A 123,255-nucleotide genomic window follows, 5' to 3' on the forward strand; every position below is an offset into this window, starting at 1 on the left:
ATTCCACCGCGAAACCATCCAGAAGAAAGACCAGACAAACCATATTGCAACCACCATCAGATAAGGAACCATGAAACAAACGAGTGTTATGCATTGCGATGGTTGGTCCAAAAAATGATAGATGAGGGGAACTTAAGAGAGTTTATTGTGGGCAATAGAGAAAAGGAAAGAATACCAGAGGAACGCCGGATTCTGGGAACCATAAATGTCATATTCAGTGGTGAAATTCCAACACGGAATGGACAGAGAGATAAGATGAGGAGGACTATGCAGATGCAACAAATGTGCGAAGTAAGCCTTCTACCCAGGGCAATTCCACAAAGTGTCACGAGGTTCAATGATATCGCTTTCACAGAGGACAAAGAAAGGGTAAGTCTTCCGCATGACGACGTACTAGTGGTAACGCTACTAGTAGGTAACCATCTCATCAAAAAAAAAATTAAATTGATTGTGGTAGTTCTATTGATTTATTATTTCGCACCGCTTTAGAAGAAATGCATATAGACTCCATGGTACTGAGATTAGCCAAAAATAATTTATATGGCTTCAATGGAAGCATGACTAAACCAATGGGGGAAATAGATTTGTCAGTATCTGCAGGGCCGGTCACCGCCATGACTATATTCGTAGTGGTAGATACCGCGTCGCAATACAATATGATTTTGGGACGCAAATGGATACATGCAAAGAAGGCTGTCCCATCTACCTATTACCAAGTGGTTAGATTTCCTATTACAACATGGACTTATGAGATCAAAGGAGACTAATCCGCAGCGCAAAACAAGTTATTTCTCTATGGTGAAAGACATGATGAAGAGCAAGGGAGGAGCAACAAGTTCTAAGCCCCAAGAGAAAGCATAGTAATTACAGATATGACTGTCCGCAGATACAGCACAACTGCAGAGCAAGTCTAAAACGGTGGAGGAGGTAAAAATGATCAATTTGAGTGATGGTGATGAAGTGAATCTTACTAATGTGGGGACTTTATTGACAGAATCATGGAAAAGGGCACTGGTTGAATTCTTGTGCAGAAACAGAGATGTTTTTACGTGGACAATAGAGGACATACAAGGTATAGATCCAAAGTACGCCTGTCATCGACTGAATATGAATAAAGACGCGAGGCCGGTAAAGCAGAAGCAAATGAGTGTATGTCCGCAATATGTAGATGGTATCAAAGAAGAGATAGAAAAGTTGCTTAGAGCTGGAATCATAAAAACAATCATGTTCCCACTTGGTTATCTAACATTGTGGTAGTACCAAAGAAAAATGGGAAGATACGCATGTGTATGGATTTCACCGATGTTAATAGAGAGTGTCCTAAAGACAGTTACCAAATGCCTAAAGTGAACGAGTTGGTAGACATAACCGCCTAAAGAAAAGGGGGCAAATATTAGTTGTCCACGGGAAAGGCATGATACGATGATCCAAATCAAAGTTGGGAGCATATATTAGTTCCCCGGACTAGGCATGGTATGCCGGTCCTAATCAAATAATGCAATTGATATAGTGTCTTGCAAATGCTATGTAATGAAAATGATATTTTCTTTTCCATAACATAGATCTTTTTACTTGTTCTCTAAAAGAAAAGAGGGCAAATATTAGTTGTCTCTGGGCTAGGCATGATATGCTAGTCCGAATCAAAGTTGGGGGGAAATATTAGTTGTCCCTAGACTTGGCATGATGCACCAGTCTGAATCAAAGATATCGGGGCGGAGGTCCCTCGACGCGGTATGGTACACCAACCTGAATCAAAGACTCAGGGGCATATAATATTTGTCCCTAGACGTGGCATGATACGTCAGTCCGAATCAAATATATAAGGGCGGAGGTCCCTAGACGCGGTATGGTACGCCAGTCCGAATCAAAGACTCAGGGGCAAATAATAGTTGTCCCTAGACGTGGCATGGTGTGCCAATCCAAATGAAATATATAGGGGCGGAGGTCCCTAGACGCGGCATGGTACGGTAGTCCGAATCAAAGACTTGGGGGCGGAGGTCCCTAGACGCGGCATGGTACGCCAGTTCTAATCAAATACTCGAGGGCAGATAATAGTTGTCATTGGACTTGGCATGGTACGCCAGTCCTAATCAAATTCATAAAGGTGAAAGGTCTCTAGACTTGGCATAGTACGCCGGTCCGAATCAAAGACTCAAGGGCAGATATTAGTTGTCCTTCGACTAGGTAGGAATATTCCAAATTATGGAGGTCCCCAAACTTGGCATGGTATGTTGGTCCGAATCAAAGACTTGGGAGCGAAGTTCCCTGGACTTGACATGGTACGCCGGTCTGAATCAAATACTCATGGGCAAATATTAGTTATCATTGGATGAGGTATGGATATTCCAAATTAAAATTTGTGACAAATATTGTTGGTCTGTGAACTTAGTTCGGCAAGCTAATCCAAGACTATTAAAGTATCCAAGCAAAGGATCAAATTGTGCAATCACATTGCACGCGACGCATTTGTAAACGAAAATAAAATAAAATACGTATGTAAATGATAGGAAAATTGTAAGATGTAACATTGAAATTTGGGATTGGCAAGACAAACTTTTGAGTACATGCTGCAAGTTTACAAAGGAGTATTAATTCCTTGAAGTACTTCCACTGTGATATCAATTCGCATTATGCTCAACCTTGGATCCAATTGTTCTAACTGATAGTTATCTCCTATACAAGTCATTGCAATGAGAATGAGTGAATGAAAATCAGTACAATAGTATTTATATTGTTTTCAATACAAACATTAAAGTTTGGGCAATTGCTTACGCGTATGCGAACAATAGATTTTCTTGGGTCATTACATTAATTTGTTAGAACATTTATGGCTTTTCAGCAGCAAGAGTAATATATTGGATAATAGTAGAAGTTTCTGAGAAAAGATGAGAGATTGGTAATGGCACACGGACTAAAGGGAATGAGTGGGTCCGCGGTATACCTTCTCTAGGCTTCAATTGTTACATGAACCTTCTCACTTCAGTTTTAGTTATAAATTCTACCAATGGACTAAAGAGATGTAAGAAAACAAATAGTAGTGTAATCTACAAGGCAATACCGGACCCAGATGAAATATTTCATTAACTAGGGAATATATTAGATACTCCCAGACTAGGCATGGTATGTGTAAGATCAGATTTTACAACCACTGAAATCACAGACTCTCTCTCTTACTTTCTCTCTCTCTGTCTCTCTTTCTCACCCCCTTTTTCCCTTTTTTCTCATCTCTTTCTTCTCTTTATATCCCATAACCGCTCTCTTTCTCCAACCGCTCCATCTTCTCTAACCGCTCTCCATGATCTTTTTCGTGTCCCACGTCTGCCCCTTGTCCAACCGTCTCCCTAGGCATCGTGTTCTGGCTACTGTGCTCCTCCTGCCTCTTTCCTTAATCCACCTTCATTTAGGACCCCGACACTTCGCGGAATCCTATGCCTTACTAGGTTCCGCGATGTATCTCTATTCCGCGAGCTTGATTCGTCGCTCCCACTCCTTCTCTGGCCGTCATAGGGCAGCTCTCGGCAGTTGTATTACCGCGGACACGATCCGTTATACTAGGTCTCTTCTTTGCTACCCGGCATACGACCCACTTGCCACCTATAACTCCACGTGTCATGAATACGTCCTATACAGATGCCCCTCTCGGTCCCGTTTGATATTCCGCGATATCGTTTTAAGTCCGCGGATAAACTACGAGACCGAGAAAAGTCTCCCCCTTTCCTTTACATCTGTGGCACGTGCACCCATGGCACGCGGCGCTTATCATTACCTCTCGATGTTACGATCCGCCGCGTGCGCATCGAGCCTGTCATTCGGCGCCGCGCCGCGATCGAGCCCGCTTTTCCACTTTTCAAGGCCCCACGTCCCTTTTGTTTCTTGGTTCTTTCCCGAATGAAATAACCTTTTGCCCTTGTCGATTAGTATCCCGCCTCCTCTCTTCTTTTAAAACCTTAAACTCGCGTCTAAACCCTTTCATTTTCTTCTTCTTCCAGTTTCTTCCCCATTTCTTCCCGTTCTCATCTTCAGTGGGTCTTCGATTTTCTACAAGATTCGAACTTCTCTTTCGTTGCTATTTGACGCTTTGCTCCTCAGGTTTGTCTTCCTCCACTTAGTTCTTGTCATTGTTCCGATTACTCTCCATCGTTTTAATGTTCCCATTTCTCTTCCTCCATAGCCTGTTTTTTCACTATTGTTCTTCAGTTTAGGGCGTCTCCGTCGTTTAATTTTGTCATGTCTGAGTCCGAATCGGCGAATTCCTCAACCACCCGACCTGACGGGATCGGAGTCCTCCGCTCCCGATCTAGCGGTCACACCGTGGACATATCGACTCCGGCGGCCGGCTCTGCTTAGCCCCGCCGCGGAACCTTCCACCTCAGGAAGGAAAACCACTCTGCCTCCCCCTCCTACCGCTGTAGGCCCAACTTAGATGCAGTTAAAGCTGCTTATCGCATCCCCGCCCACGTGATCCTTGAGCACGTGCCTGGCGTCTCCCATTTCCCGTATCTAGTCCCACCGCGGTCTGGTTGTCTCATTGCAATTGTTGGTCAGATAGCGGTCGGCTTGCGATTTCCATTAACTCTCCTTGATGTCGAAGTATGTAACCACTTCAACATCCCCCCCTGCCAAGGCATTGGTAATTTTTGGCGTATCTTATATGCCGCAGATCATTACAACAAAACCAATTCTCCCAAAATCCAACTCTGCGATATGATAGCTCACTACTATATAAAAAAGAGTACCAAATTTGGTAGTGTAGGATATCAGTCTTTCTGTACCCGTCCGCAGGAGAAGTCCTTTATCCTCCACCTTACTACCTCTGATAAAGTGTGGCATCATTATTCGTTATATGTGTCTGGTAGTTTTCTGTCCGAATCTGCCCTCTGACGTTTCTCTAAGACATCTCAGTTTCCTTTCTAGTGGTACGTCAAACTTTTTATTCGTCGTGCTCGTTCCTAACTTTACTTTTAACTTGTCTCTCTTTTATACCACAGGTTGGCGCCCAGATTCGCGATCCAAACTTTACAACGGTGTCTACTCAGCTATTTTTCAAAAACTCCGCGACTTGGGAAGTGGACAGAGTGTAGTCCTCGGCATAGATCCAGAAAAGGGCCATCCTCTTCTCCTTGATCCTTCGTTGAAAAATATTGGTCCGTATCAAGGTCCACTTTATCGCCCAGCCCCTCCCAAAGAGAGACTCCCCAAATCCTCTCCTCCCCCAAAGAGAAAGCCCTACAAATCTTTTAAGTATACTAACAAGATATCGCACTCCAGAGCCGTAACCAACGCGTTTTGCGGCTGGCCCAAGGCCCATCCCCCTGCTCCCTATACCGCCCCCTCTTCCTACTCTGCTGTAGCGGATTGGGAAGACGACTTAGATCAACCTTCCTCCTCAGTTCAAGAAGCTTCCATGGCCTCTTCTAAACTCAAATTGTGGGATAGTGACTCTGAAGGGGGATGAACCCGCTGAAGTCACTACTAAGAGCCCTCCCCGCTAAAAGGCTAGGATGCAGCCGCCCAACCCCACCGGAGCCGCTGGCTGTATTGCCGCTGCCCTCGCTTTTCGCTCACCGTCCTTCTCCAAATTCCCAGCCATCCGGGTCGCACCACCGGCGTGCACCTGAAATATGGCGACCTCAATTCAGGGCTAGAGATCGCTGGCAGTAACTATACGACTTCGCCCCGACAATCCCTCTCATTTCGTCTCTTTTCTTCAGTTCTCACCGCCCAAAGATCAAAGCGTGATGGTGATTCCGCAGACTTTGCATCTCATAGAACCTCCATATACCACAGTTGGGAAAAGGTATTATTCTTTTTTTTTTTTTTTTCATCTTCTTAGTCGTTTCAACTCTTTGATAACCCGTGACCTTTTTCAGCTGAGTTTGGATATTGGGTATATGATCCGCTGTCTCACCAACACGCTGGACTCAGTGGAGACCATGAAGCAGGAGATTGATGGACCTGACGGCTGGAAGGCCAAATATGCTGCGTTAGAAAAAGATCGCGATGCTCTTCGAATTGTGGTCGTGAAGGCCCAAAAGGCGCTTCGGGTGGCCGAAGAGCAGCACCGTGATTATGTTTCAGGTGTTTCATCAAAACTGGAGAGCCAACAAGAGGCAGCTAAGGTCGCCACTCAGGTCGCCGTTGATAAAGCTGTTCAAGATGCCGCCGACCATTTTCGTAGCCTTGCGGAGAAGAAGATTAGCCGCGAACTTAAACAACAGCTCGTAGAACTCTCTGCGGTCGGTCGCCTCCTTCCTGTTCAGAGTGCAGATCAAATAGCGCGCCCTCCCACCTTTACATCGACTTCAACTCCTGTCTCGTCCCCCCCCCCAACCGGTTGCATTTGGAGCCCGCGACCCATCATAGTGGATATTCCCCCTCCTTCTGCCGGTGAGGTGGAATCATTGCCTGCTCACCAGAATGTTGGCGAAGGGCCTCAGTAAATTCTAGGAATTCCTATTGATGTTTTGTACTTAAAATGTTCCCCTTTGTACTTTTTACATTTTGTGATTCCCACTTTGACAGTGCTTGATTGTAATATCTATTTCACCTGATTCCTCGGAATGGCCAGCAGGTCTTTAATGTAATCACTCTGCAGTCTAGAGTTCCTCTCTTTATCATTGTATATATCTCTGTTAATTTTATTCTCAGCTGAGTTGTACTCAAAATTCGCAGTAGGTGCATCGATATGAGCGCTGTATTAAACTGTGACGCCTAATTGGACACTTATTCGTACCATCTTGTTGATTTGGACATTTATTGCGCTAAGGGTTTCTTCCCCCTTGTTTTTCTGGTGGCTGTGAAGCCTGGAGGGGCAACTCAGCGTGCCCCCAAGTCGATTTGGACGTATAGTCCGCGAAGGTATCCTTCCCCGCTTTCTCGGGACGGCTATGAGCCCGGAGGGGCAACTTCGGCTTGCCCCAAAGTTGATTCGACACGTAGTCCACGAAGGGCTCCCCGCTTTCTCGGATGGTCGTGAGCCCGGAGGGGCAACTTCGGCTTGCCCCCAAGTTGATTCGGACATGTAGTCAGCGAAGGGCTCCTCCCCCCGCTTTCTCGGACGACCGGTGGAGCTGGAGGGGCAACTTCGCCTTGCCCCAAGTTGATTCGGACACGTCCGTCATGAAGGGCTCCTCCCCCCTTTCTCAGGCGGCTATGAAGCCCGGGCGGCAACTCAACTTGCCCCCAAGTTGATTCGGACATGTAGTCCGCGAAGGGCTCCTCCCGCTTTCTCAGACGGCTGTGAAGCTGGAGGGGCAACTCAGCTTGCCCCCAAGTTGATTCGGACACGTAGTCCGCGGGCGGGCTCCTCCCCCGCTTTCCCGGGCGGCCGCGGAAGCCCGGAGGGGTAACTTCGGCTTGCCCCAAGTTGATTTGGACACGTAGTCCGCGAAGGGCTCCTCCCCCGCTTTCCCGCACGGCCGCCAGGAGCCCGGAGGGGCAACTTCGGCTTGCCCCCATGTTGATTCGGACACGTAGTCCGCGGGCGGCTCCTCCCCCGCTTTCTCGACGGGTTGTGAAGCCTGGAGGGGCAACTCAGCTTGCCCCCCAGCTGATTCGGACTTGTAGTCCGCGAAGGGCTCTTCCCCCCCGCTTCTCAGACGGCTGTGAAGCCTGGAGGGGCAACTCAGCTTGTCCCCAACTTGGTTTGGAGTTCGTTCGTCAAACTTTCTTCTGCTTTCCATACCAACTATAAAGTGGAAGGACTTGTTTTATTCATGGAGAAACATATATTGTACCAGCTATTACACTCCCTCATTTCTCACTTGAAAACTAAACAAGGCTTTCACTATGGTAAATTTTCAACATTCTTACATTCCACGGTTTGTCAATCATTTTCCCTTCTGAAGTCCGTAACTTATACGTTCCAGAAGTTCCCTTTTCCGTCACGACATATGGTCCCTCCCAATTAGGCCCCAGTTTGCCGTTGTTCTCTTCCCGGTGGCCGGTGGTCTAACCGTCGCAAAGACTGATCCCCACATTGAAAGTTCAAGGGCTTCATCTTTTTATCGTCTGTCTTTGTAGCTTCCCGATGATATTCTTTCCGCATCGAATCGCGCCAATTCTTTTTTCTCTATGAGGTTCAACTCCGTGGTTAGAATCCCCTCAAATTTGCCTGACTCCACTGCGCTGGTTCTTGTTGATTTCTCTATCATTTCCACCGGAATCACAGCTTCTACCCCATACGCCATTGAGAATGGTGATTCATTTGTTGATGTTCGCGGTGTTGTGCGGTAAGCCCATAGCACATGATGCAACTGGTCAGCCCATGCTCCCTTCTGCTCCTCCAGCTTCTTCTTAAGATTATCCATTATAATTTTGTTCGACGCCTCTGCCTGTCCATTCCCCTCCGGATTGTATGGGGTTGAGAACCCCTGCTTCACCTTAAACGCCCGAAGGAACTTTCATACCTTTCCCCCAGTAAATTGTGTTCCATTATCCGCGATGACTGTATGTGGCAATCCAAACCTACAAATTATATTTTCCCACAGAAACTTGTTCACATTTTCTTCCTTGACTTGTTGCAGTGCCACTCCTTCCACCCACTTTGTAAAATAATTGGTTGCTGCCAACATAAATCTCCTCTTGCCGCTTGCCGTTGGCAGGGGCCCCACTATATCCATCGCCCACATGGCGAATGGCCACGGACTAAACACACTGTGCAGTGGCTCCGCCGGAGCATGTATCAGCGGTGCAAATCTCTGACATTTTTCACACCCTTTTGCATATCCTACTGCATCCCTTTTCATATGCGGCCAAAAATACCCCTGTGAGATCAATCGGTGTGTGGTCGTGCGCCCTGCAGAATGACTTCCACAGTCGCCTTCATGTACCTCAGCCAGAACTTCTTTAATCTGCGGCGGCCCTATGCATTTTAACATTGGTCCGCCAAAACTTCTCCTATACAGATCCCCATCGAGTAAAGTGTATCTTTGGCTCACCTATTCCATTATGCGTCTTTCCTATTTGTTTTCTATCTCTATCCCCATCAAGAAAGCTTTGATGGGTGTTATCCAACTGGGCTCCATATCAGCGACAAGGCAGACATCTCCCTCTTCCGTGGTACTAGGCTTGCTCAACACCCTTACTTCAATCGATCTTCCCTCTGTCCCTGGTAGTACTGCGGCGACATATGCCAATGCATCGGCATGTCTATTTTCACCGCGGTTCAAATGTGCGAACTTAATATTCTTGAACTTACGTGCCTTTCTCTGCAACACTTCCAAGTATCTCGCCATTCTTGGGCAGCGAGCCATGAATCCTCCATTCACTTGACACACTACTAGGTTAGAATCCGAGTAAACGGACAGTTCGCTCACTCCTAAATCTTGGGCCATACCTAAACCTGCTATCACTGCTTCGTACTCAGACTCATTGTTGGAAGCCGCAAATCCCAGTTTCATCGATAATTCCAACCTATTGTTCTCAGGAGTCACCAAGACGACGCCTATTCCATTCCCTGTATCTGTAGCCGACCCATCCGCGAAAACTCTCCAACCGTTTCGCGCATCCCATGGATCCAATGGGTCGTGGTTAAGCTCCCCTTCGCGATCCATGACCATTTCTTCTCCCCATGTTGGGTCCTCCGCTGGGAATTCTGCTAACACCTCCGCCATCGCTTGTGCCTTTTCTGCGGTTCTGATCTGGTACTGGATTTCGTAGCAACTGAGTATTACTGCCAACTTCAGCATTCTTCCTGACTTCTCCACCCTCAACGCCTGCTTGAGAGGCAGGTTTGTTATCACCACCATGGAATGAGCTTCGAAATAAGGTTTCAATTTTAGTCTTTGCCGAGAATACCCGATTAAAGCGTATTTCTCAATCTGGCAGATCGGGTTTCCGCGTCCAGCATGGTCTTACTCTGAAAGTAAACGGGTTTCTCTATCTTTTCAACGATTCGCACCAATACGAAGCTCACCGCGTACTCTGAAACCCCCAGATACAAATACAGTTTTTCCCCTTGTTCCGACCGCGACAAAAGTGGTGCTTTACCTAAATAACTCTTCAACTCCTGGAAGGCTCCCTCATATTCCACGGTCCATTAGAAGTCTTGTGTTTTCCTCAAAAATCGATACAGCGGTCGACATTTGTCCGATGATTTAGAAATAAATCGATTCAATGCCGCGACTCTTCCCGCTAAACTTTGTACCTCCTTCACATTTTGCGGGGACGGCATTTCTATCAGTGATCTAATTTGTTCTGGATTTGCTTCTATACCGCGGTGTGTTACTATATAACCCAAGAACTTCCCAGACGCTACACCAAAGGTACATTTCGGGGTTAAGCTTCACCGGTGCCTTCATAGTATGTGAAAAGTTTCACGAAGACCTTCCAAGTGTTCGCCTTCCGACATGCTCTTTTCCACCATATCATCAATATTTATCTCCATCCCTTTCGAATTTTCCCTTGGAACATTTTTTTTCTCCTACTCGTTGAAATGTTGCCCCAAAGATTTTTAATCCAAAGGGCATCCCGTATAGCGATAAGTGCCCCCCCTCTACCCGAACGCGTGGTCTTTTCTGATCCGGGCCGTACATGGCGATCGATTGTATCCCATGGAGGCGTCCATGAAAGAGAACACCTTTGAATCCGGCCGTTCGATCCACAAGTTCATCCACCAGCGGCATAGGGTAACAATCTTTTCGACACTCCTTGTTCACGCCCCGTAAAGTCCACGCACATTCTGACTTTGCCATTCTTTTTTGTAACCGCGACCACCACGTTGGACAACCATTCCGTGTATTCTACCTCCCTTATTATCCCCGCCCTTTCGATTCGAATAACCTCCTCACGAATCGCTTCCGGCGTTTTGGGCGTATGCTTCTCATCCTTTGACGAACCGGCTTAGCACCCTCATTCATGTGCGATGATGACATGCAAACTCGGATCCAAACCCGCGATATCCTCTATCCCCACGCAAACATCGCCTGAATTTTCAGTTAAGAACGCGACGAAGTTTATTTTTCCATTCTCCTTGCAAGTCGGTTCCTACGGATGTAAACTTCTCATCGTCTCCTACCCCGGTTAACTAACTACTTCAACCGCATCCGCCGTTTTGACCCAATGGCGGCTCGGATCTGATTGTCTCGCCGCTTCACGTAATTGCTACGCCACTCTTTGTTCACGGGCGACCCCTCTCCCGGGTTCCGTGAACCAAACTCTTCGCAGTTACCTGCTGTATACTCTGCGTGGCCACTTGATCCCCCTTGATTTCATACGTTCCCCCTTTCGTGGGAAAGTGGATCACCTGGTAATATGTTGATGGAATGGCCTTCATTTCATGAATCCATTTTCTCCCTAAAATCGCATTATATTGCGAACCAGTGTCCACCACCATGAACCTAGTGAATACAGTCGCTGGTCCTGCTATCACAGGGAGCGTTAACTCCCCAACGGGCTCAGTCATACTACCGTTGAACCCATACAGATTGGTTTGCGGAGCCTTCAACTGGTTTCTGTCGATGTTCATCTCCTCCATGGCCCCTTTGAACAACAAATCCACTGAACTACCGCAGTCTATCAACACCCTTCGAACCAGGTAATTTCCCATTGCTATGGTAATTACCAAGGCGTCCTCATGCGGCGAACTTACCGACTCTAAATCCTTCGGGGTGAACATTATACTCCCGTCTGTTATCGCGGCCCTACTAACTAACCGCGGTATACTCACCACCTCACACACCTGTCGTAGACTTGCTGCCCTTCTCATCTTATCCTTGTGTGTATTCCTACCTAGCGTCTCTCCACTGAAAATGACATTGATGGTACCCAAGATTCTAGCCGGGGTCGGCACTCTCTCAGCTTGGTGAACTTCTGCAACAAACTCTCTGAGCATTCCCTTTTCTATCATCCTTTCTACTAGCCATTTCAAGGCGTAACACTCATTTGTAGCATGGTTTCTGACTTGATGATACTAGTAGAATGGTTTCCCTTCTATCTCCCTTGGTGTACTTCGCGGCCCCTCATAATATTGGTTCCCCTTGATTAGAGGCAAGATTTCCTCTAAAGGTCTGCTAAAACGTGTCTGTTCTAACTCACGGTACGGCTTCCTTTCTCGTACGTCCCTTCTACCCCGGTCTCCTGTCCTCTCCGGACCTCGGCTCTCCCCTTTATAAGATCCCCCCTCCTTGTCCTCTATCTTTCTTTTACCCTTTCGCTCTTCTCTCTCAACCTCTTGCACTGCCTTTCCCGATTTCTTCTGTTCCTTTGCAGTTCTCTGCATTATATCCTCATATCGTATGTATTTTTCTACTTTCGGGTATAGTGCGTGCAAAGTAGTAATTTCGATTTTAGAAACCGACTCATGGACCCTCGTTCCTGATCTCAATCCGTGCTGGAAAGCTATGACCGCCGTATGCTCCTCCAAATTTTCCACTCTTAGCGTCTCTTCCTTGAACCTACATAAGAACTCCATCAATGACTCTGCGGACCTTTGCTTAATATTGAATAAAGCCGCGATATCGACCACCCTTCTCTTCTGGTGAATGAAGTGGTCGATAAATGCGCGCTCCAATTCTTCAAACACTTTGATGCTCCGCGAAGCCAACCTATAATACGGTCCGAGGCCTCCCCTTAAAAGCTGGCGGGAACATCATCTGGCCGGAGCCCATCATACTTACTCTCCCGCCATAACGGCATTTCTTTGTCGAAAATGGTACAAATGATCCGGTTGGGTCTCCTTTCCCATCGTCTCGCTTCAAATCTGGCCGGAGAACCTCTTAGGCACTTCGAATTCCATATTGAATCGCCAATTGGATTTTACCGAGACTTCGCTACCTCTTTCGAGCCGCGACTCGATTCACTTTTTCGCCCACACGGTTCACTTCCCTATCTTTCTCGATCATGGCCTGAACTACCTCCAAAGTGATACCCGCCGTTGGTTCGACGTCCGGTGGCGGGTACTCCACATTCTCCCCTCGCTTCACTTTGCCCTAGGATCCCCAACTCTGTTTCCCCCGGGTAGTCTCCCCGTCCTTCCTCAACTCGTCATTTTCATTTCTCAAATTTAACTACCTCTTCTGCTCGTCCGTGGCGTCGACCACCACATCTGATAATTCTTCCACTCCTACCCCTTCCAACCCAGCGCTCTCAACTTCCTCAACATCTTCTCTGACTGCTCCTTTCTTAGGTCTTCCTACACCTCTCTTTGCTATAGTGGCCATTTTCTACTACAAGGTCCCCGGCAGCGGCGCCAAAATGTAAGATCAGATTTTACAACCACTGAAATCACAGACTCTCTCTCTTACTTTCTCTCTCTCTGTCTCTCTTTCTCACCCCCTTTTTCCCTTTTTTCTCATCTCTTTCTTCTCTTTATATCTCATAACCGCTCTCTTTCTCCAACCGCTCCATCTTCTCTAACCGCTCTCCATGATCTTTTTTTTTTGTCCCACGCCCGCCTTTGTCCAACCGTCTCCCTAAGCATCGTGTTCTGGCTACTGTGCTCCTCCTGCCTCTTTCCTTAATCCACCTTCATTTAGGACCCCGACACTTCGCGGAATCCTATGCCTTACTAGGTTCCGCGATGTATCTCTCGTTCAGCGAGCTTGATTCGCCGCTCCCCACTCCTTCTCTGGCCGTCATAGGGCGCAGCTCGGCAATTGTATTATTACGATTAACGATCCGTTACACTAGGTCTCTTCTTTGCTACCCGGCATACGACCCACTTGCCACCTATAACTCCACGTGTTATGAATACGTCCTATACAGTATGCCAGATCAAATCAAAACTTTGCAAAATTGGGTCAACACGCGACGCTCATCAATGTATTGTTCCAGCATTGCTAGCTGATCAGGAGAACGATATGGAGTTTTAGATACTAATATCCGGAACACAGCATCGCCAACAACACTCTGAAGCAAAAACTTTGTTAAAATTGGGTTATTCACTAGCAGAAAACCCACCCCACATCCAGCCGCGGAAATGATAGTTTCATTACTAGTCTTCTCAGATGCAACAGTGACATCCGCGGCAAGGTTATCTTGGGCATCCGCGACGAGAGAAATCAGCACAGGCAGGGGAAGAAATGATTGGGTCTCTGGTTCAATAGTAGGCTATATCACAGGTAGAGTTTCCTCTGGAACAGGTTCATAAGTGGCTAATTACTTTTTCGGGTGGGCCAACTCCTTGCAGATTTTCCTTTCCGCATACACGGTGACTTCAAGTTGGTACTTTGTTTGAAGTTTATCAATCTCAACCAGAAATCGATCATGGAGTTCATGCTCTTTCTCGGTCATCCATTTTTTCAACTGCGGACTAGGACTTCTCGAGGGCATCAAGCCTAGACTTCAAAGTCTTAACTTCAGTTCGAGCATTTTCCAGCTGATCCAAAACTATTTCATATTTAGAGCGGAGACCCGGTTTGTTTTCAGTCCCATAGAGTTTAGTCTTTAGTTTTGAAGTTTCGCTAAGAGAGGAGTTGATATCCCAGATAATTAGGTGATCGAACAACATCCTAAGTCACATCTGAAAGGGAAATTGTGATAAACTAGCAATACATGGAAAGGAAGCGATTCAAACGAATGTGTGGTGATTAGAGTAGAAAGATACCTTTTCCAAACTCTGAACGAAAGAAGCACGATGTGCGGGCAAAGAACCCTTCACGGGCATGAGCAAGATCTAGCGGGAGATGGGCACCTTGAAACATTGCTGAGGCAACAACATGAAGCAAAAACACACAAGCGAATAAAAAAGTGCAAGATATATATCCCTTCATTAGATAACTAGAGTTTCTAGAAACAATACTTATTTGTTCATATTGTACTGAAGAAGTGATGAGTACAGGACATATAGGCCAGTGTGCATTAAAAAGGCACACAGAAACTTCTTGGGAGCAATAAGTAAACTAATTAGCTAGTTCAGCAGGAGATAATTGCATTCACTTCGATGAAGGTACCTTTTGTCACTACTCATCAAGCCATTTGCCCTCCTCCATACCATGTTAAGAGTAGCATTCATCAGCCTTCCAATATATTGAATAGAAAAGCCTCTTCAGCATCAATTGTTACATTATACATTAAATAAATTAAATATCTATTGCTGGTTGTACGTTCCAGCCCTTCAAGTGCACGACTTTGCATCGATGTCCTTTGCTGACAACAAATCCATGATAAGACGCTGTATCCTTTCTGCACCAGGCCCAGGCTTAAGCTCAGTTAAGTTTGGGGAACTCATCTTTGTATCTCCATTAGTAAACCATCTATCCACCAGGTACAAAGCCATTAGGAGCACGATCCAAAAGCTCTGAGTCGATCTTGTCAAGTACGATTTCATTACATCCAAATTTCCTTGCAAAAGGCGCATTGCTCTCAATCATCCTTTGGTAGTCATTGACAGTAAGGAAGCGGGGATCGATGCTGCTTGGGAGGGTTGTCCCAAGATATGTAGTGGAAGTCATGGCTTACAGTTGTGTTGCAAAATTCATTAGCATTGCAAATGACAGTATGGAAGTACCCCTCAGGTGAGGATAGGAAGTTGGCGTAGTACATCAGTACTATCCTTGGAAGGTTGTCCCAGCCCCATATACAAAACTCTACAAAGGGACCATAAAGCATCATCTAAGCTGAACCTGATCCAACATTTTCAACCCATTAGACAATTTATGATGGGCCAGATAACTGATCAGTACTTTCTAGTTTCTACAGAGATGATGATGAGAAGAACTTTTGGTTGGTTCTGTTATGTACAAACTAAAAATGAGAAGAATTGTTTATGAGTTCAGTTCACTTCGATAACAAAAGAATTGTCCAGAGCGGAGTCCACAAAAGTCAGTGGGCGGCCACTGAATGAGACAAAGAAGGGAAATTGAGTGTTTTCTGTGGCCACTACTTTTGATTTTCCAAGCTACTCCGCGGACTGCTTGGTTACACCCTTTTCAGTCGCAGGAACATGAGAGGCTTCAGTCTCTTGCACACCATCATTAGAGGAGTCAGAGCTGAAAGGAACTTCATTATGAGATCAAGAACTTATTCCCGATCTCAGACTATAGGAAGGTCGCAAACTACATGCACAACAGGATGTGACTGATCTAATGCTTCACAGAAATGTTGTATAGTAGCAACTAGCAAGGTATGTGGGCATGTAGTGACCATGTTTATAACTATGGAGTGCCTACGTAGATAGGACTCGCAAAATTTCAATTTGGGTATGACTCATAACGCGGATCTGTCCTTGGATAGTAGACTAATTGACCGAGCAAGTTGGGTGTTTAGGAAACTTATTCCAAAAATATACTTATTGTCAAGTAAACAAGAAATCAAATTGATATAACAAATATATCATGAACAAACTTTTAATTCAACAAACAAACAAACATTTTAGTTCAATGAATGAACTTATGATGATCACTATGTCCTTAAGACAAATTTTCCCTCTCACGGTACTTGAAGGTTGATGGGAAATTGTCTCCCAAGATAGAACGGATTTCCTTTTATAGAAAGTTAGCACTTCAATTCTACAGAATCAGCAAACACAACATAGTATTTGACTAAGAACAGGGAGAAAAGAGAAAGATTAGAACTCTGTGTGATATAGTGTCTTTCTCTCCAAATCCATCCACTATTTATAGGTAAGTAGTGCCTCTTCGAAACAACACAGTGACTTTTAGGAAAAAGTAAGCAACTCTTTGAAAAGTCACATGTTTCGAAAGGACATATCATTTCAACATAAAGCACTGTTTCGAACCAGTGTCTATTTCGAAAGGTCACACCGTTTCAACATAATGCACTGTTTCGAACCAGTGCACATTTCGAAAGGTCGCACATTTTCAATATAATGCACTGTTTCGAACCAGTGCACCCTTTCGAAAAGGTTTTTCTCACTTTACGTACTGTTTCAAGATAAATCTATTTCATTTCAAGTGGGATAACTTGGGAGACAAATTACTCATTCATATCTCAATAGATTTGTGCAAATTCATTTTTCTAACAGGGTGTTATTGATATTGCATATCTATATCAATTAGTTGGATGCCAAAATAAACTTGGTAAACTTAGCAGAATGAGTTAAATGATATTTGGTGAGTTTTGATATATTGAAGTTTCCAAATATAAAAGGAAAATAGGTGAGCTTCTTGGCACCACGGACTAACTTAAGTCTATGATATCAAGAGGGAGCAACTGTTACGGCCCAGTTTGAGTCTAATGGGTTTTATAGGTCCGGATAAATAAATGGGTTGTTAGGACGGTCTAGTTTGAGCATAATAGGCTTCATATAGGTTCGGAGGAATGAATGGGCTGTTAGGACGAAGTCCACAGAGGAGGAGTATCCAGAAACCATAGAGCAGAAGATATCGAATAATTGGCTAGGCGGTGGACAGATATGCCACATATTAGAGGACACATAGGAGAACAAAAGTAGATAGAAGAAAGTAAGATCAAGGGTTAGGCATAGAGAGCAGAAGAGTAAGTATAAAATAGAAGAAAAAACCTAATAGAAAGGAGAGTGAAAAAGTAGAGAGGAACTCATAACAGAGAGGAGAAAAAATTAGGTCATAACAGTCTTGAGTCTCCAACTCGAAAATGTCCCGTTCCAATGAGTCTTTCCGTTTACCAAAATTGTTTTCAATGCTTCATGAATCATTCACGTCAAATTTTGTTTACCAGTAAATGTTTATGAATTATGCTGATCATCATATCACATTTCACATGCTGCTCTCCCTATTTCACCTTCTCGCACTGTATCACGTATGACACATGCAAAAAAGAACCTAAAAATGGCAGATGTTCAAAAGGAACCAAAAGAAAGGGTACAATTCCCGATATTGACTTTTTTTCTCATTGGAAACATGACATCAGAACTCTGCGGGCACTTCCGTTTTATTTGCTTTCGATCGAGTCCTAGCATCCCAAAGTTTTGAGCGTGAGACAAGGCATTTCACCATTGATCAAATCCTCGAAATTGGGAAACGGGGCAAGATCCAGAGGTCAGGGACCTTGAAACATTACAAGCCTTTTGTTTACTCAAAAATCAAGAATGATTCCATTTGATGGTCGCACGTGCAGATCCTCTACTCCCGGGATTACTTATAACTAAAACACTTGGCTCCGTGCTTCCGTTCCTCAAGGTTACCTGTAAATGTACATGCAAAAATACAACCGAATCTAGACTTCCAACTACGGTATAATGAAGAAGCCCGTATAACCACGAACTTCACAAAAGTTAAAAATTTCAAGATTTACCAAACACCAATGTCAAACTCGCAGACTCGTATTAGAGTTCTAAAATATTCAAAACATTTTTGAACATTTTGTGAAACTATACAAATTTTTTTTCTAAAGTAATTGATTCCATTGCAACAATTACAAAATTTTAATTTTTCAAACAATTCTTTATTTTCTAATGTTAATGAATCGCATGGAGAGATGGAGACAGGTTCAGGAATCTGTTTTCCTGTTATCAATTTTAAAAATAAATAATACTGTACATGTGGATTTCTAGTTTTATTTTTGCAAAATGCATAACAAAATTGCTTAAAATATGAAAACATAATGTTAGCACTTACCAATAAAGCTGTGTGCTTGATCAGAAAAACCATTCAAGCAGAGTGGGAAATTGAAATTTGGTAACTAGTCAAATGGTCAAAAGTCGAAACACCAATTGTAAGAAATTGAAAACGATTATGGTTGACCATCCGTTTTGGAAAGGGAAAAAGAAAGTGTGAAACTCAAGATGCCCAAGCTGTTTGACTAAAAAAATCAGTGAGCTCAATAGTAGAAAACAGGTCATGTGCAACGATTGTTACATACTAATTTATAACTAAAACAAACGGGAGTACAGGATATGCAGTCTTTAGTTTAATAATAACTTAATCATGGAACTTATATAATACTAGGGTATGCCCGTGCCGTACGGCACTGATAGAGTCGCCTGCGACGCTAACTCTGTAGAAGCAGCCTGAACTTGAACACACCCCCCTCCCCCGTTTGATTCTATTATACTGGCTATTGTTCTATTTATGGTCAAGAATGATTATTAGGCTGAGAAACTCGACATCACACTAACTTGAACCACCTGAGGGGTGATTTGGATAGAACCTCCCCATTATTTGATGACTTTCCAATGTTTTGGATCATGTTAAAAGGCTGCAAAGACAATTCTCATTCAATAAATCGGGTAGTGATTTGCACATATGTTCTAGACTCATTCATCTAAATGGACTTAAACATAGAAGAACATCAATTAAGCCAAATGAAATAAGAACAATATGAGAAACAGATACATAATCAGACTCCCACAAGTGGTTTGAATGAGGACATCAAAACAGTACCAAAAAGAGCACCCACAAAAGTACGCCAAGTACAAAAAAAAGTAGCAAAAGTACAGATAACATTGTTGACAATCATAACTCTTCCAGAAACCCCGACCTCGTTCGCCAATGTCAAGGTCATTATCATAAATCCCAAGCCCTGAGGAAACTTCATCGAAGAAGTATGTAATTATCTGTTTTAAATTCGTTAAATAGAGTGAGTAGGAAATACTATATATACTGAAGAGAAGAAGAAATTGACAATTTAGAAGTGAAACAATGAACGATTGTATTCACCTCTAGACTCTTTTCTAGTTTTGGAACAAGCAAATATGGAACGCCCCAAAACTCAAACAATTACAAACCTATGACACGTGGTTTTTATAGTAAAATTTCGGCAGCATCTCCTTTGTATTTTTGACATTTCATAAATATAAACCTGTCATAACCTGAAAATCACAATCATATATTTCTCATTGGTTAATCCAGTTACTTAACCGTCTCGATAGATGCCAGAGCTGTCAAATAACTAGCTTACAAAAATGAGACCACTTCAACATTATGACTTAGTACGCCAAAGTATTTGAATGTCTCGACTAATGCCAGATCATCAAAACACCTCATACAAAGTCATTACCGAAAACACAAGTAAAATACATACATCAGAGTCCCATAACTATCAAAAGGTCTACACCCATAACAAATGATATTTACAATGTATACATATACCATATTTCCTAAAATTTTCATTGGGGTAGTTCCATAAACGCGACTTTCTGTAACACTAATAAATCAAAGAACAAACAATAGCCACCGAAATGCTACCTACACTAAAATACCTATAAAAGCAGTAGAACCAAATCAAAGCTCAAATCAATCAAAATTAATACTTTTTGACAAACCCAAAACCAAAAAATAGAACCCTTAATAAATAAGCAAATAAATACCTATAACAACACCAGAAGAAGCTCAGACTAAACCTTTACATAGAAGAAAACAAATAATTCATCTCTGGCTAAACGATTTTAAAATGAACTGAATATTTACATGGAAAATCAAAGAGATTGAGTTATAATAGAAGAGATGTTACCTGTTTCACTTGATCTGAGAATCAGCAGAGATCACTAAGTTATAGTGATTGGCCAAGGTCCCATAGTGATTGGCCAAGGTCCCATCGTCACGTTCATGGATGAAAAAAATTAAACAACACAATAAGTAGAGAGACCAGGGAAGGAAAAATGAAAAAATGAAAAGGAACATACCTAAGAATCAGCAGAGATCACTAAGTTTGAAGATATGAGAATTGAAATTTCTTCATTCAGCTAAATACCATATAAACAGACGTCACCATTTAGTAGGAATTGAAATAGATTTGTATAGAACTATAAATTCAGGTGTTGTAAGATCAAAAAGAAGAAATTAGGGGGGAAAAAAACTAACCAAGGTTCGCAAAAAGTTCTTTAACGCAATACTGACAAAATGTAATTACACACCAACTCGCAAAACCTACATAATTTGAACGAAGCAAATTAACCAAGTAAGAGCAAATACAAATGTATCAATTTGATGACTATAACTTCAATGAGAAACTACTCAACACGTGACTATAAATGAAAAGAACTTACGGATTATAGTAAGACTTCTGGGTAAACAAAGTTTGGGGTGTGACTTTCTGAATTTGGAGGGAGGAGAATACTGATTCTGTCTGAAGAAGTGCACCTTGATAGTGCGACATATAATTGACCGTGGCTGAAAACTTTAGTGCGAAGGTCAATCCCCACATACTTCACCGATTGTCCTTGTGACTTATTTATAGTCATTGCATAAGCAACACGCACAGGAAACTGTCTTCTTGTCATATGAAAAGGAAAATCAAAAGACGACGGTGACAAAGATATTCTTGGAATAAATGCATGATTACCCGCTTTTTCACCAGTCAAAATTCTTGTGAAAAGAACGTGAGGTCGACAGTGGACCACCTTCAATCGGGTTCCATTGCATAATCCAACTTTGGGAGCAATATTTTGCAACAACATTATAGGACAACCGACTTTTAGGTTGAGATGAAACGGTGGTAGACCAGCTGGATCAAGTGAGTTTAGGTACTCATTTGGGTATTGATTAATATTGGTTGGATTCGTTGCATCCTCGTCTGCCATCTTGTCTGCAGCTAGAAAGAGAGTACTTTCCCCTGGGAACATATTTAAAGTTGCTGCATTAATATCATTGACATCATCATTGCGTGCAGATAGAATTGTGCGCTCAGTTAAATATTCTGGTGTAACTGTGGTAGGTTGATTTAGCTGAGGATATGTAGTAGAAATGAGATCCTGAAGATTTGCACACCGATGAATTGTTGATGGTAGTTCAACTGTCTCGTTTGGGTCACTTCCTATCTAATTAACCAGAAAATAGTAATGAATATTAGTACGAATAAAAATTGTACAAAGAATGATGCAAATGAATATCAATATTAAGCAAAATAGTACAAAGAAAAATACACAGTTTGGTACCTCCATTAAGAAATTTGCGAACGCAATATTTGCAAAGTTTCCATTTTCCAATCGCATATTTTGGGCAAGAGTTAGAACATGAATGTGACTCCAGAGGAAGGAAGATCGCAAGGAAGCACGCACAATCTGTTCTCGAACCCCTTTGGGTATAACTGGAAGGCATTGACAGAAGTCACCACCAAGTACAACTGTTATTCCACCAAAAGGTTTATTATTGTCGCGAGTATCCCGGCGTGCGATCAATCGCCTCCACGCAAAACTTATTTTGCATTGGGACTTCATCCCAAATAATAAGTTTAGCTTCCCTAAATAATTCGGCATGCATTGAATTCTTACTAAACCCACAAACAGAGGTATCAAGAATATCTAGTGGGATGTGAAAAGTCGAGTGAGCAGTACGACCACCAGCCAATAGTAATGAAGCTATTCCAGATGAAGTGACCATAATAACAATATGCCCCTCAAAGACGACCGCGTATGAAGGCGATTGTGTTGTAAACAAAAGTTTTGCCTGTTCCTGCTGCTCCATTTAAAAAGAAGAGTTTCCCTAAATTTTGGGAAACGAAATCTATCACTGTTTGATATGAAAAGCGTTGCTCTGCATTTAGGAGAACCCTGTTGCCATGTGCTTTTGCATTTTGAGGATCAAACCGAAATTGTTGCTTGGTCCCATATGAGTCGGTTTGCAACAACTAAGTTCCATCTTGTAGTTAACAAAGGCAGCTGGCATTAGAGGGAAATTAGCCGATGATATACCCGACTCTATCAAAATCTCATTTAAGAGAAATAAACCATAATCTTGCACTTCAAGGGGGGTAGGTTCGGAATGTTGAACATTGTCGCGAAGCTTATGTGGAAGGTCATCACATATATTTTCCCAAAAATCATTCCACAATGTTTGGGGTTGCAAAGGATTGCACTCTGCGAGAATAACGCAAAAATAGTTGGCGAAGATGATATCCAACAGATGATGACCGCTTCATGTAGACATTGCACCTATTCGGCCGCCATCTTCCGTAAGTCCACGTGCAACACATGCATCTTTAAAAGTTGGAAGTGGAGGACCATTATCAATCCTTTTCAGATCATCAAATGATTGAGGTCCTTTTACAACGGTTAGAAGTAAGCGCAGATAAAATCGCTCACCGAAATTAGGACTGGCGAAATACATTCTACCAATAGCAAATTTTCCCTCTCGTATCCTTCTTGTCCAAGTCTGAGATTGTTTGTTCCAGACATAGTATTCGGGGAACTCTTGATAAGTGAGGCTTCTTGCTCTTAAATCTGATGCACAACAATCAAAGAAGGCAGTTGATATATGCTTGGAGAACACTACTTAGAGTTTGAACTCTCTAAATTAATGTAAAAGCAATCAAGATTCCTTACTCACGATCTTCGTTTCGTAGAGTTTGAATAAGGATTCGAACTAACCTAAAGCTTAGAACAACTAAAAATTAGATGTTACAATAAAGGGAAATTAAGGAGTAAGGATATAATATAAATGTTAGATTTTTCCTTCCTACACAAACATTAATAAAAACATTAACAATGAAAACATGCTCTTAATACCGAAATAGAAATTTGAAAGAGAAGTTGGAGAGTTAATCATTCTCATGTGAAACTATCATTAGTGTTGATTTGAAAAAGGTTTAGATTCTTCCTAGACTCATAGACAAGTCCCTAACGGAAAAATAGATTTGATCCCTAGCATGCATGGCTCACTAAAGAGCTCATACATGCTAGCAAGTGAAACCAAACAATGACTTATCTCTAAGCTCATTGCTTGATTCCTAACTAAACTCTACACCAACTACCATTTTGGGGTAGGATGTAGAGTTAGTTGTTCTTCCTAAACCTACCAAACCAACAACAATTGGTTTACCCTCACATGAGTTAGATTAACTCCCCAAAAGGGAAGTTAGCTCATGATCCTTAGGACAATGATTTATGAACTAAGAAAAACACAAAAGAGAAAGAGAGAGAGAGAGAGAGAGAAGAAATATCAACAACCAAACTCACTTCTATTATTTTCTAGAAGAACAAGTGTTCCTCCATTAAAACTATTACAAGCTTTTCTTCATAAAAACTAAAACTCCTTCTCATTTTCACTAAGGAACTAAAATAATGTCATGTGAGGAAAATAAGTCAAGGGAGTAAATGGAGTGTCCCCCACCCTTGTCTAATTTCTTCTCCATTTGAGAGAAATCTCATTTCCTCCCACGTGAAATATCAAACCACATTGATTCATTTTTATCTACCACATTAAAACAAAGTGACACCTTGCCTTTTTTCACTATTAACACCTAATCTAATTTATTACATGCAAGGTGTCAACTTTGCACCAATAATTTGTTATCTTTGTCTTGACATGCTCCATGATTGATGACTCATCCAATCTTGTAGCCCCGTATAGTGGGTCCATGTGCACTCCAGTGGCGGTCCGGTATTTTGGGCAATGTTACAATTTCCCGCCTATGCGTAGAGTTCATCGCCCTGATTGTCTGAGCATCTCTCGTGTCGCATTCGGAGTCCTGGTTCGAGAGGTAGGAGCTTTGGAAGTTTGATGCTTCTGTGTGGATTTGGGAGAATTCAGATATATCGCCTTCCTCGTGCTTTATTTCAGGTTTAACCAATATTTCCATGTTTACTGCAAATACCTGCAAAAGTATGAAAACATATTTATTTCATAATTATTACACACATAATTAACCAAATTTATATGTCTCAATGGGGTTTCATAATACACTTTTGGGTGCTTATCACATTACCCCAAACAAACTTTGCTTGTCCTCAAGCAAAGAAGAGACACTAAAATAGATAAGTGGCCAAAATATGTGTAGTCCTAAACTAATTCTCGTTTACAGAGAGCGGTTGCATTGACCATATGCAACAAGGCCTTAAACCACTAGGAATTCCCTAGTGGACGAAGTTATAGCCTCATGAGAGTTTTCCAAAAAGATACTCACAAACTTCATTTATACTACAACGACTCAAAGGACGTAAACTTCGTTTCTAAATTAATCTCAGATATCCATACATCTCCTTAGCAGGGAATGAGGATTTATTTCTTTGAAACTCAAGTTAATATGTATTCATCTACATATGATTATTCATGCAGTGAACTTTTCATTGAAATATACTAGCAGAGTTTTTTCTGGATCCCTTGGAGAGCGTACCTAAATGGGTTCTCACAGGTATGTGTCGAAACACAAATTCACTCAAAAAATTTCCACTCAGGTTTTGTTAGCTCTAGTGTGCAGTGGGCACACGTTTCCTTACATCTCAATGACAGTCAGAGGAGCCGATGTCGATCAATCACGTCTACTACTTATTATCACACCACCCTACTCCTAATTGAGCTAGAGGTCTTTATTAGGTATTGTGGGGCTTAGGTGATAGTGTACAAGAAAATGGAAATGAATAATCAAAATTTACGAGTATGAGAGAATAGGGTCTTCATATATTTACACTAGAGAAATCCTTGTTTCCTTTCCTTCTTCTAGCTGAGTTTTTCCAACCTTGTTCTTAAGCCTCTGGATACTGATGTTTTATATATATATATATATATATATATATATATATATGGGCTTAAGAACATGATTCTATTTTTCTTTCCTGAAGCAAGTAACTGAGTTATATTTAGGACAAGTCTTTCTCTTTATTCTTTCCACATTTCATCATATTTCTCATACTCATCACTTAGGTAGGTTCTTTCATTTGGTTTAATAAATGGGTAAGGAATTTTTGGTGAAAGTAAAAGGTTTGATGAACGGTTCAGTGGAGTGACTAGCGGTAATATTTGTAACAGGTATGAATTTTTAGCTATGTAGATCCAAAGAAGGCCTAAATTCTCGCCTAGGGTTCGGGTGGTGATCAAGTAAGTAGATCGTAATTTCCTCTAATCGAAAAACTACTCCTCCGTGTCATCACACACAAATCACTCATATCAAGGCTTTTGGTTAGATTCTCACAGATTTATAGTTTAAGTAACTAACCGTTGGTTCCGTAAACTTACCGCTATGTACCATTAATGATACTCGCGATACATGAATATTCATGAAAAGATGTATAAACTATTGCATATGTATTACCTAAAGTTTCTTAAAACAAATCCTAATTCGGATACTAATGTGAGATTTCTAGACAATTTTCATCATTGAAAAGGAAACAAGACTTTGTCACTAAGTACAATTATTAATATGAAAATAAAAACTATATATAGGCTACAAGATGCCTAATTTTGGCTCTGAGGTTTAAAGCACCCCAAACGTAATGATGCTTAGTCCTCGAAGGATCAATAATTAAAGAGAGAAAGTACCGAGAACCGTGAGCAAAATTAGGGCTAGATTGCTGGAACAGAGAGGTTGGAGATCATAATATATTATTCAGAAAGAACAAGAAAATGTTCAATAGCACACTAAACATAGCACATGAAATAATGAACCATAGCATATGAAACATGAAAAACCATAGCACACCAACAGAAGGTTTAGCTAGATATATGTACAATGGCAAACTCAAGTTTACCATCCAGCAGGACGTGAAGGTCTGGCATCCTCTTTAAGGAAATGCATTTCCTTAGCATCTCCCCAATAGATAATAGTCTGCCAAATTTCTGCCCATTCTTTGTCTCCGGATTCCCTCAAATTGGTCTTCATCTTTTCGTCCTTTGGGTAACATTGAACATGCTTCAGGTATCGAGCGGGACGCTTCCATTGACGAAACCTCAATGAGCGAATGATTCTGTTTGCTGGGCACATGGAATCTACCTTGACCCAGTCATGAAAAGTGGCTGCAAACTGTGGGAAATGTGTCTTCTTGATCCGCAAGCGGATGGTTGTAAAAGTATATCTGATCCCGAAAAGTCTGCGAGCTCGTTTCAGCCGAGATAACACAACCTAAAATGTTAAATAATGCATGACCCCGAAGCTAGTGCAATCAATACAACAACGCAAGCGGCCTCATTGGCGAGAAAAAATGCCAATCTCCCATAATGTTTAGGAGTACAAATAACATGGCAAATTCCCATGTTCATGGTCATGCTTGCTAATGGAATGGTGATGTTACGCCATGGCACATGGCCATCTCCTTCTCGTTTGATCTCAAGACCATCACCATAAGAGTCGCGAAACGCTTGCCACTGAAAGGAACGGTAAGAATTATGATAGATGTACTGCCAAGATGCAGCGGGTTCGTGGTATGGAAGGTCCAAAGATAGAGCAAGTTGTTGTTCAGAAAAGATATGAGGTGTGTCACCAACTCGGATTGTGAACCCGTCTAAGTAAAAACCATGCGCATGGTTGAATGCTTGTGTGTCATCCATATTAGCATAAAAGTATGCAGCCAAACTTGGAGAATAAGTTTGGTCAGGTTGAAGAATTAGGGAAGACCACCCAATGTTTGTGATGTAATCATGGAAGAGATGGCCATAGGCATTGGAATCCATCATAGACTGAAAGGATTGCTCAGGAATGAGTTTGGGAGGTACCATGGATGATGAAGATGCAATGTTTGATGAAGATGCCATGGTGGATGAAGTAAAGAAATGGGTAACGATACAGGCAAACTGGATGGAAAAATGAGTATGTAAGAAAATAGACCCTCCTGTAGCACATGTTAAAATTATATTAGTCACAATGGAAATGATGACAATCCTATTAAGCATTGCATACAAAAGAAGACAAAAAGATAAGACAAAATACATAGTAAGACGGAAAAACGTAATAACATAGATGATTATATACTTATTGACTTAGTAATATCATGGATTCTTATATTGCTCTTGGAGATGCATATTTTGCACCAAACTGTTTAGGTCTTCTATTTGTTGGCGGAAATTATCCTCGATGTCCCCTTGGTCGGCAGAGAGAGTTTGATTTTCCATTAGGAGAGCATGATTTTGCAAGAATTGAGAATGATTTTCCAAGATCTACTCCCTTGACATCAACATCATCGTTGCTTGACGATCTTGGAAATCTCAAGAGTTGTGATGATGATATTCGACGAGTGTGTAGTTCCCTCAAACCCTCGATGAAGAAGTTTAATGCCTTCCATGGGATTAATAATATTCAAAGATGGCATTTTCATCAAATAAATGGTCAATTTGAGCTTGGGGTGTTATGCTCATCTATCGAGTATCGGGGTCCAAAACCAACGGAGTAGTCTGTTTGAAGTACCTTTATATATGCTCTTTGAAGGGGTGTCTCTGGAGAAATTATTGGATAACCCCAACGCATCATAATCTGCGTAACCAAAGTGGGTAGAGCTGATGAACTTCTTGTTTTCTTGGTGATTACGTTCCAGAGGTGTTGGATCAGACAAAAGTCATCTCTTTGAGTTTGCAAAATCCAAAGTATATGAAGTTGAGGCTTTGTGACTTCAGTTTGGTGTGATGTACCTACCACATTATGTCCCAACCAGTGGAGCACAACACGTTGATTCTGTTTCAAAGAGCGTTGAAGAACCATGTGATGTGTATTTTTTCGGCGCCGCCATGAGATACTGTAGCTTGATAAAGTTTTTTGGAATCGAATGATGACTCTTGAACAAGGGACTCCCCGGTTTTATTGGGATTTGAAGTATGTCGGAGATCATTTCCTTATTCAATTCCAATCGTTGTCCATAGGCATTGAAGTAGAATTTTCCATCTTCATATCCGCTAAATTGGTAGAACATCAAAACCAATTCGGAATAACTAGCTGCTGAATGATATAGAAGAGTCCATCCATCCGCGACGATGATTTCGGTGTCAAAATAAGGAGAAAACCGCCCTTCTTTCGAAAGTTTTAGGTAGTCTTTCTCTGCCGTTATTTTTCTTGGTTGAGTCATTCTTGAAAAGAAGGATAGTGAAAATTGTATGAATAAGAATGGCTTAAAAAGAAGAGATTTATAGGCAATCTATGAGGCTATACCAATCTGGAGTCCAAGTGTATTTAATGACCCATGTGATTATGTATGACATCATAGGGGATCCACAAAGAAGTCTTTGTCATGTCGGATATCCAAATACAATTAATGAGATGGTTTAATGTTTAGAAAATCCGGAGGAAAGTTTCACAGGGTAGTTAAACTTACATAATTTCAGAAATAATGATCATAACTCGATAATAGAATATGGATAGAATAATCGATATGTGTACCTTGTAGCGTCTTGTGATTTTCTCTCAACACTATGTGTATCCATTAATTATTTTGGTGAGTTTTGGATGGCCTTTCTTTGTTATGGTTTGTTTATTTATTTATTATTATTATTATTATTATTATTTTTTATTATTTTTTTTATTTTTTTATTATATATATATATATATATATATATATATATATATATATATATATATATATTTTTTTTTTTTTTTTTTTTTTTGTTTTTTTTTATTATTTTTTTTATAGAGGAAAAGACAACTAATATACACAAATATTTAATACGGAACTTCTCCAATTAATACGTAACCCGTACAAATGTGGGAGAATTATTTAACACACCATACTAATATACAAAATGAAAATCAGAAAAAAGAAAACGGTTACATAGATCTAGATGTTCTGGATCATGTTGTGCATGAGTGACAAGAGAATAATGATAAACACTGTTATCACGATTAATGTGATAGCCCATTCGCGTTGCTCCTTTTCCCATCGCTCTAGTTTATTCATTATGTTCAAGAAATTGAAAATTTGTGAAAAAGAATGTGTGAAGAGTGAGAGAAGGGAATGAGTGAAAGTGGAAAGAAGAGTTGTATTTATAACTTGATTTCTGACCGTTGGGCTTTGAGAGTAGGCCCAATGAATCAATGAGCAAACTCATATTTTTGAAGTACTATATTCGCATAAATAATTTCTCATTCAAACCGTCTGGAGATACAAAATTATGAGAAATCAACCGATATATAATAATTTAGCGCTAAAAAATAAAAATGCAATGCATAAGGGAAATAAATGACATAGTCATTTCTAAACCAAAGGAAATAAACAGCTACTTTGAATCCTCCGGGTTAGCAGAAGATGAACCCGGGTTTCTACGTCTTCGGCCACGACGAACTTCAGGCTGAGCTGACTGGTCTAGAATGTAGCCTATAGATCAGAAAGTAACCGATCTTGAATTGCTGCTGATTTGCCATCATCATTCTCTGGAATTGGCCTTGGCGATTTCTCATTTCTTCTTTGGAATTCATTCGAAGTAATCATCTCTTCTGGCGAAGAAACATCCCACGATACTAGAATTCATGTTCCTCAAGGCATCCATAGGAGTATTGATTCGGGCGCATGGTATATTCATTAAAACAGTCTGGTGGTGAAGGAGGAGGAGGAGGTACGTTATCATGCTCAATGTCATCTCTAGCTACCGGGTCCCAATGGTCTAAAACACAAGTCTCAAAAATTCCAAAATTCTCGAAAAACCTTGTTTCAATGAAAGGAGTAGCGATTTGGAACCCTAAGTTAAGCATAAGCCGAGTAACAAGTACAAACAAGAGGAGTGACCTATTTGACGCGGTCGTAAGAATATGGCCCGTGAAATGGACCATACAGAAAGTGTGCTTCCTCTCCGTAGGATCCATAGCAGGTGCAAGAAAGTCTTGTTCACGTCGACGCGTCTTTGAAGTTCCAATGGCGTTGTCGCCCCGACCCATTAGTGGCGGCTAATTGGTTACGTCGGCGAATCTTTGGTACACGCATTCGAGCGATGTTGTACTCCCCTCGAGAAGCGTGTCAAACATCAAATCCCTCGTGGTTGGATACTCGACAATAACGAGGGTCGGGCTATCGAGTTAATCGGAATCTGGCGGTATTCAAATCAACTCCGGCGTGAGTTCACGTTCCATCCCATCCGCCCGTAATCCAAAATTAAATCACCCGAAACCTCCATTGTTATAAAATTTCAACACCAATTCTTCGAATATTGAGCTGGGATTCGATGCAATAGATATTCCCACTCTCTACTAGCAATTTCCTCATCGAAAAATGGGTGAAACATCCCGGAATTATAGAGATTTGTGAAATTTCTCTCAACTGTAATTCTTCTTCGTGCTGCCATAGCGCGGTGTAAATTAAGTTTTGATGGTGCAAATAGCAAGAGGAGGTGGAGGAGGTGGTGCTGGAGGAAGGGGGTTGAGTTTGGTGGAGTTTGGCCCGTGTGCGCGGGTCGAATTCACTGCTGGTATGCCGCGCGCGCGAGTGGATTGTGGGGGGACCAAGATCCGATTTTTGTGGAAGAAGAAGTGAGGGGGGTGGTCGCGTGGGCTTTGTACCCGGATCTTTGGTTTTAGGTCGGGTCAAAATTTTGGCCCAAGTACAAATGAATTACAGAAATTCCTCTTATGTCCTGAAATGTTCCGAAATTTCAAACGTGGAAATTCGATTCGTTTCAACTCCAAATTGAACGGATGAGATATCGAAACGATCAGTATTAAAAATGCCATCCACTAGAATATGAAAAATCACATTCAAACATCATTTTTTTTTTTTTTGGTTTTTATTTATTTATACTTTTATATACGAATGTACAAGTCGAGAAGAACGTGTCAACAACACCAGAAATCCAAATAAAACAACACATCACAACAGCTTAACTCAGGCAACTTTCATGTCGGCTCTGGGCAAACCCAATCCAGCCAGACTGTGGCTTATCCTTTATGTTTTGGGGGCCTAGGGTTTAGGACGGTACCATCCTTGACCAATGTGCAATGGTCTAATAATAATATTACCCTTAGTACATATGGTATAGCCTCAAACCGCCCCAAAATAGTCACATAGAAAACTGATCGGGGTTGGCCTGGTGGAATCCATTGCCCGTACGAACTAGGAAATTCCGATGGTGCATATCACGACTCTCTTTGGGCACCATTCTGGGTGCTAATAAAACAAAACGAGTATATACATGTTGAGTCTTTTTACGTCAGATCCTCAAGACGAATGTGAGTCTTTTAACGTCAGATCCTCAAGACGAATCCCAACCTGTGCGAGCAACGGGACGATGACGAAGTTTATCCTGTTGAGCTGGTGTCAGACAATAATATACCTTATACCGGCTCATCTCGGATAAAAGATCAAGACACAGACGAGAAAAGGAGTTTGGCGAGTTCATACACCACCCCATCCTTTTTAAACAAATTAAACTTCGAAGCAAAAGTACTACGACCATTACCAATTCGAGATGGGTGAGATTTGGACCAAATGATGAGTTGGAGTTCGCGAGGAAGAGAATAGAAAAGGGAGGAGAAAGAAGGAGTTGAAATTTTTGGTACCCATTGTTTTCCTGGAGGCACATTTGCTCGATTATCAGAAGACATTTATACTCAGTTCTGAAGTAGAGTTTTTGTGGACTAAGGTTCCAGCGCTTACAACCACACACTCTAGGGATTGTTAGAAAAGAAAATAGAAGAGGGCCCGGCTACCCTAATGGCATATTTTTCCTGTTTAAATACATGGAAAGAAGTACACCAAATCTATTAGTCCATTAGACCGGATCATCATTGAGAAGAGTCTCTTTGACATCCGGAGAGCGCAACTCATGATAATGTTTAAAGCAATCGCCATTTACTTGAAATTAAGCTACCATCATTTACGTTTTTCACAGAGATAGCCCCATAAGGAGTGACAGCAGAGACAGTGAAAGGACCAGACCATCGAGTTTTTAATTTTCCTGGAAATATGTGTAATCTTGAGTTGTACATCAAAACTTTTTGACCGACTTTGAACTCTTTTCGCAATATGTGCTTGTCATGCACTCTTTTCATGTTGGCTTTATAGGATTTCGAGAGATCATAGGCATCACTCCGAATTTCCTCAAGCTCATTTAACTACAATTTTCTCTTTTCGCCTGCCACGTTAGTGTTATAATTGAGGCTTTTGATGGCCCATAGAGCACGGTGCTCAAGTTCAACCGGCAGATGATAGGGTTTTTCAAAAACGAGGCGATACGGAGACATCCCTATAGGTGTCTTAAAAGCTGTTCTGTATGCCCACAAGGCATCAGATAATCGTAGAGACCAGTCTTTCCTAGATGGATTGACAGTTTTTTCCAAAATGGATTTTATTTCTCGATTAGAGACTTCTACTTGACCATTTGTTTTGAGGATGATACGGAGTTGCCACTTTGTCGCGTGACTCCATATTTCTTTACTAATGATTCAAAATTTTTATTGCGAAATGTTTTCCCCGTCACTAATTATAGCTTTTGGAACACCAAATCGAGAGAAAATATTTTCTTTTACAAACAAAACGACCGTTTATGATCGTTAACCGCGACATGCCAATGCCTCAATCCATTTTGACACATAGTCAACTGCTACAAGTATGTATAGGAAGCCATGAGAATTTGGAAATGGACCCATGAAGTCGATGCCCCATACATCAAAGATTTCCACAATTAGAATGGGATTTAAGGGCATCATATTGCGTTGAGTAATGCGACCTAACTGGCAGCAGTGATTGCATGCTTTGCAATGCTCATGTGCATCTCTAAACAGTGTTGGCCAATAAAAACCACATTGTAGAACCTTGGCCGCAGTTTTCTTACCACTAAAATGACCACCACAAGATTGTTCATGGCAGAAGGATAACACATCGTTGTGTTCCCAGTCGGGAATGCAACGGCGGATTAGTTGGTCTGAACAATACTTGAAAAGGTAGGGATCATCCCAGAAATAGAATTTCACAGTGGATAAAAACTTTTTCCGGTCATTACAAGACCAAGATAAAGGAACTTCCTCGGTAACTAAGTAATTTACTATGTCTGCGTACCAAGGGGACGAAAAAATAGAGTACAAGTGTTCATCTGGAAAGGAATCACAGATAGGTTCGGTATCAGTATCAACATCACTGACAAGTCTTGATAAATGGTTTACAACCACATTTTTGCTACCTTTTTTATCTCTAATTTCGAGAGTAAACTCTTGCAAAAGGAGAATCCATCGGATCAACCTTTGTTTTGCATCTTTTTTCGCTAACGAGATAGCGAAGTGCCGCGATGGTCGATGTAGACAATAGTTGGAGAACCCACTAGGTAAGGACGAAACTTATCTAACGCGTACAACGGCGAAAACTCTTTCTCGGTGGTGGTATAGTTATGTTGAGCTTCATTAAAGGTTTTACTCGCGATAGTAAATGACAACCGGCTTATCTTCTCGGCGTTGCCCTAGTACAACTCCAATAGCATAGTCGCTCGCGTCACACATTAATTCAAAAGGTTTAGACCAATCGGTGGTTGAATTATGGGAGGCGGTAGTTAAAGCGGTTTTAATACCTCAAAGGCTTGTTTGCGGTGAACTGAAATCAAAAGCGGCATCTTTAAGCGAGGAGATTGGTTAAAGGTCTAGCAACCTTTGAGAAATCTTGAATAAATCTCCTATAGAAACCACCGTGTCCCTAAGAATGTGCGAATGTCTCGAACTTGTTTTGGTATAGGAAGTGAAGCAATTTTTTCTATCTTAGCTTTGTGTCGACTTCGATTCCGTCCTTTGAAACGATATGTCCTAAAACTATTCCTTTAGTAACCATGAAATGGCATTTTTCCCAATTAAGAACAAGGTTTTTCTCTTCACAACGTGTAAAGACTTTTTCAAGATTTGATAGACAGCTATCGAAAGAATCTCCATAAATTGAGAAGTCGTCCATGAATACCTCCATAAACCGTTCAACCATATTACTAAAAATATGAAGCATGCAGCGTTGGAAAGTACCAGGTGCATTGCAAAGGCCAAAAGGCATTCGTCTATATGCAAATGTACCAAATGGACAGGTGAACGTTGTCTTTTCTTGATCAGCAGGTCGATGACTATCTCCGAATAACCTGAATAACCATCAAGAAAGCGATAATAGGCATGACCGGCTAAGCGTTCGACATCGATCGATGAATGGAAGTGGAAAGTGATCCTTACGAGTGGCGGCATTAAGTTTGCGATAGTCAATGCATATTAAGCCATTTTATTGGGATCTGGAAATGCATTCATCTTCATCATTTCGCACAACCGTAATGCCGATTTCTTTGGAACCACGTGTACGAGTCACCCAAACACTATCAGAGATAGGGTAAATAATACCCGCATCTAGTAATTTTAACACTTCCTCTCGGACCACGCCTTTCATGGTAGGGTTTAAGCGACGCCGTAGTTCACGCGACGTCTTAGCATTTTCTTCCAGGTGTATGCGATGGGTGCACACATTAGGTTCAATGCCTTTAATGTCATCGAGGGACCATCCAATAGTAGAACGATGTTGTTGAATGACATTAATTAAACGAGCTTCCTGGTCGTCAGTTAATTGTGAAGAAATAATAACTGGGTGACGACCATCGACATCAAGTCATGCGTATTTTAATTCCGAAGGAAGTGGTTTTAATTCAGGGGTGGGCGGAGTGGGTATTAAAGATTCTTGAGGAAGGTCATCATCCATGTAGTAAACAGATTAATGATCATCCAAGTTACTTGACATCACTGTTGTAGGGTCAAATAATGGTACTGACTCTAATAACTCATTTACTTCTTGTGTGTAATCATCGTCCTCAAACTCAGATTAGCTAAAGGAAAGAAATTGGTACACTTCATCTTCAGGAAAAGAGTTTGTGAAATACTCTTGTGGAATGCTGTCAACCCTGTTGACCTCACCATCAATGTCAGGCTCTGGAAGTTGTTTCATCAACTTGAACACATTCACCTCGACCGAAAGATTTCCGAAGGATGATAAGAGCCCAAAACTGTAGTTTTAACCCCTTAATAATCATACTGTTAGACCAATTATGTGAATAATAAGTAAGAGTTAATACTGATTACGTGTTTTATGCATTTCGGGCTTCAAAGTCCATTATGTGCGAAATGTGCCACTTTAGCGAGATAAAGGAGCAAAAGTCGCAGAACTTCCTAATGCCATATCTTTGGACTCGGACCTCGGAATGAGGCCTACCTTATGTCAAAACGACCGGCTCGGAAAGAGCTTTGCAATGGTCTAAGCCTTGACCTAATCAGAGGAGCAGAAGTGGACAAAAGTCTGTGGAAGCCAACTGCAGCTGAAGAGGCCTTTTGGATTTGAAAGATTGGGTTTTGGGCCCGATTCTCGCCCAAAAACATGGCTCCAAGCCCATGCACGATTTTTGGATCTGAATGTATAAGAACAAAAGCTTAACTCAGTGTTAATGGCAGTTAGGTTAGGTAGATAGCTTAGAATAGAAAGTAGCCATTAGAATAGCTTCTAGATCTAGATTTAATTGTTTTAGTTAATTAGTTTCAAATCCTTTATTAGATTAAACCTTTGGATCTTGTTCTTCATTTGATTAGATCAATAAAGTAGTATTTTTTTATCAATTTCGATTTTGTCATTTCCATTTCTAGATCTAATTTCAATTCTTGTTATCATTCAATTCTTAGTTATTAATTAGATTCCATTATTGTTTCATTAAGTAAATTTCAATGTTTTATATTATGTTTAGTTTAAATTTAAATGGAAATGATTATGAATGATTCAAGGCTAAACCTCCATTAGAGGGGGTTGAGAAACCTTGATGAAAGCTTGATTCCAATTATCGGAGATTGTCGTAGTTTCCTTTCCACTCTAGAAACGTTTAGTTCACCATGAGAATGGGTTTAATCGTTCACATGCTAATTATTAATTGGTAGAAATGCCATGTGTAGTTAGGGATTAGGAAGAACCGATTGTTACGCTTAGCAGTTCAATTCGGATTCTGACGACGACTTCGTCGCTAGTGGATTAAGTTGAGTTAAGGTGAAATCAATCCCCCTCTAACTCCTTAACATCGAATCAACGTAGCATTCCCTTAGTATTCTGATAACCGACTAGTGCATTTCGTGGGTAGTTGCATCGTAGTCTAGTCCCCTTTTCGTAAAGCTCTCATTGACTTTAAGTAGAGTATTGAGACTAGAAAACAAGCATACGGAAGGACTAAGAGTGGAACGAATCACTCTACTCCACTATATCTCATAGGATTGAGAGTAGAAAATATCTTTGATAAATAAGGAACAAAAGATAGTTGTTAGTTTACTTACGTTGTGAATTCATCACTCATTTCGTAGGTAGACTAATCATTTTTACATTATCAAATAGCGCCGCTGCCATCTTAGTTTCACTTTTGTATTGTTTTCGTAGTGTTAGTACTGTTTTTAAAGTCCCATTTCACCCACCCACCCTTGTTGAATCATACTGTGGTTGTCCATTTTATAGTTGAAAAATTCCGGGCAAAATTTACCTTGGCCTTTCTTCTCCTTGGCCGACCACCCTATGTTCTTGGACACAATCGACCCCGACCATACCTAAAAAACACTGTAATTTGAAAATTACTCGAGCACGAAGGCTATCTATCTGGCCTTGGCCATCATTGTTAAATTTTTCGGATTTCGGCTTTGATTCGAACTTTGCTCTTTCATATTTTTCAGTGTTCTAAACTGCTATATACACCTGAACAAAGCGTAAAACAAGACGCTATTCATAAAAGCGAAGCAAGGACGCCTTGTCAGGTATTCCTTTCTTCCACACCTCGCATCTCCTCGTAGAGTTTTATACTAGTATATCATAATTGTTTGGAGTGTTGCATGTTTAGTTAAGCTCGACTTAGTCTTGCATGAGATTAAGGTCCGGTAGAACAAAACACCTAACGTAAATACACAACAACAACAGCAACAAACAAGTCTATCTAGTATACCACACACTACACCTCTAGCTACTATTTCACACACACCACACCGATATAATGGGGAAGAAAGAGAGACTCCTCTCTCGGACTTCTACAAAGCCTTGGCGATAGCCCCAAATCTTGCATCGTTCTAGCAGACCCAAATGGGATTTGAAATCCCTCCAAATATTTTAATTTGTTACCCGTTTTTCATGGTTTAGACCATGAAAAACCTTATCGGCTACATCGCGTAGGATTGAACAAGTCTTAATAACATTCCACCATCCTACGGTTGGTGCGGAACAAATTAAATTAAGGGTATTCCCTTTCACCTTAGCCCGATAAAGGGCGTCTTGGTTAACCGCCCAAGCCCTAATTACGTGGACTCGTGGGCTAAACTTGTTCACCGCTGTTTATGGAACATTTTTACCCACCCCTAAAGACGGATGAGATGCTTTCCAAAATTCATTTCTTTCGACAAAATCCTCATGAATCATTTTTGAGGCTTTGGAATCGTTTCACCGATCTGCTTATAGAGTGTCCACACCATAACCTAGCAAAAGACACGTTAGTTCGTGCCTTTTTCAAAGGACTTCAACATCACCATAAAGAAGTCCTTGACATAATGAATGGGGGTAGTTTCTTAAGTAAAGGAGCCTCGGAGGCTTATAAATTTTTAGAAGACCAAACTAAGCGAAATAATAATTGGGGGGGTAGTGATGATATCCCCCGCTCAGCTAGTTCTTCTTCAACAGTTAAGGCCGCCGGTATGTTTGAAATTAAACACGATTCCGAGCTTAAAACTCTAATCGAATCACTCACTAAAAAGGTAGAGGCCATTTCTGTACAACAAAAGCATATCCCGTCATGAATGTAAATTCAAACCCATATAGTTTCGTTGGAGTCCCGAGCATCCCGACTCCCATCGTCCTATAGCCTATGAACAGGCTTCTTCCATTAATAGTGAACCTAACGCTAACTTGGAGACAAAATCCCAACTTCGGTTGGAGAAATAACCAACAAGTCACACCTCGCGGTACAATAATCAATATGTTAGGCCAACGCACGGCTTTAACCAAGCTCCACTACGACAAGGACAGGGTCAGGGTAATTTTAATAATTATAACAACCAAGTGCAACCTCGACAAGGTCAAGCACAAGGTCAAGGTAATTATAATAATTATAATGCTAATAGAGGTATCGTTCTGGTCAATAATAATTATCAGAATCCACCTATAAATAATTCACGTGAAATAGTTCCAGCCACACCACCCGTGACTACTACACCCACACAACCGGATCGCCTCGACACCTTCATACAAGTGAGCCAAAAACTTTTCCAAACCATGGCTCAATCTAACCAACAGCTTCTACAATCCGTTAATAATTTAACCCAACAGTTGGCTCAAGATAAAGCCCAAACCAAAGGTGTGTTGCCAAGTCACGCAATACATAATCCTAAAACAACAAACACAGCCTTTGAGGTAACGGATAATACTAGTAATGAATTTGAAAATGTAGGTGAGATAAATGCCATCACCACTCTCCGTTCTGGCAGAGTGGTTGATAACAAGGTAACTATGCCTATAGTTACCCCACCAGTAGCCCCTACACCTACTATTTTACTAGATACCGACATAGAAACTGAAGAGCCTACCACTGTAGAGGTACCGGTTACAACAACACACCTAAGAAACAAAGCCATGTTTAAACATCCGGGATGATACCATTGCTAAATATAGACGAAACCACCGTTTCCACAAAAATTAGCCATGTTAACTAGGGATACAAATTACGAGGAGATTAGGGACGTTTTCAAGAATCTAACTATAAACCTTCCCTTCCTCGAAGCTATTAAAAAGCTACCACATCATGCTAAGTTTCTTAAGGAATTGTGTACTACTAGGCGTAAGACAAATATACCAAAAGGCGCCTTTTTACGTAACAATTCCCAACCTTATCCTGAACATAATGGAGTTGTTAAGTACAAGGACCCCGGTCGCCCTCTATCGTATAATGCACCTTAGGAGATTCCTATCTGACGACGCGTTATTAGACACGGGGGCTAATGTTAACTTACTCCCATTTTATTTGTATAGACAAATAGGTCTAGACAAGATGCAACCCACTAAAATGACGTTGCAATTAGCTGATCGGTCTATTAAGTATCCTAAGGGTGTAGTCGAAAATGTGTTGGTAAAAGTTCAAGATTTCTACTATCCGGCCTGATTTTGTAGTCCTCGATACGAAGTCGCTAACGACTCTGTCCCGATCATTCTAGGGCGTCCTTTCTTGGCAACTGCCAATGCGCTCATTAATTGCCGTGATGGTTCAATGTCCATGTCTTTTGGCCATCTTGTTTGTTGAAGTCAATGTTTTAAAACAAGGACCGCGATTACCCGATTAGATACATGGATGGAGAGGTTAGCATGATCGAGAGCTTTGCTCGAGATTATTTCAACAACACGTTCCACGATAGTCATATGCCCAAAATTCTTTCCTTTGGAAAGTCGGACTCCAACATTTTCATCCCTACACTAGTCGATACCGTTATTATTGATGAGGAAGGGATAGAGGATTTTCTCAAAGATGTAAAGGACTACCATAGTAATGTGGATATGACCAATCTAGATGAGGAATTTGATGAGTTTCTTCGAGTAGGTGACAATTCACCCTATCAAGAACTAACTTGCACAACATCCACCTCGACTCCCTCCTTCCACCCTTTCAAAGGAATCTCGAGTTTGCACTCGATCCTTTTGTTTCTCCCCATTGCTTCATAATTTTTTTTTTTTTTTAAATCCTCCTAGCAAACGGATACTTGGAAGGACAAACTATTTGACACCTTCATTTTCAGAATTGAGACAGTCCCTACACACACAATGAATGAGTTCGTTGCTAAAACCACATCCTCATTGTGTACAAGCTGTCTTTCTACAACTTATCCATATCCACCATATTCTCCACACCCATTCACTTTTCCACACTTATTTACTAGAACACCCACTCATTCAAAAAATTAAAAGAAGGTGCATGATAGGTTACACAATAGGGTAATCCGACTTCCCTTTCATATCACTAGGTTGAGTCATAGGGAAAATTGGTGTTTGATTGTGTTTGGATATGTTTTCTGTGATATTTATTTATGGAATGATCCACAACTATTTCGGTTGTTGATATATGATCAATTGCATGTTCATACATATGTTTTAGATAAAGTCTCGAGTATCTGACTATAAACGACTCAATTTCTGTGTTTGGTGCACTTTCTTACACTTTAATATATTGGCGAGTGCACCATTAAGGTAACCGGGCCCTCCCTATGGAGTGTGTGGCTGTAAGTACCGGATCCTAAGTCCACGGTTCACATAGTTCACGTTTTCCACTCTTGCATGTTTTTCTCGGATTTTTGAGTCATGTTTCTCTATGGTGTGAATTATGTCTTTATTGCTTATTGTTTTCTTTCTAAAAAATAAATAAAAAATAAAAAATAAAAATAAACATAGTAATCTAGGAAGTCTCGAATCGACTCTAAAAGACCATCGCTAAAACAAATTTTCTAAGCCGTTGTAAAAAATTTGTTTGGGGGGGGGTTAAATGTTCCGTACTAAAATGTTTATATCCCATTAGAGTTGCTTAGGCGTTTTATTGTATTACGATTTGGATTGACATAATCTATTAATTTAGAGTTCATTCGTTCGCATAGCTTACGTCATGCACGCACTTCGAGGCGTTTTCCACTATCTCGTATGTCATCTGAAGTCGGAATAGAGTGTTTTATGGATCATTGGATAGGAAATTCTCTCCTGATCATTTCCATATCTCATTCGCATAAATCGGACCGGTAACGAAGCGGGAATTTTGATTTGAAATTCGCAAAAAATCGAAAAAATCAAAAATTTCGATTTTGGGCTTGGGCCCAACCCAGCCACGACCGGACCGTGCCAGCCATACTTTACATTCTCAGCAACAGTTCATCGTTTTTTCCACTCCATTCCGCCATTAACAAAGCTCAAAACCCTAACAAAAATAAAAATTAAAAAGAAATACCATAAACTCACGCCAACCATCAAATTTCCAAGCCAAATCTCTTCTAAAACTAAAACCAAACCACCTCCACCAATTTAACCCAACAAAAACCACCAAAAATTCAAAATTTGGTGTCATAGCTACCACCACCACACCCACCACCACCACTGTTCTTTCAGTCGGTCAAGTTAAACCACCACTACCACACCCTCTACAAACCCCAAACCGTATTCAAACTTCAAATGGCTCAACAACGCCGAATCATACCGGAGCAAGTTTTCACTGCCGACCATTTCGCTCCGTTTTACGGTGACGAAATGGCTAGTAGAGATGGAATAGTCTCGGTATTACGACCGAAGCCTTCTACTATGAAGACTTGGTCCGACGGTTCTACAACACCGGGGAGTTGGAGGGGAGTAGGATTTTGTGATGGTAAGGAAGAAGAGAAGGGAGTCTTTCATCGGTTGTTGGTTGAGATTCTAGGCATTCGCCTAGAATCCATCTGAGGCCACCTTCTACAGAGCCCCGGTTTGTGACGGGTAGAGCCTCGATGGGCGTGGATCGCCATCAATGGGAGCTACAATACAAACTCCCATTGTGCGCCAGGGCATCCCTCGGGACCAACCAGTGGCTTCTGACCCTGTGGATTGGTCGGAATGTCCTAGGGAAGGACAAGGTCGGCGACATCGGTCCGACCTGCCTCCATCGCCTATGGATACTCCAGAGCGGCACGATTTACGTATCCCGGAGTTTTTGCTTGAAAGCATGATTAGGGGGTCGGAAGGTCTTTGGCACCTCTTCTTGTGTTAATCACCAAGATCATGCCAAGATGAAAGCGACTCCGGTGCGAGAGGATTTACATTACCCCGCACCGAACACGCGTATCTATAGGGGAGTGTGTCCAACAAGTTTGGAGGAGGGCGGAGGATAGAGAGAAAGAAGAAGAGGATGGTGGGGCTGGGAATGAAGAGGAGGAGGATGAGGATGCCTCCGGGATGAGGAGGGCGTGACCTGCTTTGATCGCAGATGCCTTCCGAGGTGTTGGTCGATCACGAGCGCGCATGGCTATGCTTCATAGGGGCATGTGTTCACTAAACACTATCTGCCTGAGACCTCGGACTCGACAGGCGACTATTCATCACAACTTCGAGATCCGCACCCGAGAGAGGATGAGAGAGATGGGGGCTTGGCGCGGGGGTGAGATGGAAGCCAGCCGGTTTAGAGTGGATATGCTTGCACGCTTCCCACCTCATACTGACTCTGCTTCCGAGGACACAAATACGAGGCATGGCGCCGGTCGTCGGCGAAGGGCGATCTCTTTGGACCTTCGGGAGCCCGGGAGCCACCACTAGAGAGTGTGCCCTCCGCCACCGCGCTGCGAGCTGTTTAGAGAGTCCGAGGATTGATAGTGGTTGTTGTTTTTTTATTTACTTTTGTTGTGTTATTTACTTTTGTTGTTTTATTTACTTTTGTTGTTTTATTGTAATGTAATTTTTATTTCCGTAATTTGAATATTGTAGTGGTACTCCAAATGAAATTTTAATATAAGGGCTTATTTTCATTATGCATGGTTGTTTCATATTGACCCCACCTTCCCAACTTGTTTGGGGGTGGTTTTATCAATTCAAGCATTATTTTTGTATAACCCTCGTATTAGAATTAATTCGCGAGTCAAGGTGAAAATATGGTTGTTTAGGCGAAAATATGATTAAGTATCATTGTAGGATGAAATCTAGATTAAATAGGTACATTCTATCATAAAATCAACCTAAAAGATCTTGGGTTTGAATTAGAATCCGGGATATGAGTTGTTTCGCTTTTCGAGTTTGGAAATTTTAGGATTTCCGGAAACTGCCGTAATTAGTTTTGGCAACTTTCCGATCCTTTTTAGCAACTTTAAACCTATATAAACTTGATACAAACTATCCTCACAACTCACACTACACCTAAACTCCATCACTCACCTTTCACACCCGCGATTCCCACGTTTCGACTTCATTTTCGCAAAATCAACTTCGGGCGCCAGCTTAAGCGAAATAGCGCTTTCACACTTCCGAAAATTTTTGTCGAGCCAGCGCGCCAAGTCAAAGCAAGCGACTTCGCTAAAACACTGGAATTCCAAAATACTAATAGCGCGCCCGCGCCCTCCTTGAGCGCGACTCGCGCCCTAGTTACTGGAATTCCAAAACACAAAGAGCGCGACTCGCGCCCTGGTTGAGCGCGCTCGCGCCCTGACTTGCGTGGACCAGAAATTTTCCAGTTTTTCGCGCGTAGTATCCGGATCATTCGCAGCTATCCCAAAGCGTAATTTTGAGATGACATCTCCAACATTGATACCGAACGATCTTTTTCGAAGATTTGTTCCAAAGCACTACTTACGGTGCTTGGTTTCGCGAGGTGATCACATATGTTGGCTGGGAACCTCTTATGGTAAGACCGGCTGAACTTTATTCTCCAGCACTTGCATCTTATTTTTATAATAACTGCATTTTCTTTGAGAGACCGGATGGAGAACAAGTGTTCTCCATCAACATTGACGATGAACCAATGGAAATTACCAGGTTCTTGCTAGCATTTGTTCTTGGACTTGCTATGCCCGCTGAGATACAAGACCCATGGTGCTATTGGGTCGATAATATGCATGTCTACACTTATGAGTCTTTGCACGAGGCTTATGGGGCAGGCATTTTCCGTATTGAGGACCAAGGGGACTATAACGTTGCCCTTGGTAGCCTGTCCATGAACATAGGAACTGTTATGTTTTGGATTATGCTAAACATTTTAGGGGAATGGCGTTTTTCTTCAGTGAATGACGCCACTTGCAGCGTTTTCCTTGCTTTAGCCAATGGACGCCGGTTCTATGATCTTCCCAGAACTTTGATGTCCAGTTTAGCACGAGCCCATACGATGAGGCATAAGTACCTTCTTATGCCTGTTCTAATTTCACGTATTATGCTATGTTTCTTTCCTGTTTTTTGTACACGTTTCACGGATTGGATTACGGTAGACACGGTGCGACCCACCAATAGTATTATTCGATCTTTCCGTGTAATGACTTGGCAAGGGTGGCGGATACAACCTCACCAGGTTGCACCCTACACCCCATCAGACCAAGTGGCACTTAATAGGTTAGCAACCATAGATGATAAATGGCGTGAAGCCTGGCAAATTATCATAGCATGGCAGGACGCGAAGGAGCCTCACTTCTTTATAGAATTAGAGGATGACGAAGATGACGAATAACAGCGGGAGTGGAGGTAAGTTTTATTTCCTGTTAGTGTCCGCTATGTCCCAAGCAATTTAATTACGTTAACCCCATAATGGGTAGAACTTCATTATAGAGTTGTGTCGGTTTTATTTCCTATATTAGTATGCGTTCTAACCTTGTTTTACGATGTTCCCGAATTTTCACGCTTCAATGGTGGTATTTTCCTACCCTCTTTATTTAAATGCTTTGAGGACAAAGCATGCTTCTTGTTTGGGGGGCATAGAAACTTCGTGTAATTAAGACATCCTGTTAGGATATAGATAGACATAATATGCATTGTTTTCTAGTTAAAATTTCAAAAATTTAAAAATATAAATAAATAAGTCATGATATACACTTAGGAATATTATTATTGTTTCTTTTCCATGCTCTTAACAATCTAGAAGTCTCACATAGCTTTTGCATCGAATAATTGTTAGGAACTTAGGTTAATATGTAGGTAATAATCTTTGCATCTATCTATAAATATATTACATGAGTATCTATGATTGTTTGGCAAGAAGTTTAAAATCTAGGCTAGAGTACTTATTCTACAAATCCTGTGAGAATATAGCCTAAAAAAGCCTTATATGAGCCGAAACATTTGAGAAATGACACAAAGGGAGAAGTAAAATCCGGATAGAGAAATCACACGCCCACTTGCTTGATCACTAAACCATATCCTAAGCGAGAATTTAGGCCCTTTTGGATCGATATAGCCGAAATTCAAACCTATGAATTATTTTCCCGCTAGTAAGCCCCTCGAGCCTTTCATTAGCCCTTCCATAAACCACAATTCCTTTACCCTGTTACAAAAAAAAAAAAAAAAAAATAAAAAAAAAAAAAAAATAAATATATATATATATATATATATATATATATATATATAATAAAAATCAACCTACCCAATGAAGATAAGTCCGAGAATAGAATGAAGAAGAAAGAAGAAGAAAAAAACCTGTGTAAACAAAAATTAGTTAGTTGCTTCAAAAGAAAAGAAGTTTCCATCCAAGGAAAAGAAAAAAAAAAATAGAAATAAATAAAAACTCCAAAAATAGAATAAAAGGGAGTCAAAAGCCAAAAAGAAAAAAAAAAAATATGGCTAAGGATGGAAACAAAGTGTAGAAGCAAAAGTAAATAACAAGGTTTTCTCTAGTTACATAATATGAAGACTCTATTATCTCGGACTTGTCCTTTAGAATATCCGTTCCTTCCTTCTTAAACCATCTCCTAATCCCCTAAACACCTAATAAAGACCTCTAGCTCAATTAGGAATAGGTTAGTGTGATAGTAAGTGGCGATGTGTTTGATCGACTCCGGCTTCCCCGTGTATCATTGAGATTGTAAGGTAAAGTGTGCCCACCGTGTAATCGGAGTAGCTAAACTTGAGTGGAAAAAATCAGTGTTGTTTCTTGACTATTATTGTGAGAACCTACTTAAGGACGCTTATTCCGCGTTCTCCGAAACAAACCTCGCTAAACATTTTATAGTACTACTCATGGTGTATATGTTTATTGTAGATGATAGATTATTATGCATATATTAACTTAGGTTTTTGACTTGGTTATTCTTGTTCATAGCTAGTGAGATGTATAGATAATTTGGAGCATGAATAAGGAACAATAGTTTTATTTTCTTAGTCGTTTGTAGTATAGATGAAGTTTGTGAGTACCTTCACTGGAAAACTCTCACGAGGCTATAACTTCGTCCACTAGGGAATTCCTAGTGGTTTAAGGCCTTGTTGCATATGGTCAATGCAATCGCACTCAAATAAAACGAGAGTAGTTAGAACTCCATTTTGGTCACTTATTCTAATTTCTCATCTTTGCTTGAGGACAAGCAAAATGTCTTTGTTTGGGGTGGTTTGATAAGAGCCCAAAACTGTAGTTTTAACCCCTTAATAATCATACTGTTAGACCAATTATGTGAATAATAAGTAAGAGTTAATACTGATTACGTGTTTTTATGCATTTCAGGGCTTCAAAGTCCATTATGTGCGCGAAATGTGCCACTTTAGCGAGATAAAGGAGCAAAAGTCGTGAGAACTTCCGAATGCCATATCTTTGGACTCAGACCTCGGAATGAGGCCTACCTTATGTCAAAACGACCGGCTCGGAAAGAGCTTTGCAATGGTCTAAGTTTTGACCCAATCAGAGGAGATGAAGTGGACGAAAAGTCTATGGAAGCCAACTGCAGCTGAAGAGGCCTTTTTGGACTGAAAGAATTGGGTTTTGGGCCTGATTCTCTGGCCCAAAACATGGCTCCAAGCCCATGCACGATTTTTGGATCTGAATGTATAAAAACAAAAGCTTAACTCAGTGTTAATGGCAGTTAGGTTAGGTAGATAGCTTAGAATAGAAAGTAGCCATTAGAATAGCTTCTAGATCTAGATTTAATTGTTTTAGTTAATTAGTTTCAAATCCTTTATTAGATTAAACCTTTGGATCTTGTTCTTCATTTGATTAGATCAATAAAGTAGTATTTTTTATCAATTTCGATTTTGTCATTTCCATTTCTAGATCTAATTTCAATTCTTGTTATCATTCAATTCTTAGTTATTAATTAGATTCCATTATTGTTTCATTAAGTAAATTTCAATGTTTTATATTATGTTTAGTTTAAATTTAAATGGAAATGATTGCGGAATGATTCAAGGCTAAACCTCCATTAGAGGGGGTTGAGAAACCTTGATGAAAGCTTGATTCCAATTATCGGAGATTGTCGTAGTTTCCTTTCCACTCTAGAAACGTTTAGTTCACCATGAGAATGGGTTTAATCGTTCACATGCTAATTATTAATTGGTAGAAATGCCATGTGTAGTTAGGGATTAGGAAGAACCGATTGTTCTGCTTAGCGGTTCAATTCGATTACTTACGACTTCGTCGCTAGTGGATTAAGTTGAGTTAAGGTGGAATCAATCCCCCTCTAACTCCTTAACATCGAATCAACGTAGCATTCCCTTAGTATTCTGATAACCGACTAGTGCATTTCGTGGGTAGTTGCATCGTAGTCTAGTCCCCTTTTCGTAAAGCTCTCATTGACTTTAAGTAGAGTATTGAGACTAGAAAACAAGCATACGGAAGGACTAAGAGTGGAACGAATCACTCTACTCCACTATATCTCATAGGATTGAGAGTAGAAAATATCTTTGATAAATAAGGAACAAAAGATAGTTGTTAATTTACTTACGTTGTGAATTCATCACTCATTTCGTAGGTAGACTAATCATATTAATCATTTTTACATTATCAAAGGACATGGTCATGGAACCATCTCGACAGTTAATAAGAGCATTAGCAGTGGCGAGGAACGGACGTCCTAAGATGATCGGAATGGAATCACATGCAACTTCTGTATCCAAAATAACAAAGTCTACAGGATAGAAGAAATCTTGGACTTTTACAAGGACGTTTTCCACAATTCCTTTTGGATACTTTCTGGAACGATCAGCTAACTGTAGAGTCATGGTGGTAGGTTTGAGCTCATGAAGACCTAGTTGTTTAAATAAATAATATGGAAGTAAGTTCACATTAGCTCCTAGGTCTAGTAGTGCGATGGCCGTGTATTTGTCACCTAAGGTGCATGGAACCGCTGGTCTACCGGGTCCTTGTATTTTACTATACCATTGTGTTCGGTGATGGAGGGAAACCGCTCAAATGAGGAACGCTTGTTGAGGAACATTAGTTCTCCTTTTTGTGGTGCACATATCTTTCAGAAATTTTGCATGTTTTGGTAATAATTTTAAGGCATCGAGAAAAGGTAAGTTGATTGTTAAATTTTGAAAAGTCTCTCGAATTTTAGCAAAATTCTCATCAGGTTTATTCTTTGCCAAGCGTGCAGGAAACGGTGCCTTAGGGCGGAATTTGGCAAAGGGGTCTACTTGCTTGTTTCCTACATTCGGAGGTGTTGACTTTGTTGTATCAGGGGAATCTTCTGTAGGTTTATTATTATAACTAGATTCCTTGGAACCCTTTTTTTTCCTTTGGTTGATCATCCGCATAATGATCGATTGTCGGCCAGTTTTTCCGTGATCGTAGAGTAGTGATTGCATGCACCTCACCTTGGTTGGGGGTGCTTGTACCGAGGGCATTGGGTTCAAAGGTCGTGTTTGCTGGTTTAGGGTTTGGAACCGCGCTTGTGCAGAAACACGCCTTTCGGACTCTTTTCTTCGCCATTGCTGAAGTGATTGTTGGATAGACGCGTTAAAATTTGAGACTGCTTCATGTAAGCCAAGAAAGTCTCATTTGTCCTATCCGTAATGGTTGGCGCAGTCAGGCAAATGCGTAGTAGTAGTTCTCGATTATTGCTTAGAAGTTGTTGATTATAGTTGGGGATTTGGATTAGAACAAGGCTGCGGTTGGTCCGATAATTAGCATTAGAATTATTTTGAAATTGACCTTGTTGGTATTGTTGATTATTTCCTTGGCGGTATGGAAAAAATTATTGGTAGGTCGAACAGGTTGATTAAGCTTAAACCAGAGGAGCCCCATTTGTTGGTTATTTTGACGCCTTAAGCGAAATTCGGATGTTGTCTCCACGGTGTATTGGAAATGTTGAATGCACATGCCTCCTCCGCTTGTTGAGTAGGGGAAGCATATAACAAGGGACAATATGCATCAGGATGATCAGGACTAAGACAAAGACACAAGGAGTGGTGTCAACGTTCATGACTGGTTTTGGTAGTTGATCGTTTACTTGAACTGCAAGGGCATCTACTTTTTTAGTTAGGGATTCTATCAAATTTTTTATTTCAGGATCGGGTTTTATCTCAAAAATAGATGTGGCTTTTGTAATAGTATCCTTTGATGATCTAGACGACTCGGTGTTACCCGAAATTATGTACCTTTTTTTTCGCTTGTTTTCAAAAAAGTATAAGCTTCCAAGAGCTCCTTTGTCCATGAAGCAACCTCCGCTCATTATATCAAGAGTTTCTTTTTGATGATCGAATGGCACCATTAAAGAATGAACGAACAAGGACAGCTTTTTCTAGTTGGTGGTGAGGACATTCTAACGTAAGATCGATAAAAGCGACTCCATGCTTCCGTAAAAGGATTCATGAGGATTTTGACTAAGAATTGAATTTTCTAAAGCATTTCAGTTGTTTTCTTACGAGTGTAAAACCTGAAGCATAAAAGCTTGAACTAGTTTATTCCATGTGTCTATAGATTGTGATTGTTGTCCCGCTAGCCGATTGACGCTTTTTCCGCTAAAGTGAATGGAAACAAATTCGAAGCAAGAGTTGTTCCTTAGAGATCGTTGGATGATGAAATGTTGTTGCCACTTGTTGAAGTCTCCACGAAGATGATTATGCGGTTTTTCGTGCTCCAAACCATGATATATTGGTAACAAACTGAAAACGCGTTTGGTGGGATAATGAAAAAATCACCGACAATGTCCTCAAGTTTGATGCGGGGAAGAAGGTCCTTCCCCGTAATGCAATATAGAAGTCCGAGAGGGCTTCTCTGGCGGTGTAGGATAGGATCGTCGGCCATAATGACAGAAGTTGATGGCGACGAAGGATTGTGATGAAGGTAATTAGCAGAAGAAGAACAATTTTTATGTGAGAACTTACGCAATTGCTTATCGTATTTTTTTCGACGATAGGTATGTTCAATTTCTTTAGTGGAACCAGACCTTAATCTCATGCAAGCATAAAATTAGATCTTACTTACAGAAGGAATTATGAGGACTCCAATTTTATTATTATCTTAAGCATTAGGGTTGAACAACATATGCCTAAGCTACTGCTAACGTAGCAGGGAAGTTAGGAATACGTGTGCATAAACCAACGGCCAGGTCACAAGAGAGATATGAGGGAGGCTTTCCGTGCAAGCACGGTTCTAATTAAGTAACCTCAATCTTTCAAGTTTCCTAGACACTATTGGAATATGATTTAAGATTTATGGATTATGCAAAGGTGGTATTAATTTTAATTTAATTTAATTTAATTTAATTTAATTTAATTTTTTTATTTTTATTTTTATTTTTATTTTTTTTAAGGCCCAAAAACAGGCCCATAACCACAAAATGGTTGATTTTGTGGTTTTTTTTTTTTAAGTCTGGAAAATAAAAAAAATATGGAGAGGAAGAAGAAATGAATTTGATTGATGTATATGATCAAATTAATTATTTTGCTAATTTTATTGAAAATGCAGCGGCGCCATTGATCTGACTGTAAGATCATATACATCCTTCTCTTTCAAAGTTGACTTTTGGCGCTCCGCCCTTGATAGTATATCATGTATTGGTTCATCAGCTTTATAAACTATGCGGTGCATTCCAGGGAGATGAAGTGCCAAGCGCACAACTGTGGGAACCTCCTCATGTAGATGAAAACTTAATAATCTCCAAACTGCTTCCGGTGGGCCAATGTATCTCGCATCCAAGTATTATTGGATCTCATCCAACTCATTAAACACTATTGTTGTCATGTCATGCCCTTTAAATATATACTTGTGAATGTATTTAACACAATGGATCCCAGCACAAACTTCGACATTAATATGGCAGTTGAACATCTTAGAAAGATAAGGATTATAAGGAACAACATCCCCTGTTATCAACCAGATGCCCCCTCATTAATATATGATCTACCATTGTCACGACGACGGTAGATAGAATATCCATCTTTATCCATGGTGGTAGCATCTGCAAAAGTCCGGGGATAGTGATGCTTGCATCTACCATTTACCATGCACGGAGAGTTAGGATTATTTAGTCCACATGGACCATGAACCATACATGTGAGGACAGTCCGAAATAACTCAGGTTCGGTTTCTGGATCAGGAAACTCTACACATACAATGCGATCAACTTGAGCAGATATACGGATCTTGTCGGAATGTCGGAGATATATAAGTGCATGCATATGGGGCAACCCGCATTTCTGGAACTCAATGTTGTAGACATGTGCAACGTCAGTACCAAGCACACCTTTCTTTTTAATTTCATTCATCAAGGCCCTTCGCTTTAGTTCAAAGACACGGGCCACGACCTCTGGTCGATGAGTTGCAGTTTGGTGCTCAGACAATGCCTCAACAACTTCGTCCCAGTGCGGATTTGCAGTCATTGTGAGAAATATATCAGGATGCTTATTGTAACGTGTGATGACCATTAAATCTTGAAAATTTTCGAACATGTGCCTAGGGCTGCCGACACAAGATGCTGGTAAGACCACTCGTCTTCCAATCTAGTTTGGGTCGAAAGCTTCAAATCACCGCAACATCGCTGATACCTTGATAAAGTTCAGCCCGGCTTGTCTTGTCAGTAGCCTATAATATCTCATTTTGTTCGTCGTTCGCCCATCCATCCATCCACCGAAACTCTTGAAACAGTTTGTGCCCAGCGTAAGATTGCAGAATATTCTCCAAGGCGTTCAAATATCCGATAAGAGTAGAAATCCATCTGTGTCAATCGGTCATTAGTATTTGAACGCCTCATATCAGGTGACCACCCAAGCTCTCCATAAGGAAACATTAGCACATAATGCAAAGGCAAGTAAGCTGGATGACATTCACTAATCTGCATGAATTCTTGCCCTCCTTTAAGATATATCACAATATCCCTCATATTATCCCGCCACGCTGCCATCCCTGTAAAATGACAAAGAATCTCATCTCAAGGTTGGCAAGTTGTAACGACGTCTATCTCTAGTAGCACTCAGAATGCAAATAAGCAGGTACATTGAAGTTCTCACCATGTTGAAGAGAGGCAGATCTAAGAACATCATATCGTGGCGAAAAGTAGCGTGAGAAACAATTATCTTGGGAGCATAGTTGCATGAATTATCTTGAACATCCGTGTTCAAACGGGGATTACAAAGTTGGCGATATCCAATGCAAAGACTGGGATCATATATGTAAAGCTTGAGAGTAAGTTGGCTGCCACTGATTCGAATTAGAGATCCAGTTCTATGACGTAATTGACCATATATAGTAAAAGGCCTTGGACCTCGTCCAGTAAAGACACGCTCATTTCCTCCAAGGCTCGTAAATGCAAAAGCTTGGTTGTATTGTCTCATGTACTTCCGAAATGACTTTGACTTGCGATCATTTCCATCATATAAAGCTTTAAGGGCTGGAGGTAATGGCCGTAGTGGAGGCAATTTGACTTTCCCTTGCAAACAACAAGTCCCGAATCGAGGACGTGATAATGATGAATCTTTTAGTCGTTCATCCATCCAATGGAGTGCATTACAAAATGGACACTGAACATCCATTCTCCCCAATGAGTGTCTTCCTTGTTCAATCAGACGGTTAGAAACAATATTGTCAACTTCGCCTTCATCATCACTTATGTCAGCATTATTAGCAGAAATTGGACGGTCAAAATCATTATGGTGAAACTCCTCACAATATTGTGCAGGATCCCCAAATGGTTGTTGTCTGCAAGATAAATAATTGTATATATTTAGACAAAGGTGCTATTTTTTTGGTATTCCAATTTCAATAAGTGTGAAGAAGTATACCGCAAATTTCGGTTAGTTGATGATGATGTAGAAGCTGCATTTGTCGAATGTGATGTTGGATGGACAAAGGATGAGGTAGAAGACCTACGATTCGCAGCGTCTTCGCTAAGAAACTTGTGATGTTAGGTCGGATCTTATGGTTTTCTTTGAAACTATAAACCAAACCACAAAGAACCAAGAGAAAGATGTAATAAACCACGTACTAACCTTGCATTTTGGTGAGATGGTGTTGGTACAAAGTTCTCATTGGTTGAATGTGGAATTGCATGAGGTAAGGATACGGAAGCAGAAGAGATACATGTACTACAATGAAACTTGCACAGGTGAGTTATATATAGATTTTGATTAAGGAAAATCGCTAAGTGAAGTACTCACGTGTTGTTTTGATCCGATGAATCAGCATGGGCACTTGATGTGACACGTTCTTTGAGGAGCGTAAATAGCCTTACAGGATTAAGGAATGATAGAGATTTCCGAAGAGACTCTGAAAAAGAAAGACGTCGGTATGGTGTTGCATGAGGTGTAACTGGACTATTATGTGTTTGATGCTTATCAGCTTGAAGTGGAGTTTGTGGAAGTGAATGAGAGCCATTCAATGTTGAACTCATCAGTTGGTGGTCAATGACATGACGTGTGACTACTTGTGCCCCTTGGATGGTGAAGTTTGTGCTGCCAATTAGGTTAGTGCTCCTTTCTCTTTCCCTTCGAGTACGTTGTCCTAGTATTCTATTTGTTATCTGCACCTAATTATAAGTATAATCAACCGAATAGATTGGGAGAAAGAGGAATGCATGGATGATAGCAAAGATGGTAGTTAGTATTAAAATTAGAAAACGTGAAATGTAAAGATGGATGACCACATGCAACACAGTTGGTGGGTAAATATTATACATATAAGCAGGCATTAAATGGAAGTTATTAAATGGCGATGAATTTACTACAATTATAGTGTACAAAAACACCTTTTTGACAATGCATGAGCAATTATAGTATTATTTTAATTAAAGCTTTTCTTACATGAGAACCGGATGGCGGGAGAAGTGCTTGATGCTTGTCAGCTTGAAGTGGAGTTTGTGGAAGTGAAGGAGAGCCATTCAATGTTGAACCCATCAGTTGGTGGTCAATGACATGATAGTTGCCAACTAGTTTAGTGCTCCTTTCTCTTTCCCTTCGAGCACACTGTCCTAGCATTCTATTTGTTATCTACACCTAATTATAAGTATAATCAACCGAATAGTAAAGATATGAATGCATGGATAATAGCAAATATGGTAGTTAGTATTAAAATTAGAAAACGTGGAATGTAAAGATATGAATAAAGTAGTCAAGGATAATAAGTGATCGAAGACCCAAAAATAAAAGCAAATTGTAAATGAATAGATGGATGACCACATGCAACACAGTTAGTGGGTAAATATTATACATTTATACATATAAGCTAGCATTAAATGGCAGTGAATTTACTACGATTATAGCGTACAAAAACACCTTTTGGATAATGCATGAGCAATTATAGTATTACATTTTAGTTAAAGCTCATCTTACATGAGAACCGGATGGCGGGAGATGAGATAGAGGAACACTATCTGATGGGCGCTGCACATTTATAAAGCAAAAGAAGAAATAAGACAATGCAATATACATAAGCAACAGTGTAGAAAAATAATTAATAAGTAGGAAATGAGATTCATAAAGTCGGTATATTAAATGGCAAAGGTGAAACACCTTATGGACACGATACATCAGGCCATTACATTTTTTTTTAACCGGATGGCGGGAGATTAGATAGAGGACATTTATAAAACAAAAGAATAAATAAGGCAATGCAAGCGAGAAATACCTGGAAGCCAAGAGGCGGTTGAAGATTGAGCCTATCTTGGGGGGCAACAAAGACATGTTTGTTTTGGTTTGAAGGTTCCTTAAAGGAGTCCATAGGGCGTTTTCCTTTGTCAAGAATTGGTCGCGTAGGAAGCTATAAATATTTGAAAGAGAGTTCAAAAATGTGATGTGAAACCAATAAGAGTGTTAGGACAATTTGGGTAACTCAAAGTATGTTAATAGAAGTTATCAATACCTGGGGGCGAGCAGGTCGTTGAGGAGTAGGTGGCTGAAGGTAGAGTCCATCTTGAACTGGAACATAAATATTGTTTTTCTTGTTCAAGGATCCTTATAAGGGTCCATTGGACGTTTGCCCCTTATCTATGGGATCCTCAGTAGAAACAAATAGAAATAGATACCTGAATAAAACCTACAAAACAAACATAAAAAGATAGGTGGGGATAACATACCATTGAAAGTCGAATCTGCAATGAAAAAAGGGTGCCTAAAAAAAAAAAGACAAAGCAAAGAGTGATTATTTAAGCATGTAAAGGTAGTAGTACTTAGGCGTAAAACACGAGATAAAAATTAGGTGGCAATAAATAAAACAAAAGGGATTTAAAAAATTAGAGGGTAGCTGATGGTAGTAAACCACGAGCAGTGATTATTTCGCATGTAAAGGTAGTAGTAGGGTTTCGCATGTAAACACAGATAAAAATTAGGTGGCAGTAAATAAACAAAAGGGATTAAAAAAATTAGACGGTAGTAAACCACGCCGAAATTTTAAAAAAAACAAAAAACAAATGAGAAATAAAAATAAGACGATAGCAAGCGGAAGTAAATTAGACCACATATATAAAAGTACCACATATATGTTAATGCCAACCATTGGCTCAATAACCTCCCACTAACTTCCATGAACAAACTTTTAGCTTATTCACACTCCTAAAGCCCAAAGATGGGCAATCGCTAAAAATTTTGAAGAGGCTTTTACATAAACTTGAGACTTACAACCCCTCTGAAGCGCATTAACTTAAATGCATTCAAAACATGATTCTAAACTGGAAGAAGTAGTCTATTCAATGCTTCTAAAAAAACTTCAGATTTGAATTCTGAGGAATGAATAAAGATAATAACATCTGTATGATTAATCTATTGCTAATAAGCTTTTAATATCAATAAAACAGATGTGTCCATTGTACTTGGAAATTTGAAATGTGGAGATATGATCGTCTGATTAGATGGCATCAGCTTAATCAAGACCTAAAGGCAACTTAAAAACACACTAAATCAGTAAATTGATTAGCGAAAAGATGCGAAATAGATGCCTACATCTCACTAAGGATTGCAAAGGATAATGACCACACAGAGCCTAAAAGCGGAAAGGACCACATATATAAAAGTAGTGGGGTAGTGGAGGGTGGAGCACATATATAAAAGTAAAAGAAAGGAAAAAAAAAACATTTTATTTTTTTGGAGTTTGGTAGACATTGACTTCGAATACCAACGAAAAAACATTGATAAAGTCTGGAAGTTTGGTTCCTGTTGTATATATTAAAGGTATTCTTTGCTTATAGGTGTCCCATTGTTCTACACCTTGAGTTCCAATGACCATATAAGAAGACCCATGTTCCCAAATGAAGACTTTAAAACAAAAGTAATTAAGGAGAAGGAACTTCACCTTCTGAAAGGAACTGGTATGGCAACGAAGCCTTGATGGCAAATGTCAGTTGTAAATTATATATGGTTTTGCCCGAGTAAAACGACTATTTTCAGTTGGGTCACACAGTTTGTAAGTTGTAAATTACATGGTGATGTTCTCTGGTAACAACTGTTTTCAGTTGGGTCTGTTATGTTTGATATGGTTTACAAAAGAGAGCACAAAGGACCAAGAAGCCATAACTGAGAATAGTTTCCTCAACATTATAAAGTGGATGTGCCTGTGAATATACTACTCAAACAGAGTGTAATATGTACGTCCAAAAGCAACAGAAGCTATATCTAATGTCTGAACAGATAACAGAAGCATCATAATGTCTGAACATTATGATGTGGTCTCTGAAATATCTAATAAAAAGCAAATATCTATCTAATGGATTCAACACACTTCAACATTGCTTTTGAACTAATGTGTCTGAACATTGTTTTATCAAGTCCCTTCCAAAAACAGTTTGAACGTACAGTTTGAACTAATGTGTCTGAACATTGTTTTATCAAGTCCCTTCCAAATATCTATCTAATGGCTTCAACACACTTCAACACACTGCTCTCGAGTCTCAAACTGTCAGGGCCTTTTTATCCTTCTTTCTACTGTCTCTCGAGTCTCAAACTGTCCTTCTGGGTTGGAGTGAGAGCTGCAACTTTGGATTGATCAGCAGGCTTAACATCCCTAAATTATGATCTAAATTATCTAATAAAAAGCAAATATCTATCTAATGGCTTCAACACACTTCAACATTGCTTTTGAACTAATGTGTCTGAACATTGTTTTATCAAGTCCCTTCCAAAAACAGTTTGAACTAATGTGTCTGAACATTGTTTTATCAAGTCCCTTCCAAATATCTATCTAATGGCTTCAACACACTTCAACACACTGCTCTCGAGTCTCAAACTGTCAGGGCCTTTTTATCCTTTTTTCTACTGTCTCTCGAGTCTCAAACTGTCCTTCTGGGTTGGAGTGAGAGCTGCAACTTTGGATTGATCAGCAGGCTTAACATCCCTAAATTATGATCTAAATTTGCTCCACTCACCAATCTCAGTTAGCGTCTGTGTGCCGAACGATCGTTGATCTAAATCTTTTCCACTCAACAATCTCGGATAGCTGCTGGGTGCCAAACGACACATTTATACCATTGATCCACATATTTTCCACTAAACCTTGGATATCGAGGTTAAATTAACCATTCATCCTTGTAACCCGCTTACAATAAATCTAAGTGGACTACTTAGAACAACAAGATATAGGATATGAAACTCAATTTTAATATTCAGAAAGATCCAAACCAGAAAAATCAAATTGCAGAGTAAAATTCAGGAAGATAAAGACTTTTATTGAACAATTGCTGTTATATATACCGTCAAAATACTACACCTACACTACAAGAAAAATGACTTTTGGCCACAGGTACAGATGAGTGTTAGCCACGGTCATAGGCTGTTGCATAATGCCCACGGGCTTTAGCTGTGGCTAAAACTTTGACAGGTGTGGCCAAAATTCTGTGTGGTTTAAGTTTAATTGGGTTTTTGGCCATGGTCATGTTTCTATCTCTATTAACCGTTGATGTAGACCTGTGTTTTTCTTATCCGTTGATCTAATGCAAAATTAGATGGGGCGCGAAATGAACCGGCCCAAAAATTCTCCCAAATGTAAACCGCTACAAATACTCTCTATCTCCGTTTTCTTCCGCTTTCCTCTCTCACGGCAGTGACGCAAACACGCCACTCCCCTCTCTCTCAGGTAACCCTTTCTCTATTTTTTTTTTCTTCTTCTACTAATCTCACTTCGAACATCCCTAAATCATTATCTTTTCGAGAAAAACTTCATCTTTAATCACTAGGTAATTGTTCTTCGTTTTTCCCCTCAGAGCATATTGTTAATGCCATCTATATATCCGGATATATAGATGGCATTAACAATATGCTTTAAAACTTGAGAGTCAACCAACAGGGTACTAGTTTCTCACATTTTTCAATCTAGGAGAGACCTTAGTTCAAACATTCTTTTGTACAAAGCTTCATTTTTAATCAGTAAATGCATGGATCTACTAATGTATATTTGAAGATTTGCTCATTAATGCTGTAGTTGTGATTGGTATATAAATTGCTGAATGGTGAATTCGAAAGGACCATCATGTGTAAAGGTGTCCGTTTATAGTATTTTAGATTTATATCCAATTACCCAATGACTGAATTATTTTAAACACCCTTTATTATCGGACCTTTATAAGAACTTCGCATAGGCTTTGAAAATTTTGACAACGGCTAATTCAGATATGCTTCAATACACCACGAGTGGTCCGTATTGGTGTTGATATACGGACCAGTTATGCTTTGCAAGAATCATGGTTATATCTGTGATTCCATTTATTATCGTTCAGTTACCACAAATTCTTCATACCTCCTTTGGAAGACGCTTAGCAATCTTGATTGCGCTCATTGTTTTTGTTGCTTTACTTGTCTCTTACTGTCTTTATCAAGTACAGATTTCATTAGATATTATTCAAACTGTATGTGTTGTTCTTCCTTTATTCTAGATTGTGATATTATAAAATTGTAGCTATCTTAGAAAAGAAAAGAAAAATGTTCATTGACAAATTGTATGGGCTAGCTTTTTGGGGAATTGTAGTCAGCTAATGATAATTTAACTACAGAGAAGATGAGACAGTGTTTGTCGATCTTAGTTACGCAATTTTTTTTTTCTGTTCTTTCTTTAATTAAATTAGAGTTACAATACATTCTTTTTTGCATTTAGATTGTAGAGCTAGAATACCTCATTCGAATTTTTGCGGTTTAGTCATATTTCTTAAAGCATTTCCCCCAAATTACTATTTGGGACAGTACATTTCCTTCGCATTCTTTTAGTACTCTGGCATCTTTGCCAAGGAGCATAACCTCAGAGCCCATTTGCCATGTAGTTTGGTTAGAAGTTACAATACCGGTTTGGGTGGACTCGTTGTTCTAGTGCCCTTCGACCCTGCTCCCCTTTTATTGGTGTTCTTTTTCCTAAGCGCCGCAACCTCCACTTCCGATCTTTTTTACCTAACAAGAGAGCATGTCAATCCTTGATCCGCTACTTTCGGTGTTGTGAATCTCGTGTCCTGCCTTTCAACTAAGATTTAGTTCCGATTGGGCTTCGTTGTTATTCCAGACTGGAAATGCGTGTTCGGCTAACCTTCCCCTGGGGCCTCCTCTCTGGCGAGTATTCCCGAGTGGTCGGGCACCTAGCTCCCCCCTCCGCCGGTGTGGATCAAGACCACATATCGACCGGTTCGTGCAGGAATGAACAAAACCCTTTTCTTTGCGAAAGTGAAAATCGTTGCTCGGTTTTCTTTGAATCCCGAGGAGGGGATTGTTTCTAAGTCGATGATGACGAATGGAAGGGAAGGCTAAGGTTCACCAAAGTCGTTTTAGCACTATGTGGCCCCGATCATTGAGTTAACAACGACATATGGTTGAACTATGCAATCGACTACCTATCGCCTAACTAAGTGAAATCCCGAATCCTCATCTAAAATATAAAAATAAAATGGAAATAAATACCTCTCCTACGGAGGCGTTCGGAGCATGGAATGTTGGAAACTTTGAAACTTCTAACCCATAGGAGCTTGAGGAGAATTACTACATCAGCCCGTTCGTCTCCATTCGAAGAAAAGTAAAACCTAGCGTCTCCATTCAAAGGGAAATCCCCACATTGAGTTGGGGGTAATAAAAGACCCTAAGGAAGAAAGAACAACAGCCAAGGTTGGCGGGTAAAGCTAAGAGTGGATGGTGGGGCGGTGCGGGATAACGGAGCATCATCGGTCGATTCCTTCTAATCGGGTGGCTTTCATAAGGGCCACTCGCTAAACTTTTTAAGAAGGACTGGCGGGCATGGCATTGGCGGACAAGTGCCAAGCTTTGATGACCTTAAGCGGTGGTAAGACAATAGAGGAGGCGGTCTTTGCGGCTTCTAGTTATACCAAGCCTTTTGAGGTGCACACTAACCGACGCGCGTCCGACTTTGCTTGGGGTGCTCATGTAGGAAGAACATCCCATAGCCCACACAAGAGAGCCAGAAGCTCAGCGGAATGACGGCGAGATCGCAGCGATATAATAATGCTATAAAGAAAGCTACCGGTCACGGCTATAGAAAGACCCAGCGTCCCCATTGTTTTTACTAAAGATAAAGAGGTGCCCGGTGCAACAAACCGAGATCTTCTAAAAAGCTGCTTCTTACTTACTCGGTTATACATTTCGTTGCCTCTCGGTGCTCAAGCTCGGTCGTTTTGACACGGCATATATCTACCAACAGCCAGTATCTTCATTACTTTTGCTTTCTTTATATATGTAGATGGATCACCCTCTCCCCCGAGTTGGAGCGTTTTCTTGGACTTAGCTACTTTCGATTGCATCGATTCTTGTCTTTCTAGGAGCATTTGATCCACCTTCCTATTGTAAAAAGCATAGGTTCCACCAAATATAATCGACGAGGTAAGCTCCTACTCCCTTAGCTTTCGAGAGCGTTTTCAAGCATTTTCACATTCGGACGAAACCACCGAAAGCGAAGACTTGCCAAAAGAAAAGGAGGAGGTTTATTGCCATAAGCCGCTTGAACGAAACCGAAAAGGAAACTTTTTTTTTTACCCGAGTGCTCTGCCGGCACCTTCGGTGATCTAACAACGGCCTTTCACCGCTAATACAAAAAGAGTCAAGGTCAAAGCCATGAACAATGAAAGAGCGAGTGGAATTTTACCAAAGCCGCTCTAAGCTTGAAACGCGTCGCTCTGTCTTCTCTGGGTTCCTTTCCATGAACTTACAGGTGGACCGCCCAAGAACTAGAAACGAACCCCGAACTAGAAGTCAAAGTGCCATCGATCAGAATCGGACAGATTTTCTTTTAGCCGCCTATTCGAAAGGACGAACGGAAAGAGGTTCTCCCTAAACCGCTTAACTAAACCTTAAGCCTAGCTTACCGTAACGGAACTAACTAACGAAGTGGTCTGTCTCGATTCACGTAGGCACTGCGAAGCTAAGACACAAGACCACGGCACTGTTGCTAGAAGTCAATCAAGCCTTAACCGCTAACCAAAACAGGAATTGATCTCCGCTTCTCAGTAATGGAAAGTGGATGTCTAACTTAAAGCAACTTCGCCCGAAAGAGAAGAAGAAAACCGGAAAGATTTCATTGAACCTAGCTGAAAAGAACCTACTCTCTTATCGGTTGTGCACTAAGATGCTCCTACTTATATATTGAGTGACCCCGAGAGAGACCACTTCACTATCGATTCGGGGATACCACAACACACTTGTTACCTCTTATTGATGGAACAAACTCACTCCCGTGTTCCCTACCTTCACTCACTCTTTGTAAGACAGAGAAAGAAAGTGGGATCATCTCTCACCGAAATCTTTTATTCCAAATTTTGGAGAGATGGAGCTCTAGAAGTTCCAAACGGTATTGGTTTTCGCCATCGAGAGGCCGAACATCTACCCGTCTTTGGTGATCGTACCTCGAAACAGACCTTAGACAAGCAAATTGGATTCAAATATGAATCTGAATAAGAGTATGATACTAGACAACTAGAGAAGAGAGAGGTCCCCTTTGGCGAAGTTCCGAATCTCACCGCTTACTGAGCCCATTTTTTCAAGAACTTTTATTTTTAACAGCTATACTTATTTTACTCCCCCCTCCAATCTACTTGTTCTATCCGGGCATTATCTGTTGGACCTAATGAGGGCAACTCCACATGATGCCAACTATCTTTGGACCACGATCTCGGTTTTGTGTTTTAAGACTGAACTTGTTAAAGCCTTTTGTGAGGTAGGTCTCATGTTTTGTTCTGAAATTAAGTAATGTTCTACTAGTGAATATTTTATTCTTGCATTTACTAATTTTAGCGTGCTTTGATGTGCACAAGGCTGAAGCAATAGAGAGGTCAAATGGTAAATCTAAAATCCGGGTGTATCACCTCCAACCACCGACTCTTCCAAAGAATGTTGATCTGAGAAGTGAGTCTTTGAGGAGGCAACCGGGTGTAGCTTTGAATTACGAGGTAAAGGGAAGATGATATCTTTCACTTTCACATTGAATTGTTTAGATGGTGGCGATAGTGCGTTATGTCGAAGATATCTATGGTGTACATCCGGTGTTTAACATCATAGCTTGGAATAGAGCAATCCTTGTTGACTATAAGTTGCAAATAGTTTTTTCACATATGCTTATCATTTACTGTTTTGTGGGCTATAGTCTCTACAACTTTTACGGTGGTATGTTCTCTGAGAATATTCTAAATTCACCAAGGGTAACATAAAATATGTAGGATAGGAAGACCTTAATTTTCCATAAACCGGAGGAAGGGGTTGTTCTTATTAGCTTTTTTCATTAATTTCTGTGTGAGGAGACAAAGACTTAAATGTATTTCAAGTGCAAGTTTCTAGGTTCTTGTATTTTAGCATAAAATTTTGTTCTATTTCAATATTTAGTCAAGCTATGAACAAATAGATTTAGACTTGGAAGGTGGAGTCGTTCTAGTCAATTCTTGCACCCTCTGTGACATGCATGCATATTTCATCTATTTATTTTCCTACCCTTTGCATGCTTTGTGTTTCGTGGAGTATTACGTGAGTGGAGTGCATTTCAGCTGCAAATCAGTTGGTAACATAGAATTTCAAGAATTTTGATTCCAAATTGGAGATCCAAAACTAGATCCCATCCATATTTCCCTTGCGTTTTATCTTTCAACTAAAGCTATTATGGGTACTTGATGCAGATGGCCTGCTAGACTGGATGTAACAAAGCACTCAGATTTTCAGCATGTGAAGTCAACATTTACAAACACTCCGCCACATAAAGTGAGTTACTACTAAAGTACAGTATAGTCCACTGTGCTTATCCTTTGAAAGGGATGAACTATATTTGATTTTTTTATTTTGATTTTTGACTTTTTTGAATGGCTCCCATTATCTGTTTTGCCCTAATTTTTCAACGTGGAATGTAGAGAGGTCTGGTCCTGGCTGCTCCCTTCTACCCTAGGGGATCTTAAAGGGGTAAGTTTTCATTTTCTCAGGTTGAAATTTAACTTTGTTGGGTCCAACTTATTGAGATTTATAGCTGCTGATATTGGCGACTATTGTCGTTTAGGGGACCCTTCACTGGTTTTCACTTAGGTGTCTGCTCAGCACAGATATGTTTGACCTCAAGTTCATCCAATATAAGCACTTGATGCTCTTTTACCATTTTTTGTCCAATGCACTTGGAATTACATAAGTTAGTTTCGCGTCGGGGACTTCACTCTTAATTCACGTGACATCCTAATATTTATGTTATGGCATGAAGCTGCCTTAGTACACTAATGAGATATGCATCGTCAGGATTCTCTTTTGATCTCATTATTATTTTGTTTGCCTCTCTTACCAGGTTCTTGCTGGTAGCTACTTCTCGGTGGCTGTGGGTCTATTGAAACTTGGTACGATGAGCATGTTTGGGACACTTCTTGTCATATGGGGCCTTGTCAAGGAAGGGCTTCTTGGGAAACCTGTGAATACAGATCCTGCAAAAGCGTGTTGATTGCGCTAGTATGTGCTTTCACTTGTATAAAGTATGATGTCAATAAAATTGTTAAAAGTAGTCCGGCTCGACTCTTGGCGAAACCCCTGCAAAGATTCTTGTGGGTTTGATTGAAATGATAGAATTTTGTATGACCTGCAGGTGTTATGCAAATTGCATGAATTTAGTATGGCATCAGAATCAATTTTTTTTATCCAATTCAATACATTTGCCACGGCCATAAACCGTGGCTAACCATTAGATACAGTCCAATAAAAGACATTTGCCACGGCCTAGACCTGTGGCCAAATTATAGATCCATTCCACAAAAGGCAGGGGCACGGGGTCGTGTGAGCATTAGCCACGGTTTAATGCTGTGGCAAAAGGGAAAATTCACCACGGCCCATGTAACGGGTTATAACCGTGGCATAAAATGAAGCTTTACCCACGGTCTTTAGCCGTGGCAAAAGATTAGCCACAGGCGCATTGGCAACGGTCGTGCAACGGCTTATAACCGTGGCAAAAGGTCTTTAGCCACGGTCTAAGACCGTGGCAAATGCTCAGTATTCTTGTAGTGCTATTAGTGTTCTAGAAAACGGCCTATTAGTGTTATGTATATGCTCTGATTAAGTTTTTTAATTACATTCTTGGATTGCTGTTATATATACCGCCAAAATACTACACCTATTATTAATGTGTCTTATTATTAATGTGTCTGAACATTAAAACGGCCTATTAATGTGTCTGAACATACGTTGATATCTAATGTGTCTGAACATTGCTTTTGAACTTCAACACACTTGATAACAGAAGCAGCAGATGACCACCACTTAAGCAAATAAAATGTTAGAATCATCGAAAAGCAACAAAAATTTTAGCTGTTTGGCTCCAAAAAGGCCACTTACAGCTTTTTAAATCACCTTCAACAAGAACCAACCAACTTGAACAATTCATAATACAACCAAACTCCTATCTTTTCCTGAAACACTTACCAAAACTTCAAAAATCATTGAATGGGTATGAATATGACAAACCTTTAGATTCGCTTAAACAGGTAGTGTCATTACTCCAAGGCCACTTACTCTCGACTCTTGCTGGACACGTAGACCGCAAAGACGCAGACTCTCCCTTCTCGCAAAAGTTTTGTTGAAGCAGAGAGAAGAGTGAAAGTGTTGAACAGTGGCCAGCTCGGGAAACCTGGTGCTTTGAAATGCTATTGGTGGTTGGTTCTCCCGACCGCAGTTGGCGCATCAATAAATCTAACCGGAAAATAACTTATAAACAGCAACTCTTGACGGCGGCAGGAAGAATAGGGTATTGATGTTTTGTTTGAAGATGAGGAAATAAGATCTAGTAGATCCGAGTGTTAGGGCGTAAGGAAGCATACTCTTTGGGATTGGCTTATTTTGCCATGTCACAACTTAGAAAAGACAATGGTAACCACTGGATGGAGGCACTGCAGGCCCCACACCATTGTGTTTTATTAGATAGATAAATGTATATCACCTGCACAGCTAACTCACTCATCACTCATCACTCTAAGAATGAGATTGTTATAAACCCAAAATACAGTACAAAATTAAAATAGGGTGAACTAGTATTATCCCCCACTAGATGAGCCAATTAGGATTTTCCCCCCACTAGATGGGAAATTAGGGTCTCCCCTCTAAATACACACAAAAAAAATTTGGTCAACCCACTTTGACTTTTTTTTTGTGTGTATTTAGGGGGGAGACCCTAATTTCCCATCTAGTGGGGGGGTAATACTAGTTAACCCATTAAAATATCCAAAGAAAGAAATCGAGAGATCGTGGAAAGATAGAGAATTCTTTGTTCTTGGAAATATGAAGCAAGAGCTCATTAATGGAACCATCACCTATATTTCAGATCGCATCCAATGCTAGCACTGTTTCTTCTAAAGTAGAACTCTCTCAGCATCAAAGTTGTCCATGAAGTTCTCTTTCATTTTAGTACCGTGTTTCAGATCAAAGGCTTAACGTGAATCTTGAAGCAATCTTACACGAATTGTCCATATTAATCTCATTTCCAGGTACGTTGACATATTATATTGATGCTTGAAATTCTTAATCTGAAATGAATCTAAACTTGGGTTGTACATTGTAGCATCGTTGTGTTTTCCATGGAAACTTAAACTCCAAGTGATGGTATTAGGGTCTTAAATCCTGATCAAGGGTTTTCGTGGTGCATGACTTCCCATATCATGATTTTTTTATTTTATTTTTCGATAAACTTCCCATATCATGATAATGCTACAATATTCCCTTTTCTTTTACATTTTTTTTGTCTTTTGCATAATAGGCAGACATGTCATATGTTATTGTTAAATGAATCGGCACAATTACATGAACGAACTGATTTCAGCGTTCTGAATCTGAAATCTGCAAGGACTGAAAAAAAACTATTTTTGATAATCATCATCAGATATATATTAAGAAGGAATATTTACAGAGAATGTAATTACATAAACTCGATCCTCTCGCAGAATGTCCCTAAGCCATACAGAGAGGTTTAGTATCCATTCTGCAGAGTTGGAGTGGAGTTTTCCAAAAGCAGCTATGGTGTGAGCAGTTTTATTACATGTCCTGCTGACCAAAAAAACTTACATTGTATATTTGTATGTTTTGGCAAAATTGTGTCTGCTTTTGTTTTTGCTCTGGGCTTTATTTGTCAAAGAAATGAAGATTGTATTTGGGCTTAGATTTTGTGGGCCTCGGCCTAACTAGAACTAAAGTAAGCTTCAGCTATATCCTCAAACCCGGTTAAAGAGATTAAAAGATTTTTTTTTTTTTTAGTAACTAAAGAGATTAAAAGATTTGAATTAATATTGGGGACTAGGGGAGCATATTCGGGTTGTTTGAACTTTTAGTGTAGAGCTGAGGAATTCTGTACGTTATCTAGCTTCAGTGTTAATTTATCCAAAAATTAGAACCCAAGACCATATCGTCCTTTTTTTCTTTTTTTTCCCGCTAATCACCCTTTCTATTACTTAAACTCGCTTCAAATCACAATTGAGTTTAACAATACAATTTGGAAGAGGTCCCAAGGTCTAGACTTTTAACTGTCGACCTTGCCAGTTCATGGGCCTCCCCATTTAAACTCCTACTTAACCAAAGAAAATAAGCTTAACTCCTTACTCTTGTCTTACTAATCATAGACTTAATAGACCTAATAAAAGGCTCCTTCTGCCAAGCCATACTAGAAGGATCAGTGTCACTTGAAATATCAACCAGGGCTTGAATCACTGCCTAAATATCCCCTTCTATAATGAAAGAAGAAGCTTGAAACGTTAATGCTAGATGAATTGCAGTTTTTGTAGCAATGAGTTCTGCTGCCTCTGCATCTCTCGCCTTGTAGGTTATGAACATTGCTCCTAGTCCTTTACCTTCCATGTCCCAAGCTATAGCACCTGCTGCTCCTGCTCCTCTTCCCCCTTCCCTATCATATGCAGCATCAAACCTAATGTTAATACAATCCACATTAATCTTAGGCATTACAGATATCATATTCACAGTACAAGATAAAGGTTTAGGGAAAGGAGGGGGGTCATCTTGTTATTTATCTGTTTTATAAGCTTCAATACTCTTATGCAAGATAGCCACTGATCCTCTGATTATGCTATCCCTGTTGAACTTCTTGAGTTCAAAGATATACTTGTTTCTTGCCTCCCAAATGCTGCACAACACAATACAACCCAACAAGCCTTTCTCTGCAACTCCCTCCTCTTTGTGAAAACACCAATTTATCACCTCATCAAGCCACTCTCTAATGCTCCAGGTGGCATAGGCTTCAGTTCTAAGATTCATAGGATGTGCATACCATAGCCTTTTAGTCCATTCACACTTTAGAAACATATGCACAGGGGTTTCAATGCACTTTTCACAAAAAGGGCAACTCATATCACCCTGCAAGCCCTCAAAATCTAAAACATCTCCAGTGGGCAAAGCTTGCATGTAAAGCTTCCACATTTAAAATGTTGCCATTTCCCTGAAAGTTTCAACTGCCAAATTCTACTTACAGTTTTTTTTTAAAGGAGAATGTATTAATATCCTAATTCCTTTCAAAAAAATACTTATAAGCTGACTTAACACTTGTTAACAGTGAACCCTCCACTTTTCAAATGATGTCATAACAACTTATCTTCCTGCATATCATGCCTGATTGCCATAGTCTTAATGAAAGTAGTAATATTTTGTGGAAAGAGGTCTAGCATTTTTGGAAGGTCCCAAGAAAGCTCATTTTCAAGAATCAGATCAGCAACCTTCAGATTTTCCATGCCAGTTGGAACTGTCATGGCTTCCCCTAAGATGATCTCATTCCCATTTATAAGCAACCAAGGGTGTTTAAAAACCATGACCTCTTTGCCATGCCCAATGCTCCATAAGAGCCCACCTTTAAACACCTCGTACATTCTATGAATCCCTTTCCATAAAAAGAAAGCATTTAACACCGGCTTAGGATGTTTTCCCAGCCACTTATAACCATAAATAGCATTGAAAGTTCTAGACCAAAGTGAATTTTTATCATGAATCACTCTCCAGCAGTGCTTAGCAAGCAAAGCTTTGTTAATGTCCTTGGCTTTTCCAAAGCCAAGGCTACCCCAAACCTTGGGTTTGTAGATATTTTCCCACCCTATGGTGTGGATCCCATTTACTTCATTCGTACCATGCCAATAAAAATCTCTACATGCTTTGTCTAACTTACACATATATTCACAGGCAGTGAGTAAGTAGACATAGCATATACAGATGTAGCTTGTGCCACTGATTGAACTAACACCGCTCTATCTGCTTGAGCAAGAATCTTAGGTCTCCATCCTCTAATTTTATTATGGACCTTATCCACCAAGTAATCAAAATCCTTATTTTTATTTTTTGAGATCACAATAGGGACTCCCAAGTACTTGTCCCTTTTGTGAAAAATTCTCATTTTTCAAAACTTTCTAAGGATCTTTTGGTGTTTAGGATGCACATTCTTACTAAAGTAGATACTAGATTTCTCAAAATTGATATTTTGCCCTGAACTATCACAATAGTTATTCAAGATCTTCTTAAGATTGCCAGCTTCCTCAAGAGAAGCCTTGGAGAAAATAATAAGATCATCGGCATAGAGGAGATGAGTGATAGCAGGTGCATTGTTCCCGACCTTTATACTACTAATTGTTGGGTTTATACCAATACCAATCGATTCTCCCACTACACAGATAACTTGTATTTAAACACAATTCAACTCCAGACAAATTCTAAATATCAACTACAACCTATACTAACATTCCCAACTCGCTAAGCAACTATTAACAACAGATAATAATGTAAAGCAGGATTAAACGCATACCACAACACAAAGATATACCGTGGTTCAGCCAATGGTGCCTACTTCCACAAGAGCTCGTATTTATATAAAGTGGGAAGAAAGATTATAATCTCTCCTTTCAGTTTCTCACCTTACTAGAACACTCTTATCTCTTTACAGGATTATATCTCTGTAAAGATTATCTCTCAATCTTGATAGCTTTCAAGATTGGGTTTTCTCTGACTTTTGTGCTGCCTCTTTTGTGTTTTTTGGGTGTTAGGTTTTGCCAAAAACTCTAACTCTTATTGGAAACTCGCGGTCCCAATTTCTTCTGAAAATAGACTTGGGCGCGGGTCGTGTCTCGGGCAAGCACAAGTCGAGCGCGGGTCACGCTGAAAGTACTGGAAGTCTTCTACGGCATGGGCGCGGGTCGTGCCTTGGTCAAGGCCAATCTGGGCGTGGGTCGCACTCTGACATTTCCACGCATAATGAAATCCTTTCCTCCTCATGTGAGGGATAAAGCCAACAATCTCCTCCTCCCGAACAGTGAGGGGGGCTTCCTCCATGTAATTTCCAAATCAACAGGAGGAGTGTGCTGCCATTTTGACAATAGCACAACAAACATCAAACTTACCTTTCGGTAAAATTTTGGTCATCATATCCGACCCGTTCTTGTCAGTATGGATCTTCTCGATACACAAATGCTTGTCTTCGAGTACTTCTCTAATCTAATGATAACGCACGTGTATGTGCTTGGATCTAGAATGGAAACTCGGATTCTTGCTCAAATGGATGGCGCTCTGACTGTCACATAGAACTACAAACTGTTTCTGTTTTAGCCTTAGTTCGTCGAAGAACTTCTTCATCCATAGCAACTCTTTACAACACTCAATGGATGCAATATACTTGGCTTCTGTAGTGAATAGGGTAACACACTTTTGCAACTTTGATTGCCAAGAAACTGCTCCCCCTGCAAAAGTAACCAGATAACCGAAGGTGGACTTTATCTAGTCAACATCACCTGCCATGTATGTATCAGTGTAGCCTTCAAGTAAGGGTTTACTTCCACCAAAGCACAAACATGATTTGGAAGTGCCTTTGAGATATCTCAATATCCACTTAACACCTTCCCAATGCTCTTTCCCCGGATTTGACAGAAATCGGCTTACAACGCCCACGACGAAAGCTATATCCTGTCTTGTACACACCATTGCGTACATTAAGTTGCCCACTGCAGATGCATAAGGAATTTTTTCCATTTGACTGCTCATGCTCACTCTTTGGACACATCTCTTTGGTCATGCAGAACTGGCCACCAAGCGGACAACTGACTGGCTTTGCTTTATCCATGTTAAATCTCTTCAACACCTTCTCAATGTAGCTTTCTTGAGAAAGCCACAACTTCCCACTCTTTTTGTCACGAGTGATCCGCATCTCAAGTATCTGCTTTGCTTGACCCAAATCCTTTAGCTCAAAGGACTTACTCAAGTCTTTCTTCAGCTTAGATAACTTGTTGATGTTTGGGCCAACTATCAACATATCATCCACATACAGCAATAGCACTATGAAATCCCCATCTGGAAATCTCTGAACAAACACACAATGATCGGAAGCAGACTTCTTGTATCCTTGCTTCGCCATAAAAGAATCAAACTTTATGTACCACTGTCTCGGTGCTTGCTTCAACCCATACAAGCTCTTTATCAGCTTGCATACTATGTGCTCTTTGCCTTTGACCTCAAACCCCTCTGGCTGGTCCATGTAGACATCTTTTTCAAGGTCTCCATGAAGAAAAGTTGTCTTAACATATAGCTGCTCAACCTCTAGGTTCATACTTGCGGCCATACCCAATACCACCCGGATAGAAGTCATTTTCACTACAGGAGAGAAAATCTCATCAAAGTCAATCCCTTTCCTTTGACCGAATCCATTCACAATAAGGCGAGCTTTGTGCCTTGGGTGAGGATTGTTCTCCTCATGCTTGTCTTTGTATATTCACTTATTCTTAAGAATTTTTTGTCCTTGCGGTTTCTCAACTAACTCATAAGTGTGATTCTTATGCAAAGAATCCATCTCGTCATGCATGACCTTCAACCACTTCTCCTTGTATGTACCCTCAAGCGCCTCCTCTTGATAGTACATAGGTTCTCCACCATCCGATAGTAAAGCACGTGCGTTATGTGGTGGATATCTGGTTGAAGCTAGTCTCTCTCTGTTTGACCTCCTTGCCCCATCTGCTGGTGCCTCAGGAGGATGCACTTCTGCTTGCTCTGGTGGTGGTTCATGCATCTCATCTGCATCTTCTATACCAATAGGTTCTATCCCATCATGAGCAATAGGATTCTCATCATGAGCTTCAAACTCATGGTTCTCTGCATTCTCAATGCCTTCTGCACGTTCCACAGTAGGAACAACTTCTGTGAGACGAGAATCTTTGGAAAGACACCTTGTGTTGCTTTCCTACCAAACAATGAGTACATATATTTAAATGTGTACCTTTAATGTCTGGCAAGGCCATTTGCTTAGCACAGTCTCTTGTGCCACAGTTCGGAGGAAGCTTCTTCTTCTGCCGCATTCACTTCTGCTTTACACAAACGAGCATGTGTTTTGTAAAGAGAGCAAGTTTTCTTCCCTCTGGCTGCTACAATGGAACCTCTACTCAATTTCCATGCCCCGTTACCAAACGAGTTTACAAAGCCATCGTCATCTAATTTTCTAGCCGAAATTAGGTTTAACCATATGTCAGGGACATGTCTTACATCCTTAAGTATCAAGGTGTAGCCGACATTGGTTTCTACATGAACATCTCCAATACCTATAATCTTCGAGACGCCACTGTTATCCATCCTCACTTCACCATATTCACCACAGCTATAGGTAGTGAAGAATCCCCTGTGCGGTGTGACGTGATAGGATGCTCCTGTATCTATCACCCACTCTGTATCCTGACATGAGGTACTAAGATAGCACACACCACAATCTGATACAATTCCCACTAGGTCGTCGACTAGTGCGGTAGTATCTCTGCCTGTATTTCCGTTCCTCTGCACCATGTCTTCATGTACATAGTTATTCTTCTCATCCCTCTTCAGTATTCTGCACTCATATCTGAAGTGACCCTTGGTGGCACAATAGTAGCATTGCCTCTCTGCCTTAGGAGTTCTAGCTTCACCCCTAGATTTAGTTCTGTCATCACCTCTAGAACGAGATGGTTTTTTGCTTTTACCTCTCCCCTGTTTCTCTGTGAAAAGGATCTCTGAGTGAGAAGAGCTGCCTTTTGAACTCCTTCTAGTCTCCTCATTCAACAAAGACGTGGTAGCCATCTCCATGGTAACAATTCCATCCTTGGTCGCTCCGGTGTAGAGGCGCTAATGTCTCCCAACTTTCGAGTAGAGAGCCTAATAGAAACAAAGCCTCAACTTCGTCTCCCAAATCAATCTTCATCAAATGCATCTGATTGATGGTATTCTGTAATTCGTTAAGATGCTCAGACATTGAAGAACCTTCTTGGTACTTCGTGTTATCAAACTTCTTAACGACCAGCACTTTGTTTCCACCCGACTTCCTCTCATAAAGGTCTTCGAGTTTCTTCCACAAACTGAAGGTTGTAGTCTCTTGGGACACATGGTGAAAGACACTATCGTCAATCCACTGTTGAATGTATCCAATCGCTTTTCATCAAAGCTTTTTTTACTCAAATTTCATCGGGCCTTTTTCTGGTTTTACTCCCCCATTCTCAATGGGTAGTGCCAAGTCCTTACAGTATAGCAAGTCTTCTATCTTGGCTTTCCAGATGGTGTAGTTCTTCCTATTCAGACTCGTCATGCGAGTGTTCACGGACTTGTCCATCTCTACAAGTTATTTAAACTCAAATCTTCTCTTAGGAGTTTTGTCAAACACCTTCCAACCAAGATTTGGATAACACCCTAGGCTAATCTAATCTGGCTCCGATACCACTTGTTGGGGTTTATATCAATACCAATCGATTCCCCCACTACACAAATAATTTGTATTTGAACACAATCCAACTCCAGACAAATTCTAAATATCAACTACAACCTATACTAACATGCCCAACTCGCTAAACAACTATTAACAACAGATAATAATGTAAAGCAGGATTAAACGCATACCACAACACAAAGATATACCGTGGTTCGGCCAATGGTGCCTACTTCTACAAGAGCTCGTCTTTATATAAAGTGGGAAGGAAGATTGCAATCTCTCCTTTCAATCTCTCACCTTACTAGATCACTCTTACCTCTTTACAGGGTTGTATCTCTGTAAAGGTTATCTCTCAATCTTGATAGCTTTCAAGATTGGATTTTCTCTGACTTTTGTGCTGCCTCTATTGTATTTTCTGGGTGTTAGGTTTTGCCAAAAACTCTAACTCTTATTGCAAACTCGCGGTTTGATAAGATCCCAAAAGTGTAGTTTTAACCCCTTAACAATCGTACTTTTAGACCAATTATGTGAATAATAAGTAAGAGTTAATATTGATTACGTGTTTTTATGCATTTCAGGCTTCAAAGTCCATTATGTGCAGAAATGTGCCACTTTAGCGAGATAAAGGAGCAAAGGTCGGTTGCTAAGGAGTTCTGTAATTAAAGGCCAATTTTCAGGAAGACAAAGCCTTTGTAAAGCCCGGTCAAAAGCTGAAAAGTCAAAGTCCACGCGGGCGTAAATAAAGACAAAGTCAAGAAAAACTTCCGAAGACCATATCTTTGGATTCAGACCTCGGAATTGGGCCTATCTTATGTCAAAACGACCGGCTCGAAAAGAGCTTTCCAATGGCCCAAGCCTTGCCCCAATAAGAGGAGCAGAAGTGGACGAAACATCTGTCGAAGCCAACTACAGCTGAAGAGCCCATTTTGGACTAAAGAAATTGAGTTTTGGGCCCGATTTTTCGGCCCAAAACATGGCTCCAAGCCCATGCACGATTTTTGGATCTGAAAGTATAAAAACAAAAGCTTGACTCTTTGTTAATGGCCATTAGGTTAGGAAGCTAATGTTAATGGAGTTTAGGGTTAGAAAAAGATAGATCTAGATTAGTTTTTAGATCTAGATCTAGTTTTTTTACATTCATTCAATTAGTTAGTTTAGAATCATATTTTAGTTTTTATAATAAAGTATTAGTTCTTCATTTCAATTTAGATTATTGTTTAAATTCTTATTTAGATTTAGTTGTCTTAAATTCATAATTAGTTATTCACAATCTTAGTTCTAAATTAGTTTTAATTTCAGTTTAATTTAATTATGTCTTATTGTTATTATTGTTCTTGTGTTGGGAATGGTAGTATAGAAATTTCACATCAAATCATTACTCTCACCATTGTTCCTTTTGGATTTGATTAGTTGAATTCAATTTAAGTCTAGACAATTAAGAGTGGAACGAATCCTTACTCATTATATTGCATGATTATGTTTTGAGAGTAAGAAGAATTGATTTAAACGTAAGAACGGTAGGATTACGTATTAGTGTTGTTAACAATTAATATTTAGGATTTTATTGTTTTTACGGTTATCACGGTCCCAATTTCTTCTAAAAATAAACTTGGTTGCGGGTCGCGTCTCGGGCAAGCACAAGTCGAGGCGCGGTCGCGCTTTGACATTTCTACGCAGAATGAAATCATTTTCTCCTCATGTGAAGGATAAAACCAACACTAATCTCCCCTATACGAAACAAAGCTTTAGAAACCAAATAAAAAGGTAAGGTGACATAGTGTCACCTTGCGTAAGACCTCTCTCAAGAAAGATATTATTTAATATAGATCCATTGATCAAAACTCTAAAAGAAAGACCATATCGTTTGTTACTTTGTTTTGTTTAACTTTTTGGATGCTTAAAACACTCTTTCGAGAAAGCTTTGAATAACAGTAGAAACCTATGGTCTGATTAAAAAAAATAAAAATAAAAAAAGAAAGAAACCGATGGTGGAGAAATTTATCCCCTGGTTGCATGCAACTGTGTATATAGGCCGGGCAGATTGTCGGGGCCTAGGCCTGCTCGTATATCAGGGCCTTGTAAAACCCAAAAGAGTCAAACAGAAAATCATTATATATGCAGATCTTTTTAAAAACAATAATTAATTTTATGGCTCTCCTACCATCACAATGTGGTGCTCCCATAGTGATAACCTTAGGTCTTCATAGCTCTAGCAAAAGTTCGACTCCCCAGATCTTGAGTGTGGGCCTATTCATTGGTCTATTATGTCGGGGATCTAGGCGGACTGCCTATGCTGCCTACCACTCAAAGCCGGCATGTGTGTATATACCATTATGTACTCACAAGTTTGTGTTAGTTTCCAACACACAATGTGTGAACTATTGGTACATATTTTTTTGTATCTTATCTATATCAAAATATGAATTACATTCCATATTATTTATTTTTTATTTCCAACAATGACCACCGATTTCTTGTCCAACCCATGCATAATTAATACCTTACCCTGTCAGCATATAAGATTGATGCAAATAACAAAAGCATATAGAAAGATCAATAAGCTGTCACTATTTCTCTAACAAGAAACAAATTGAAACATCACAATATAAAGCCGAGGCCAAAAGATTGTCGCACTCGCTTCTCATTTATTTTACAATAATGTGTATGAAACTTATCCTCCTACCTCCCACCAATTTTATTTACTATGAACAAAAAGTACAACTAATACATGATAAAACTTTCATAGAAAAAAGAGCAGAAAAAAATATGTCTCTGAAAATACTGTATTTCCCTTCTAAGAATTAAAGCAGCAGGCTGTGCAGCGTCTCAATGAAGCAAATAAATCTAAGGTACGAAACAATGCAGAGATGGAGTCACATTCAGTGAGAGGAGAATTGTGACAAAGCCAAATTAAGTTCAGACATGAAGGATGAAATAAATAACAAAAGATACCATTCAGAGAAACTGTTTCATAAACTAAGGTTTGTTTGGCCTTTTGCCTTATTAGAGATTTAGAGTTGTTTTCTGCAACTTTTGCCTTTCGGTGGGTAGTCCCTTTCCTTTACCTCCTAAAAAGGACTCTTCTTTACGTCTTTCAAGAACTAAAGTAAAGAACTCAGATCCAGTAGATTTTCTCATTTTCTTAACTCTTATGTCAAATTGACTACGATTAATCTATCTATACACACAACTTCACAGTCCACACTCCACACACAAATTAGTAAAAAATAACACACAAAAAAAAAACCCAAGAATGGCTTTAACTAAGAACTTAACAATGAGCTAAAAGCCTAAAACTATAACTTCATCAGCAGTTACTTTTATGTGTGAAAGAGAAAGATGATGCTTGCTATTTGGATCACTAAAACATTCTATTGATGTTAACTATTAAACAGTAAAACATTTCCCATGAGGGTATTTCAATTATTAAATGTCATGTTGCTGTCCACTTTTGCCAAATTAAAGGGAGGCTAATAAACACTGCAGTACTACAACCCATGGGAATAACATCTCAAAACTTAAGTCCTCCACATGTAAAACCCACTACAAGACTCCTTTACTTGCCACGTACCCAAAACAATAAATCACACCAAAAGTAAAAACCCACATTTATTAGGTGGCAAGTAGAAACACAAGTAGTTAGATAACACAACTCAACACACGTTCTACAAGATACCAATAGTTCCCATAGATAACGACACTTGAAACTACGAGAATGATGAATCCATTCGTCTTATATTGAGAGAAGTGAAGAGAGAGAGAAAAAAAAAACACTGTTGCCGTACGATCATCTAAAAACTTCACATTTCTCCCTCAATATTGCAGATTATTGTTCAAGAAGTCAAAAGATCAAATGGTGGAAAACACATCATTAACAAGTGCTGATGAATCTACAAAGGTAACAAGAAGAAACCGTGAAGCAGTTGTTGAGGAATCAGTGGATTTAATAGAATGTTCCGGGGAGTATTGTTCATCTTGTACAGCAACTATCGTGGCAGACTGCATTGCTGTTTGTTGTTGCCCATGTGCAATTGCAAATCTTGTTATACTTACATTTGTTAAAGTTCCCTATATGATGGGAAGGAGATGTTTGGGATTAATGAAAAAGAAAGGGAGATTGTTAGGAAACAAGAAAAGAAAAGAGAAGAAGAAAAAAAAGAGGGATGATGTTATTATTGTAGAAAGAAATGGAAACTTGATGAGAAACGAACAAGGGGTAGTTAAGGAACTTCTACAAGTGGATATTGTTTCAAGTGAGAAATCGTCAGAGAAAGAGAACTTCTGTGCAAGGTATGAGGCTGAAAGGGTTTGGTTAGAAATGTATGAGTTGGGACATTTGGGCTTCGGTAGAGTCTCTTTCTCAGGTGTTCCAGACAAGGGTAATTAAGGAATTAGGCTAATTTCTTGTGAAAATATTGTTTGGGGTTGTTTTTGTCTCTTTCAAAGAGATTAATATTACATTACTGCCCTTCTATTTTGGTAATCTCTTAGGGTCTTTAGTAGGAATATTTCCTTCTTGTATTGTTATTTACTTTTGAGGTATTTTCATTACCTTGATCTTGTAATAGGGAACTATTTTTGGATGTCATTGGCATCTGTAAATTTCAATTAGTGGTCATGCACAATCTATGCTGTAAAAAATGTGTTAGAAAATTGTTTGGTGGATTAAAAGGATTATAGTCATGCTTGCTGTGAAGATGATATTAAATAAATTGTTTTTGTATCCCCTTGATGAGTCGTGAGAAGAGCTCAAGAGGTGTAGTTTTGTTTCTGCCTTGATTACTCGTCACTAAAACTCATTCTAAAACTCATTCTAAAACATGTGTCTCTGTTCTACTTTTCCTTTTCTTTTCTCTTTTCTCAACGCCTATAATTCTTTTTCTTTTAATAAAATCTATGCTCACTTAGGGGAAAAAAACTAAAAATCATTATAAATTTTGAAAGGCTGTGGTTAGTGGTCAGTATGTTTAAGCTATGGCAAGGCCTAAAACATGGGAGAGAAATAGAAGACCGCAGCTGCTGACTAGCAAAGTCGGTAAAATCTTTGGGTGATGATATTAGAGGTCTGGGGCTCGAACCCTATCAGCATCAAAGAGTTAAAGAGTTACTAGGAGACCATGAGGAAGGACGTTCTAGAGAGAAATATGTTGAAACCTTCATGAGATTATATTTTGATATTTCGGTTTTTAAGTCTTTAAACGGTCGCACTTTAGGAAAGGGCTATATATATATATTCCGTTTACAACATTTTTTATACAACGTTTTATACAATACCCTCCATTGGACCCCTCAAGATGTTTTAAGGGCTAATTTTTTGTGGATAAGATGTTCTCACCATGGATATGACCTCCACAAACAAATGGGTCCTTTGAACATTTCTAAGTTTGCCAAAAAAAAAAAGGTCCAAAAATCGATATGTCTGGACCGTTAATAAAAATTCATAGGTTGAGAGGAATTTTTCTCATGGTTATGAGTTTTCAAATTAGCTGAATTTTTGTGGAGATGATCTCCATGGTGTGAAGATCATATCTACAATGAATCAATACTTAATTCATATTTCCAAAGGGTATTGTATAAAATATTGTATACAAAGTGTTATATATATAAAACGTTATATATATACTATAAAGTAGATCTGTGCATATGCACCGGCTCTTTTAAAACTTGTTCAACAATCATAACTATACATATAAAAATTTTCTAACAAATTGTGATTCATGTTTTTGTTGCTAATCCGTTTTAATTTCCTAACAAATTATTTTAATCAAGTTTTAAAAACTCGTTTTAATTTCTCAACAAATTATTTTAATTAAGTTTTAAAAACCCGTTTTTTAATTAGGGGAGGGATCTCGTTTTAATTTAGAAGTGTGAGTCCTATTTTTAATAGGAGAAGAACTCTCGTAGAAGTGCTAAAATTTCTCTTTTCAATAGGAGAGGAATTCCAGTTTTAATAGGCATTGATGATTTGGAATTTTAAGATAGTTAGAAAAATACCACTTGTGGAAACTTTAATATTAACTATAAAGTAGACCCGTGCATACGCACCAGCTCTTTTAAGAACTTGCTCAACAATCATAACAAATCGTGATTTATGTTTTCATCGCTAACTGATTTTAATTTTCTAACAATGCAAATTGTTTTAATCAAGTCTTAAAAACCCATTTTAATTTCTCAACAAATTGTTTTAATTAAGTTTTAAAAACCCGTTTTTTATTTGGGGGAGGGATCCCGTTTAATTTAGAAGTGTGATTTCCGTTTTTAATAGGAAAATGATTTACATTTTAATTAGAAGTGTTAGATTTTTCTTTTTTCAATAGAGGAGGAATTTCCATTATAATAAGAGAATGATTCCCGTTTAAATTAGCTAGAATTTCCATTTTCAATAGAAGATAAATTCCCATTTAATAGGAGTTTATGACGTAGAATTTTAAGAAAGCTATAAAAATACCCCTTGTGGGAGTTTTAATATTAACTAGCTTGTAGGTCCGTGCATACGCACCATCTCTTTTGAAAACATTTAGATTTTTTTAGAAAATTGGGACTACCGTTTTAGTCGTTAACCCGTTTTAATTTTCTAATAAATTGTTTTAAATGAAGTTTTAATTAAATTTTAAAACCCGTTTTCAATTGGGAAAAAAATCCTGTTTTAATAAGAGAATAATTCCCGTTTTAATTAGATATGCTAGATTTTCTCTTTTCAATAGGGGAGAAATTCCATTTTAATAGGAGAATGATTCCCGCTTTAATTAGAAGTGTTAGAATTTGTTTTAATAGGTAAGAAATTCCCGTTATAATATGAGATGAATTCCCGTTGTAAAAAAATAAGATTCTCATTTTTCAAATAGGAAAGAAATTCCCGTTTTAATAGGAGATAGCGTGGAATTTTAATAGAGCTCAAAAAATACCCCTTGTGGGAGCTTTAATATTAAGATATAGATATATAGATAGAAAATAGACTCGTGCATACGTACCAACTCTTTTAAAAACTTGCTCAACAATCATAACTATATATATATATATATATATATATATATATATATATATATATATATATATATATAAAAAGTTTCTAACAAATCGTAATTTATGTTTTCGTCGCTAACCCGTTTTAATTTCCTAACAAATTATTTTAATCAAGTCTTAAAATTTTCTCACCAAATTGTTTTAATTAAGTTTTAACAACCCGTTTTAATTTAGAATAGTGATTCCCGTTTTTAATAGTAGAATGATTCCCATTTTAATTAGAAGTGCTAGAATTTCTCTTTTCAATAGGAGAGGAATTTCCATTTTAATAGGAGTTGATGACGTGAAATTTTAAGATATCTAGAAAAAATACCCTTTGTGGGAGTATTAATATTAATATATGAATTTCTTTGTTTATTGAGTACCCGATATGGAAATATTCGATATATCTCCACCGAATATTGTAGTTTTTTCTGGCCGATAGATATCCCATTTTCCAATTTATATCTTATATATTGGTTATATATTCGGTATATATTGTTTGATTGTTTGACCAATTTCTTTGATTGTTTGACCGATATTTCCGATATATAGTGATAATTTGACCAGTTCACTAAAAATGATATATATCTCCGATATTTTTTATATTTCCAATATATATTGGTTTTTGGGTACACAATATATATCCTGATATGGATTTTTTTGGCCTTGAGCTATGGTTGCGGGATATCGGCTACATTGTTAGGGTTCTTGGTCTCAAAAGTTATGATTACAGGAGGACCTTCAAGTTGTTTATAGATAAATCGACCGCCTAACAGGGTTAAATTAAGAGTTTGATTGATTTCACCGCAGTTCATGTTGTTATGGTAATTTATTTATTTATGTTTTTTATTATTTTTTTTACGTCTTACAATTTTTCTGGTTAGTTTATTTTCAACTGAAATAGAATATGTTTGAAGCGGTTGGAACCGGACTCGGAAGACGTTTCCATCACAAAAAAATCTCTTAAAACAATACAAATCCAAGAAAAACTTTGCTTCTATTTTGAAACTACTAAAGTTTTCTCGTATTTGCATTTTTTTTAGGAAGGAACATAGAGGTAGCAACACCATTACATTACATGGATAAATAACCTCAAGCATCTCTACTGTGGCTCAAATTCTTACAAATAAAAGTTCTTAGGTTACAAGTTACATGGGAAAGATTCTCATAGGAAACCTTGCTATTTTTCCATTTTTGATTTCTTTTGAAATTTAATGGAATCAGTGATTACGGCCCTAAGGACAAAACCCAATAATAATTTCACTCCAAGTCTACCCTAAATTTTAATTTTGAATTTAAGGAAAACCGAGCTGATCTGACGTCATCAATCTTACATATAATTTCGACTCAAAGACAAATTTTCATTTATAATTTCGTCTCAAGGACAAGCTGGGCTGGCATCATCATATTTATTTGTATTTATATATGACAATAAAAATTACACGGTTTTCTTTACGTACATATGAAAATTTAAATTTATATAGTATTTTACATATGAAAATTTCAATTTACATTGCTAACGTCAGCCTGTGTTTTTCCTTAAATTCGAAATTAAAATTCAAGGTAGACTTGGGGCGAATTTTTTTGGAAAATTGGGTTATCAGCCAATTACTTGTAATGGAATAAAACTGTAGAGTGTGGAGCAGGTAAATTTACCCGAAGCCCAATCATGCCCTTCAAAAGTAGCATGGCCCTTAAAAGCCCAACACAACTTATATTTGTAACAAGGGCTTGGGCTTGGGTTTGCTTGTGATACTCGAATTCTGGCATGAAGTGTTAATACCCTCAAGATTTTAAGTATAATAACAATTCAACTAGCTTTAGAACCCATTCAACAAACGGGTGCCGTTTTTATGTTTTTTTTTTATTAAATTTAATTAATGAATTATAATAAAATTGATTTACTAAACAACCTGTAACCTAGTAATGAAAATAACTAGAAAACATAATAACTTTTTACTCTCTAATCATGTGTTATGTTTGTGTAAAAGACGATTATGTATTATATATCATATGAACATGTTGTTTGCTTTGCTCTTCAGTGAACATGGAATCAAATGAGGAAGTTGCACTATAAAGATGATCCATAATGTTTATTATTGTGAATCAAATCGGGCTGATGCACTCATAATGTTATTACTGTGAACATAATCGGGTTGATCCATAAGAGAAGTTTCAAGGATGAGTAAAACCATCAACAAAGATACCTTAATGCAGCATGGGATTAAGAACATCCACAATTTATTTTTCTATTAAGAAAGTTTCTCCTAAACTATCTCAACTTATTTGTAAATGGATTAAAAGAGTAGACAAAGGGCCCTTAGTCATTGAATGAAGAAAGAAAGAAATTTAGCAAAAAAACACATGGGCATCTACCGCTTCAAACCAACTTACTCTGTTATCATCGGCAAATCTCTATTTAGATCCTACAATGCTTGTTTAAAAACCTGACTCAAACTTATAGTGCTTGACCTCGAGCCTATTAATTCTTGCACATCGTATGAAAATAACTCCGACACACATGAAATGCCAAATGTTTCTCACCTTGCACAATCACCAATTCACAATGAAACAAATTTATCCTTTGCACTCCTTTAGTCCTAAGAAGGTTTTTCTGTCCTAAACCACTTGTCCGAATAAAAAGCAACATTTTTATGACATTTTCCTGACTATATTTAAAAGAAGTCATACATATTCTAGTAAGTTCACTTAGCATAGTAAGCTGTGGTTTAATAACGATCTCCTGAAGTCAGGCATTTCGAATCATGCATCACTAGTAGAAAAAATGGTTTTTGTGACTGTTTTAAAATGTTATTTGTGACTGTTCTGTTTGAAACAGTCACAAATGGCAGAAAAGGGTTTTTGTGACTGTTTTAAAAAGTTATCGGTGACGTGCGTTTTCGAAATGGTCACAAATGGTTTTTTTTCTTTCTAAAGAAGGTGTATATGTGTGGACAACAATTTGTGACTATTTCACTAAAATAGTTACATATTACCCGACCTTAAGTGACCGTTTGACCCATTTATTTGACGCAACTAGTTTTTGGTCTAGCGTGCCCACAACTCAACTAAAAAAAACTAATTCGAAACACAACACTACGCCACGTTCACTCTCACCTCCCTTTGTCTCCCGCTTCCTTCAAACTCTAAGTACATGCCTCTTAAAAACAAGAAAAAAAAAAACACTTCACGACTCTCTCTTCACGCATTCTCGACCTAAAATAATTTCTCACGACTCTCTCTTCATGTCACAAATGTTTTTTGACATACTTTTTGTAACGTTTACTTTAAAGAGTACATCATGTGTACTGTGGAACATTACCTGTGACATTTCCACTGAAACAGTTATGTATCCCTTGCGTTTATGTGACTGTTTTGATTATTTCTATTTCTATCCATGCACACGCTCAATTAGTTAAAAAAACTAACTCACAAACAAATAGCCCACATCCTCTTGTGCTACCATGACTATCTTTCTCTCCCTCTCTTCACTTGTGCTGCTAGGGTTTCCAAGTTCTAATACCAGTAGGGATTATTTTCTATTAGGGCATCTCCAATGGGGGGTGTAAAATTACACCTCCACCTAGGCTCTACGTAGGTGCCATTAGGATTTTACACCTCTAATTGTATAGTATTGTATAGCTCATAAATATCCACACTCTATACTCTCCAATGGAAGAGTGTAAAAAAAATAGATTTTAAACTCGGACGTCACTCCAAGTGACGTCCCTCTTTAATTTAAACTGGGACGTCACTTGGAGTGGCGTCCGAGTTAAAAAATAAAGCTTCAAACGTGTGTTGAAGTGACGTCCGAGTTTTTAAGTTAAACAGACGTTATTTTAAGTGACGTCCGGACTTTTTATTAACTAATAGCGAGAGGGGAAATTCCCCACCCTCTCTATTAGCTAATACACTATTACCTACGGTTTAGCACCCCCATTGGAGAGAGTTTTTTTATATTTGGGGTGTAAAATTTCCACTCTATACGGTTTACACCCCCCATTGGAGATGCCCTTAGCTCTCCCACGAATCTCTCCTCTTCACTCAAAATCAGCGTTGAAGTAGTACCAGTAGCTCTTTGAAAATCGGAGATTGTGGTCAGTAAAAGAATCTAAACAGACGAGGTTAGTTGATTGTCTTCTTCCTCTTTGCAATTGAGTGAATTCCTTTTTCAAGAACAAGCGAGACACACACTCTCTCTCCCCAATTGCAGGAACAATCGTCTCACGCAAGGTATAGTTTTTCATTTAATTTGTTGTTTGCATTTATTTCTTAAGTACAATTTAAACTGTTAAACTAAATTTTTGTGCGATTCTTTCCTGGTTTTGTATTTTTCATATTATATATTGTTTGCTGGTTAAAGTTTTTGTTGATTTTGGTGTTAGAAAGACAGAAAAATTTACTTCACCAACATGAATATTACCGAAATTTTATTGAGTAACCGAATTATTATGAACAAGGAGCAAAACTGATTTTAGGAATCGTGCCCTAAAATTTTTACCGATTCGACTTAATGAATTGCAAAAATCGAGCGCAGGGAAAGATAGAGAGACTGCATTAGAGTTGTTTTGCATGTACAACGTTTGTTTAGCGTGTTCAAAGTTTTTATCTCCTTGTTTGGAAAACAAACCGTTCCAAGTTCATGTCCGGACTTTGAATTTGGTTTTTTGTAATGAGGCGTGGGGTATGTAGATGCTGAAGTGGAATTATTTGGGATTCTTGAGTCTTAGATCGGTTTATTATATACCCAAAATTGAAGAAGACACGTGTTGTTTATTGCCGAATGTGAACTTGCATGAGGATCCTGAACTTGCATCGCTAATTGTCAAAGTTATTCGGACGATTGTTAGTTGTGCGTTCAAGAGCTGGAGAAAGGAAGATGTAGTGTTTAAGAGAGTGTTGTCTTTGGTTCATCAGGCTAGGTCGTGGTTCAGGTTCTAACTTTTTTAATATATTTTTTATTTGGAATGGCAAAACAAGTTACTAACGCTATTCTTATAAAAAAATCTTTAGGCTTCTTGATTCTAAGACGTTTGATGGATTGCACTCCTCTCTTGTCACGAATCTTTACAATTGCACTGTGCTCATATTAGAGGAGGATGCATGTTTAGACGGAGATTTAGTAGACCTGTTTTGTATGACAACCTTTACAGAACATCTCAAGTCATCTGCCAAGGATCATTTACTCGTGGTACTGCGGAATTTGTTTTTTTTTTTTCACTCTCTCATATTACTCCATGCTTTTTGAGGACCTTGTATCTTTGGAATTTGCTATGTGCAGAGAGCCGACAACATATTCGTGGTGGGGATGATCTTCTATACTTGAACGATGTGCTTCGTTCTTTATCATATTATTTTCATGGTGGATCCAATAGTTGTGTATCACGTGAGTGTTATGTAAGTTGCAAGCATGAGCACGGAAGGGTTTCTTTTCTTTCATACTTAAAGGCTTTGGCATTCGATCTTATGTCATCCAATTGCAGAATTAGTCACTAGCTCAAGCAATACTCTTCTCCCTGAGAAGAAATTTCCTACATTTTCTCCCAACCTAACTATTATTCTAGATGCATTCCAACAGTATTCTCATGCTTTCCATACTCATTTCAGGTATCTCCTTGGTCACTTTTCGGTATATTTATTCTTGTTCACAACACTCATGATATTTTTCATAATAGCCTTATGTTATAACCTTTGTTGTTTCTTATATTCTAGCTAAAAAATCTTAGCCATAAAAAGGCTTTCACCGACAAGGAGATAAATGAAGTTCGAATGGATTTTGTTAAGTTCATCTAAGAATATATTATGAACTATCCTCAAGACGAAGATGAACCATAAGGCTGAAGACATATGTGGGTGATCGACTTTGACGAGATTATGTTATTTTTTCATTTGGATTTGGATTAGGCTGATTAAATTTATATAAATTAAATTGGAAATGTGTTATTTACTTCATTACATTTTATGATTAAGTGCAAATATATATTGGTTATCTAAGGGGATTGGAATGTTTCAATGAAATTAGCAATATATACGAGTGTTACTTGAAATTTAATGGATCATATTCAAGTATGTAGTTTATTCAGATGTGCAGTTTATTGCAGGTCCCCAATTTTGTGAGTTTTCAATATATATTCACGTTTTTTTTTTTTTTAAAAAAAAAAAAACAATATATACATATCACGGTTTTACCCAAACTGTCATGAATAATGGTACTTTTTATGACTTTTAAAAAGGATGAATGCATAACAGTTTATTTAAAACCGTCATAAATTATATGATTTGTTGTAATGGTTTTTAAGCAATTGTTACCGTTTTTTATGGTAGAGAGAGGCTAGTCTGGAACAAATATTTGTGACGGTTTTTGGAAAAAATAAATAAATGACCCCACTCCATCACGGTTTTGAAAAAAAAAAAAAAAAAAAAAACAAACAATGAATGACAAAAGACTTTTTATCACTATTTTTAACAGTGATATAAAACTTTTTTTCTTGCATAACATATGATGTTCTAAGATCGTCTCTGTCTATGAACTGGATGTCCAATTCTTCTCAACTGTAACCTCATTCTTCTTCTCATCAATTATAAAGAGCATATATCGATGCACCATACAAATAAACTCAAGATGGCACCAACCACGTACAACTCCTCATAATAGTGTAACCTAAAATGAATATGGTTAATGATTATTATTTTAAATTCTTCCTTTATATTGAAATACAAATGGAGTTGCTAACTTGTAAAATGAAACGAATGTTGTACGATTGTATGCTCTACCATATATGTTATGCTATGCAAAAGGGGTTTGGTATTGGGATACATAATTTGTATAACAAAAAAGAGAAATAAAGAAAAGCAGTTCACTTGGTTCGCGTGATGTAAAGAAGGATTAAGATTGAAAATACAAAAAGCGACTCAAAAGTTGGTTGCATTGGATAATTTTTTTTGGAACGACAATTTTGTTGCATTGCACATTTAAAAGTAAAGTTGAACCATTAATTAGCAATTCAAAAGATTCCTTAAAAATGAATAGGCTAGGTCGAAGAATGGTAAGTTGAAGAATTCAATTCGAGCCTACTCCTCCAAATTTAAACTTTACAAACAAATTTTTGATCATTTTACTCACATCCTAAATGCTTTTTAGAGGAAACCAATGGTAAGTTAAATGAAATAATTTTTTTTTTGGATAAAAAACTTAAAACTATTTGTAGTTAAGCCGAACAGCATAAGCATATATTTAAAATGTCAAACAATATAATTTTAAACATATTAGTTAAGGTTAATAAGATCAGCATTTTCTCCAAAAGTCATAATTTTTGTTAAAGGGAATGAATTTTGATAATCAAAATTAATACTTTTTTTTTAATATTCAAAAATATGAAGCCGTGATGATACTACCATAGAGGATGAACGATTTTAAGTATCATAATTAACAGCCTAAGTGAATTACCATGGTTGATAATTTCTGTTAGTTTAAAACTCACACAACCAGCGCAATCTCTTAATCTTGTAGTCAAGAAAGTTTTTCTTGAGTTAACATTCTCCAGTAGTCCATCTCATAGAAATATGATTAGTATAATAGATGTTATGATATCTTGTCTAAAAAAATAGCCATATATGTGTCCGTGTGTGTAACTTCGAATTTGGCAAACATTTCCTCAAATTCTTGAGCACACCAACTCCTACTTATTCAGATCTTTACAAAAAACTTCAATTGGGCATAAAGCTAAAATTTTCAATAATTTATTAATATTTCTTAATCTATGTAACTAAAATTATGAAATTAATATGGCATATTCGTAAGTGATGTGTTGGACTGGTTTGCATAAGATATTTACACAGTATGTCATTCTTAACCTAGCTTTATAAAGTGGGTGAACTTAGGGGTTTGTAATATTGGTTAACCCTTATAAACTTGGTAAGAGAAGATTCTAATGTACCGAAGGCTCGATACTAAACATCTAAGAGATAATTAATAATGCAAAAAAAGAATTTTTTCGCAACCAAACCCATGAACTATGGGAGGTTTCTGGTAATATCATTAGGCACTGGATCTGCCAAAGAAGAATCGAAGTTTGATGCTTCTATGGCTGCCAAGTGGGGAACGTTTGCATGGCTGCACAATGGTGACAACTCACCTCTGTTGGATGCTTTCACTCAAGCAAGTGCAAATATTGTTGACATTCATGCTAGCATTCTCTTCCAAGCACTCCTCAGTGAAAAGAATTATCTGCGTATTAAGGTACAGTATCACCAACACAACTTTCTACCATCATCATTGATTAAAAAGGATTATTTGTTATAACAGCAGACCCCTTACGTCACTGTTATGAACTACACTAATCTCGTTATCTAATACCTCATTTTGTTTTTGTATCATTTACACTTTCTAAACCATCATACGATACCAATTTATTCTAATGAAGTTACAGCTTACCTAGCAAAAAAAAAGTGTGAGTATCCACTCAAATAATAGGGAATGGCGACTTGGAAAAAGGAAAACCATCAGGTTAAGAGTTTAATCACTTGTAGTGAACGATAATTATGTCTACAATACCTATTCAGGTATTTGACAACATGACCTGAGCCTCAATATCTCTATGGGACTTGGGACCCACATTTAGAACCACTCGGAGTGTAAAGCCTAAAGAATAAATAGTGAACCAAACTCCTAACTATACTACTATCAACAAAGATTTTGACATTTATCTCATCTTTAACTTGGCAATTTAGTTGGAATTGCTTCCTCGGTAGATATAAGAGCAAAAAAAAAAGCACTGAAGAGAACATGCAAGATCTGATCAAGATAGGTAAAGACCTTCTGACGAAGCCATTGTCTAGAGTTAACTTGGAAACAGGAACATACGAAGAGGTGAAAGGAGAAGGCACCAATGCAGAAGCGTTGATTCGTTTTGCCAAGCTTCTCTTAGATGAAGGCAGTTTAAGACAATCCATATAAATAAACCCCTCTTGAAGATGTCCCATCAACTTTCAAAGAGAACTTATTTTGCAACTCCTAAAATGGTGTGTTGGGGTGAGAAGTGTGATTTCACCCAAGTTTTCAAACTTCAAGTACCGTGATATGGTGGTATAAGGCATGTACCTGAAACTGAAAAGATACATTGCCAACAACTTAATTACTTGAACTTTCACATATAGCAACCACTTCACAATAAACCTTAGATATAGATTTAAAGTGACACCTTTCTACAATTTCTCCTTTATTTCTTCTTTTACTACTGCACTACTACTTTCTTTATACTAAATAAATCGATCTCAACTATAAAAGAAAAAAATCACAGCAACACTGATGTGGAATTGGCTGGGATCCAGCTCCGAACAACACTACCTTGCAAGAGACATACCTAGCAAATTCTTACTTGATCATCGTGTAAAACCTTTTTCATCTTGAGAACTGAAGCTCCTTTTCTTCCAATCTAAAAGTTCTGCATATGAAAGAATGAAATAGGAAAAAAAATCAAAAAGAGAAACAAACGCTTGGATATAAATTTATCTTTCTAACATATAGCTCACAAACTTGGTCTTAATGTGTCAATATCTAAATGCATGCTTAACTAACCATTTAGCTCAAGAACCTTATTGTAAATTTTTTTTCCTCGTTAACGAATTTGTGTTGTTGCTATTGTTCTGCCACATGACACATAAAACTCCAGTTAAAGTTGAATATATATATTAATATATATATATATATACTATTCTAAATCTTCTTTCCAGTTTGGTAAGTTCTAATACTACCTGCATCTTGAATGCTTCGAACTAATTACCAATATCAACACATCTTTGCAATATGGAAATGACTGGCTAACTAAATTTGACTTTCTAGGCTCTCATAGTAGTGTACTCGCTAGTCGCTACTATACTGACTTGGGAGTTAGGACTTCTTCCCTCATATCAGATTGGGACTTGGGTTACTCTTTACTCAAACTGTCTCCTTTCCCTTCCTTACTGTATCTATTCTAGTTGAGCAGTAACAAATGACATTTCACCTATATATAGTAATGGTCTTTATCATTTGGGGCAGAGTGATATCAAGCATTGACGCATATATAAATACACTACACAAATAAATCGTTGTTCATTGCATACGCTGGCAATAGTAAAAAACCAACTATTATATAAACCGTAGTCCCTAAAGAACTTTGATATGGCATTTTCCTTCTCACCCAATTTCATCAATCTCAACTCCCAACTTAAATTCAAATGATTCATTTACATAGGACTTCATAACTATTGAAAGACGAAAAGTAACAAAGGACTTGGTTTTCAATAACCAAAATTAACAAAAACAAATAACACGCAACCCAGCTTACCCTGATTATCATAATTTTCAATTACGCGAATTTCGCGGCATGTTAGGAGGCTAACCCGAACCATTAAAAGTGTGAAACTAAGTTTTGATTCGCTCTTCTTCTTTTTTTTTGCTCAGTAAAGTTGAATCTCATTAAAAGTGAAAAGAAAGTAGGCTACCCCGTTAACAACCTCGCTTGCCAATCAAAAAAAAAAAAAAAAAGTAGGCCGGCCGAAAAGCTACTATTACAAAGAAACAAAATAAAAATAAAAACATAGCCACATGAGACTAACCTGAGAACCACAAATTATTTTACATATAAATTCAAAAGTCTATCCCACCTCACGACAAATTACTCGCTGTTTTGATTCGCTATTCTTATCCTGAGCTATAGCTTTTATGTTGCTCTAATCTCACTTAATCAACCAATCAATTCAATTCTCTTAGATTCAACGGAATAACTTGCTAATGAACAACGACTTGCTAATGAACAATGATTAAAGCAAAGCAACTACTCATGCCATAACATATTTTGTCAAAAATAAATATATAATGAAGATGACCAAAACAATTATAAATGCTAAATTCATAGGAATGAAATGTACCTACAAAGAGTCCACCAAGAAGGTTGAGCAATAACACAGAGTCCTCTATTGTTAACTCTTAACTTCCTCATCATGAATTTGCATATAAGCCCAAACCCTTTTTCCTTCTCATCAAAAGAAATCATCACAACACAAACACAAATATAATTCATCAGTTGTACTTTGAGAAAAAAAAAATGCAATGGCACATTTATGATGAATAGAGCGGCACACCTATTATTTTGGTTTACAAAACTCATACTAATAGAAAATCTGCCAAGTCTAAAAATTGTTGAAGAATGATACGTAGAATTAGCATCATTGAAAAATTAAATTTTATTTAATTCAAAAAATACATCATGTCGTTGAATATCTTTGAAAAGAATTCAAAACTTTCATTGTACTGTTGGTAAGTGCAAACCACAAATCCCAAATTTTGGGTTGTAAGTATCCAATCAAACAACTTCAGTTTTAAAAGATAGTAAATATACCTACAAAATCAAATAAAGTCAGTTAAAAAGTCTGGAGAACTTTTTTGTATATTAGGCCAACTTCCAAATCTCAATTTCAGCACAATATTTCCCCCCTTGAAGCTCTTCATGAATCCCCGAAACCTATCCATCAAAAATATTACACTTCTTGAGTTGCTAACTTTCAACATAAACCTAACTTTCCCTTTGTAAAAAAAATGTTTCTTTCAATCAATGAATTTATAAATTTATTTAGAAATGGAATCGCAACCCTTGCAGTAGCAAACCAAGGTTTATTTAAAGAAGATGAGGAAGATCATTACCTTTGTTTTAGCAAGCTTCAAACTTGAGTATGTTGCTGATGAACACAGTACACGCTCTTATAATTTTCGATTCTTTCTTTCTCCACTTTGAAGATTGAAAGAGAGGTCGAGGAAAAGAATTGATCAACGGTGTACCGGCGGGGTGAGGTTTTTTTTGGTTTGCTTTTGTTTTTTTTGGTTGGGTTTGAGGAAGATTTTCTTATGTCATTCTATTTTTAAGTTGTTAATTACTTACTTACACCTAGCGTACATTCAGCGTATATTTGGTTTATAAGAACTTTTCTTATATCATTCAGCATATGTTATTTTCAAGGGTATACCACTTTTCTTAAGCGGGCAAGAACTTTGGTTGTGGATTATCTCAATACATTTGTTCTCGACTATTGGAGTGGAATTCATTGAACACGGTTGCACAACCTATGAAGTGAAAAGTTCTGTGTTCTAATGTATTTTATGTGTTCTAGGCCAATCCCTCTCCCCTTGAAGGGGAACAGAAACCCAAGGTTTAGACAACTAAAATTGGGAATAACACCTAAGATGCATCTGACACAACATGGTTTCACCCAAACTGGGATGAAATAAGAATCTTAAGCTACCTCATTATAAAATATTTAAGATAATGAGTGAGTAAAGTTCAAGGACCTGAGAATAACATTATCTCTGACTAAATTATCCATTAGCAAGGTAATAAGAGATTTCCAAGCAATAAACTCAGCAGCATCTTTAGCCTGCAAAGTGCTAACAAACAAAATTATAGGTTTCAAGGTTACTGGCTGGACTCAATAACTACACCAAAAGATTAAAAAGGAAATTAGCATACATGACCTCATTGTTGCGAACACAACTCTTTAATTGTGATTTTCTCCAGACAACTCTTAATAACCAATCAAACAATCACATGGTATCATGTTTTTTAATCTAATAGATGGGGAAGAACCACAAACCTCACTTCTCACGTTTACAGTGCAATAAGTGATGCCATTAATTATGATCCCATATGGCAGTTCTTCATGCAACTAGCACTCATACTACTCTGATTGTAAATGTGATTGATCTATTGAATTATGCCCATGCTAAAAACTACAAAGTTAAAGTGAATTGGCGAAAACCAACAGTAAAAAATTATAAGTCATCTATGCCCAAGACCTTTTTCTATTTTTTTGCCTTTTTGATTTTGCATTCCAATCAACGGTCACACATAAAACAAATTACACATTAAAGAAAATTAAAAGTTTGAAGCAAAAAATCATATCTTAAAAGAATAAGAGAGGGATTAAAGAAGAGAGTGTAACTTACCAGTTAGACACTTATTGTACGTAGAGTTCTTGCGGCACTTAGAGAGCATATCCAGGTAGAATGGGCACTTGCTGATGTTACTCCCATTGGCGCTAATGTAATATCATTGAATGCCCTGTAGTGCAACTTGCATGCATAAGAGCCATTGAAGATTATAACGAAAAATAATACATTGGATGACAAATACATTAGTAAAGAATGTATGAAAAATTAAGATTGCTTTCTTTACAATATTTATAAGTTTATCCAAAAGTCTAATATAATAGTACAACATGACCTTAATGTCAAGTGCAAACAGTAACAATGAGTGACCTCAAGTAGTGCGATGATTTACTTTCATTTCATTCATAAGCAGCATCGTTTAGTGTTAGTTAGGGCTTTGAGTTTATCACGCAACTTTCTGACACAATTAGTTGATGAATTAGAATCCCATATCACTTAGTGTTAGGGTTTTAGTTGAGCCAATGTAGAGACTAAATAGGTTAAATGGGGCATACTTGACACAGATTAATTTCCTTGATAATCAAACAAAGCACAAACTAACTACCAATATGAAAACCACAATGTTTTCTCCAAATAAGTAAAACTCCTTCATACAATCATACACGAAATTGGTTTAACAATGCTTAACTTCTAAATAGTGAATTGAACGCCATGTGAATGATCTAATATGTACTATGTGAGCAACCTCGAGTGCACATACTCTATAACAGATAAGACTAACTTGTATGTAGGTTTTACCTGATGGAAAAAAAAATCTATTTGCTTGGAAAATCTGCATGCCGCCCTAGCACCCACCATTGACGGGACCTGCTCAAAACGTGCCTGATTAGATACCTGAGAGCAAAGCAAACCTGATGATATATAAACTGAGGTTCAACATCATTTCCATGGAACAAAGCAAAACCAATTAGAAATGTAGGGAAATGGTTTGGAATCCAAAGCTACAACATGCAATTGACAAATATTTCCATGATCCAAGTTATATCAAGCAGTGGGCTAAGCATAGAGCAAAGCAACGGCTAACTTATGCAAATCGTAGGGATATGAAATCCTAAATATGAGTTTACATATATCACGATGCATAATTAGATATTATTTGGGCATTCACATTTCTAAAGAGGTTTGAGTGTCTCCATTCGATTGCGCTTAAGGCACAATATATATACCATAATGAGAAGTGAGTACATAAAGAAAGCATGCAGCATTCGCTTCGTAAGAAAATAATACTCTGGAGATATATGAGTGCTAAGGTGAACTTATGTGTCTCTATGGAATTGGCAAAACTTGGAATCTTAACGCATAAGATACTTAATGAGCAGTACTAAAATAAGGTAAATATTACAAAAGACATACAATACATCTTCGTGTAATTCTAAATTTGAAAATATCACTTTGGAGACATATCAGCAATCAAGCACTGAACAAACATAGAAAACAACCAACTGAATTACAATTGAACTCAGCCTATTAGAGAAATCACTCAAATTTTGGAATTATACCTTGTGTGCAACACAAACCGTGCATATTAAAGCAAAAGAACTCAAACCCTTTATGCCATTGCTGATTCCAAACACAATCAGTTCATGTAAAACAACCACATGCAAATTGAAACTGAAATTGAAGATAAACTTCTCAAAATTGAAGCTTATGAAAAAAAAACTGCTTACTTGTTTGAACTGCCTAGAACAACAATGGTGCCTTCTTGTTGTTGTAATTGGGGGTTTCCAAAGAGAATTCACTTTTACATATGCAAATGTACAATCAATAGAAAAAACGCCACCTTTTATAAGAATCAATCCAAAGATAAAAAAAATTGATCAAAGGAAATTCAATTGATAAAAAAATAAATAAACTAATAATGGCCTCCCCAAAAATACCTAATCAAATAGCAAGTCCTCCAACAGATATATTGACATTAAGAAAGTTGAAACGACAAGGATGGTGGCGGTGCTGTTAATGTTTATGGAGAAGTTTTGGCTGGCGAGAATTAAGATTTTTTTTTGGGTTTTGCTCGTTTGGGGTTTTCATCTCGCGGAGGGCAGTGTATTAGTCTTTTTTTTTTTTTTTTTTTTTTTTTCATATGTGCGATGAAATTGGAATTTGGGAGGCAAACTTAATAACGTAAAGTCATATCATACAAACCTCATTAGAAGTGCAAGGAACAATCTGATCTGCTTGGGATACAAAAATCCTCCACTCTACATCCTATGATGCATTTAATATCCTTTTTATGATTTTATCTAATAATCCCCTAGTGATACAAATGAATCAATCAATGAAGATAGTTTAATCTAACATTATAACATGCAAAACTCAATCAAAATAAATATAGGAAACATATAATTAATCATAGAAATGGTGCATAGATTAGAGAAAAAATAATAAGAAATGGTGCATTTATATTTACCTCAAGCAGAAGAAAATGTTTTAGCTAAACTCAAGCATTCCAATACCCTTGTGACCTTCAATGCTTCAACAAAACAACTATCACCATCTCTATAAAAAAAATAGTAAAAACGATTTGCAGCAACTTGGTGCGTCGCAGTTCACTGTCAACTTCGCCAGTGAGCTCCTCTTTTCCTTAGAATTACCAAGAATGTCTTTACATAATAGCAAGAAAAAAGCGGCTCGAGACCTCATGGACACAGATCCTTCCACTCCTGTTGTTGTTTAGGTTCGGCCGCTAAAGGACGCACCCGCAATGTATAGGAAAGTGAGAAAAATAAGATGCAAAAAATAGTATTGTCAGCTCCTAAATGGTCCATTGTGCTCTACCGCTTGGAAGATCAAGCGGTAGCAAAGGCTTCTCTCAAGGACGCCTTTAGTAATGCAAGGATTTAGAATAAACATCGCTCACATTCTTAACAGTTCCTACAATTGAACCACAAAGGAAAAAAAAAATATAGTAATTAGTATTAAATAGAGTAAATGACTATGAATAATATATTTTTTTAAATACTACTGAACCGTACAACTTTCTCCCTTCTTCATGTCATGTATATATGTGGTGTGCCTGTGTTGTAAACCAAAACTTTGAGTTCAAATTAGAACTTATTTAAGTCATTGAAAAAACACAAATGGTTCACATGAAAGTAAAGGGAAAGTACCTTTTGTATGCCACTTCCGTTTACGTGTATCCTTATACTGCTACATCGGTTGCCACTAAAATTGGAGCCTGACAACCATTCTTAAATTAGCTCAATGCATGCTTCTTTTCCTGCAAATACAATCATGACTTGGAACACATTAGAATAAGACTATAAAAAATGTCACCATTTTTGTATTGGTCTTTAACTTAAAATAACTTAGAAGCTTATCTAATACCTAAATTTTTTATCACTTCATTTCTTTTCCCACGGAACATAATGCCTAAAAGGGAAAACAACAAATAACTACTTAACACATGCCTAAAAGAAGAAATAAGCATATTGTTACACTTTTAGTTTAAACTTAGCATAGTGCCGATTGAGATGAAACCAAATAACTTTATAACAAAGTAAAACCAATCCGTCGAAAGGGATTACATACTTTTTGTATGACCCTTCAAAAATTATTGATCAACAATGATCAATTACTGACCAACACTAAGCTACTCAACTTGATCAGGTTTAGAGTAAAAGATCAGATGGTAAGAAATCCTTACTATCCATTGCAAAGGAATTCCCCTACCCAAGCAGAAAACAAAGTAATTCTTAATCTGAGCTTAACAATGAAAGATAAGAAGAACACCAAAGAGAATAAAATAAGTAACCATTGAAGAAATCAGCATACAATTCCAAGAGATTATACTACACATGATTTTGTTACACGTGATTTAGGTAAGCTCCAATCATAAAAATTGTAAACATTGAATTACCATAGAAACACAAAAACTAATAAGAGTTTCACTTGGATCTGAAATGCATTCTCAACAGCAATTAAAATGGGTGCCAGCCAATGATAATGTGTTTGCATGTAAAGCCTAATAACAAACAAAAAAGGAATCTACTGTACCCAAAAAAGCCTAGTCTACCAACTTTCGATCTTTTTCTTATATCTAACAGTCATCACTGAAGTTAATCAAGTTGACACAAATACCCTAAGGGTAGGTCATTTTGGCGCAAACCAAAATTACATGTGCTAAAATCCATTAGTGGTTTTGGCTTTGGATATTCAATTCCGAGACTGAAAAATAATACAAAGCTTTTTCCATCACCCGAATTAAGCTTAAATAAGCACAACAATAACAACGACTAATAAAACTAATAGTGATGTTGTTTTTCTTTTTTCTTTTTGCTCTTCTCACCAATGTAAATAATCTAACAAACAACCGAGTCCCTAATATCAATCACTTGGACTGGTCAGTAAATTTCTCCACCATTCACATACTTACTTTCACCATGTTGTTCCACTTTCTTAAAAGAACTGACACACAAATTAAGAAAATAAGAACCCCATCAACGATTTGGGTTAAACCCCATATATCAAAAAAAATAAAAAATAAAAACCGGAACAGATAAGAAGACAAAGCAGACATTTTACTTGACAGAAGATGAAGACATAAGAAGTTGATAGGCATGAATACCTAGTGACGGAGAAGAGGCTAAGCTTCCCAGAAAAATCATACCATAAAAGCCCACCTCTTGAATGAATTGATTACTGTATAATAACCCCTTTTTATGCAAATAACAATTCCCCAAACCAAAAAAATAATCACTGAAACAACACAAAAATGAAAATCATGATGAGATATATATATATATCATTAATTACAGTCATCATATCATTACAAAATCTCGAATCAAGGTTGTAAAGAGATGCACTATAGGAGAAGTGCATGTTTGGAAACTTAAAAAGGCTTACCTCCTTTTCATGTTAACACCACAGCACTTGAGGCATAATATACCACGCCTTAATTAAGTTCTGACAAATGGCATGGTGTTAAACACTTAATAGTAGGTAACGTATATCATTCCAAATATAGAAAGAAATAAAGAGATTGGGAATGATTTATGCTCTTCCTGAACTGTACACTTGCAAATCATGTTTGAATTTAAATCCCGCTAAAAGCGTTAAGTTCTCTCAATTAACTACATCTGTTTTTGGACTTTTCTCCTTATATCCAAGGCCCATTTACCCCTAGTCCAACCATGAACCCATTTTTATGCAGCTCATAAACCAACTCTAAGATCAATAAAGCACAACAAATCAACAAAGAATATGGAAAAATAGTTTAAATTCTATTGGCAAAGAAGACTTGAAATAAATGGACCATGTAATTCAAACACAATTAGAAGTAACTATTATTTTGAAATATTTGTTTGAATAATCATTGAGAAAGAAAAGAATAGAACGAAAACAACAATAGATGCTACGTGGCACAACCTTCGTCAATGAACCACACATAGACACAACATTGTAATATAGATGGACTTGATATAAAGAGCAAGTATGAATCACATTTAATACTTTAATAATTTTAATGGAACTCAGCAGGTGACCAAATAGATTAGAGAAGACGCTATATTCAGACAAAGCCTAGCTACTTCTACCAAGCTACAAATTTGATCAATAAGCTATAAATAATTAAAAATAAGAAAAATATGATGATGAGTAGCTCTAATTACTATCTTCATGCATGTTTAAGCTTATTCATGTATTTCAGTCTGATATGATTGACTGAGTTGATCTAAAGGTAGTATATAAGTTCCAGGATAACACACCAAGATGGCCGAAATGAAAACTATTGATGTGCCAGCTGATAAGCACCCAAAACTGTATTATAAAACCCCGTAGAGATGTAACATTTCGGTTAATTTTGTACTTAATAATCATGAAATAATCGTATTTTCGTGCTTTTGTAGGTTGAAGCAACCAACGTAAAAATGATAATAAAACCAGTATTTAAGTATGGAATAAGGAGTATACATAAAACTTTCCAATTAAGCCATGTGAAGCCCAACAAATTCGGACTAAATCCCAAAGACTCAAATAGGACAAAATCAAGTTAGAAACGGGATTACGTGCACAGAAACAGCAAGCTTTCGAAGCTCATATCTCTTGAACCAGGACTCCGAATTCGGCAAGTGAGCTGCTCAGACGATCAGTGTGACGAACTCTACGCAAAGGCGGGAAGTTATAAAAATGTCAAAAGACCGGCCCACCACTGGACACAGCACATGGACCCACTATGCGGGCCTGCAAGATTTGATAAGTCATCATGCAAGTCAAGACAAATGTGCAAATAATTGGCACAAAGTGGACACCTTGCATGCAATTAATGAAGTTAGATGGAATTAGGTGCTAATAATGAAAAAAATGCAAGGTGTCAAAATGGTTTTAGTTTTTAGATAAGAAGATAGTTAATATGGGGGGTGGGGGGTGCTTCACGTGGGATGGAGAAGGAATTCCCTCATATGAGTAAAGAGAAAAGCTAGCATTCATTCCATGTTTTTAATGTAATTTTTCCTTTTTAAGAACTAAACTTAGTGTAATAGTGTTAATGGAAGGTGTATCTACCAAATTCATGACCATGAGGATGACATGTCCCATAGACCGAGGTAACTTAAGGCACCAGAGAGTGAGAGCACAAGATACAGGCCACGACACTTGAGGCAGTAGTGGACAGTTAGCGATCATGGGGAGGGAGAGGTGGAGATTGTGGAATCGAGAGACGGTTAGCGGTTAGGTAGTATAAAGAGAAAAGAGAAAAAAAAAAAAAAAAAAAAAAAAAAGGGAGGAGAAAGGCTTAGGATTTTAGAGGTGAGAAAATCTGATCATACATTTGGCGCCGTCTGTGGGGAACGCTGGAGTAACCTACGATTTAGGGGCAAGAAGAGAGGGTTATAGGATGGCAACGATAGCTAAGAAAGGGAGAGGGAGACCAAAAAAATGAAAGATGAAGTTGGTGAGGAAGAGGCTCTGAGTGTGGAGTTGGAAGAAACACAAGAGGAAGCTCAAGACACGACGGCAGATGCAACTAGACTCCTGTAGGAAGAAGTAGTGAGGTTGAGGGATGAGAATGATGATCTTAGAAGAGAAAGGGAAACTACACAGAGAGGGGAGGGGACTAGAGAGCCAGAGAATAGTGAGGTGGGGGGCCAGAGCGAGGAAGTGCCTCAAGGGCCAAGAGGTGATCTTGAGGGAGGGGTCACGCTGGAGGTGGTCCAAGCAATGATTGAAAAGGATAGAGAAATAAATCGGGCGGCAGAAAAAGAAAGCCAAGGGGCGGTGAAAGAAGGTGGTGGCGGGGACTTAATCGAACCCGCTAGCAGATTCTCGCTTTGGAATTCGAGGTGCCAAAGAGGTTCTCACAACCGAGATTCGAAATGATATGACGGGGAAGGGGTGATCCTGCGGACCACTTACACCACTTTAGGCAGCAGATGCCGCTGTGGCAAGAGAGTAAATATGACGGACTCCGCTGCATGATGTTTCTCGCCAGTCTGAAAGGGGGAGCTTCAGATTGGTATTATCGATTGACGTCACGAAGTATAAATAAGTTCGAGGAGTTGGAATAGGCATTTGTGGACCATTTCATTCATCAGAAACGGAGAGTAGTGGATATCGTGGACCTTTTCAATGTCAAACAGAAATCCACCGAGACACTGAGGGAATTTTTGTGTAGGTTCAAGGATGAGACTTTGGGGGTGGAGAATTTGGATGAGCACACCGCGGTAATAGCATTCCAGCATGGGTTGAAGCAGGGTACTAGAGTCCACGAGTCTGTGTCCAAAATCGAAGTCACGACGTTACATGCATTGTATCCAAAGGTCGAGAAGTACATACGTTATGAGGATATATTGCAGAGAACCGCCAAAGAGCCTAGGAAGATAGAGAAATCAGTGCAGAGTGTAGGACAGGACGACCGGAAAGACAGAGGAAAAGCTACGGCCCGGGAGGGGGGATCTTACAGGGAAGAAACACACAAAGCTGAGAGAGGTCGAGACATGGCTAGGAGACATTCGTGAGAGAAAACCATACCGCGATATAGCGGCAACTCCTTTGAACAAAACGTTAGAGGAGATGTTGCCGCTAATCAAAGGGATGCAGTATTTTGAAGGTCCGAGAAGCACGCCTAGAGAGTTGGAAGAGAAGCCGTTTTGCGCATACCACCAGATCCGAAACCACAAAACCAATGAGTGTTTCGCGTTACAGTGGTTGATAGAGAGGATGATAGAAAGGGGGTTGCTGAGAGAGTTCATCAGGGAGGCACATCCGGTCAAAGAAGCGCCAGCCGTGGCAAGGATCCTAGGAACCATTAATGTCATCTTCAGTGGGGAAACAATAGGAAGGAATGCTCACAGGGACAAAGTAAGGAGGACGTCCAGCTTACAACAGATAAATGAGGTCTCGAGTATTCCGCGACCAGTTCCAGGAACCATTGAAGGGGATGGGAGGATAGAATTCACACCAAAGGATCTGGAAGCGGTAATCTCGCCCCACGAGGATGCACTAGTAATAACAATAGCAGTGGGTAACTACATGGTGAAGAGGGTATTAATAGACTGCGGAAGCTCAGTTCATTTGTTGTTTAGCGGCGCGATGGAGGAAATGAACATTGAGAAGAAGCAGTTGAAGCCTCCCCGAACCAATCTGTTTGGATTCAACGGTAGCATGACCGAACCCATAGGGGAACTAGAGCTACGAGTGACAGCGGGTCCTGTAACGGTGTTCACCCATTTCATGGTCGTGGACTCCGCTTCGCAGTTTAATGCGATCCTGGGAAGAAGATGGATTCATGAGATGAAGACAATTTCATCCACCTACTATCAAGTGATCCGTTTCCCAACCAAGGGAGGAATGTATGAGATACAAGGGGACCAAGTTGCAGCTCAAAGAATACACTAGGTGGTGGTTCGAGAATTGATCCGCGCATCAGATAAGGGGGCGCAGAGAGATGGCGGACCCGAGGCATAGCAATCACAGACCGCGGTATCGGACCAAGAATTGCCGGTGGAGGCAAAGACAATGGATGAGGTTGAGACAGTGAACGTAGGTACTAGGGAAGAAGGGAAATTTGTGTCTATTGGGGCCGATTTACTGGAGAGTTGGAAAACAAAGTTGACCGCTTTGTTGATAGAGAACAACGATATTTTCGCATGGTCCGTAGAGGATCTGGTGGGACTGGATCCGGAATTTGCTTGTCACAGGTTGCATATGAGAGAAGGGGCCAAGCCCGTCCGGCAAAAGATGAGAGGCTTAAAGCCGCAGTATGCGCAGGGGATACGAAAGGAGATACATAGGTTGAAAGCGGGGGGATTATTCGCGAATGCAAGTTCACGGAATGGCTCTCCAACATTGTCGCGGTTCTGAAAAAGAATGGGAAAGTGAGAATGTGTGTCGATTTCACGGATGTCAACTTACAATGCCCGAAAGATTGTTACCCGATGCCGCGGATAGATAAGTTGGTGGATCGGACTGCGGAGTTTAAATTTTTCTCTTTCATGGACGCATCCATGGGATACAATCAGGTGTTCATGTATGAGCCGAACCAGGACAAAACTGCGTTTATAGTAGAAGGGGGAGTTTATAGTTATACCCGAATGCCTTTCGGATTGAAAAACGCCGGGGCTACCTTTCAGAGGATAGGAGAGAAGATGTTTGAGAACAAAATCAGAAGGGGAATGGAAATCTACATAGACAACATGGTAGAGAAGAGTATGACCGAGGAGGAATATCTAGAGGGATTGAGAGAGACGTTCGCGATACTACGGAAATACAAGCTGATGTTGAACCCTGACAAATGCACCTTTGGGGTGACGTCGGGAAAGTTTTTGGGTTACATCGTCACATATCGCGGAATAGAAGCAAATCCGGACCAGATCAGGGCTTTGATAGAAATGCAATCGCCCCAGGATGTGAAAGAGGTCCAGAGGTTGGCAGGAAGAATCGCGGCTCTCAACAGGTTCATTTCAAAATCCTTGGACAAGTGTAGACCTCTGTACCTACTCTTGCAGAAAACAACGAATTTCCAATGGACCGAGGCGTGCGAAAAAGCTTTCCAAGAGTTAAAGGTTTATTTAGGAAGAGCCCCTATCCTGTCGCGACCAGGGCTAGGTGAAAAATTGTATCTATACTTGGGGGTGTCGGAGTACGCAATCAGCTCCGTGTTGATAAGGGTGGTGGACAAGACAGAGAGGCCGGTGTATTTTCAGAGCAAAACCATGTTAGATGCGGAAACCGATATAGCGGGGATCGAAAATTTGCTCTGGCTTTGGTTTTCTCAGCTTTGAAATTAAAACCGTACTTCGATGCTCACTCAGTAGTGGTGGTGACAAACTTGCCACTCAAACAGGCCTTGAAGGCGGACAAGTCAGGGAGAATGTTGAAGTGGGCAGTAGTGCTGAGTTCTTACGACATAGAGTATCAGATCAGGACAGCAGAGAAGGCACAAGCTATGGCAGAATTTCTGGCAGAATTCCCAGCCGAGGACCCTACGTGGGGAGAGGAAATGGTTATGGAACGAGAGGGCGATCCCACTCATGACCCATTCGACCCTTGGGATATGAGGAACCGGTGGAAGGTATTCGCAGATGGTTCCGCGACTGACACCGAAAGTGGGATCGGGGTGGTATTGGTTACACCAGAGAATAACCGGTTAGAGTTGTCGATGAAGTTGGGGTTCGCAACTTCGAATAATGAGTCAGAGTACGAAGCGGTGATAGCAGGGTTAGAGATGGCCGCTGATCTGGGAGTGAGTGAATTGACGGTGTATTCAGATTCCAACTTGATAATATGTCAAATGAACAGAGAGTTTGCGGCCCGATGCCCCAGGATGGCAAAGTATTTAGAAGTATTACAGAGAAAGGCTAGCAAGTTTACCCAGATCAAGTTCGCTCATCTTGGCCGCGGTGAGAACAGACACGCAGACGCTTTAGCATATGTTGCGGCGGTGCTTCCGGGAACCGAGGGCAGAGCCGTTGAAATCAAGGTGCTGAGCAAACCAAGTCCCCGAGAAAGGGACAGGGTGGATGGAACCCATAAAGAGTTTCCTTTCGGGGTCAGAGATCGAGGACAAACGAGAGAGAAAGAGAATGGAACAAGTGTCCCAAAGATACACTCTGATAGATGGTGATATGTACAGACGGAATGTCAGCGGACCGTTATTGAAATGTATGGGGCTTCAACAGGTGGAAGAGGTCTTGAGTGAGATTCATGAGGGGGATTATGGAAGTCATTCTGCGGGTAGGACGACAGCACACCGATTGTTATCGCAAGGGTATTTTTGGTCACACATGAAGTGAGACGCAACGGAGTATGCCAAGAGGTGTGAGAAATGTCAAAGATTCTCACCGCTAATACACGCTCCTGCTGAGTCTTTGCATAAGGTGTTTAGCCCTTGGCCTTTCGCCATGTGGGCGCTGGATATCGTTGGACCGCTACCCTTGGCTAGTGGCAAACGAAGGTTCGTTTTGGCCGCAACGGATTATTTTACCAAATGGGTTGAGGGTGTGGCACTGCAGCAGGTTAAAGAGGAGCAAGTCAAGAAATTCCTGTGGGAAAACATAATTTGCAGATTTGGGCTGCCGCATACCATAATCGCGGATAACGGCACTCAGTTTACTGGGGGCAAAGTACGTGATTTCCTCCAAGCATTCAAGGTGAAGCAAGGATTCTCAGCTCCTTACAATCCGGAGGGGAATGGTCAGGCAGAATCCTCTAACAAGACTATAATGGATAATTTGAGGAAAAAGTTAGAGGATCGAAAGGGGGCATGGGCAGACGAGTTGAATCAGGTGCTATGGGCGTACCAAACCACACCGCGAACCTCCACTCAAGAGTCGCCATTTGCCATGGCCTATGGAGTGAAGGTAGTGATTCCTGTTGAGATGGTGGAGGCGACCACTAGAACCAGAGCCGTAGAAGAAGGAGTCAATGAAGTTATATTAGCTGCTGAACTGAACCTTACAGAGGAAAGGAGGGATATGGCGCGCATCAAATTGGAAGAATACCACAGGAGATTGCAGAGGCAATATGACAAGAGGGTAAAGCCACGGCAGTTCAAGGTGGGGGACTGCGTTTTGAGACGAGTGACCCCAGCCACCAGAAAAGAGAAAGACGGAAAACTGGGGCCCAACTGGGAGGGGCCATATACTGTGGCTGAAAAGGGGGGCGCCGGGACCTATCGGTTGCGGACTCCGAAGGGAGAAGACATCGCGAGACCTTGGAACATAAGAATGCTGAAGAAATTCCATGAGTGATGCTTTGTACAGTGTTATTTTAATGAAAGACAAACTCTTAATTCACCAGAGATTATTATTCGAGTGTATGATGATGTTTTGTGTCACACATTTTGTCATTGAATCAAGTGCAATTGAGATCAAAGAATTTGGTGTTATAATGGCCGTGAACTCACAATGTAACTTGTACGCGGATGATGAGGTCCAAGACCAACTTGTGGCAAACTGAGCTGCCCCCAAGCAGCCTCACGGCCGGTAAAGACATCGAAGGGGATGAGCCCTTCGTGGACGACGAGGTCCAAAACCAACTGGGGGCAAACTGAGCTGCCCCCAAACAGCCTCACGGTTGTAGAGACAGCGAAGGGGACGAGCCCTTCGCGGACGATGAGGTCCAAAACCAACTGGGGGCAAACTGAGCTGCCCCCAAACAGCCTCACAGCTGTAGAGACAGCGAAGGGGACAAGCCCTTCGCGGATGACGAGGTCCAAAACCAAATGGGGGCAAACTGAGCTGCCCCCAAACAGCCTCACGGCTGTTAGAGACAGTGAAGGGAACGAGCCCTTCGCAGATGATGAGGTCCAAAACCAACTGGGGGCAAACTGAGCTGCCCCCAAATAGCCTCACGGCTGCCAGAGACGATGAGATGGGAAGCCATCTACGGATTCAGATGTCTAAAACCAAATTTTGGGCAAACTGAGTTGCCCCCAAACCAAATCATCGCAGATAGCCAAGCATAATACAGATGAGTAAGTTGGGAGAATGCAGAATTCAGGGCATAAGTTTGAGCAAATTGATAAAACATATTCACACATGAAAATATCTGAAATACATCAAGATCAGCAAAAGTGGTACCAATAGTGAGTAAGGCAATAGCCCGCTGGGAACACCCAGAAATACGGGACACACATAGTACCCAAAACAACAAGACAACAACAAGGGTGGAAACAAAATGTATTGAGACATAACACAAAGAGGCGGAACACCAATTACTGCTCCTCGGCCGGTGCTTGCGTAGGGGGGGTCTTCTAGCATTTCTTTCTGGGGCGAGCCTTCAGATATGTCCACCACCGCATCATTTGCCGGCGGGACAGTGTCGAGCTCTTCTTCAGGCAGCGGAGTGGAAGTAGCAGTGGGTTCGGCGGCCTGTGATGGCGAGGGAAGAAGTCTCCCAGCAGCGGTGAGCTCGGCCAGCTAACGCTGGAGTTCTCTAGCAATTTTCTTTTCGGCCAGAACGCGGAAGCGATCGGAAGCAACTGCCAGGGACCGATCCAGAGTGGCCTGAGCGGCGGCCTCCATTGCTGCCTTCTCGCTAGACATTTTAGCCTGAAGGTCAGTCATCTGCTGGCGGAGAGCCCCTTCCGTGGCTTTATGGTCGTTGTATGCCTTGAGGGCCGCGATACGAGAATCATCACGCTCCTTCTCCAGCCTAGCATATCGAGCTTTCCAGCCGTCCTGCCCATGGATCTCCTGCTTTACCGTCTCCAGAGTGTCCAAAGTGTTGGTCAATCCACGGATGACATAGCCTACATCCAGGCTTAGCTGAACACAAAGGGACGTTAGATATGACACAAAGTAAAAATGCATGGCAAGAGAATCAAGATGAGACTCACCTTCTCCCACCCAGTGTAGATGGTAGCGCGATGGGCGACAAAAGTTCCCGAGTCGCCATAGGCTTGATCTCATGGAAGATGGGGGTGAAGAACAGGGAGGCAGCCACTGCAGCATTGTCCAAGGCGGAGTCTCTAGTGGTGACGGGGCAATCCCTAGCCTTGAACTCGGGATGCCACACTTCAGGCCCAACGGGCACGAGATCCTTGCCATGACGGCGTGAAGGGGCCAACGGCCGTGGGGCAGCAACGACTGGGGCAGAGGGGGCAGCAGGAGTAGAGGTATTTCCCGCAATTTTACATCTCTTGGCAGGTGGCCCCTGCGCCGCCGATTCAGTCTGCTCATCTTCAGGGTCGTTGTCCCATAATTTGAGCTTATTGACATCCATGTTCTGGGTGGGCGGAGGAGAGCCGGAGACTACAAACTCGTCCTCTCAATCAGCAAGGGAAGAATATGAGCCGGGGACCCCTATTGGGATAGATGAGTCAGGAGTAGCGGTAGGAGGTTTCTTGGACCGAGAGGCTGCGGCTCTTAAGGCCTCGGCTTGAGAATGGGAGATCTTCTTGGTGTAGCCCCTCTTCTTAGGCTTGGGGGGAGAAGGTTTGGGTAATCTCTCTTTGGGTGGAGGCAGACGGTAGAAAGGGCCTTGATATTTGCCAAAGTCTTTGAGAGATGGGTCGAGAAGGAGCGGAGTGGCTTTTTCAGGATCAATGCCTAGAAGGCCGCACTGGTCGTTTCCTAGACCGCGGAGTTTCTGGAAGATTTCGGAGTAGACACCATTGTAAAGTTGAGAGTGAGAGTCAGGCCTCCAACCTGTGACGAAGAAAGTTAGCTGCGATATCAAGAAAAAAAAGTAAAAGGACACACCAACTGATCAGTTACACTTACCGCTCTTGAGGAAGTGTAAGTGCCTGAGAGAAACTTCAGGAGGTATGTCCGCTGACAAAAGTTCCCGAACACATACAAAGGGTAATGGTGCCACACTTTATCAGATGTGGTGATGTGAAGAATGAAAGATTTCTTTCGCGGACGACTACAAAAGGATTGGTAGCCTATACTGCCAAACTTGGTACTCTTTTTGATGAAGTAATGGGCAATGATATCGCGGAGTTTGATTTGGGGAGAATTGGTTTTGTTGTAAAAGTTGGCAGCGTACATGACACGCCATAAATTGTCAATGCCTTGACATGGCGGAATGTTGAAATGATTGCATACTTCCACATCGAGCAAGGACAAGGGGAACTTTAAGCCGGCCACTATTTGCCCAACCATAGCGACCAGGCTCCCTGGCCGCGGTTCCACAAGATGGGGAAAATGAGTTACTCCCGACACATGCTCTAACACCACATCATCGGGGATGCCGTAAGCGGCCTTGACCGCGTCTAGGTTTGGTCTGCGGTAGTATAAGGGAGGTGGGGGAAGCTTAAACGATCTCCCCGAGGTAGAGGGGATAGCGGCAGGGCTTGTCAACCCGGAGGCGGGGGACTCTAACTCGTTCGCGATGGTGTTACTAGATCTAGAGGGTGGGGTTTCCGATCTGTCAGTGCGGACGACGGAGGAGTTCAATGACTCCGAAGCAAACATGATGATCAAAAACAGGTGACGCAAAAAAGAAATGATTTCCCAAAATGCAATCAAGATAAAAGATGTCACAAAGCCTAATGGGCGGGGGGAAGAGTTAACCGGTGATCGGAAACTAGAAAACAAAAATGGAAAAGAGTGAAAAGGAAAAAAAAAAGAGCAAACCTGACTTTCAATGCAGCTGCAAGCCAAGGAAGAGAAGGCGTGGAAGACTGGGACGATGACTGGTAAGAAGATCACCTAGAGAAGAAGCCAACAGGAAGAGCGGGACAGGGGAGAGTAGAGGAAGAGAAGGGAGAGAGGTGCTGAGGTTGAGAGAATAAAGGATGGAGGAATAATGGGAAAGATGAAGGGTTTGAGCGGGATTTAAAGCATCGGGGGCAAAAGGGTAATTTCCCGGGTGGTACAGCCCAAAGGCCAAGAGAGATGAACCAGTTGATGGGTGCCACGTGGATTTTGAGGAACGAGAAGTCAGCGTTCTGCAGATAATTGATATATGCTTGGAGAACACTACTTAGAGTTTGAACTCTCTAAATTAATGTAAAAGCAATCAAGATTCCTTACTCACGATCTTCGTTTCGTAGAGTTTGAATAAGGATTCGAACTAACCTAAAGCTTAGAACAACTAAAAATTAGATGTTACAATAAAGGGAAATTAAGGAGTAAGGATATAATATAAATGTTAGATTTTTCCTTCCTACACAAACATTAATAAAAACATTAACAATGAAAACATGCTCTTAATACCGAAATAGAAATTTGAAAGAGAAGTTGGAGAGTTAATCCTCCTCATGTGAAACTATCATTAGTGTTGATTTGAAAAAAGGTTTTGATTCTTCCTAGACTCATAGACAAGTCCCTAACGGAAAAATAGATTTGATCCCTAGCATGCATGGCTCACTAAAGAGCTCATACATGCTAGCAAGTGAAACCAAACAATGACTTATCTCTAAGCTCATTGCTTGATTCCTAACTAAACTCTACACCAACTACCATTTTGGGGTAGGATGTAGAGTTAGTTGTTCTTCCTAAACCTACCAAACCAACAACAATTGGTTTACCCTCACATGAGTTGGATTAACTCCCCAAAAGGGAAGTTAGCTCATGATCCTTGGGACAAGGATTTATAAACTAAGAAAAATACAAAAGAGAGAGAGAGAGAGAGAGTGAGGAGAAAGATGAACAATCAAACTCACTTCTATTTCTTTTCTAGAAGAAACAAGTGTTCCTCCATTAAAACTATTACAAGCTTTTTAATAAAAACTAAAACTAACCTTACATTTCTTTCACTAAGGAACTAAAATAATGTCATGTGAGGAAAATAAGTCAAGGGAGTAAATGGGGTGTCCCCCACCCTTGTCTAATTTCTTCTCCATTTGAGAGAAATCTCATTTCCTCCCACGAGAATTATCAAACCACATTAATGAATTTTTATCCACCACATTAAAACTAAGTGACACCTTACCTTTTTTTTCACTATTAACATCTAATCTAATTTATTACATGCAAGGTGTCAACTTTGCACCAATAATTTGTTATCTTTGTCTTGACATGCTCCATGATTGATGACTCATTCAATCTTGTGGCCCCGCGATGGGTCCATCCATGTGCCCAAAGGCGGTCCGGGTATTTTTAAGCAAGTGTTACAATTTCCCCATATCGCGTAGAGTTCATCGCCTACGATTGTCCGAGCATCTCTCGTGGTCGCATTCGAGTCCCGGTTCGAAAGAGGTAGGAGCTTTGGAAGTTTGATGCTTCAGTGTGGATTTGGGAGAATTCAGATATACTGCTTCCTCGTGCTTTATTTCAGGTTTAACCAATATTTCCATGTTTACTTTGCAAATACCGCAAAAAGTATGAAAACATATTTATTTCATGATTATTAAACACATAATTAACCAAATTTATATGTCTCAATGGGGTTTCATAATACACTTTTGGGTGCTTATCACACTACCCCCAAACAGTACTTTGCTTGTCCTCAAGCAAAGAAGAGACACTAAAATAGATAAGTGGCCAAAAATGTGTAGTCCTAAACTAATTCTCGTTTCGCAGAGTGCGGTTGCATTGACCATATGCAACAAGGCCTTAAACCACTAGGAATTCCCTAGTGGACAAGTTATAGCCTCGTGAGAGTTTTCCAGAAAAGATACTCACAAACTTCATTTATACTACAACGACTCAGTGACAGAAACTCGTTTCCTAAATTAATCTCAGATATCCATACATCTCCTTAGTAGGGAACGAGGATTGATTTCTTTGAAACTCAAGTTAATATGTATTCAATAATTAAAACATCTACATATGATTATTCATGCAGTGAACTTTTCATTGAAATATACTAGCAGGGTTGTTTCTGGATCCCTTAGAGAGCGTACCTAAATGGGTTCTCACAGGTATGTGTCGAATCACAATTCCACTCAAAATTTTACCACTCAGGTTTTGTTAACTCCGATTAATGCGGTGGGCACACGCTTTACATCTCAATGACAAATCGAGGAGGAGCCGATGTCGATCAATCACGTCTACTACTTATTATCACACCACCCTACTCCTAATTGAGCTAGAGGTCTTTATTAGGTATTGTGGGGCTTAGGTGATAGTGTACAAGAAAATGAAAATGGATAATCAAAATTTACGAGTATGAGAGAATAGGTTCTTCATATATTTACACTAGAGAAATCCTTGTTTCCTTTCCTTCTTCTAACTGAGTTTTTCCAACCTTGTTCTTAAGCCTCTGGATACTAAGGTATATATATGGCTTAAGAACATGATTCTATTTTCCTTTCCTGAAGCAAGTAACTGACTTTTATTTGGGACAAGTCTTTCTCTTTATTCCTTCCACATTTCATCCTATTTCTCATACTCATCACTTAGGTAGGTTCTTTCATTTGGTTTAATAAATGGGTAAGGAATTTTTGGTGAAAGTAAAAGGTTTGATGAACGGGTTCATTAAGTGACTAGCGGTAATATTTGTAAATGGTATGAATTTTTAGCTATGTCGATCCAAAGAAGGCCTAAATTCTCCTAGGTTTAGGTGGTGATCAAGTAAGTAGATGCGTAATTTCCTCTAATCGAAAAACTACTCCTCTGTGTCATCACACACAAATCACTCATATCAAGGCTTTTGGTTAGATTCTCACAGGATTTATAGTTTAAGTAACTAACCGTTGGTTCCAGAAACTTACTGCTATGTACCATCAATGATACTCAGTACATGAATATTCATGAAAAGATGTATAAACTATTGCATATGTATTACCTAAAGTTTCTTAAAAACAAATCCTAATTCGGATACTAATGTGAGATTTCTAGACAATTTTCATCATTGAAAAGGAAACAAGACTTTGTCACTAAGTACAATTATTAATATGAAAATAAAAACTATATATAGGCTACAAGATGCCTAATTTTTGCTACAGGTTTAAAGCACCCCAAAACGTAAATGATGCTTAGTCCTCGAAGGATCAATAATTAAAGAGAAAAAGTACCTGAGAACCGTGAGCAAAATTAGGGCTAGATTACTGGAACAGAGAGGTTGGAGATCATAATATATTATTCAGAAAGAACAAGAAAATGTTCAATAGCACATTAAACATAGCACACGATACATAGCACACCTAAATAATGAACCATAGCATACTGAAACATGAAAAAAAATAGCACACCAAACGAAGGTTTAGCTAGATATATGTACAATGGCAAACTCAAGTTTACCATCCAAAGAAGACGCGTGAAGGTCGGGCGCCTCTTTAAGGAAATGCATTTCCTTAGCATCGCGCCAATAGATAATAGTCTCATGCCAAATTTCTGCCCATTCTTTGTCTCCGGATTCCCTCAAATTGGTCTTCATCATTTTTCGGCCCTTTGGGTAACATCGAACATGCCTCGTGCTCGAGTGGGGCGCCTTCCATTGACGGAAACCTCAATGAGCGAATGATTCGTTTCTTTGGGGCACATGGAATCCACCTTAACCCAGTCATGAAAAGTAGCTACAAACCTGTGGGAAATGTGTCTTCATGATTCGCAAGCGGTGATCGGTAAAAGTATATACTTGTCCCGAAAAGTGCGAGCTCGTTTCAGCCGGAGATAACACAACCTAAAATGTTAAATAATGCATGACCCCGAAGCTAGTGCAATCAATACAACGCATAAGCGTTTCACCTCATTGGCGAGAAAAATGTCAATCTCCCATAATGTTTAGGAGTACAAATAACATTGCAGTCCCCATGTTCATTGTCATGCTTGCTAATGGAATGGTGATGTTTGCGCCATGGCACATGGCCATCTCCTTCTCGCTTGATCTCAAGACCATCACCATAAGAGTCGCCAAACGCTTGCCACGAAAGGAACGGTAAGAATTATGATAGATGTAATGCCAAGATGCAGCCGGTTCGTGGTATGGAAGGTCCAAAGATAGGGCAAGTTGTTGTTCGTCGAAAAAGATATGAGGTGTGTCACCAACTCGGATTGTGAACCCGCCTAAATAGAAAAACCATGCGCATGGTTGAATGCTGGTGTGTCATCCATATTAGCATAAAATATGCAGCCAAACTCGAGAATAAGTTTGGTCGGGTTGAAGAATTAGGGAAGACCACCCAATGTTTGTGATGTAATCATGGAAGAGATGGCCATAGGCATTGGAATCCATCATAGACGAAAAGGATTGCTCGTGAATGAATGAGTTTGGGAGGTACCATGGATGATGAAGATGCAATGTTTGATGAAGATGCCATGGTGGATGAAGTAAAGAAATGGGTAACGATACAGCAAACCGGATGGAAAAAATGAGTATGTAAGAAAATAGACCCTCTGTGAGCACATGTTAAAATTATATTAGTCACAATGGAAATGATGACAATCCTATTAAGCATTACATACAAAAAGAAGACAAAAAGATAAGACAAAATACATAGTAAGACGTGAAAACATAATAACATAGATGATTATATACTTATTGACTTAGTAATATCATGGATTCTTATATTGCTCTTGAGATGCATATTTTGCACCAAACCGCTTAGGTCTTCTATTTGTCAGCCGAAATGCATCTGAATGTCCCCTCACCGGGCAGAGAGTACAGTTTGATTTTCCATTAGGAGAGCATGATTTTGCAAGAATTGAGAATGATTTTCCAAGATCTCCTCCTCGCTCAACATCATGCGTTGCTTGACGATCTTGGAAATCCTAAAGAGTTGTGATGATGATATTCCGGACGAAGCGTGTAGTTCCCTCAAACCCCGATGAAGAAGTTTAATGCCTTCCATGGGATTAATAATATTCAAAGATGGCATTTTCATCAAATAAATGGTCAATTTGAGCTTGGGGTGTTCTCGCTCATCTATCGAGTATCGAGGGTCCAAAACCAACGGAGTAGTCCGTTTGAAGTACCTTTATATATGCTCTTTGAAGGGGTGTCTCGGAGAAATTATTGATAACCCTAACGCATCATAATCTGGCGTAACCAAAGTGGGTAGAGCTGCCGACCTTCTTGTTTTCTTGGTGATTATGTTCTAGAGGTGTTGGATCGACAAAAAGTCATCTCTTTTGAGTTTGCAAAATCTAAAGTAGGTGAAGTTGAGGCTTTGTGACTTCAGTTTGGTGTGATGTACGCACCACATTATGTCCCAACCCGATTGGCACAACACGTTGATTCGTTCAAAAGAGTTGAAGAACCATGTGATGTGTATTTTTCGACGCCGCCATTACGTCTCATTATGAATCGAATGATGACAACAAGAGACTTCGGGTTTTATTGGATTTGAAGTATGTCGGAGATCATTTCCTTATTCAATTCCAATTTCGTTGTCCATAGGCTTTGAAGAGAATTTTCCATCTTCATATCCGCTAAATTGGTAGAACATCAAAACCAATTCTAGGAATAACTAGTCTTGATATAGAAGAGGCCCATCCCATTATGATTTCGGTGTCAAAATAAGGAGAAAACCGCCTTCTTCGAAAAAGTTTTAGGTAGTCTTTCTCTGCCGTTATTTTTCTTGGTTGAGCCATTCTTGAAGGAAGGATAGTGAAAATTGTATGAATAAGAATGGCTTAAAAAGAAGAGATTTATAGGCAATCTATGAGGCTATACCAATCTGGAGTCCAAGTGTATTTAATGACCCATGTGATTATGTACAAAGATCATCGGGGATCCACAAAGAAGTCTTTGTCATGTCGATATCCAAATACAATTAATGAGATGGTTTAATGTTTAGAAAATACGGAGGAGGAAAGTTTCACGGGGTAGTTAAACTTACACGTAATTTCAGAAATGATGATCATAACTCAAGTAATAGAATATGGATAGAATAATCGAAATGCATGTGTGACAAGTGTTATGTGTACCTTGTAAAGCGTCTTGCGATTTTCTCTGAACACTATGTGTATCCATTAATTATTTTGGTGAGTTTTGGATGGCCTTTCTTTGTTATGGTTTGTTTATTTATTTACTTATTATTATTATTATTATTATTTTATTATTATTATTATTATATATTATATATATATTATTATTATTATTATTATTATATATATATATTATTATTTTTTATATATATATATTTTTTATATATATATATATATATATTTGTTTGTTTTTTTTTTTTTGTTTGTTTTGTTTGTTTGTTTTTTTTTTTTTTTTTTTTTTAGAGAGGAAAAAAAAGACAACTAATATACACAAATATTTAATCTGGAACTTCTCCAATTAATAATGCGAACCCGCACAAATGTGGGAGAATTATTTAACACACCATACTAATATACAAAATGAAAATCAGAAAAAGAAAAACGGTTACATAGATCTAGATGTTCCGGATCATGTTGTGCATGAGTGATAAGAGAATAATGATAAACACCAAGTATCACGATTAATGTGATAGCCCATTCGCGTTGCTCCTTTTCCCATCGCTCTAGTTTATTCATTATGTTCAAGAAATTGAAAATTTGTGAAGAAGAATGTGTGAAGAGTGAGAGAAGGGAATGAGTGAAAGTGGAAAGGAGAGTTGTATTTATAACTTGATTTCGACCGTTGGGCATCCGACCGTTTGGATCGATCATTTGGGTTCGACCGTTGGGCTTTGAGAGTAGGCCCAATGAATCAATGAGCAAACTCATATTTTTGAAGTACTATATTCACATAAATAATTTCTCATTCAAACCGTCTGGAGATACAAAATTATGAGAAATCAACCGATATATAATAATTTAGCGCTAAAAAATAAAAATGCAATGCATAAGGGAAATAAATGACATAGTCATTTCTAAACCAAAGGAAATAAACAGCTACTGTGAATCCTCCGGGTTAGCAGAAGATGAACCCGGGTTTCTACGTCTTCGCCACGGACGACTTCAGCCGAAATGACCGGTCCGAATGTGGCCTATGACTCAGAAGAATCGATCTTGAATTGTCTTCTTCGATTTGCCATCATCATTCTCCGAATTGGCCTTGGCGATTTCTCATTTCTTCTTTGGAATTCATTCTGAAGTAATCATCTCTTCTTGGCTTAAGAAACATCCTGCGATACTAGAATTCATGTTCCTCAAGGCATCCATAGGAGTATTGATTCGGGCATGGTATCTTCATTAAAACAAATCCGGTGGTGAAGGAGGAGGAGGAGGTACGTTATCATGCTCAATGTCATCTCTAGCTACCGGGTCCCAATGGTCTAAAACACAAGTCTCAAAAATTCCAAAATTCTCGAAAAGACCTTGTTTCAATGAAAGGAGTAGCGGATCAAACCCTAAGTTAAGCATAAGCCGAAAGTAACAAGTACAAACAAGAGGAGCTGACCTATTTGACGCCGGGTCGTAAGAATATGGCCCGAAATGGACCATACAGAAAGTGTGCTTCCTCTCCCCGTAGGATCCACAAAGAGGTGCAAGAAAGTCTTGTTCACGCCGACGCCTTTGAAGTTCCAATGACGCCATGCGCCCGCCATTAAAGTGACGGCTAATTGGTTACGCCCGAGCGAATCTTTGGTACACGCAGATTCGAGCGATGTTGTACTCCCCTCGAGAAGCGTGTCAAACATCAAATCCCTCATGGTCGGATACTCGACAATAACAGTGGTCGGGCTATCAAAGTTAATCGAATCTCGCGCGCAGTATTCAAATCAACTCCAAATGCGGAGTTCACGCTCCATCCCATCCGCCCGTAATCCAAAATTCGCCACCCCGAAACCTCCATTGTTATAAAATTTCAACACCAATTCTTCAGAATATTGAGCTGGATTCGATGCAATAGATATTCCCACTCTACTAGCAATTTCCTCATCTAAAAATGGGTGAAACATCCCGCATTATAGAGATTTGTGAAATTTCTCTCAACTGTAATTCTTCTTCGTTATGCTGCCATAGCGGTGTAAATTAAGTTTTGATGGTGCAAATAGCAAGAGGAGGTGGAGGAGGTGGTCTTGGAGGAAGGGGGTTGAGTTTGGTGGAGTTTGGCCCGTAATGCTTGGGTCGAATTCATCTATTTGGTATGCAAGCCTGAAATGGATTAATGGGGACCAAGATCCGATTTTTGTGGAAGAAGAAGTGGGGGGGGACGCCATTATGCCCCGCCCAGCGGGCTTTGTAATACCCGGATCTTTGGTTTTGGGTCGGGTCAAAATTTTGGCCCAAGTACAAATGAATTACAGAAATTCCTCTTATGTCCCGAAATGTTCCGAATTTCAAACGTGGAAATTGATTCGCTTTCAACTCCAAATTGAACGGATGAGATATCGAAACGATCGAGATTAAAAATGCCATCCACTAGAATATGAAAAATCACATTCAAACATCATTTTTTTGTTTTTATTTATTTATACTTTTATATACAAATGTACAAGTCGGTAAGAACGTGTCAACAACACCGTAAATCCAAATAAAACAACACATCACAAATGGCTTAACTCGGGCAACTTTCATGTCGGCCTGGCTTAACCCAATCCAGCCCGGTCGTGGCTTATCCTTTATGTTTTGGGGGGCCTAAGGTTTAGGACGGTACCATCCTTGACCAATGTGCAATGGTCTAATAATAATATTACCCTTAGTACATATGGTATAGCTCAAACCGCCCGAAATAGTCACATAGAAAACTGATGGGTTGGCACGGTGGAATCCATTGCCCGCATGAACTAGAAAATTCCGATGGTGCATATCACTCTCTTTGGGCACCATTCGGGTGCTAATAAAACAAAACGAGTATATACATGTTTGAGTCTTTTTACGCCGATCCTCAAGACGCAATGTGAGTCTTTTAACGCCGATCCTCAAGACGAATGTGAGTCTTTTAACGCCGATCCTCAAGACGAATCCCAACCTGTAGAGTAAATCGGGACGACGATGAAGTTTATCCCGTTGAGCTGGTGTCGACAATAATATACCTTATACCGGCTCATCTCGATAAAAGATCAAGACACAGACAGAAAAAAGGAGTTTGATAGTTCATACACCACCCCATCCTTTTAAACAAATAAGCTTCGAAAAGCAAAAGTACTACGACCATTACCAATTCGAGATGGGTGAGATTTGGACCAAATGATGAGTTGGAGTTCGCGAGGAAGAGAATAGAAAAGGGAGGAGAAAGAAGGAGTTGAAATTTTTGGTACCCATTGTTTTCCGAGGCACGCTTTGCTCGATTATCGAAAGACATTTATACTCGGTTCGACGTAGAGTTTTTGTGGACTAAGGTTCCGCGCTTGCAACCACACACTCTAGGGATTGTTAGAAAAGAAAATAGAAGAGGGCCCTTTTACCCTAATGGCATACTTTTCCGTTTAAATACATGGAAAGAAGTACACCAAATAATCTATTAGTCCGGTAGACTCGATCATTGAGAAGAGTCTCTTCGACATCCGGAGAGCTTAACTCATGATAATGTTTAAGCATACCGCCATTTACTTGAAATTCGCTACCATCATTTCGTTTTTCCGCAGAGATAGCCCCATAAGGAGTGACAGCAGAGACAGTGAAAGGACCAGACCATCAAATTTTTAATTTTCCTGGAAAGATGTGTAATCTTGAGTTGTACATCAAAACTTTTTGACCGACTTTGAACTCTTTTCGCAATATGTGCTTGTCATGCACTCTTTTCATGTTGGCTTTATAGGATTTCGAGAGATCAAAGGCATCACTCCGAATTTCCTCAAGCTCATTTAACTGCAATTTTTTCTTTTCGCCTGCCACGTTAGTGTTATAATTGAGAGCTTTTGATGGCCCATAGAGCACGGTGCTCAAGTTCAACCGCAGATGACATAGCGTGGTTTTCCAAAAACGAGGGCGATACGGAGACATCCCTATAGGTGTCTTAAAAGTCGCTCAGATGCCCACAAGGCATCGATAATCGTAGAACCAGTCTTTCCTAGATAGATTGACAGTTTTTCCAAAATGGATTTTATTTCTCGATTAGAGACTTCTACTTGACCAATGGTTTGAGGATGATACTGAGTTGCCACTTTGTGCGTGACTCCATATTTCTTTACTAATGATTCAAAAATTTTATTGCAGAAATGTTTTCCCGTCCACTAATTATAGCTTTTGGAACACCAAATCGAGAGAAAATATTTTCTTTTACAAACAAAACGACCGTTTTATGATCGTTAATACGACATGCCAATGTCTCAATCCATTTTGACACATAGTCAATCGCTACATGTATGTATAGGAAGCCATGAGAATTTGGAAATGGACCCATGAAGTCGATGCCCCATACATCAAAGATTTCCACAATTAGAATGGGATTTAAGGGCATCATATTGCGTTGAGTAATGCACCTAACTGCCGGCAAAGATTGCATGCTTTGCAATGCTCATGTGCATCTCTAAACAAAGGTTGGCTAATAAAACCACATTGTAGAACCTTGGCCACAGTTTTCTTACCACTAAAATGACCACCACAAGATTGTTCATAGCGGAAGGATAACATATCGTTGTGTTCCCGTCGATGCAACGGCGGATTAGTTGGTCCGAACAATACTTGAAAAAGGTAGGGATCATCCCGAAATAGAATTTTACAAGAGATAAAACTTTTTCCGGTCATTCTGAGACCAAGATAAAGGAACTTCCTCGTAACTAAGTAATTTACTATGTCTGCATACCAAGGGACGAAAAAATAGAGTACAAGTGTTCATCCGAAAGGAATCACGATAGGTTCGTATCAATGATCAACATCAATCGACAAAGTCTTGATAAATGGTCTCGCAAACCACATTTTCGCTTACCTTTTTTATCTCTAATTTCGGTGAGTAAACTCTGCAAAAGGAGAATCCATCGGATCAACCTTTGTTTTGCATCTTTTTCGCCAACAGATAACGGCGTCGCACGGGTCAGGCAGACAATAGTTGAGAACCCATTAGGTAAGGATCTAAACTAATCTAACGCGATATACAATGGCGGTGAAACTCTTTTCTCAAGTGGTATAGTTACGCTGAGCTAACTAAACTCTACACCAACTACCATTTTGGGGTAGGGATGTAGGAAGTTAGTTGTTCTTCCTAAACCTACCAAACCAACAACAATTGGTTTTACCCTCACATGAGTTGGATTAACTCCCAAAAAAGGGAAGTTAGCTCATGATCCTTGGGACAAGGATTTATAAACTAAGAAAAAGAGAAGAGAGAGAGAGTGAGGGAGAAAGATGAACAATCAAACTCACTTCTATTTCTTTCTAGAAGAAAACAAGTGTTCCTCCATTAAAACTATTACAAGCTTTTTAATAAAAACTAAAACTAACCTTTTACATTTCTTTCACTAAGGAACTAAAATAATGTCATGTGAGGGAAAAATAAGTCAAGGGAGTAAATGGGGTGTCCCCACCCCTTGTCTAATTTCTTCTCCATTTGAGAGAAATCTCATTTCCTCCTTAATGAATTATCAAACCACATTAATGAATTTTTATCCACCACATTAAAACTAAGTGACACCTTTTTTTTTTTCACTATTAACATCTAATCTAATTTATTACATACAAGGTGTCAACTTTGCACCAATAATTTGTTATCTTTGTCTTGACATGCTCCATGATTGATGACTCTATTCAATCTTGTGGCCCTGCGTAGTGGAGGTCCATGCGGCAGTCCGATTGTCCGTATTTTAGGCGGTGATGTTACAATTTCCGCCTATCGCATTAGAGTTCATCGCCTGATTGTCCGAGCATCTCTCGTGGTCGATTCGGAGTCTGGTTCGAGAGGTAGGAGCTTTGGAAGTTTGATGCCATGTGGATTTGGGAGAATTAGGTATATCGCCGCGTCCTGCTTTATTTGAGGTTTAACCAATATTTCCATGTTTCAAATGAATACGCAAAAAGTATGAAAACATATTTATTTCATGATTATTAAACACATAATTAACCAAATTTATATGTCTACCGATGGGGTTTCATAATACACTTTTTGGGTGCTTATCACATTACCCCCAAAACAGCACTTTGCTTGTCTCAAGCAAAAAAGACACTAAAATAGATAAGTGGCCAAAAATGTGTAGTCCTAAACTAATTCGTTTACAGAGTCGCGGTTGCATTGACCCGTATGCAACAAGGCCTTAAACCACTAGGAATTCCGTGGACAAGTTATAGCCTCGTGAGAGTTTTCCGAGAAAAGATACTCACAAACTTCATTTATCTTCTGGCAACGACTTCGATGTGAAAGCTTCGTTTCCCTAAATTAATCTCGAGGATATCCATACATCTCCTTAGTAGGGAGCGAGGATTGATTTCTTTTGAAACTCGAGTTAATATGTATTCAATAATTAAAACATCTACATATGATTATTCAAATGCGTGAACTTTTCATTGAAATATACTAGCGGGGGTTGTTTACGGATCCCTTAGAGCGCGTTTCAAATGGGTTCTCACAGTATGTGTCCAAATCCACAATTCCACTCAAAATTTTACCACTTTCGGGTTTTGTTAACTCCGATTAATGCGGTGGGCACCGCGTTTCTTTATCTCATAGCGGTCGAGGAGGAGCCGATGTCGATCAATCACGTCTACTACTTATTATCACACCACCCTCACCTAATTGAAATAGAGGTCTTTATTAGGTATTGTGGGGCTTAGGTGATAGTGTACAAAGAAAATGAAAATGGATAATCAAAATTCACGAGTATGAGAGAATAGGTTCTTCATATATTTACACTAGAGAAATCCTTGTTTCCTTTCCTTCTTCTAAGCGGAGTTTTTCGAACCTTGTTCTTAAGCCTCACGGATACTAAGGTATATATATGGCTTAAGAACATGATTCTATTTTCCTTTCCCGAAGCAAATGGCCCGACTTTTATTTGGGACAAGTCTTTCTCTTTATTCCTTCCACATTTCATCCTATTTCTCATACTCATCACTTAGGTAGGTTCTTTCATTTGGTTTAATAAATGGGTAAGGAATTTTTTGGTGAAAGTAAAAGGTTTGATGAAGCGGTTCGATTGGAGTGACTAGCGGTAATATTTATAATGATTATGAATTTTTAGCTATGTCGATCAAAGAAGGCCTAAATTCTCCTAGGTTGGTGTGGTGATCAAGTAAGTAGATCGTGATTTCCTCTAATCGGAAAAACTACTCCTCTGTGTCATCACACACAAATCACTCATATCAAGGCTTTTGGTTAGATTCTCACAAGATTTATAGTTTAAGTAACTAACCGTTGGTTCCAGAAACTTACTGCTATGTACCATCAATGATACTCAGTACATGAATATTCATGAAAAGATGTATAAACTATTGCATATGTATTACCTAAAGTTTCTTAAAAACAAATCCTAATTCGGATACTAATGTGAGATTTCTAGACAATTTTCATCATTGAAAAGGAAACAAGACTTTGTCACTAAGTACAATTATTAATATGAAAATAAAAACTATATATAGGCTACAAGATGCCTAATTTTTGCTCTGAGGTTTAAAGCACCCCCAAAACGGAATGATGCTTAGTCCTCGAAGGATCAATAATTAAAGAGAAAAGTACACGAGAACCGTGGAGCAAAATTAGGGCTAGATTGCTTGGGAACGAGAGGTTGGAGATCATAATATATTATTCAGAAAGAACAAGAAAATGTTCAATAGCACATTAAACATAGCACCGCGATACATAGCACCACCTAAATAATGAACCATAGCATACTGAAACATGAAAAAAATAGCACACCAAACGTAAGGTTTAGCTAGATATATGTACAATGGCAAACTCAAGTTTACCATCCAGCAGAAGACGTGAAGGTCGGGCGCCCTCTTTAAGGAAATGCATTTCCTTAGCATCAGCCAATAGATAATAGTCACATGAAATTTCTGCCCATTCTTTGTCTCCGGATTCCCTCAAATTGGTCTTCATCTTTTTAGATCCTTTTGGGTAACATCGAACATGCCTCGGGTATCGAGTGGGGCGCTTCCATTAATGAAACCTCAATGAGCTTAATGATTCTGTTTCTTTGGGCACATGGAATCCACCTTAACCGATCATGAAAAGTAGCTACAAAACCGGGAAATGTGTCTTCATGATTAAATTGGCGGTGGTAGT

General features: G+C 39.4%; 5 protein-coding genes, 4 long non-coding RNA genes and 1 pseudogene across 38 annotated transcripts; 4 read left to right on the plus strand and 6 right to left on the minus strand.

Moving 5' to 3' along the window:
- Window positions 1-14,659: 14,659 nt before the first annotated feature.
- On the minus strand, window positions 14,660-16,086 carry LOC147497559 (beta-glucuronosyltransferase GlcAT14B pseudogene; annotated as a pseudogene).
- A 1,488-nt stretch (window positions 16,087-17,574) lies between these two features.
- On the minus strand, window positions 17,575-18,722 carry LOC147497560 (uncharacterized). Its single transcript, XR_015195142.1, has 2 exons — window positions 18,498-18,722; window positions 17,575-18,064 (listed from the first exon to the last, which is right to left on the minus strand). It is a non-coding gene; the product is annotated as an uncharacterized LOC147497560 (long non-coding RNA).
- A 1,819-nt stretch (window positions 18,723-20,541) lies between these two features.
- Window positions 20,542-21,836, minus strand: LOC147497561 (uncharacterized). The gene is made up of 3 exons (XR_015197153.1): window positions 21,755-21,836; window positions 20,867-21,637; window positions 20,542-20,747 (listed from the first exon to the last, which is right to left on the minus strand). It is a non-coding gene; the product is annotated as an uncharacterized LOC147497561 (long non-coding RNA).
- A 29,369-nt stretch (window positions 21,837-51,205) lies between these two features.
- LOC147497562 (uncharacterized) lies at window positions 51,206-51,760 on the minus strand. Its single transcript, XM_086562927.1, has one exon. The coding sequence runs from the start codon at window positions 51,758-51,760 to the stop codon at window positions 51,206-51,208; it is 555 nt and encodes a 184-aa protein (XP_086419053.1).
- Window positions 51,761-53,265: 1,505 nt separating this feature from the next.
- LOC147497563 (uncharacterized) lies at window positions 53,266-55,303 on the minus strand. The gene is made up of 6 exons (XM_086562928.1): window positions 55,188-55,303; window positions 54,954-55,085; window positions 54,659-54,709; window positions 54,131-54,316; window positions 53,489-53,856; window positions 53,266-53,416 (listed from the first exon to the last, which is right to left on the minus strand). Exons 2-6 carry the CDS (start codon window positions 55,044-55,046, stop codon window positions 53,266-53,268), a joined length of 849 nt encoding a protein of 282 aa, XP_086419054.1. The 5' UTR covers window positions 55,047-55,085; window positions 55,188-55,303.
- Window positions 55,304-76,944: 21,641 nt separating this feature from the next.
- On the plus strand, window positions 76,945-78,156 carry LOC147497564 (uncharacterized). Its single transcript, XM_086563719.1, has one exon. The coding sequence runs from the start codon at window positions 77,284-77,286 to the stop codon at window positions 77,815-77,817; it is 534 nt and encodes a 177-aa protein (XP_086419845.1). The 5' UTR covers window positions 76,945-77,283; the 3' UTR covers window positions 77,818-78,156.
- A 6,321-nt stretch (window positions 78,157-84,477) lies between these two features.
- On the plus strand, window positions 84,478-86,482 carry LOC147497565 (uncharacterized). The gene is made up of 4 exons (XR_015197154.1): window positions 84,478-84,668; window positions 85,449-85,626; window positions 85,717-86,042; window positions 86,148-86,482. It is a non-coding gene; the product is annotated as an uncharacterized LOC147497565 (long non-coding RNA).
- A 504-nt stretch (window positions 86,483-86,986) lies between these two features.
- LOC147497566 (uncharacterized) lies at window positions 86,987-98,414 on the minus strand. Of its 30 annotated transcripts, none has more exons than XR_015195151.1 (11): window positions 96,525-96,952; window positions 96,390-96,430; window positions 95,825-96,288; window positions 95,085-95,197; window positions 94,156-94,251; window positions 93,415-93,529; window positions 91,347-92,846; window positions 89,798-89,878; window positions 89,251-89,541; window positions 88,571-88,662; window positions 86,987-87,096 (listed from the first exon to the last, which is right to left on the minus strand). It is a non-coding gene; the product is annotated as an uncharacterized LOC147497566 (long non-coding RNA). The 30 variants fall into 30 exon arrangements; XR_015195172.1 differs by lacking the exons at window positions 86,987-87,096; window positions 88,571-88,662 and having other exon boundaries at window positions 88,925-89,541; window positions 91,347-91,450; window positions 91,817-91,939; window positions 92,119-92,846; window positions 96,525-96,970; XR_015195148.1 differs by lacking the exon at window positions 86,987-87,096 and having other exon boundaries at window positions 88,382-88,662; window positions 96,525-96,946.
- Window positions 98,415-101,442: 3,028 nt separating this feature from the next.
- On the plus strand, window positions 101,443-102,246 carry LOC147497567 (uncharacterized). Its single transcript, XM_086562929.1, has one exon. The coding sequence runs from the start codon at window positions 101,443-101,445 to the stop codon at window positions 102,244-102,246; it is 804 nt and encodes a 267-aa protein (XP_086419055.1).
- A 608-nt stretch (window positions 102,247-102,854) lies between these two features.
- Window positions 102,855-104,473, plus strand: LOC147497568 (uncharacterized). Its single transcript, XM_086562930.1, has 2 exons — window positions 102,855-103,412; window positions 103,694-104,473. The coding sequence occupies exons 1-2, from the start codon at window positions 102,855-102,857 to the stop codon at window positions 104,471-104,473; spliced, it is 1,338 nt and encodes a 445-aa protein (XP_086419056.1).
- Window positions 104,474-123,255: the final 18,782 nt, after the last annotated feature.

This window comes from Coptis chinensis, chromosome 5 (assembly GCF_015680905.1).
Source record: "Coptis chinensis isolate HL-2020 chromosome 5, ASM1568090v1, whole genome shotgun sequence".
Lineage (NCBI taxonomy): Eukaryota > Viridiplantae > Streptophyta > Magnoliopsida > Ranunculales > Ranunculaceae > Coptis > Coptis chinensis.

Excerpts from the sequence above, each read along its gene's own strand:
- LOC147497567 (XM_086562929.1), top strand. The coding sequence starts at position 101,443 with ATGCAGTATTTTGAAGGTCCGAGAAGCACGCCTAGAGAGTTGGAAGAG.
- LOC147497568 (XM_086562930.1), top strand. The coding sequence starts at position 102,855 with ATGGGATACAATCAGGTGTTCATGTATGAGCCGAACCAGGACAAAACT. Across the intron at positions 103,413-103,693 it reads AAGCTTTCCAAGAGTTAAAG|GCCTTGAAGGCGGACAAGTC; the intron begins GTTTATTTAGGA and ends CCACTCAAACAG.
- LOC147497564 (XM_086563719.1), top strand. The coding sequence starts at position 77,284 with ATGGTGGAAAACACATCATTAACAAGTGCTGATGAATCTACAAAGGTA.
- LOC147497562 (XM_086562927.1), bottom strand. The coding sequence starts at position 51,760 with ATGGTCATCACACGTTACAATAAGCATCCTGATATATTTCTCACAATG.
- LOC147497563 (XM_086562928.1), bottom strand. The coding sequence starts at position 55,046 with ATGGACTCCTTTAAGGAACCTTCAAACCAAAACAAACATGTCTTTGTT. Across the intron at positions 54,710-54,953 it reads AACCGCCTCTTGGCTTCCAG|CGCCCATCAGATAGTGTTCC; the intron begins GTATTTCTCGCT and ends ATAAATGTGCAG. Across the intron at positions 53,857-54,130 it reads TCCCGCCATCCGGTTCTCAT|GTGCAGATAACAAATAGAAT; the intron begins GTAAGAAAAGCT and ends ACTTATAATTAG.